This window comes from Henckelia pumila, chromosome 4 (genome assembly GCF_033568475.1).
Source record: "Henckelia pumila isolate YLH828 chromosome 4, ASM3356847v2, whole genome shotgun sequence".
NCBI lineage: Eukaryota > Viridiplantae > Streptophyta > Magnoliopsida > Lamiales > Gesneriaceae > Henckelia > Henckelia pumila.
In genome coordinates this window covers 7,684,294-7,795,206 of record NC_133123.1, presented here as the reverse complement: position 1 = coordinate 7,795,206, position 110,913 = coordinate 7,684,294, and the positions used below count along the sequence as shown (strand labels likewise).

Sequence of the window (110,913 nt, the reverse complement as noted above, 5' to 3'; positions counted from 1 at the left end):
TCAGTCTCTCATAGAGACATCATCGCCACTTTCTAAGAGTGCTCCCAGTAGTAGGTAGGGCTATGCCTCTTTAAAAACCTATTTTCTTGGACAGAGCAGCGTTCATCAGGAAGACCAGTCGCATCAAGACAATTTAAACCGGTCTATGATGAACTCCCTTAGATCATGATCTCATAATGCCAACTGATGAGTTGTTAAGTACTCTTAGGCCTCCATTTCATATAGCTCTTTTTATCATATTGATATTTTAAAGATCTACACTTATGTCTAGCATGTCCTATTTTACAACAGTAAGAACATGCAGAGGGTGATCTCATTTTTGCTTTAGCAATTAGACTAGTGAAATCTATAGATTTCTTTCCATACCCTATTCCACCCTTATCAAAACTACATTTTTGCATACTTAGTAAATTATTCAAGTTATTACTACTTACATTGAATTTATCAAAAGATTTCTCTAAGTGAGCTATGTCATCCTTTAATCTTAGGTTTTCATGCTCCTTAGTTTCTAATTCATGTTTGAGCTTTCTATTTTCTTTTCTAAGAGATTTAGCCATATCAAACATGTTTTTATATGCATGTAGTAGTTCGTCATAGGAAGGTACCTCATCATCGTCGTCGGAGACGATGTCATCACTTTTAGCCATGAGGCAGATGTTGGCTTCCTCCTCGTCATCGTCGCTATCGCTCCAAGTGGCTAGAAGTGCTTTCTTCTTTTCCTTGTCAACTTTCTTCTTAAGAGGACACTCATTTGCATAGTGGTCTTGTTGTTGATAGTTGTAGCAAGTAACTTCCTTATCCGGCTTCTTTTGGAATTTGTTTCCTCGCATGAATCGTTTGAACTTTCTTGCGAAGAGCGCCATATCATCATCGTCATCATCTTCTTTGGATTGGCTAGATAGAGCAATCCCCTTTGCCTTGGTATCTTCTTTCTTTAATTTCTTCCTTGTTGATAATTCCAGCTCATGGGTTTTTAGAGTCCCATGTAGTTGATCAAGATCGTAGGATGCAGTGTTGCCTTTGTTTGACTCGATGATGGCCGTCCTCTTGGCATCCCACTCCTTGGGTAAGGCGCGTAGAGCTCTCCTCCACACTTGTTTGGTTGGATATTGTTCCCCGAGTTGGGCTAGCTCATTGATAATTTGAGTAAGCCTTCGGAACATAGTATCTACATCTTCGTTTGATTCCATCTCGAATGTTTCATATTTGAGTTGGAGTAGATCGATCTTCGTCTCTTTGACTTGATTAGTCACTTCATGGCATATCTCCAACTTGTCCCATATCTCTTTAGCGGATGAGCACATTGAGATCCGGTTGTACTCATTCATATCTAAGGAACAATGAAGAATATTCATGGCTTTAGCATTTTGAGAAATTAATCGCATGTCCTCCTTGGAAAAGTCGTCCATTCCCTTGGGAATTTTGACACCCTCAACCTCTTTAGTAGGTATGTAGGGACCTTTCACAGTAACTTTCCAAAGATCATAATCTACGGATTGGATATATAGGGACATTCGGTTTTTCCAATATCCGTAGTTTATGCCATTGAAAAGAGGAGGACGATTTGTTGATTGCCCTTGAGAATAGTCGCTCGCTAGATTTGCCATAGAGCCCTTTTTGAAAATATTTTGTAAAAAGGTGGCTGTGACACCACTTGTTAGTACCTAATGGGGGGGGGGATTTAGGTTCTATTGGCAACTTTAGCAATTTAAAGTGATTATGCAAGTACGCAAGCGGAAGACATAAGCAATCAAATAATAAGTGCGGTAAATAAATGCGTAATGTAAATAAAGCAGTAAAAGGGATAAGAGATGTTTATGGAAGTTCGACGATAAATCGTCTACGTCTCCCCTTCTTGGTTAAGTCGATTAACCAAGGATCCACTAGAACTTCGAACGTCTTGGCCTTGATGGCTCCAAGGATAGCCTTACAACTTGACACGATCACCGCGCCGATACAACTCAACACTCTTGGCCTTAAGGGCTCCAAGGATAGCCTCAACACTCATAAATACACTTGGCTTCACACACAAGTGTTTACAAAATCGAGCAACCAACTTACAAACAAACAACCCTCGATTTTACAACCCCGTATACAACTCGATATGTGAATATATTTTGAACACTCAAAAGAGGCTACAAATTTCTCAACAAATGGCTTGAATAATGCTTGAGAGGATTGAGAGACTTGAAGATGTTGGGATGTGTTGAATGGCCTCGGAATACCTCCTTTTATAGCTGAAAATTTGGCATCGATCGGAACTTCCGATCCCTGCATCGGAGCTTCCGAAATTTGAATTCTGAGACACGCGGGTGTACTGGATCGGAACGTCCGATCCACTTCGGAGCTTCCGATCGGCGCAATAAATGTGGTGTCGGGCAAAAGTCTTCCGAACAAGATTATCAGGCGGCCGTTCAAGATCGGAACGTCCGATCACATTTGGTGCTTCCGATCTGCTTCACTTCGTTGCCTCCGATCTGCTTCCGAACAATATAATATTCCTTAGAAAATGATCGGACCTTCCGATCATAGATCGGAGCTTCCGAACCTGTTCTTCGTAGCTTCCGTTCTTCATTCCGAACAATATAAAACTCCCTGAAATAGATTGGAGCTTCCGAACCATGATCGGAGCTTCCGATCTACCATTAGCTTTCGAAGATGCTTCTGATCATGATCGGAGGTTCCGATCTCCAATCGGAGCTTCCGATCCCGTAGCAGTATACTTTTTCGAATTTTGTTTTCGATCTTGAGTATGAATTTAGTCTTAATTCATCTTGAAAATTTTAACTCTGTAATAAGCTCAATGTAAATATTAGTAACATTTTAACCTAGTTTTGTTCAAAACATAGAGAAATAATACTTGTTAATGCATTAAAAACATTAATCTCATAATTCGATATTTATATGTGTTTAAGGCGTAATAGCAACATCTTCCAGCAACACTTCAGGATTCAGAAAAAAATTTTAATATCCTATTTCATTATTATTGCAGAAGTGGTAGCCTGCACACTAAAGGAACGATCTTCAAATGGACCCCTCTAGGTAGCTTTTTCCATTTGCTTCTGATTATCAATCAAATTTGATGATTGACTTAATTCAAGCTTAATTATTCTTTTGACATTTTGAATTTTGTAAAGTCACTTTTCATTTGGGACAAGATCATGGACTACACGAACGTCCCTCCACTACTTCATGACTTAGTCAGAATTTTTCTTCAATTAATCCATATTAAGCTTTAAAAGATTTTGCTGTGAATCCTGAGTGAAAAACTAGTCAATGGTTTACACAGTGTCCAACACATCACAAAACAGAATGAATGCATGAATGCAGAATGCCTAAGGTCCTAAAATGCATATGCATGAAAAGGTGTCGTCACAGGGTGTTGGCAATACTCCTGACAACATCTATGTTCTGTCTATAATGCACACATACTGAGAGACTTCCTTAGACTGGAAAATCTCTCGAAATCCAAAGCTTTTGTGAATATATCAGCTAATTGGTTATTTGTTCCAACAAACTCAATTAAGATCATGCTTTTCTCGACCAAATCTCGAATGAAATGATGTCTAATGTCAATGTGTTTGGTTCGAGAGTGTTGTACTGGATTTTTGGATATATCAATGGCACTAGAATTATCACAGTACACAATAGGAGTATCACTCTTAACACCATAATCATTTAGCATTTGATTCATCCACAGAAGTTGTGAGCAACAACTACCTACATCAACATACTCAGACTCGGCAGTAGACAATGAGACACAATTTTGTTTCTTGCTAAACCATGATACTAAATTATTCCCTAAGTAGAAACATCCTCCCGAAGTGCTCTTTATCTCATCTAAATCCCCAGCCCAATCAGCATCACTAAATCCTACCAAATTTGAATTGGTTTCTTTAGTGTACCACAAACCCAAGTTCAAAGTTGGAGCCACATATTTTAGTATACGTTTTACGGCCTTCAAGTGAGTAATCTTTGGATTAGACTGGTATCTAGCACACAGACAAACACTATACATGATATCAGGTCTAGTAGCAATTAAATATAAAAAACTACCAATTATGCTTCTGTAGAGGGTGTTGTCAACACCTTCGGCAACATCCTCTCTAGACAGTTTTTCATTTGCTCCCATAGGTGTGCGCATGTGTTTAGTGTTATCATTCAGAAACTTCTTCACAAGATTTTTAGCATACTTGCTTTGACTCAAAAAGATACCATCATGCATTTGTTTCACTTGTAATCCCAAAAAATAAGTTAATTCACCAACCATGCTCATCTCGAATGTAGAGGACATGCACTTCACAAAATCATTAACAAGTTTATCATTTGAAGCACAAAAGATTATATCATCCACATAGATTTGGCAAATTAAGATATTACCTTGAGACTTTTGTACAAATAAAGTCTTATCCACTTTACCTCTTTTGAAACCAATATTTAACAAGTACTCGGTGAGTCTTCCATACCATGCATGTGGTGCTTGCTTCAATCCATACAATGCCCTTTTCAATTTGTACACATAATCAAGATGATTTGGATCCTCAAAACCTTTAGGTTGTTTTACATAAACTTCTTCATTTAGGATCCCATTCAAAAAGGCACTTTTTACATCCATTTGAAAAAGTTTCATTCCCATGTTACATGAAATAGCAAGCAAAAGTCGAACAGACTCAATGCAGGCTACAGGAGCAAAGGTTTCATCAAAATCCACCCCTTTAACCTATGTGTACCATTGAGCTACCAACCTAGCTTTATTTCTAATGATGTTTCCCGACTCATCAGTTTTATTCTTGAAAATCCACTTAGTTCCTATGACATTACCATGAGCAGGACACGGTACTAAGTACCAAACATCATTCCTAACAAATTGTTCTAATTCTTCATGCATAGCATTGACCCAAAATTCATCTTTTAATGCCTTTTCAACCTTTTTGGGCTCAATGTTTGACACGAAGCAAGAGAATCTTACCTGAGAATACGTAGAACTCATGCATAACAAACCTGCCATTTTTCGATAATCCACTTTCTCTTTCCTTCAAGTTTGCAAGTCTCCATGCACATCTCCAATAATCTGTGAGGTTGGGTGATTCTTCTGAATTCTGCTTGGAACATTCTTTTCAGTTTCATTTACCTCACTGTTTTCATCAATATTCTCATCAGTAGGCTTTTCATCTTTTGGTTCTGGATTTTTTATAGAAGGTGTTGTTGGAGGTGTTGGCAACACTCCTTGGACAACATCTGAACTTCCAGAATTATCCAGCAGATCATCAACATCATCCTCAGCTGTCTTTTTCTTTAGATCTACAAAGTCATCAAAAACAACATTAATTGACTCAAAAATAGTCCTTGTTCTCAAGTTATACATCCTATAGGCTCGGCTATTTGATGAATATCCCAAGAACATGCACTTATCACTTTTTGCATCAAATTTAGCAAGATGATCTCTATCATTCAAAACGTGACATACACATCCAAAAACATGAAAATATTTAAGGTTTGGCCTCTTTTCCATGAGAATTTCATAGGATGTCATAGTGGTACCATTCCTCAAATAAACCCTATTTGAAATATGACAAGCAGTATTCAAGGCTTCAGCCCAAAAACGTTTTGAAATATTTTTAGAACTTAACATCACTCTTGCCATTTCTTGCAAAGTCCTATTTTTCCTCTCGGCAATCCCATTTTGTTGTGGAGTTTTAGGGGCAGAAAATTCATGAGAAATACCTTTCTTATCACACAAGCTAGCAAAAGAAGAGTTTTCGAACTCCTTACCATGATCAGTACGAAATCTGATTATCTTCAGATTGTATAGGTTTGAAATCTTAGTAAGCAGCTTCTTGAATGCATCATATGTGTCCGATTTTTCTCTTAAAAATTTTACCCAAGTATATCGTGAAAAATCATCCACACAAACAAAAGAGTATTTCTTACCACCGAAACTTTCAACATCCATTGGACCCATCAAGTCCATATGTAAAAGTTCGAGGCAGCGTGTTGTCACAGATGTTGGCAACACCTCGTGTGACACCCTTGTCTGCTTCCCTTTCTGACATGCTTCACACACGAATGGAATACCAGATTTTAAGTTAGGCATACCTCTCACAGCATCTAACTTACTCAAGTTCTTTAATGTCTTGAAATTTGCATGACCCAATTTTTGATGCCATAAATCAAACTCATTAAATTTGGTGTGTCTACAAGTCATCTCTTCTCCGAGTTGATAGCAGTTGTCGGATGACCTAGTACCTGTCATGACACAGAGATTTGATTCATCAAAAACTTTGCATAATTTCTTATCAAATTGTACATGCAAATTATCATCACAAAGTTGGCTTATGCTTATTAGATTCGCGGTTAATTCTTCAACATGAAGCACATTGCGAAGCTTGGGCAGTCCAGCAACATTCAGAGTTCCCTTTCCAACAATGTTTCCCTTTGAACCTCCTTCATAGGTCACTTTTCCACTTTTCTGTTCCACATAATCAGTGAGAAACTTTTTGGAACCTGTCATGTGACGAGAGCTTCCACTATCAAAGTACCATGCACCTGAAACATTAGTCCTCAAAGCAGTATAAATCATATAACATTGAATATCAGCTTTTGGTACCCAAACCTTTCTTACATATGTTCTGTTTCTAAGGATGTTGTAGGGAGGTGTTGGAAACACCTTAGGCAACACCTTAGATGCAGATCTATTCCAGTAGTCTTCCTGCAGCTTAAAACAGTATGGTTTGATATGACCAGGTCTATGACAGTAGTGACAGATGTACTTACGTTTCCTTCTGGATTTTGAAGGAGCAGCAGGCTGTGGCTTTGGTTTTGGAGGATCAACTAGCAAGACCTTTTTGCTTGAGCTTTTTGTACTGCTACTTTCCTTGACAAACACAGGCCCTTTCGTGCTTTCTCCAATCTAAAATATGCTGTTTTCAAAACCTAAACTAGTTGTACCATCTCTTCCCATCATGAGTAAAAAATCAAGCTTGGTAGTGCTTGAATTAAACTTAGCCAACGTAGCTTTTGCTTTTCCGAGCTTTTCCTTCACTTGGCTTAACTCGATGTCTTTCTTACTCAGCATGACTTTCAACCTTGACACATCAGCCTTTAATCAGAATTTTCCTTTGAAAGGATAGTGTTCAATTTATTCTTTTCAATCCAATCAGTATGTAATTCTTCAAATATCATCTGAGCTTCTTCTATGGACATTGTGTCTTCACCTGTATCATCATCACACATATTATCAGTAGTGAAGGAATTCAAACAAACTGACCTTTGAAAGATGTTGCGGCCAGGTGTGGCAACACCTACGGCAACACCTAAAGGATTGACTTGAAAATTTTTTTTGCTTTCCAGTAAGGCAGATAAGGCAGTATGACTCTCTTTATCTTCATGTTCTTCTTCTTCAGACTCTTCATCACTCAAGGACGTGTTCATCCCTTTCCTAAGTGTGTTGGCACACTCATTTGCATAGTGTCCAAAACCTTGACATGCATGGCATTGAACCGTGTCTAGCTTCTTTGAGACAAACTTCTTCTTTTCATCCACTATCATCCGAGGCTTAGAAGAATCAGTAGGTTTCTTTGGTGATTGTTTTGGTCCAGTAATCCTTAATGGTTTGTTGGAGAACATTGGAGTCTTGAATTTTTTATCCGTCTTTCTTGACTCTTTCATCCTTTTCAAATAGTCATTAAATTTCTTAGTCATGAGAGAGATCGAATCCTCTTCTAAATCAGATTGATGAACTTCTTGATGAAATTTAACATATTCCTCAAATGAGGGCTTCGAAACTTGAAGAGCTATTGACTTTCCTTTATCCTTCTCTTGTTCTGTATTGTTCATCTCAAAGACTTGAAGGATGCTAATCAGTTCAGTCATCTTCATCTTTGAAGTGTCCTTTACTTCTTCAAGCGCCCATATCTTCCCATTGAATCTTTTAGGCAAGGATCGAAGAACCTTGTTCACCATAGCTTCACTCGCAATAGGTCCTCCAAGAGCATGAGCCTCTGTAGCTATCTCCCTAAGTTTCTTATCATACTCAGCAATAGTCTCATTCTCATCCATCCTGATTCTCTCAAATTTAGCGTTTAACAATCTCAATCTTGTTCTTCTCACATTATCTGTTCCTTCACAATGTTCTTGAAGAGCATCCCATGCGTCCTTAGCAATAGTGCAGTCAGATATGATCTCATACATCCTCATATCCACAGTTGCAAGGATTGCATTGAGTGCCTTAGCATTGTAGCTTGAGCTTTGTGTTTCCTCGGCAGTCCAATTTTCTTCTTTCTTGATGATATAGTCTCCGTCATCATCTTGCGTTGTTGGAGGAGTCCAACCAGTCAAAATACTTTGCCACGCACTAACATCCATAACTTTAATAGTATACCTCATTCTATGCTTCCAAAGTGCGTAATTTGCGCCATCAAGGATTGGAGGTTTGAGAAACGAATTCGAAACAGATGATGAGTCCATCTTATTTCCTGTAATAAAATAAGCAACCAAGATCAGTTCTTAGTGTATCAAGAATATGGCTCTGATGCCACTTGTAAGGAAATAATGATTGCACATAAACAGTTTGAGGTGTTGTCACAAGGTGCTGACAACACCTACAATAACACCTTGAGTAATTTGTAGCGAGCGTGTATAAAATAAACAAGCAACCAAATAAATAGACTCAAATGAATTAAGCAAGAGTATAAAATACTCTTGCAGTGCCTCAGGGCAAAACTTCACTAGAAACCTTTTACAGAGTTTTACAAACCCTAAAACTAGTGACTATTGTAAAATCAATTTCTCAAAACAAGTGAGAAAATAAACAATAAAGTTTCTCCTAAAAACATTCTATATGAAATAGAATAATGGAAAACATATTAAGGAGAGAAACTCTTGAAGCCAAAATACGTGAGTAGCACACTTCTTCGATCAACAATCTTTGAATGTTCTTCACGGCTTCAAGCAATCACGACCGGTACAAGCTTGAGCAGATCTTACTCAACGTACGTATCTTGAAGCTTTCTGAAAACTCTCTCAGTCTCTCTATGTATCGATCTCTCTATATTTCGGTCCCTTCCTTGTGCACGCAAATCTTTAATAAATAGACCAAGAATCCTCCTTTAGAATGTTTTCTTGTAAGCGTAGGACTCTAGATCTTGATCAAGACAAATCTACACAAAAAAAAAATTTAAATCAATAGAAATATGATAATAATATTCTGATAACTTTATTTAAAACTTAAAACAAGTTATTCAAAGAAATAAATAATTTCATGTCCAAGAAAGGCAAAATATATTAAATAAAATCTTTTTCAAACTAGGATGATTTTAAGGAATAAAATATTCCTTTCAAACTTATCTGCCCATATTACTTCGATCCGATCTCATTAGTTGATCTGACCATGAATTTATCTGACACTAAGCTCATCTGACCACTCATCTTCGATCTGATCCATTCTTTTTTCCAGTCAAGCTGATAGAAGCACACTCCAACAATTTCCACATTGATTCTTTCAGGTTGACTGATGCTCTCCATCTAGCCTCTTTTGGCTAATTTTCAATCACTACATTAACTAACACTGTGTTTGGTGGACTGGATTTGGAGAAGATCTGGCGGGATTTGGATTGCAAATACTATTTTAGTGTTTGACAAAATGAAATTTTAAAACAGGATTCGTATTTGATGAGATTTCATTTAACTAAGTGAAATCCTTACAAAATTGGTCAGATTTCATGGGATTTCATGGGATTTGAGTTTATAAAAAACAATAAAATTATTTTTAATAATAAATTTATAAACTTTAGTTATAAATTTAATTTTTCCAAACAAATTTTTTTTAAAAAAAATATCACTTTCCTAAATTTATGCTAGTAAATTCAATATGTATTTGAACTTTTTTTTTCCAAACACCAAAATGAAATTTGAATTTCATGAATTCCAATTTCAAATTTTATTTTCTAGACATCCAAACATATTGTAAATCTCAAAAAGATCACATTATTGATAACTATCACACATGAAAAGGGACACAATGTACGCACGAGTAGGAGTAAAATCGTTGCAAGTACACGTTAATCTCGTATTTATATGAAATTAAAATGTACATTTATCATGAACATAAATTTCAAGTAATTAATTCAACACGTGCACAAACGAGATGACATATAAATAAATTCGCAATGCAAAACGTATATATTTTGTTTTTTTTTTTGGTTTGTTTTCCCACTTATAAAATTGTAACTCTTTAATAATGAGAAACGATGTCCCTTATTACAATGATCCGGTCAAAGCCGTGAATATAATTCAACCCATACATAATAATACATAATATATGAATGATTACTTCCAATAAAATATCCTATGCATGTCAAGGGGTGGAATACTGTCACTAAAATAAAACCCATCTGCTTCAACAACCCACACACACGTTTGGTAATGTGTGGCGTTATTGAATGTGCACGAACTCGCCATATAAACATCATAAACCGTGAAGCCTCCAGTTTTTTTGTTCCACGCAAAATTACATACAAACAAGGTTTTCCCCAAAAAATTAGGCCTAAAATGCCATGCTATTCCCTGGCCTCTGGGTATAAAGTCGTTGAATACATCATCATCTCTAGACCAACAATGAACATATAACGAATTAGAGACTCCTCCTTCAAGATACGGAAGAAGGTTAAGCACGTGAATTTGAACTTTATTGTCTAATATTTGAATTTTATTGTCTAATATTCCAGAATGGCTTAATGTGAGAAGCATCATCAGCACTGCCAAAACATGTAATGTTGGAAGACTCATCGTTTTTTTTTTCTTTCTATTATTATATCATAATGATATCTTCTTTTATAATGAGTCGGCATATATTATGTTTATAATTTCATTGAATTTAATTGTCGTAATATATATATTTGACTGGAGCGATTACCAAATGAATGATTAAAGTATATGTCCAAAGGTAATCGGATTTTTTTTTTTAAGAGAAAGACGTAATTTATGTAACTTTTAGATATAAAAATATTTTTATTTGATCTTCTCAAAATTTTATTTATAATATAAATGTTTGTTGACAAATAAAATTTTGCATAAATGATATTTTATAAAATTTTTGTAGAAGAATTAAAGTTTATAAGGAATATAAATCTGATTTCAAAAAAGAAAAGTAAGTAATATAAATTTAAAAATTAAAAATAATTTTCTTGTTTTTAAAACTCAAAATCTCAACAAATACCATCAAATTTTATCATTCTTTTTAGGCAGCGTTTACTTATGTTGATAAGATTGTGAAGATATAATTTATTATGTGATTATTAAACTAATTAGATATGATATAGAGTGTTATGGATAAATAATAATTTGTTTACTATGATTGATTACGATTGTGATTAGAATTGTGATTAAAAAAAAATTCACAATTTTACCCTTTAAATATAATAGAAATGATTAAAAATAAGGGTATATTGGGAGTTTTCTAACTTTTTTTCCATTTATACAAGCCATAGATTATTTATCCTTAATGAAATTGAGGATTAAAAATCATGCTCAAATCTAATTATTAAGGGGCCCTTGAGTTTAGGAATTTTTGTAAATTTTTAAATAAACATGAGATGAATTAGTATTAATAGTCTTTATCATATGATAATCATCACAAGTAAACGCAGTCTAAGAGTCAAACACTATGATGGTATTTATAAATTCAAATCCCATCAGATTCCATCAATATTTTTCCTTCGCGCACTGTATCTGATTTTCTAATAACAATTAAATCTCGAACATCTAATCTAAATCATGACGAAGATGAATAATAAATGTTAAAAAGCTTTTTCGTTTTATTTTATTTTTATTTTTATAAGTATTACAATTATTATTATCATCATTATTACTAGTACTCATGCATAAAAGGAAACAATTTATTAAAAGATAATAATAAGAAATCTAGTTATCGACGATTTTAAAATGGTTATCCTTTGGTAATACTCAAATTAATTATATGAAAGTTTATATCGGTTAATGAGATCCTATACTATGACATAGTTTGATACATAGGATAGGATAAGTATATGATATATAATATAAAAATAAATTAAGGATAAGTAAAATGATAGGATATCACAGTGAATGTTTGATATGATTTTAATAAGAGTGATTAAATTTATATATTCAATTTTAATGACAAAATTAACCCTACCGTAATGCGAAGGAGAATGATGCGTGTTTAGAGTTTAGATGTTTTCATATGTGGAGGGTAATTATGTTTTTTTTAGTATTTTTTTAGTTGTATTAAATTTATCACACCAAATCAAAGGGATACATAGTCCCCTTGTCAAAGCATTTATCAAGGGCTCATTAACTCATCATGAGCTTTTTAAAAATGTACCAAGAATGAGATGGAGGAGGATAATTTATTAATCACTCCCTTATCATGTATACCAAACTATGCCTATGAATATTACCCAAATCATGCATCCGTTGATTAATATTTCTACACATGAGCATAACTAATGGGACATTATTGATGTGACAAATCATGAGACATTTGATTTATGATCAGGTAAAATACTTAAAGTAGTTGAACTCTACCATCTAGATCTCAACACATATGCATAATTAATTTTATAATGCTAACATGACAAATCATGAGTTGTTAGATTTACTATTAAGGTAATACCCTTAATGGGTTGAACTAAACCCTTAAAATATAATATAAAAAATACCCTTAATGGGTTGAACTAAACCCTTAAAATATAATATAAAAAATACAAGATTTATGTTTCTATAATTCTATTTAGTGCAAATTGCTCAAAAATCCCCAAAGCAAACATGTTTTGCTCTGCACTCCCTAGCCATTTTTTTGTACCACATTTTTTGTTAATTTGTACCACATCTTGTATGGTTTTGTACCATATCTTGTATTGTTTTGTACCACATTTTATGACTAGGGACCCCAAAGCAAAACATGTTTGCATTTGGGGATTTTTGAGCAAATTGCCCTTCTATTTATGCATTCCATCTTTGCGTACTGCCCGAAAAGCTACATCGATATATAATATTTAAATTACATATAAATATTGAGATTTTTAGTTGCAATATGAGTCTGTTTGGATTTCATAGACACTTTTTTAAAAGTGCTTTTTTAAACTATAATTTTTAGCTTTTAAAATAACTCTAAATTTGACTTAAAAAATATTTTTTAAACAATTAAATGACAATCCAAACACCTTATAAACTAAAAAAATACTTTTTTTGTCTGGATTTGATATCAAACGGGGCCTATATATATTTTTGAGCGGGAAAATGTTATGCTTCTATTTATAGCAGATTTTTGTTCATATATATATATATAAACAAAAAAGTCATCGGAAATAGAAAGAAAAGAATTTTTCAGTCTAAATAATATTTTCGTAAATAGTAAAGATATCGTAAAATTTAAAAATACAAATGTTATGAATTTAATGAGGAAAAGAGGGAAGTGAATGAAAGATTAGAGAAATGTAATAGAGAAATATGAGCGTACTCTATTTATAGGATAGAGAGATTAGTGTAAAGAAGGAAAATATACAATCAAATCAATCAACTACAAATCATCTATATATATATATAACACTCCCCCTTAGATAATTGATGGAGAGTCCAATGTAATCTCATTAAAACCTTATCAGTAAAACCCAGTGGGAAAAACCTGAACGAAGAAAAAAGAATACAACAATTGATACTCCCCCTAATTTCAATCACCGAATATCTTTTAATTGATGCATCCCTATCTTTTACACCAATTTCTTGAATGTTGATGTCGGTAATGCCTTTGTGAATAAATCAACTATATTGTCACTTGAGCGGATTTGTTGGACATCAATATCACCTTTTTGTTGAAGTTCTTGCGTGTAGAAAAACTTTGGTGAAATGTGTTTAGTTCGATCGCCTTTGATATACCCTCTGTAACACCCAGTATTTTTAGTACGTAAATTCGCATGCATAATTAGGGATTTTATTTATTTAGAATTTTAGATTATGGGTTAAATAATTATGTGAAATTATTTGTGCATGTTTTAAGTTATTTTTAAGCATTTAACCCATAATTAGTGATTTTTCATGATTTATGGAAATTTAATTATTTTATCACGTAGACGGGACCGTAGACGGACGAGATGACAACTTTTTATCCAATTTATTTTATGAGCCTTTTAAGAGCCCAAAAATATTATTTTGAGTTTTATCTCCTCAAAATTATCAGTATTTAATTTTATAAAATTTTAGGAGTCCATTTTTATCTAAATTTAGCCAAAATATTGACTTTTAATTACCTTTAAAATTCCCTAAAATTAATATTTAGGGATTTAATTAAGTTATCAGATTTTTTTAAACTTTTAGTTGGAGTTTTAAAGTTGTATATTTTATATATATAACATCTTCTATTTAATTTAATTATCCTACACCTTATTTTAAATCAATATTACCCTAACAACCTACCCCAATCTCACGTAATCTTCAACCTAGCCGCCTCCCTCCCCCATTATTCATCTCCTTCATCGACCAAGTAGCCTCCAAGAAGGACTCCATAGCCTCGATATTTTTGAAGCATCAAGAAAGGTTGTTCGTCGTCCCGGAAACGTTCTACGCACTTTGCCCTATTAATTCTACGGTGCAAGGCATGTTTTCCTTTCTCCTTTTCTCGTACCATATCAGTTATTATGCGTGTGTGTTTAGGCATCAGACTTTTCATTGAAATTTTCAGAAGATCAAATCGGTTTCTGGATGTATGCGCATGGTTCTTGTATTTTGTTGATCATATTCACGTTTTCTCCTAGCCATGGCTTGTATGACTACTGGTCAGGGTTCTTGAGGGTCCCTAGGCTAGGTATGGCTTGGTGGTTAAGGCTGGAGAGGGCTAGGAAAGGGCTGGACTTGACTGCACCAACTTTGGTGCAGATCGGCGCAGGTTTAGGGCTAGTGGAAGGGGCTTCGGTTATGGTGGTTCAGGCTGCATGGGGCTAGGGGCTGGAGCAGGTTAGGACCGCCCAGATGTGGGCCATGTCAAAGCGGCGGAGCTCCGGCCAGGGACGGCCGGAGCAGGGCGGCAGCAGCCCTAGAAGGGCTGCTGCTCGCGGCCGGGAAGCATAGGAGAAGGGGTATCGGGTTTTAGGGTTAGGGTGGATCCGAGTCGGGTTGTGGGGTCCGGGTCGGGTCTGGAAAGTCATGGGTTATGTTAGTTGGGTCCGGGCCTGGGTTAAGTGAGTCGGGCTCGGGTATTTTATTTTTTAAGTTTTAAGTTTAATTAAGTGTTAAATGGGCCTAATTAAATCCAAAAATTTAATTGGGTTCCATTTAATTATTTGGGTTGAAATTTAATTATTATTGGGCTTAAATAAATTTAATTAAGTTAGTCCAATAATTTTTATGGGCTTGGGGGCCCATGGAAGTTATTGGGCCAGTCTTTGGGCTTTTGGGCCCATTGGGCCAGAATAAGTTGTTATTGGGCCAGGAATGCATTAATGGGCTTGAATAAATTAATTGGGCTTAGAAATATATTTTTGGGCTTAAGTTTGTTAATGGGTCAGTCTCAGTGTTAATGGGTCAGTCTCAGTGTTAATGGGCCATAATTTAAGAAAATGAGCTTGAGTGTTAGGGCCATCAGTTCAGTACAAACCATGAGAAATTGCATGTGTCCTAATTATATATTTAATTATTTTATGCATGAATGTTATTTTAGTATTTATATGTTAGTATAAAAATTAAATTAAATATATAGGAAGGACACACATTTTATTTAAGTACATGCATTCATGAAATAATTTTATGGCATGATTTAATGTTTAAGGTTGAGCTAGAAAATAATTTTTATGTTGGAAGTTGAAGTAGTGTGACAATTTGAGGGGGACAAGTCCCCACATGTTAAGGGTAGTTACTACCAGTAAGAGGTGATTCGTCACCGCCGCGTACGTTGGTTTTAAAAGACTGATCAGTCGAACCTTTTAAGTTTAAGGTTACACTACGGATATGACCATGCGATGTTAGAAAAATGATATGCTCAACAATGTTATGTATGTATTATATGATTATATTTAAGTTCAAGTTTAAGCAAGATTTTAAGTTATGATTCATGATTTTAAGCATGTCCATTCATGTATATGTTATGTATTAGTATTTCAGTGATTTAAATTATTTTAAGCCCTTGTTATGTTAGCATGTTGGGCCTCTAGGCTCACTACACTTATATGATGCAGGTGAGTACGTAGAGGAAGATGTAGTTCCTACCGGTGGTGAGGACGTATGAGCGGACATGCAGTGATCCCCCGTGACCGTTGGCTGAGTCTTTATGAACATTTTAAGAATTTTAAACTCTGTTTCTTATTTATTTCTTTTATGTCTTTTCAGTGGTGAATTTTCGTACTATTTTTATTAAATAATTTTATTACATGCAAACTTTTAAGTGGATTGTTTGACTGTATTTTATTTAAGTTTGACTCAGTTATTCAAGTAAGAAATGTTGCATATTTATGTTTTTTTTTTAAATCCGTTTATTTTTTTTTGTGCATATATGTATGGGCATGTATGTACATCTATTTTACTTAGTATTATAAAAAAAAAAATTTCCGCATATGTTATTTTAGAATGTTTGGGTCGTTTCACCCTCCTTTTAGTTGTGCAATGCAAGCAGCATTATCTTCAAAAATAGTTGTCGAACTATCTTTCGTTGTTGATAGTCCGCATGATTCTTGAATATGTTGAGTTATAGATCTCAACCATATACATTCTAAACTTGCTTCATGCATTGCAATGATTTCAGAGTGATTTGATGATGTCGCTGTCAAAGTTTTCTTTGTCGACTTCCATGAAATAGCGGTGTCCCCTCGTGTAAAAACATAGCCCGTTTGGGATTTTGCTTTATGTGGGTCTGAAAGATAGCCTGCATATGCGTATCTTATTAAAGAGAAATTTAATTTTTTCTAATAAAATAATCTCATGTCAGTTGTACCACGAAGGTAACGAAATATATGTTTTACACCATTCCAATGTCTTCGGGTTGGAGTAAAACTATATCTTGCTAGAAGGTTGACAGAAAATGCTATATCTGGTCGAGTACAATTTGTAAGGTATGGCAATGCATCAATTACACTAAGATATGTTACTTCAGGACCAATGATATTTTCTCCATATTCAAGTGGACTAAAAGGGTCTTTATTAGTGTCAAGTAATCGTACGACCATTGGTGATGCTAATGAATGTGATTTGTCCATGTAAAAGCGTTTTAATAATTTTTCTATGTATGAGGATTGATGAACAAATATTCCTTCTCATAAATGTTTGATTTGCAATCCGATACAAAACTTTGTTTCCCCAAATCTTTCATCTCAAATTCACTTTTTAAATAATTGAGAGTTTTAGTGAGCTCTTCGAGAGTTCCTATAAGATTTAGATCATCGACATATACTGCCACAATTGCAAAACTCTCATCCATCTTTTTTGTAAAAACTCATGGGCAAATAATATTATTTGTGTAACCTTCTTGTAGTAAATACTTGCTAAGGCGATTGTACCACATTCGTCCAAATTGTTTTAATCCATATCTAGAACTTTTTGTTTGAAATGGATGTATATATTTTTAGAATTTTATATTGTGACAAATGACTTTTATTATATATATTTTTTAACTTCAATTTAAAGATAAGGATAACACATCTTTTTTTTTATTACTTTTATTTTAAAAATTGAGAGAATCACTAAAAGATATAATTAAGGTAATACTTATAGAATTTAAATTTTATTAAAAAAAAACTGAAAAATATTTCTTAAAAACTCTTCTAAAATTTACTTAAATTAAATCTCGTCATTAATATCAAACGATGTCAGTTTGTCAAAAATAAAACATGAAACAAGTTAGCCGCAAATGATAATGATGAAATGCAATCACACATAAATATATACTCAGTCATGTTCCACCCTCCAATGAGCCATGATCGAGGCACAAGAAAATGCACTTGGCAACATGCTTTAATCATGTTATCATTGAATTTAAAAACATTATATATTTCATATATTGAACATCTAACATCTTGTCATGCAAATCTGCATCAAATTTCGTCAAAGCTAAAGTAGGGTCACATCTTCTTGCCCTTTAATATTCATCATTCTACAATTATGGCCCACCCCACCACCTCTTGGTTTTAGACAAATCCCAACTTTTATTTGTTTCTTTGAACATTCATCTTTTCTTTATTCACTCTCTAATTTTTTCTATCTCAAAATGATTAAAAGGAACACATCTTCAAAGATTCGAAAGAGAGAGAGTTTTGATTAGCTAGGCTTCAATATTAATTGTGCCACAATATGGCATCGGAGAATGTTTAGTGTTGTTGATCTTCGTCCATCGAAAGAAATCAAAAAAATCAGACGAAGATATATAGATTGATGAACATAAATAATCATCTCAAAACATTGTTGGATGTGAGCGACAAGACTTCACGTTGGTTGTATCATGTAATATTAAGTAGTTATGAAATAATTTGAATTAAAAATAATCATGTCATCTATATCTATTAATTTGTTATATACATGTTACTGATCATTATCGTTTATGTCATAGGCTATATTTAAATTTCTTGGCCACCCTTGCTCATCACACATAATTAACCATCACATGACTACGGATACGTTCCATTTAAATTAAGACACAAATACACATGTAAACTTATTTGTGCATACCACTACTCCCATAATAATTTCGATAACTACAATTATATATAAAGTTGAACAACTTGGAAATTTTGTTTAACAAATATTCGTTGTCATCATCATTATTATCTCTATTATTATAAAGTTTTATATATTACTTTATATATAGGATTCTTTTACACACATTCCTGAATTAGTTGAATTTGATTCCTAAAACACCAAATTGTTTATAATTTATTTTTAAAATTTTTAAAAAAATGTTTCATTATTTTTTATTTTATCTTTTCCAATAATATAATAGAGTTAATTTTCCATGAATACTATTTTATTTTGATTTAACTAAATTAAATCTGAAAATTTAATTAAAAATAGGTTTTTTAAAAAATATTTCTAATAGATCGATTATATAAAAAATGTAAATTAATTTTGTTACACAATAAAAATTGTTAGGATTTCTCGGATACGAAAATATTGGACGAGTAAATTATCAATTTTTCCTAGGTAGTTATATTAACACGGACCATTATGGCTTTAATTTGTTGATAGCCAAGTCAGCCACCAATAAAAATAAATAAAATTCACGAGGATAAATATATGTATGGCTTTATACAAAATCTCAATGATCACAAATTTGGGACCCAAAATAAGGTCTAAACTGTAGTGAGTGCTACACTTATTATGGTTCTGAATATTGTTAAAGAATTTATTTGGTCATGTTTTAAGGAAATGGGGCCAAATATTGCACTTCCGCCGTCAAATATAAATTAAATATAAATCGCAACCAAATATATTAAATTTGATTTAATGAAAAGCGAAATGGAATTCCCCAAATTTATTCGAGTGAATCTAACGAAGTGTACACGTATGCTTTAAAATACAAAAATATGATATGATTATTTTGGGGGAAAAATGGTAACTTTAAAATTTTTAATATTTAAATAATAGTTTTTTTAATTTTTTACAAGTATAGTTTTATTCTCGATATATATGAAATTATTTCTTTATCCTCGATTGAATTTCTATTTCGTTGATCTTCTTAATGATTGCGTTGGCACTGATTTAACAATCATCATTCGGCAGGATTGATGGAAAAAGTCGAGAAATTCTCTTTGCTTAATGTTGCGTATTATTGCGTGATTTAAAATTAGTCAACCAAAATTTATAATTTATAATATTAAAAGTGTACGTAGCAAGTGCTTTTTCTTTGGATTACTTTGGTAATTTGTTAATTGTTCTTGAGCTTTTGATGCTTTCTTTTGCTGTGCATGATTTCTCGGCCGCGTCGCGGGATTGCCGGATGGTCGCGCGGTCTCCGATGAAGGAAGGTGGAGCACCAGTGAACCACGGCGGTGCCATGCAAAATTGGGACGCGAATGCTTCTAAAGAGTCAAAAGCAAGTGTACTCAAAATTTAATTGGATGTTAGTTATTATTATTCAATGTATTGTACTAATTAAATTTGTTTATTATAGTGAGTTCGAAATAAAATATAGGCGGAATCAATTAATGTTTTTAATCCATCATAATACATCATGGATGTTGCACAATTGATGTACCATATAGCCGAACATAATTATGTGTTTAATGTCTAGATAATTCCATCACACAAATTGTCCTAAAAATGATGTCGGTTAAACTTCTCCTACAATGTATTTAAATGATTTCAAATACATATGAGATAGTTTTTTTTTTTTTTTGAAACCACATATGAGATAGTTATTATATATATATATATATATATATATATATATATATATATGATCTATTGTACGTTAGTGTGCAGGGATTTCATGTACACCGCATGATGTTCGCGCAAACATCATGTCGTGCACATGCGCGAACATCACGCCGACTTTCATTTTTTTTAAAAAAAAATTCAAGATGTTCGTGCGAATATCACGCGGTGCCATGAAATCTCTGCACATTAATGTGCAGTAGATAAAAGAATATTTTGATCTCAAATCAAACACCTATCTCTCATATTTGAAAGAATTTGAGCTATTAGACCTATGTCACCATGTCAAAATTTTAAAGAACATTCAACATCCAACTAAACCATGGTTTAGTTGATTCTCTCCAGCAAAAAAAATATAATGTTCAGCGATTTAACAATCATACCATGAAATATTTTGCATATTTTCTATTAAGATAAATAAATAAACTTTAAAAATCGAGGTGACACAATACCGTCGATGCCAATTTCAATTTTTGAAGCAAAATAATTTTTTTTTCTTTCTAAATTACCAGAATAACTTTGATTTTAAGTGATCCGTCCTAACTACTAGTGGCAAAATTCTTTGCTATACCGGTAGAAACTCCCGGATTGCGGTGTGTTTGTATGAGATGAACCCCATATTTTTATTTTTAGGTGAGATGACCAATCGATCATCTCGTTTTTTTAAAAAAAGTATAGATTGACCCCATATTATTATTTTAAGTGAGATGATGATCATCTCATATAAAAAAACACATGTAATTTTTCTCTAGAAGATAACATAGAATGTACATGTGGTAGTAGGGTCGAAGGACATATAAAACTACTGCATTGAAAAGGAGGGAACATGCACCGGTTGTCCCTGAATTGAGACATTTACCTCTGTCAACTTGCCCAAAGCCCTGTTTTCAGCCTCACATTTTCCAAAACATTCCTCTCATTTTCTCCAAATCATTTAATTAGGGATAGTTTTGGAACACCAACTCCCACAATTCCATCTCGTACCATTATATTTTGTACACGATTTCGAGTACCTGGATAGAATTTCATGTCCTAATTCAATTTCTAGTATGGTAAAATTAGAATGCTTTTATAAGCAAACAATGGATAACACCATCCTCAAATGAACATTCCTTGAAAACAAGTAAGTCTCAAAGACAAAACAAACACCACAACCCAAGAAAGTAAACAAGGCATTGTATAAAGCAAAATGGCAGCACTTCAAAACAGAATTCAGACCAAATATAAGCTGTTACTATTACTGCTACACAATAAACTTTAACTTTATGTGAATTCTTTTGGCCGCTTTAACTTTGTTTGTAAGACGAAATGACCCAAAATATGCATCTGAGAAAGGATTGTGTTTTAACCTTTAATTTTCACCAATGAATGTAAAGTTTTTTTTAGGAGCTTATTGATCAAAATCCAATTTAAAAATATAACTAGAGATATATTATTCAATTATACAATAAAACTTACAATTTTTTTTACAGCTTTCTTGAAATATTTGCACTCTTCAATTCATCATTGTCTAGGCAGACATATTATTTTGTTGATTAGATGGGGTCAATTTTATTTTATTTTTTAAATAATTGATCTTTCCCGTGAATTGAAATACACTACAAAAAATCATTTAAAAGTTGAAAAGTTACCGAGATTGGATAACCAAATGCTCCCGTGGTAACCCGAGTAAACGTTATATTAATAAATGCTAAAAAGTAGTGCACATTTTAACTTGATTTTAGTTAAATTTAAAATATGTTGTAGTTAGGGGTGGTTCGGTACGTTATACCGTAGTATTCAACGAATATCGCATACCGTATCGAAAATTTTGATATCGAAATTTCTGATATCGATACCGTACCGAAAATTTCGGTATACCGAACCGAATACCGAAATTCGGTACGGTATCAGTATGATACCATGCATATCGATTTTTTAAATTGTTTTTTTTAAAAATGCCGGTATATGCGGTATCATACCGATACCGTGTATACCGACTTTTTTCGGTATATCGAAATACCGAAAATTTAAAAATCTTATACGATACCGAAATTTTCGGTATCTCAAAATTTTCGGTATATACAGGTTTTTTTGGGTACGGTAAAAGCGGTATAACGATATTTGGGTATTGTTCCTCAGCCCTAGTTGTAGTATTTAATATATTTGACATTTATACACTTTTCCGTGTTATAACTAATTTTTAAAATTTGATAAAAGAGGTTTGTGTTAAATACATTAAATACGAAAGATGACAATGCAAAAATCTCGTTGAATTATTATTATCGTTTTGATATTATATTAATAATTCACAAATAAAGATGATTTCTTTAGGACAACTGGGGAAGAAAAACCAATAATATTCATAACCTTAAACTTTGCTTTCAAATGTGTCGCTGATCCAGTCGTTTTACGTAGAGCGTTCTCCCATAAATCATGCTGGGCTCCATGGGACTTTGGGTAAAAATAAAAATAAAAAAATAAAAGCACAAAAAACACACTTTTGTGCGTGTGAGAGAATGATGCATTGCTCACTTTATTGATTCAGTTCAAATTCGATGCATTGCTGTTACCATTTTGCTACTGAGAACGAAGCAGTGTGTATTGAGAGGAAAAAAAAAAAGAAGGCCCTTCAAAACTCAGTCTCCGTCACTCTCTCTTGTAATTGCTTTGTCTTGTTCCTAAGTTGGTCCTTGTCTCATTTTCTGTGTTATTTGCGTATGGATTACTATATATTTGGCGACATAGTGCCTGTTCAATCTGTTAGAAGGAACATTGAAGTGATAATTCTAGGAAAAAATTGAATCTTGATCAGGTTCTTAGAATTCAGTTTGCTTAAAAATTGTGAAGGCCCATTTGCAATTTCATTCTTTCTGCCGGAAAGTAGAGAATTTTAAAGGGCTGGTCTTGTTTTGGATTTCTGGCATTTCTCTTGAGCAAAGATCAGAAATAGGTGCAGCAATGAAGGATGGGGATTCAAAGAAAAACAAGGTTTTTGGTTTTTTCCGTAGTTTTCTTTTTCTTTTTCTTTGTTTTTTGGGAAATGGAATTGAACAACCAAATCTTGTTTTTTTTTTTGTTTGCTGAATTGATTATTGTTTTGGGTATCATGTGAAGCTCTCATGGTCAAAGAAATTGATTAGAAAATGGTTCAATATCAAGTGCAAAAACGGGGAATATCAAGATGATGAAGCTGTTTATGGAGGTGAGTACTCAGTTTTGTTGAGTTAGAGTGGCATTTTCCATTGGATTTAGCATTTTGGAGCTCCTTGATTTCTGTTTCGAGATTGAACTGGTTAACATTATGCCTTTTTTGGTTGGTAAAAAAATTAATTTTTCTGTTCACTTGTTTTGTCTTCATGGGTTTGTCGTCTTCTTCACCAATAATTAAATTTACAATAGTTTTGAGTCGAGTTTTAATTTATCAATCATGCACATACTGGTATTTTTTTATTTTTTATTTTATTTTCTTCATAAATATGAAAGTTGAGGAGTTTTGAATTTTGATCACTTGGCAGTTTATTAACAAGATTTGAATCATGTGAGGTCAATCGAGGTTTTGTCATTAGAAGTGGGGTTTTAGTAACGATTTTTTGCCTAATTAGGTGGCGATGGTGAATGGAGGAGCAGGTTCTATGAAAGCAGACGATTCACAATCCAGAAAGGTAAAACTGGTTTGTAGCATCATACCTCTTAACTTTATATGTTGACATGCTATGTTCATAATCAGTTTTTATTCGTATGCAAATTGACTGTTTATATCTGACTTTGACATTGATTTTGAATGCAGAAAAACTACCAAAGAATGTGGAGGGTTCCCTTTCTCATTCACGGTCTCGTTCCAGGCGAGGGAGAGGTTATCTTGATCACCCCCAGATTATAAATATCCAGAACTATAGGTTTGTATCATCGAAAGAGTTGTAATCATTTCCAGACTTTATAGCCCTTGTTGACATTCCTCTGGTTTCTGATTTTTTTTTCAGCGTCTTTGCATCAACGTGGAATGTGGGAGGAAAATCACCGCCAGGCAATATGAACTTAGATAATTGGCTACATTCTGCACCACCTGCTGACATTTATGTACTCGGGTATGATCTTAATTCGCGATTCGCATGTACAAATATTAATGACTTCACCACTTCCTGTTTTTCGTTTTTTTGAATTTGATATTAATCTTATAGATTTCAAGAAATAGTTCCTTTGAACGCTAGTAACATCCTTGGTGCGGAGGACAATGGCCCTGCCAAAAAGTGGCTTACTCTTATCAAAAGAACACTAAATAATGCTCCTGGCACTAGTGGAGGAAGTGGGTGCTATACACCATCACCTATCCCTGATCCAATTGCCGAGTGGAATGCAGATTTCGAGGGGTCAGCCAGGCACAAAGCCTCGGCCTTCTTTCATCGTCGATCATTCCAGGCTCCACAACATATGGGAATGGAAAATGACTCCCCTACACCACAGACATACCTCAACAGGCGACTCAGTGTTTGTGAAAGAACAATTTTTGGCCATAGGCACAGTGACTTTGACCCAAATATGAGATGGGGTTACAGGCCAAGTGATTGCTCTTCTAGTCAGCGGCCGAGTGACTGTCGCCCGAGTGATTATTCTTCTGGTCATCGACCAAGTGACTATTCTTCAAGTCGGCGGCCTAGTGACTATTCTTGGGGTCAGAGGCCTAGTGATTTCTCGAGATTGGGTTCTGATGAGGATTATTTGCCTGGAGATTCACCTAGTACGGTGTTGTATTCTCCAATGTCGTACAGTGCTAATCAGGGGGAAGATGCAGCTATGATGCCCGAATGCTCTAGATATTCTTTGGTGGCAAGCAAGCAAATGGTCGGAGTTTTTCTTACTGTTTGGGTTCGAAGTGAGCTGAAGGAATTTGTTCAGAATATAAAGGTTTCTTGTGTTGGTCGAGGATTGATGGGTTACCTAGGCAATAAGGTAGTCGTTTATGTTAATATAGTTAATCTTGCTTGTGTTAGGCCATTTAAAATAATTAACTAAGGGAAGTATTGTTTTTTTTGTGTGGCAGGGATCCATTTCAATCAGCATGTTGCTGCATCAGACAAGCCTTTGTTTCGTGTGCAGTCATTTGACATCTGGTCAGAAGGAAGGTGATGAACTACGAAGAAATGCCGATGTCACAGAAATCTTAAGAAAAACCAGATTCCCACGAGTTAACTGTGTCAATGATGAGAAATCACCCGAGTCAATCCTTGGACATGAGTAAGATCTTCTTAAACATTTTGTTTGTTTTAAGGACGTAATTTTTTTAATCTCGATCTGTTAAATCAGATGTATTTTCTCGCTATCGAGTACCTTTGAGCACAGTCAGTAGGGAAAAGTATTGCTCAACTATTCTTGTACTTGGGTTAAAAAGGCCTTTTTACTGATAATCTATTTTTGATGTAGTCGAACTATCTGGCTGGGAGACTTGAACTATCGTATAGCACTGCCATATCGGTCTGCTAAAGCACTCATTGAAATGCAAAACTGGAGAGCCTTACTAGAAAAGGACCAAGTATGGCATCTACTCTTGCTGAGGGCAGATCTGTTCCGTTTCTCAAATTATTTGGCTTGATTTTGTTTGTGCATTTGCCGATATTGAACTATGCTTTATTTTCCTGACAGCTGCGGATTGAGCATAGACAAGGTCGAGTATTTGACGGCTGGAAGGAAGGGAAGATATATTTTCCACCAACATATAAATATTCACATAATTCAGACAGATACTCAGGTGATGATATGCATCCAAAGGAGAAACGAAGGACGCCCGCATGGTAAATATCTGTAATACGACTTGGTTAATTGAACGTTTTTGGCATATATCTACCTGGAGCTGATTTCTATCTTTCCATATCTAAAGGTGCGACCGGATTTTATGGTACGGTACTGGTCTTCAGCAATTGTCATACGTTCGTGGGGAATGTAGGTTTTCGGATCATAGACCGGTCTCCAGTGTGTTTTGGGCCGAAGTCGAATCTGTTCCCAGCAGGTTGAGGAAAAGCACGAGTCGTTCGAGCTCCAGAATTGAGGTGGAGGAGATGTTACCATATTCACATGGTTATACAGAACTCTCCTTCGTTTGAAGGAACTCTTACGTAGGTACGCGGTCGAGATGCTCCCTTTTGATCAACTTATCGCCAAACCACTCGATCCTAAACATGTTGTGCTCTGCTCCGCCTGTGATTCGTATATCAGCATATATGCCTTGTTTACAATCCTTTTTTGTACCGTGTCACAGATATTGTCTAGTGATACATCCTGTTGTCTTATCCCTTGAGTTTCTAATGTTTTCTTCATATTTCTTTTGTATAATTGGTTCCCTTATATAGGTCACCAGATGCTTTTGAGAAACACCAATCTGACAGTAGATAAGGACATCTCCTCTCACTAACCGATAAAGGCAAGTCTGTCCTTAATTTTCATACGTCCTGCAGCATGCTTATGATTCTAGTCTAATTTTCTTCCTCGTCTTCTAATCAGACGTCGATACGCTACACTCCGAAGGCTAAGTTGGCAAGGTGCATGTGACTTGATTAATGCTTTCTCCTCAACCAATTACATTCTTTCCAACATCAGAGTCTTTAAATTTCAAGATTCGCAATTTCCTAACACGTCATCTAAAAGTTCCGTTCTTCGTCGACGTGAGTAGCGAGGAATGAGTCCGTTCTGTGTCGAGGCAGTGGGATGAGCAACTGAGCAGGCGGGGATACGAGAATCTTGTTTGCTTCATCTTGCTTATGCCTGATGATTTTTGTTTGTTAGGGTAGATATTCTTGTCCAGGGGAGAAATAGATACGGTCAAAATAGCGATGCCCCTTTTTACCTTTAGTTTTAAGCGAAGAGAATCTGATGTAGTTAACTCATTGCTAAAGTGACAGAAAGCACAATATTGAATTCTGTAAAGAGGGCCTTGTGCTCGATGTTTGCTGCTTCATTATTTTTACTGAAAAGTTGTTTTCTTGGTTGTCTCCCATATACGCACACAGACACACATGCATGCTATTAAATAATAATTATATTGTTATATGACAGTTGAATAATTCAAACATTTTAAAATTTCTTATATACATTTTGGACAAACCCCGGTAAGTAGAGTAGACTGAACTCAATTGTCATTTACTATAGCTTCAGTGTGTTGCTATTTAATTCGGTAATTTAGAAAATTATTACTAATAAATTTATAGATAAAAAATATTATTCTATCATAGAGTTTCTGCTTTAAAATATTTTTTGCTCTCAAGTTTGTATTAAAAAAATATTATAAACATTTCGACTAAAAATCACATATTCACTGAAATTAAATGTGATCAATTGAAGAGACTAGGTTTTCTCCGAGCTTCCAAAAAAAAAAAAAATTGTTTTCTCCGAATATCAATTGAAAATAAATGCTTACATTGGTTCGTGTATAATGAAGTAATGTTGTTTTCCTAAAAAAGGAAAAAAAATTGTACACATACATTAACAGTTTGGGCAGAGTAGATAGTTTAGGAAAAACACTTATTTTTTAAAAACAGTGTTTTTCTAAAAAAGTTATGCGTTTGGTTGTAATAGCCATTTTAAAAAAAAATACTTATTTAAGACTAAATAAGTGTTTTTTTAAAAGCAGAAATTTTGGCTTTTTGGCTTCTGCTTATGTTTTTATTTAAAAAATCACTGTTTTAACATTTAACTTCTGCTTTTTTTTAAAAAAATAAAAGCACTTTAAAAAGTTGAACGTATTTAAGTGGTTTTTAAACCAATAACTTTTGTATTCAAATTGACTCTAAGGCTGAACTCTATAACTTGTCAAATTAGAGAAGGCCTAGCGCCTGAAAAAAATCAAACTAAACATTGTTAAAAAGTTTGAGTCATTGAAGCTTGTCTCGTGACGAAAATATAAAAGGCTTGCTCTGAGTTAGGGGTGTAAATGAACCGAATCGAGCCGAATAATAGTAAAAAATTAAGGCTCGAATTCGGCTCGATTTAAGTATATTCGAGTTCGAGCTCGATCCGAAACTCGAAAATTTCAAATATTTTGGCTCGAACTCGGCTCGAAATAAAATTTGAGTTCGAGTTTAGCCAAAATATTCGAACATATTCGTAAACTATTCGAACTATTGCTCGGATATTATGGTTCGAAAAGCTTGAAATATTCGAAAAAGTTCGAAATATATATATATTTATTATATAATTATATTATATTAATAAAATATTAAGGCTCGCGAATTATTCGCAAACTATCGAACAAAATAATTTTGGCTCGAGCTCGACTCGAATAAAAATTCGAAAAGCGTAACTTTGCTTTGCAAATGGTTACAAATAAAACTATATTAATATATAACAAAAATATACTCTAAAATGGAATCAGAAAAAGCGTGACTTATGTTTTAAAAAAAAAGAAATAACTTGCGACTTTGCTTTGCCAACACGCTTTTAGCCTTCTTGTTCTCCAAGCACCGTCTTCTTACCGAAGCTGCGAGCTCCGCATAGCAGCAGGAAGACAAAGCACGGATCAGCTGAAAACTACCGAGGTGTGAATTAAAGTGAAGCAAATTGGAATCTAATTCCGTGGCTAAGTATTGAATCAAAATATGGAGTCCGTTTTTGGGCTAGTGGGAAAAGATTTCGCCATAGTCGCGGCGGACACATCGGCGGTTCACAACATCCTTGTGCACAAGACTAACGAGGACAAAATCATGCTTTTAGATTCTCACAAGCTCATGGGAGCATCCGGAGAGACGGGCGACAGGTGATGCCTCTTTTTTAATTGGTTGAGGATTTATTTTATTTGTTGGGTAATCTATTGCATTTTAAATGAAGCACGTGAAATGCTTGTAGTTTGTGACTTTTGGTTTGATTGATATTTTTTTATATGGGTTTGTGTTCTTGTTGTGTTTACTAGGGGTTTATGAATCAAGCTTAGGATTTTAACAGGTATTTAATTTGAGTTTCTCCTATTTCTGATTATAGTCTCCGAATTTATACAATGCTATCATGATTAAAGGACCATATGCTATACTATCACGGATCACCAGTATTCTCAATGGGCGAAGCCTCGCCTGTTCCGGCCCTTTTGCGTGAGAGAGAGAGAGATATGTCACGCAAAAAGAGAGTTTCGGAGGCTCACTTGAAGCTCTTTGAAGTACCATATTCAAGTATTATCTCAAGTGATAAGCAAGATCAATATGTTTTCTTTTCTTTTTTTTTTTTTTGAGTGAAAGCAAGATCATTATTGTGGTGACTGGTCGTTTTCCATCGGGGGTTGGGTTGGTGATCTGGGGTTCGTTGTAGCTATTTCTTTGAAGTGAGGGTTCCTTGAGCAGGGACTTGCAGGAGCAACTGAATTATGCACTTTTTCTCTATTGCCGGATAAATGTCTTGTTGGACAAGAGTAACTCTTTATGGTTTACAGATTACTTTCCTATTTAATCTTTGTGAAGGTTCGCTCAATGAAGTATTATCTTGAGTGATAGACAAGATTACTTAGTTCTATCTTTTTGTGGACCCCAACAAATTCGCAATTTAGTAAAATTGTCTCATAACCTTTCTATTTGATCTAAACTTCGTAGCTAGATGCAATTTTATCAATAGTAATTGCATTTCAAGGAAACCATCATTCTGATTGTAGACTTCGCTGATTACAGATGTGGAGTTTTCGTTCCATTATTTATGACATCAACAATAGTTCTTATGGAGATCAATTATAATAAAGATTATGATTTGGTATTAGAATTTGGTAATACAGTTCAATTCATCAAAGATTTCGTTTTCTGCGAATCCCCGTTGATAATGTATGCTTCCATTGTAATAAATGCTTTCCTAATTGACATGTTTTGCATGATTCACTGCGTTGTCTGCTCTAGCTAAGTGGTGGGTTAATTGTTTTGTGGATTGATGTGTTAGGGCTCAGTTTACGGAGTACATACAGAAGAATGTGGCCTTGTACCAATTTCGTAATGGCATTCCTCTGACCACTGCAGCCACTGCAAATTTCACCAGAAGCGAGCTCGCCACAGCCTTGAGAAAGGTATAAAGTTTTCTTTAGAGGTTTCTAGATGACAGATAAAATTTTTCCTTTTCACTTTACTGTTTTAAATTTTAATCTTGGGTTTAAAAATACAGTTAGAGAATACTGAAAAGTGAGGTAGTATTTTTTTCCCTAAAATTAAATTCTAAGTGCGACCAAATTCGCATACTGAATAGTTATATCTAACTAGCTATTTTTATTTTGTTTTCTACCTTGCTTGGAATTAATGTATAGAATCTGAGTCTTATTCAGTAAATACATTATATGGACATTGTTTGCTACATTAATGGTGTCACTTCTTTTCTGAAAATCTTGGTTTCATCACAACCCTCACCTCAAGTTCGGGTATGCAGTTGCCACACTTAGCGCTGGAGGACTAGAATCTGAACGCTCAAGTTAATCAACCTAAGCATATCCTCCTACACGCATAAATACCTAATTTCTATTTGCTTGCCGTCTTGTGAGAAAGCTTTTTCCGGTTCTTGGTGTCACTACATCTGTTTTAGCTGAAAGTCTGGCCAATAACCTTTAACAAACGCTTCCATTGTATGTCAAGTTGTTGTTTTTGCCTCCTAAATCACTGCATAACACGTAGTCTCTGCATGCTCAGAGTCCGAGACTTGGGCAACACGTTTCTTTGACACAATTGCACTCTTCTTCCGAGAATCTATCAAATCAGATATCTGTGGATGGTGCTTGATACTTAAGTAACCGTCAGCGGTTAGTGATGTTGTGTACTTTGGAATCTCCCCATTTCACTGGTCTATGGGTATTAAAATAATAGAAACTTATAAAGATTTTTTAGTTCTTTTTAGTTAGTCAAAGATGTATCGAATTGAATTGTTTGTAGTTATATCACTATGCTTCTTACCTGCGTAACTTTAACCCCTAATACACCTGGTTTTTTAACTTTTCAGAATCCATACATGGTGAATATTATACTTGCCGGCTATGATAAAGAGACAGGCCCGTCCCTGTACTTCCTTGACTACATCGCATCTCTTCACAAGCTTGATAAAGCTGCTTTTGGCTATGGAGCATACTTTGCTCTTTCCACAATGGATAGGCACTACCGAAGCGACATGACTGTGGAAGAAGCCATCGAATTGGTAGATAAGTGCATAAAAGAAATACGTACCAGGCTGGTAGTTGCACCACCAAATTTTGTGATCAAAATTGTAGACAAGGATGGGGCTAGAGAATATGCATGGCGCGAGTCTATCAAGGATGCCCCTGTTGCTTAAGCTTGAGGGTTTATAAGGGTTTATGAAGCTCTATATCTTCATTTATCGACTGAATTGACTGATGGGTTATTAGTGTAGTACTGGAACTCCTTCGGGTTTGATTTGTAAAATATCAAAAGCTTGGGTTCCAGGGAATTCACTAGCCCTTCAAATGATGGTTTCATTTGAGTTGGCTCTAGTTAAAAGCGGGGTGCTAAATTAGGAGCTTCATATAATCATGTTTCTTCAAAAATGTCAAGAAATGCTATTTGATAATGTTTTTTTGACCTTTTAAGAATGGTTGGAATTTGATTTTTAAATCTCTCCTATGAGGTTGGAATATGCACATGCGAGGTGTTTATCAATACTTATTGTTTCATTTATTTATATTTGCTACTATAGACAATGGGGAAGTTTATTATCTATCCATACGTGTTTTTCAAGAAAATAATATTGCATATCGGATCTTCTAGTATATATTGTTTTAATACTACATAATGAATGACAAATTGATTTATGAGAATTCTTCAAATTTCAGTCTTTGTTCTCATTCTTCTTAAACAGGTGACGGACTTTAGTAGTAATAATATCATTAAATTTGATGAGAGAATAATCATCTTTCACGTAACATATGCTCCCCAAATCTTGAAAATTTTACTATCATTAAATTTCGATCATATATTTCACAAAAGATATGATTGCTTTGAAAATTTCTGTTTATGATGACGTTCTTGTATATCGTTATTCGCAACTAACCGTCCATGCATGCAATAATTCACGTGAATAATATTTTATAATTTTTTAAAATATTTTTAAAATATAATTAATTAGGTTAAATTATATATATGCAAAGCAAGTAAAAAGTAGTCCACTGAATATTGCCCCCGAATTCATTTCCCCCATCTAAAGCCTTCTCATTTTTTTTTTTTTATGATTCATGATCACTTTATTTAATCAACATATTGTATACTTAAAATAACACAATACATTACTTAGTTTATCTTAGTAGCATGATTTGCATGTTATTGTGTTTATGTCAAAGTTTATTCCCTAAAAACCGAAAATAGGAATTTTAGGAAAAATAATATTTAAAAAAAATTAATAATTAAATAAATATGGGCGATGTACAACATACTGAGACTGTGATTACGCACACTTCAGTCCAGTAAACGGGAGAATCTGCCTACAAATTCTGGGTCTCAGCTTCTCCGTTGTCTTGGCGGTGGAAACATTTTTTAATCACTGAAAGGCTTCCATTTTTTTCCCCGAAAGAGGCAAACTTTGGTATCTAATCCTCCAACCCTTTTCACCATTTTCATTAATTTGTCTTGTTCCTTCACCCTTTCGTTGTTTTCCGTTTAGTGTTTACATTTGCTACTTTTTTGCCTGTTTTCAACGAAGCCTCCATTTTTCGATTAACTTGTGATTATCCACTGTTAGCTGGATTTCTGCTTATCAGTTTTTAAGTTTTGTAGATCGCTCAATTTTTCTTTAATCGGCATTACTTTTCGTGCTCACGATATAGAAGGCATGGTTCTAAGCGTTTCTTTTTTTTTTTTTTTTTCCTTTGAAAATACTGAGTTTCTTGGGGTTATGTTTTTTTTAATGGTTTTTTTGGTTGTCTGCATCCGATTTGTTAAGTTAATTTATCTACATTTGATTTGGGAGTGTTGCTTTAATTAATTCTTCCGTGAAGATTTTGATGGATGAAAAAACAATCATTTTGAGGTGTCTCTACGTTAGCGTTGTTGATTTATGTTGTTGCATGCAGCGTGAAAGGATTTTTCTTGTCACTTGAGAAGGGTAACGATCGAACCTCGGATTTCTGGATCAAAATTTTTGGTTTCTTCTTTAGTAAATTTGGATTTGGTTGCATTTCTCTGAAGTTATGTGGCGTAGTTGCAATTTTATGAGAACTTTATATTAGTTGATTGGTTATTTCAACTTATGTACTGTGTTCTATGTTCTATTAACTTGTTTATTTTGGCTTGATACTCCTATTGAAGGATAATCATTTGGTTTGTATTGATGGTTCTCAGTCTTAACTGGCTTAAGATACGGTAAAAGGTGGTTATTAAGGTCAAATGTCTTGCAACTTTGTACTTCTCATCTTAAAACGTTGTACAAGGCCCACAGAACATTAATTTTTTTTTCTTAAATTCACTCAATTTTCCTCAAATTATTGGAATTTAGTTGCGTATCGTCGAGAGTTACACTCTTATTACTCTATTCACCGCATAATTGATCTTTTGATATGGTAAGAAAGTAAATTTATCCATGCTTCCCTTTCCATTTTATGAAATTGATGCTTATCCACTGATGCTCAGACATAACATATCCACATTTCCGTGCCAGTTCAGTGTATAACGGTATAATGATGTCACATCAGGTAGTGATAAGATAATATGACATAATAGTCAGCTAGAAGTATGGATTCTAGAACAATAAAATAAAAAGGCTCCATTCCTGGACATTTCGAACGGTCTTGGGTATTTGTATTATACTGTTCATTCTTGCAAGACTATCAAGATATTCCATGAATCGTTGATTGCTGCCAACTCTTTGTTGCCCTCATTTGGCCTTTCTGATAATCTAGTTACATCAGAAAAATTGAAAACTTGAAAGATAGTCAACAATACGTACGGGCCTTCATAAGAGAATTTTGTTATATTATTATAAAAGTTAATAAAATTCACGTGATAATTAAACGAGTCTCATGTGTGATCAAAATTAATTGATTTATGCAATACATTATTCGCTGGATTATATATCTGAAGCTGCATCAATAAATTGATCCCCATGTACTTGCTTGTTTTGATCGCTGCTGACTATGTTTTGACCTTGTTAGGCCTTTGACGTTTCTCATAATCTAGTTACATCAGAAAAATTGAAGACTTGGAAGATAGCCCGGAATATGTGCCTTCATATCTCTAATTTTCTTAATATTATTATAAAAGAATAAAACTTAATGAAATTTAATTGATAATTAAATGAGTCTCGTGTGATCAAATTTTATTAATTTATGCAATACATTTCTCGTCAGATCATATATATTTGAAGTTGCATCAATAAATTGATGTTCATGCACTTTCTTGTGTTTGTCATTATAACACCTTCGTGGTAACCTACCTAAAATAACCATTGGTAGTGTCTGGTTGTTAGATTGTCATCTTAATTCATGGAATGATTTTTGTGGTCCTCGTTGGCATTTGGTTAACTGCATTCAGCTGTTGTAATTCTAAAATGTTATCCCTGTATTTTTCAAGATGATAAAGAGTGATTTGCATTGTTTGTGTAACTGAATGTTTTCAGAGTATTTGCAGGTTTTTCACAGTCATCAATGAGTTCAGTTTGTGACAAATCTGACGATGAATACTCGGTCATTGGAGATAAAGGAGACATTGGATTCGTTGATTTTGAAAATTGCAGATCGATTTGTAGCTACAACCCTTCTATGGAGAGCTCGATCTTCAATATTTCTGTTCCATTCCCATTGGTTCGAGGAAAACCTCAGTCTGGAGTTGTAGGAGAAACTGTATTTGATTCCATTACCATAAAAAACATTGGTGTTGAACCATTAGATCTCTGGTCAGTCAGTATATATGACTCAAAACCTGAGAATTCGTTTACAATTTCCTTGATGGAGCCCCCAAATGCCAATTCTGACTTGCAATATATCCAAGATTTTATGGAATCATTTTCTTTGGATGACAGAGTACTGAGTCCTGGTCAGACTCTGACTATCTGGTTGTCTTGCAAACCCAAGGAAATCGGGGTACATACAACAGCTGTGCACTTTAATATTGGCGACGAGACAATAGAAAGGTTAGTTTTCTTACTGGCAGAGGACAAGATCTCTCAGTCTCTGTCTTCTGCTAAACCATTCTCCCGAACAAGGAAGAAGAAACAAAACATTGTGGATGTTCATGCTTCAGATGTTTCCTTCATTGTGGGGCGCCGCCCTTCCAAGGGTCCAGAGCGTGGGCATAATTACCGGCTACCAAATTATCCTATTCCAGCAAATATCCGGGATATGGTATTAAACCAAGAGATTCCTGCTGCAGTTGGTGAGGGCCTTATTAAGACAAACTACGGTTCATATTTCAAAACATTGATTGCCATGGAAGAGATAAAACTGGAGGTTTGTGCCCATTTGATATACAATATATGTCTCTTCTTACATGTGTATCATTCATCCTGCTAAGTGATGCTATGCCCAATGCCCATTTTAACTGTGGAAGTTGTTTATTTACCTCAGGATGACATGCGCACATATGACATGGAGTGTGTCATTATGAAGATAAAGAAAAACCAGTTCTTGTCTCTTCAGGTCCCCGGATTGGCTGAGAGGCGTCCATCACTTGTTACCGGGGATTTCATATATGCCAACCTTGCATCTGAGGATGCCCCTGAAAATGTTCCTTATCAGGTTTGTCTCAAAATGCAGACTTAATTTTGTGAGATGAAGATTCTTTGATACCATGCTGCTGTCAACATTGCAAAGCAATAACAAGTTACTAATATCACATTCCTATTCAGAGGTTTCAGAGTAATTGCTATTGATTAGTCTTCAAAACATTTTTAATTTGAAATCACTTCTCTTTAGCTAGGATATGTCATCTTTGAATTTCTGATGCTACATTCTACAACCCAACCCACTCCCATTCTTGTCGATTTGATCACCATATGTGCCTCCAAATTCTCCTCGCTACAAATGACGGGAAAAGAAAACTATCCTGCAGCGCTGTCTGCGGAATGTGAGTTTGGAATTTTTAAGAATATCAGCAAATTACATAAAAAAATGTGACTAAATTCCAAACATACAAATTTGAATCATCCTCTAGTTAGAACCTCTAAGTAGACATTTATGCTTTTGGTAAATTGTAGATCTCCTACTGGTTTTGTGTGCTTGGCAAAGAATCAAGGGCAGTATGCCTGTTTTCTACTGAAATTTAAACCCATGTTGGCTGTTTAACATCTCTTATTATTCTGCAATAAAACTGAAATTATGTGACTCACTCAATGCTGCTTCGTACTTCAGCAAAGATGTCCTTTCTGGATTAATGTCTGCTTAGAATTATATTAGACTTATATATTGCACATTCCTTGAAATGAATTATATATCAATGGAAGAGGTCAATTAAATAACTTGTAATCATAAGTCATTAGAAACATGCGATCGTTCAAAACCATGTAATGTGGTCTCTGACTTGTGGTGTGTTCCAAAAGTTTCCGGCTTCTTTAAAATAAAGACTCAACCGTCTTGTAGTGTGATCTGTGAGCTTTCCTTGGAAGATGAATTCTCGGTTATTACAGGGATACATTCACCATGTGGAGGCTGAAGAGATATACTTGAAGTTTAACCAAAAATTTCACAAAAATCACAGAGAGAGTCAACTTTATAATGTACAGTTCGCCTATAACCGCACATGTATGAGAAGGTTGTATCAGGCCATTGAAGCTGCTGAGCGTCTGGACAAAAATTTTCTTTTTCCGCTTCGGTCATCCAAAGTGGGGCTCATACAACCCAAACCATTTGAGCCAATATCATGTGCTTTAAATCAGGAGCAACTGAGTGCCATCAAGATGATCCTTGCTTCTAAAGGAGGGTCACCATATCTGATTTATGGCCCCCCAGGAACTGGCAAAACAATGACACTCATTGAAGCTATCCTCCAGGTTTACCTCAAACAAAGAAATGCTCGAATTCTTGTATGTGCACCTTCAAATAGTGCAGCTGACCATATATTGGAGAGGCTTATCAGTAAAAAATCGGTGAATATTGCAAGAAGTGAAATATTTCGTCTCAATGCGTTAACTCGTCCTTTCGATGATGTCAATCCTGACCATATCGAATTTTGCTTTGTCGAAGATTTCATTTTTAAGTGTCCTTCTCGTTCTGACCTAATGAATCATAGGATCATCATATCAACATATACAAGTGCCTCACTTCTCTATTCAGAAGGAATCACAAGAGGCCATTTCTCTTATATTTTCTTGGACGAAGCAGGGCAAGCTTCCGAGCCTGAGGCGATGATTCCTCTCTCCCACCTTTATTCAAAAGGTACTGTTGTTGTTCTTGCTGGTGATCCTATGCAGCTAGGTCCTGTTGTTTTTTCTCGTGATGCTGAAAGCTATGGACTTGGAACTTCATATTTGGAGAGACTTTTTGGTTGTGAGCTATATGATTCTAGAAATGAGAATTACATGACAAAATTGGTTAGAAATTATCGTACGCATCCAGCAATACTGCACCTACCATCGCAACTGTTTTATGATGGGGAGTTAAAGCCATGCAAAGAGGAAAGCACCAACCTTTCGTGGGAAGGCCTGGTCCCGGATAAAGATTTTCCTTTACTTTTTATCGGCATTCAAGGTTGTGATGAAAGGGAAGGAAGCAATCCGTCGTGGTTCAATAGAATTGAGGTGAGCAAGGTAGTTGAGGTAGTTGAAGATTTAATAGAGTCTAAAGGGCTGAAAGAGGAAGACATTGGGGTGATAACGCCTTACAGACAGCAAGTACTAAAAATAAGAAGTGCACTCCAAAGATTTGGAAGGGAAATCATTAAAGTTGGAAGTGTTGAACAGTTTCAGGGACAAGAGAGACTAGTTATCATCATATCTACCGTTCGTTCGACTGTTAAACATAATGAATTTGACAGGATACATTATCTGGGATTTTTGAGCAATCCAAGAAGGTTCAATGTTGCTATCACCCGAGCAAAGTCTTTGCTTCTTGTGATTGGGAATCCTCATATACTTTGCAAGGTAAAGTAGATTGTCCTCGTTGCTATTTTCTAGTTGTAGTTGGTTATTTTCAATTCTCGTTGGATCGAATGTCTACTGTGTTAACTTTTAACAGAAGTTATAACTAATATATTATCTGCTATACTCAAATTTTTTTAAATCGTGCAAGAGTCAAAACACCACATTTTGATAACCGTAGCATTACTTATAGACAGTCATCTTGTAGTAGAGATAATTCTTCCTTCCGAGCATTACATAATTATCAAATTTAAAACTTATCCGATATTGTTTCTGATTCTTTGTTTAGTAGATTAGTTACAAGAGATTTATTTTACATTCAAGGCACCAATGACCATACCTAAGAAATTTGTCTGATATATTTTATACCTCTATTTTTCTGTGACATGATAGGATCCGCACTGGAACAAGCTTTTGTGGTACTGTGTGGACAATGGCTCTTACAAGGGTTGTTTCCTACCCGAAAGGGAGGAATTCAGTGCGGAAGGGTGTGCTGGGACAGAGAAGACACAAGAGCTAGGCTCTGGCTATGATTGCAGCAACAATTTTCAGTCGTCCGATACACCATGGGATGATGGAAATGATTGGAATTCTTCCCAAGTTAAATGGGGCGAGGAAGAGGAAGAAGACGGTAAGCAGTTGCATACCGGTTCGTGGGATGAGGCGGAGGAAGAAGACGGTAAGCAGTTGCATATCGGTTCGCGCGATGAGGCGGACAACAATTTTCAACCGTCTGATGTCCCCTGGGAGTGAAATTTTGCTCCCATGAAGTGTTGCTGATGAATATGAATATTCTTATTCTCGTAGATAAACTACATGATTTTTAGATATAAACTACATTATTTTTCGATGTAAACTACATATAAACTTTACTCTATTTAGAAGATCAACTTCTAATATAAAATACAAACAACAGATTTTCTTGAAACTTTGATCCAATTGTCTTGCCGTTAACCATCAAAAAATTTACATGAAATTCAAAATTCATTTAAAGTGTGACAATTGTATTATAATTGTTCATTTTCCTGCAATCTATTTGGTTTTTTTTTTTTTTTTTGGTGGAAGAATATTTTCCTGCAATCGTATGTTGGAGTATCTGTCATTCATGAAATATCTGTGATTGATCCAAATGCTGTTGACCACAAACAAGAAATGATAGCAATCGTGCAAATCACTCCTGTAGGATATATTTATTTGAATAATTCAGAAGATATATATTCTGGATCCACAGTAGTGAAACAAATATTTTACATTCTCGCAATCAACATGAACAAAACGAGCGAAGTCAATAGAATTTCAAGAAATAAACTCCCAAAGCCGCTGCCATTATAGACCTGAAAACATTATGAGCCGTCTCGGCGGCCGATGGTACCAGAGTTGGTCGCATTCCTGGTGGTGTCAGGGTCGGAACAAAGTCACTTTCCGGTGCCAAAGAAGGTGTCACGGGCTGTGGAATCACTGGAGCTGCAATTTTGCAATTGATATCAAAAGTTACCCCTTACCTCATGATAAAGGAATTACTAGAGATGTAACTCGAACTTTTCGAAGTTTACGTATAGATTTTTTAACATTTAAAGTTTGCCAATGTAGGATAAATCACCTCCCCTATTGAAACTTTTGTGTTGCCACTGCGACCTCAAAACATTAACGTGAAAATAGAGTACCTCTAGGACTTGGAGGAGATGTTGCGGGTGACAAATTTGGCTCACTCCCATTTGGTTTCTCTGGATTTGACAAATAAAGTATCATCTGGTTAGTTCAGTGGGGGAGCTGGAACAGGACTGGCAGTGGTTACATGAGAAAGCTAGAATCAACAATACAAGAAGTGTAAAATCTACTTCCAAATTGAGCATTTTCGGGTCGACCCTCGTCATATATACAAAAGTTATAGTCGGTAGCTGAGAGCTACTCAGATCTTTCAAGTTATGCAACAATCCACGTAAAATTCATAGCATCTATGATAACTAGCATGCAAAGCGTGCCTAGGATGTTGGCAAGGTTTTCGAAATATAAGTTAATCACCTTTGCACTCAACCGGAACGCGAGACATCCTACAAGCTCGTGGAAGAGATATAGCTAGAGTTCGATTTATAGGTATTTGTAAAGGGACAACTCCAGTAACAATGAGGCACAAGCAATCTTGTCCATTGCTGACCAGATTCTTGAGTGAACTGCAGCAATCTGGAGTTGGAGACGACGCGTTCGAGCCACCGGTCAGAAAGTTCATGCAAGGGCCAAAGCTTCTAATCATGGCTCCCGTGCAGGTAGCACGGGATTGGCCGTAAACTGGACTAATGATGATCTGTAATGTTGCAACAAAAGCCAGCACTAGAGAAGTGAATTTTTTTTCCATTGGTTTGCTTTGAGGCTTTCTTTAGGGGGATTGAAAGGAAATATATGAATCTCCAAGGAGTAAAATGAGAGGGATTTATCATATGGATACATGAAAAAAGTTTTTAAATAATTAACTTGAAGTAGCTAGGATTCATGTTCAAGGGAATTTGGGTTTCTATTTGAGGTTTAACTACTTCCACCAACATTTGTGAGATGTGGAGATTTAGGTGACCACTCTTCATAAAATTCCGCTATCTTTTTACTGGTTTTGACATTTGTTCTTTCTTCTAAAGAATGGTGAAATTTTTGTAGACTTAACAAGATCATTAAGGAAACAATGTGATAAAACAAGACCATTTCAAAGGCGTTGGTTGAAATTGCTTTGGGACTTGATGACATTTACAAAAGTTTGACATAATATTAGTTTTTTAAAAATTAAACCATCTAACTTACTGTCGATTTTATGAGATGAATCTTTGATGCTCAGAAAACTTATGCCGACTATAAGTTTGAGTTTTGGTTGACGACAAAGTTTTGTTTCAAGCAGATTCAAAGTTAAATAATTTGTTTTATTTTTGTAAAAAAAAAAAAGAAATTATATCTCACATTTTGATGTTCCAAATGAACAAGTTGACACATAATAGTAAACAAAATATTTTCAGGTATCCATGAAATAGTTGACTTGGGGATCAGTTGACAAGAGGCTAAACATGACAGCATCTCTTGGTCTCCCTTTGAGCGTATAATATTTCCTCAGAACACCTTCTCTAGTGAATCCGGCCTTCTCCAGAACCCGCTGCGACGCCGGATTTTCCACGTCCACCACCGCCTCCAGCCGCTCCAGCCGCCCCCATTCCACGAACACCGAGTTCGCCGCCATTTTCACCGCTTGAGTCGCGATCCCTTTCCCCCAATAAGCAGAACCCACCACGTACCCGATTTCGGCCCGGAATCCATTGTCTCCAGGGAATGGCGTCACGGATATTGACCCGACGGGCCGGCCCGAGAGGCATATGGCCTTGTGCCATGGGTGGTGGGTCACCGTGTTTACCACGTGATCGATGGCAGCTTCTTTGGAAGCGAAGGTGTCCCACGAGCAGAACTTGCTCACTCTCTCGTCGGAGTACCATTCCATGAGGGCTTCGGCGTCGGAATATGGATCCAGTGGCCGGAGCGTGATGACGGAAGTTGAGCCGCTTTCCATTTCGATCCAAAGGGTAGATCGATTTCCTCTCCTTGGTCTTTATTTTTGTTTGTGACGATGAAGGAGATGGAATCTACGGATTCTTTTTTTTAATATAGGATTTTGAGGTTCAATGGTGGGATTTGAGTCAGCTTGCAAGAAAAAGTCGATTACTTGGTCCCAAAGAAGTTAAGTAGACGTTAATTACAATGTGACATCACACTGAAGTTACTCAAAACTTAGCAAACAAGCAGAGTTCTTTCGTTGACTGAACTCTGCTTCTTACAATTCATGGAAAGTTCTTCAATTCAAATTGCGCCTTTAATTTAACCAACTTATCTGTGGCCCATTCTCAGTCCCTGAATGAGATTTCAATGTGCAAAAACTTTGTCCACAATATAAATTTTAAGTCTTGGGTCGGTCAAGAGAGGCTGCTGGCTGCCTATGTGTTCAATAATGGTTACTGCGCGCTATATAGCTTCTCAATACTCGGAGTGCTCTTGACTTTATAGTACGATACCACAAGTCAGCACTATCTTGTGGCCTATTCAGTTCTCTCTTTACTAAATTCATCCCCATATCAGGCTTGTAGCCCTTCATCATCCTGTTTGAATTGAGTTAATATGAATTGTTCCTCAAGAATAACTCTTAGACCCTTCGACATTTCTGATGTCGACGACTTTCTCAAATGGGCGGGTGATGATAAGGTGACACATTACTTGAGATGGGACACCATAACCTCTAGAGAAGAAGCCTTGAGTTATATCAAGGATGTTGCTATTCCACATCCGTGGCGCCGATCCATTTGCATAGACAATCGTTCCGTTGGGTATGTCTCCATCAAGCCTGAATCTGGGGGTGATCGACACCGTGCCCACGTGGGGTATGCCATCGGGTGTGAGTATTGGGGGCGAGGAATTGTGACTGAAGCTATGAGAATGGCGATTCCACATGCTTTCGAAAAGTTTCCCTTTTTAGTAAGGTTGGAGGCTTTGGTGGAGGAGGAGAATGTAGGGTCTCAGAGGGTGTTGGAGAAAGTTGGTTTTACAAGGGAAGGTTTTCTGAGGAAGTATGGATTCAACAAAGGTGGAATTAGAGACATGTTTGTGTATAGTTTCTTGTCTACGGATGAAGTTGCCCAGTAAACAGAGACATGCATAATTTCTTTTGTTTGTGCTTTCATGGTCACCCAAAGTTGTTTCTTGATTTTCATTTCAAATTGCTGTTTGTGATTTCTTTCCTTTTTTCTCCTTTTCTTTTCTTATGAAATCTAAAATATTAGGTAGTTGTACTCAAAATCAATGTGAAGTTATTTGATATGGTCTGAAACACAGAACCAGTGCAAATCTCAGAAACAAAGTCCGGTTTATATTTCCTTGCAACATTTAACAAACCTTAAATACAGAACCAGAGAACATCAAGAAACTAAATCGGTAGAGAGAATGCTAAATATCACCATATCTCCACACCTTCCCTTTATAGTTAGATACTTCCTCAGAACACCTTCCCTTGAAAATCCAGCCTTTTCCAGAACCCTTTGAGACCCCTTATTCTCCACATCCACCAAAGCCTGAAGCCTTTTCAACTCCGGCCATTCCTCGAAAATGTTGGATGCCACCATTTTTACAGCTCTTGTCACAATCTCTTTTCCCCAGTGCTCAAAAGCTAGTACATAACCAAGTTCAGCTCTGCATCCTTCTGTTGTATTCGCAATAATATACGACAATAATTCAGAAGGCAAGAATCAAAGAATGTTAATTTGATGGTCTCTCTACCACCATATGTAGATGCTTATACAAAGAACCGAAACATAAACGAATAAACACACACACGAAGAGCCTTACCAGAACCTGGTGTGACGGATATAGATCCGACAGCCCGATTATTGATGCAGATGACTCGATACCAAGGATGAGGAATGGCAACATCGTTGATGAATTGGAAAGCTTGGTGTTTGGAAGTGTAAGTACCCATGTGCAGAAATGGCTTACTCTATCATCTGTTGCCCATACCATGAAATCATCTACATCGGACAGTGCTATGGGTCTCAGGGTGATCTCGTTGGATTCCCCATCGTGTTCTGATGATTTTGATTCTGGAAATATTTCAGCCATCGATTCTATCGTTGCTTTTTCTATTTTATTTCAATGGTTTCTTGATATTTTTACCCTTCTGAAATGGAACACCAATACATGTTGTAGGAGAGCAGATATATATTTTTATACATGCTTAGGTTTTTATCATTTTAATTAACATTGCATGATGCAGTGTAATGTTTGCACGGAAAGTAAGAAAGTCTTGGTCAAAGTTTTTGACTCGATCCCAATACATAAGTTTTTTTTAAAAAAAAATAAATAAATTAATCTATCCCAATACATAAGTAAAAGCGTGCGATTCGAAAACAAAATTGAAAATCGAGAAATTATAGTAAATAATGTTGAAAATATATTATTTTATTATTGTTGAATATTGAATGTTGAATATTGAGTTGTAAAATGTTGAAAATTAGTGTGTGATGATGTAGATAATGATATATTAATTTTTGGACTAATCTCAAATGTGGATCTATAAATAGATCTTCATTTGTGATGAAAAACACAATTGAATTGAGAGAGAAAAATATTGTGAAGTGTAGAGTTTGATGTATTTTGAATTTTGGAGTTTTTACTTTTTACCATAAATTTTACCATAAATTTTTACTTTTTCACAACACGTTATCAGCACGATCGCTCGAAGGTTCTCTATAATTTTCGATGCTCCAAAATACAAAAAGAAGTCAAAAATATTCAACAAGTAAGGATATTCATTTTTACTGTTTATATATTTTTATTGTGTATATATTAATATATAATTTCATGTTTTTTACGTAGGCGTGGTCGTGGACGTAGAAATGCTCACGGTCATGGTCGAGGCCGTGGATATAATCGAGATAGTTACTTCAATAACTCATCTAAAAAAACGTCACAAATCACCCACCGAAAAGGCAGCATGAAAACATGAGTGAAAATGAAAATCACTCAAAAAGAACTGAGAGTGTTTGTTATAGATGTGGCACTCCGGGACATTGGTCACGTACTTGTCGAGCCCCTGAGCACCTTTATATGCTCTATAAAGAATCGATAAAGGGGAAAGGAAAAGAGACCAATTTTGTTGAAAATATTGACCATTTAATTGGTTCAACTAGTTTCAATGCTGCAGATTTTTTGAATGATTTCGAAGACATTGATTAAAAGATTGGTGGGTTGTAACAAATTTGTATTTTTCATGCATTCTTGTATTATAAAGCATGTTATATTTTGCATTTGTATTGTACTTAATTTTTTTTTATTGCATTTTTGTGAAGTTTGATATGAAAAATGCTATGAGCAAACATGGAAATAATATCATGGAAATTTGCATATCGGATAGTGGTACGACGCACACTATTCTGCGAGATGAAAGATATTTCTTGGAAATAAAACCAAAAAAATAATGGTGAATACAATATCAGGTCCTGTAGACTTGATTGAAGGTTGTGGTAAAGCACAATTTTTGTTACCAAATGGTACAAAATTTCTGATAAATGATGCTTTATATTAACCAAAATCGAAAAGAAATTTGTTGAGTTTTAATGACATATATTATCATGGATATTATACTGAGACGATAACTGATGGAAATCAGAAATATATGTGTCTTACCACATATAAATCAGGAAAGAAATATGTGATTGAAAAATTATCAATGCTCCTTACTGGATTGCATTATACACATATAAGGTCAATCGAATCAAATATGGTGGTTAATAATTCTTCAATATTAACCAATTGGCATGATCGATTGGGACATCCTGGTTCAATAATGATGCGAAGAATTATTTAAAATACACATGGTCATCCATTGAAAGACCAGAAGATCTTTCAGAATAATAAGTTTTAATGTAAAGCATGTTCTCTTGAAAAACTTATTATAAGACCATCGCCAGCTAAAATCCAAACAGAATCACCCATATTTCTTGAACGTATTCAGGGTGATATTTGTGGGCCAATTCATCCACTATGTGGACCATTTCGATATTTTATGGTATCGATCGATGTCTCCAGCAGATGGTCACATGTATGCTTATTGTCAACTCGAAATGTGTCATTTGCAAGATTAATGGCTCAAATAATAAAATTTCGAAATCAATTTTCCGATTATACAATCAAGAAAATAAGATTTGATAATACTGGAGAATTTACTTCTCAAACTTTCAATGACTATTGTATGTCAATGAGAATTACTGTTGAACATCATGTTGCTCATGTTCATACACAGAATGGATTAGCTGAATCATTGATTAAACGTCTACAACTGATTTCTAAACCAATGATTATGAGAATAAAACTCCCTATTTCTATATGGAGACATGCAATTTTACATGCTGCGACATTAATTCGCATCAGACCAAGTGCATATCATAAATTCTCCCAATTGAAGCTTGCATTTGGTAAAGAACCAAATATTTCTCATCTGAGAATTTTTGGATGTATGGTGTATTGCCTATTGCACCACCTCAACGATCAAAAATGGGTCCTCAAAGAAAAATCGGTATTTATATCGGTTATGATAGTCCATCAATCATTCGATATCTTGAGCCTCAGACAGGCGATGTGTTTACAGCACGTTTTGGTGATTGCCATTTTAATGAAGAAATCTTCCCAATGTTAGGGGGAGAAAAGAAACACATCGAAAAAGAAATCACATGGTATGTACCATCATTATGACATTTGGATCCAAAGACGAAACAATGTGAGAAAGATGTACAGCAAATTGTGCACTTGCAAAGAATTGCAAATCAAATGCCAGATGTATTTGCAGACACAAAATGGGTAACAAAATCATATATACATGTTGTAAATGCCCCTGCTCAAATTGAAATTCCAAAGAAACAAATTGAAGACAATCATGATGTCATAAAACGCTTGAAGCGTGGAAGGCCAGTCGGTTCCAAGGATAAAAATCCTCGGAAAATAAAAGGGATAGAGAAACACAATGATCATAAAATAGAAAATGGTGTTCCAGAAGAAACACCTGATAATGAAAATGTTCTGTCAAAATCACAAACTGACGAGAATCGTGAAATCTCTATCAATTATATTAATACTGGAAAAATATGGAACCGAAAATACATAGAAGATATTGATGAGATATTTTCTTATAATGTGGCTTGTGACGTCATAAATGAAAATGAGGATCATGAACTAAAATCTTTTGGTGAATGTAAAACTCATCATGATTGGGCCAAATGGAAAAATGTCATCCAGGTTGAATTGGATTCGCTAAATAAAGGTAATTTTTTGGATCTATAGTCCTCACACCTGAAGGTGTAAAACCTGTTGGATACAAATGGGTTTTTATTCGAAAGCGAAATGAGAAAAATGAAATAGTCAGATATAAAGCTATACTTGTTGCACAAGATTTTTCTCAAAGGCCTGAAATTGATTATGAAGAAACGTATTCTCCTGTTATGGATGCAATTACGTTTCGATATTTAATTAGTTTGGCAATATCTAAAAATTTGGAAATGTGTTTTATGGATGTTGTTACAGCTTACTTATACGGATAACTTGATAGTGATATATACATAAAAATCTCTGAAGGATTTAAGATTTCTGAAGCACAAAGTTCAAAACCCAGAGAATTTTATTCTGTAAAATTGCAAAGATCATTATATGGGTTGAAGCAATCTGGCCGAATATGGTATAATCGGCTAAGTGAGCACTTGATGAAAAAGGGATATGTAAATGATCCAATATGCCCTTGTGTTTTCATCAAGAAAACAACATCCGGATGTGTAATTATTGCTATATATGTTGATGATTTAAAAATAATTGAAACGAATAAAGAAATTCAAGAAGCTATGATGTACTTGAAGGAAGAATTCGAAATGAAGGATCTTGGAAAAATCAAGTATTGTCTGTGTTTGCAAATCGAACAAAAAGAATGTGGAATTTTTGTTCACCAGGCAAATTATACAGAAAAGATCCTTAAACGTTTTAATATGGATAAATCAAATCCATTAAGTACTCCAATGGTTGAAGATCATTAAACATAGAAAAGGATCAATTCCGTCCATGTGAAGATGGTGAAGTTATTCTTGGTCCAGAAGTACCATATCTAAGTGTCATTGGTGCCCTTATGTATCTTGCAAATTGCACTAGACCTGATATATCTTTTGCTGTAAATTTATTGGCAAGATTCAGTTCATATCCAACAAAGAGGCACTGGAACGGAATTAAACATATATTTTGTTATCTACGAGAAACGACAGATTTGGAACTTTTGTACTCAAAAGACACCAATCAAAGTATCATTGGTTATGCTGACGCTGGATATTTATCTGATCCACATAAGACACGTTCCCAAACCGGATATGTATTTACTCGTGGAGGCACCGCGATTTCTTGGTGTTCACAGAAGCAAACACTCGTAACAACTTCATCAAATCACGCTGAGATTATTGCGCTACATGAAACAAGCCGTGAATGTGTTTGGCTAAAATCAATGACACAACATATCCAAACTTCTTGTGGATTATTAGTAGACAAGAAGTCTGTGACGTTGTATGAAGATAATGATGCATGTATTGCTCAATGAATGAAGGATACATAAAAAGTGACAGAATAAAACATATCCCTCCAAAGTTCTTTGCCTACACTCAAGAGTTTGAGAAAAATAAAGATATTGATATATGTTACATTCAATCAAGTGAGAACTCATCAGACCTATTCACAAAGGCGCTTCCTACGGCAATATCAGAAAGCATATATATAACATTGGGATGCGCAATCTACGGAATATGTGAAGAATCACTCGTGTTAACATGAGGGAGAGTTTACGTGGCTGCACTCTTTTTCCTTGCTATGATTTTTATCCCACTGGTTTTTTCCTAGTAAGGTTTTTAACGAGGCAGCATAAAACACGTAATAAAGACAATCATCATATGACGATCATCATCACAAGGGGGAGTGTTAAAAATATATTATTTTATTATTGTTGAATATTGAATGTTGAATATTGAGTTGTAAAATGTTGAAAATTAGTGTGTGATGATGTAGATGATGATATATTAATTTTTGGACTAATCTCAAATATGCATCTATAAATAGGTCTTCATTTGATAAAAAAACACAATTGAATTGAGAGAGAAAAATATTGTGAAGTGTAGAGTTTGATATATTTTGAGTTTTGGAGTTTTTACTTTTTACCATAAATTTTTACTTTTTCACAACAAATAAATAGTTTTTGGGAGAAGGAGAATAGCCGTATAGTCCTTTCAGTTGATATGTTTGCTTTTTTTTTTTGGTCATTTAATTTATCAAAATTTTGTTTTAGTCATATGACTTTGTGTTTTGTTGGTTTTTAGTCCTATTTTACTGAAACGTTGATGTTATACGATAAAATACTGATGTGACATTAACATATACTAAGTGACACTTGAAAATTGTTGTGAATTCCCCGAAGTGTTGCATGGCGTCGGGCATGCCTTTAATTTTTTTAATCTCAGCATGATAATTAGAATTTTCTAGTATAATGTCAGTATTTTTCGATGTTATGTTAACATTCCGGTTAAATAGGATTGAAAACCAACAAAACGCAAAATTACAGGACTAAAACACAACTTTGATAAGTTTAAAGACTAAAAAAGCAAACATGATAAAGAGGACTAAACTGACTATTTTCTTGTGTAGCGTGTAGGAGTGCAAATGGGGTAGCTCATGGACTTCCTCGAAGGAGTTTTATGTATTGTTATCCTCGTATTTTTAAGAAATCTTGTAAATGATGAATTATCTTGTGATATATGAAATTTAGTTGTTTGTTATGGGGGAAAAAACCATACTACAAGTAATTAACACTTTGATAATAACAATTCTTGGTAAAACACTTTAATATGCCCTGATTAAGTGATTAAATTTTATTATGAAAGGAGTGAAAATTGCAAACTCTTGTCCACCTATTTCTCACTTGTTTTTTTTTGTCAATGATAGCTTGATCTTCTTTCGAGCTATGGAATCTGAATGTATGAAACTGCGTCAGCATGACTGCTTACGAAGGTATGAAAGAGCATCAGTACATGTAACACCCGGAATTTGAATACGTAAATTCGCATGCATAATTAGGAGAAATTAATTTTTAAAATAAGGGTTAAATGAATTTATGTGTTATTATGTGATTTATATGCATGATTTAATTTATTTTTTTAAGCATTTAACCCATAATTAGTGATTTTTATGATTTTTAGTATTTTAAATATTTGATCGCGTAGACGGGACCGTGGACGGACGAGATGACAACTTTCCACCCAAATGATTTTATGAGCCTTTTTAGAGCCCTAAAATATTATTTTGAGTTTTATTATCTCAAAATTTTTAGTATTTGATTTTATATAATTTTAGGAGTCCTTTTTATCCAAAATTAGCCAAGATAATGACTTTTAATCACTTTTAAAAATTCCCTTAATTTTAATTTCGGGATTTATGCTTTTACATCAGATTATTATTATTATGAGGACTTTTAAATAAAGTTTTGTTGGTATATTATCTTTATGTTGATTTTTATTATTTATTTAAATCATTATCTATTCTATTTAAACCAAAACAAATCAATTTCTACCCTACACAAATCCTTATCAGCCGACAACTCCCTTAGCTGCCTCCAACCTTTCTCCATCATCTTCTTCACGCCCCACAGCAGATTTCAGCCTCCATAGCCGATTTATTCAAGAAAAATTCGAGTTCTTCGTAGGTCCGTCGTCCCGGAGTCGTTCACGCGGTCTAGCTTCGTTTTAAAAATCAAAGGCATGTCTAAAACTTTTATTTGACCACCATATAAGCTACTATTCATGCATGATATTTTTATTTCAGAATTATTCATGAATATTTCGAATTCTATGGGAGTTTTGGTTGCTTGTTGCATAATTTGGTGGACACATGGTCATACTCACGTTTTTTAACCAACATGGTTCGGTCCAGAGGTTGTGGCTCGGTCAAGGGGTGTCCTAGGGTGCCTAGGGTCGAGCTGGGTCCAGTGGTTCGAGCCATGCATGGCCAGGAGAGGAGCTGGTTCAGAACAGGTCCTAGGGTGCGCAGGTTGAGCGATGTTGGGAGATTGGGTCGTTCTCGGTCCATAAGGCGTTTTTTAGACTGATTCCAGTTGGGTTAGAACCACAAGACATAGGGGAAGGTAATCCAAGTTGTGCTCCGGCCAGTGGTGGCCGGAGCTGGGCGGCCGAACGGTCGGAAGTCCGGCGTCGCGCGCAGGACGCGAGCAGATTAAGGGATAGATGGTTTTGCTTCGTTCTCCTTCGTTAGGGATCGGTTTGGGCTGGTTTTTAGCTTGTTGGAAACGTCTTGAAGAGGGATAGGGGTAGGTGGTGGTGCTCCGGCCAGGGGACGGCCGGAGCACGGCGGCAGCAGCCCCGGAAAGCTGCTGCTCGCACGGCCGAAGGTAAGGAGAGGAGGGGGGATCGGGTTGGGGGTTCTGGGTGGTTCCGGGTCGGGTCAGGATAGTGGGTCGGGTCAGTAGGGTTTAGGGTCGGGTCAGGTAGGTCCGGGTCCGGGCTAGGTGGGCCGGGCTCGAGTATTTTAATTTTAAAATGTTTAATGTTTTAATGGGTTTTTGGGCCATTTAATTAGAAATAAAATTATTTGGGCTTCCAAATAATTTTATTTGGGCTTTCAAAATTATTTTTAAGTTAGCCCAATGATTTTTATGGGCTCGTAGGCCCACAGGAATTTTTGGGCCAGTCAGTGGATTTTGGGCCAGTCTAGAGTTTTATTGGGTTTAAGTTAAGTAATTGGGCTTAAATATTTTATTTAGGTCAAGTTAAGTTTAATTAAGTTATTTGGGCTAAAATATGATTATTGGATTTTATTTAAGTTTAATGGGCTTAGAGTGAGTGATCAGCAGTCTGGACCAATCCATGAAAATAAATTAAGTCCGGAATATATATTTAATTATTTTTATGCATGAAGTCTATTTTAAGTAAAAGTATATTTATTATTAAAATTAATTAAATATATATTACGGACAAATTTTCAGTGCATGCATACATGAAATATTTTATGATGTGTTTATGATTAAGAATTGAGCATGAAAAATAGTTTTATGGAAATTGAAGTGATGTGACAGCATAGAAGTGGTTTTACCACTGACACAGAGGTAGTTTTACTACCGGCATAGAAGTGGTTTTACCACTGGCACAGAGGTAGTTTACTACCAGCATAGAGGTGGATTTATCCACCGCCACGTACGATGGTTTCTAGACTGATCAGTCGGCACGGTTATTAGTCACATTCATGGATATGACCATACTCAGTTTTTATGTTTATGACATGCTCAATTATGTTATGTATGATGAAGAAAGTTATGTTATGTATAAGATTTATGATTAAGCATTTATGTTATGAAAAATGTTTCCACGCATGCTCATGTACATGTATATGTATTAGTATTTACGTGATGCATTATTTTTAACCTTGTTATAAAGGATTAGACATGTTGAGCCTCTAGGCTCACTACGCTTATATGGTGCAGGTGAGTATGATGTAGCTCCTACCGGTGGCGAGGACGTATGAGCGAGCATGGCAGTGGCCCTGTGACCGTCTCGCTAGAGTTTTATTTATGCATGAGTTATTTATTTAGGATATTTTTATGTTTTCAGTGGTTATGATTACTTATTGATTTTTCATGATTTTAGTAGACATAAGTTATAAATTTTTATTATAGACATTATTTTATCTATTGCATGACTCAAGATTTTATCAAATAAATGTTTATTATTTTATTAAGCGAGTTATTATTTGTAATATTATTTTTAAAGTTTATACATATATGTATGGGCGTATATGTATATAGTATAGCATAAAAAAAAAAAGTTTTTCCGCATTTAGTAGTTCTAGGGCGTTTCAGTACAATTTGTGAACTACGAGAAATCTGCACTTACATTCAGTCCTAGTGCTTTGCAGGGAACAATACAGGCCATGAAAAGCATTTTATCTATTAATGTGGTTAAAGGCCATGATCTTTATTTGGCGATTCCTACCTTTTCTTTGCGAAGTAAGCGTATTCAATTTGCGGGATTGAGAGAAAAACTATTCAAAAAGATAAATGGCTGGGCGTCCAGATTCTTCCCGGCAGGTGGTAAAGAAACTCTTATTAAATCTGTGTTGCAAGCTATTCCTTCGTATGCTATATCGTGTTTTAAGTTACCCATTTTTGTGTGTATTAATACAAAGAGCAGATAAGCAGAAGTGTTCGTATGGTCTCACGGATTTTTATCTATGAAACGAATCAACCTTCATATTTACAACAAAAAAAATCTTTTGACTTATATAAAAATAAATAGATTTTTTGAAGAAATAAAATTGAGTCAGTAGTATTGTTGGTATATTTGTTGGAAAAACTTGAATATGACAGAAAAAAATAGGAAAAGAATTCAACAGTTGAGGCTCATGTTGAACACGATTTCCTTAAGAAGATTTTGCCCCGCTGTTGGTGCTTACGGTGTTTGGCAATCTTCTCCCAAGATACAACAACTTCTACTTGTGAATATAGCACTATATATCACAAGTTCTTACAACCAGAAATGATATGAACTCTCTTTTATAAAAAAGAAGAAGAAACAAAATATGTGAAGAATGTATTTGAAAATCTGAGAATCTGATTATCTATATCAAAAAATGATGTTTGATTCTCATATTTATATTGTTTATATGTAAAGACAAAACTTTTCACTCATATGGTATGTTTTTTGGTAAAAATAACTGACTAAAGTCACCAAAAGAAGTCAAAAATATCAGAAAATTCGAAAAAAAGGATGCAACTTTTCGTGTGGCCAGAAGCACCGATTGCACCCTTGCACCACTCCAGGTGCCTTGGAAAATTCCAAGGCAAAAGTTCAAGTGCAGGGGCGCAATATTTTGTGCCCCTGCGCCACACTTGCTTGCCTGGGCACACACCCAGGCAGCATGACCAGTGCAGGGGCGCAAAAATTGCGCCCCTGCACCTCAAAGTTTTTTTTTTTATTATTTTTTCGTTTTTTGAGTGTCTCATTCTTTTTTTCTTTTCCGAACTTTGCATTGCTTAATTTCAATTCATTAAGCACAATCAAAATTTTCCAACAAGTATGTCAGCCGTTTTATGTAGTTTTTATGTTTAATCTTCAATGTTTTTCCATGTATGGTATGGAGATTCTTAGGATCTTCAACATGTCATGAATTTTCATTAAAATACGAAGGACTCGCGTTATTTAATGATGTTAAGGCAAACGGAAATTTAAATTACTTCGTTTGATCCAGAAGTAAAGGCAATACCTTAATGTAAATAAAAGAATCCAAATTAAATTTTGGCACATGGGATTTACATTAAAATATAAACTCAAACATAAAACCAATTTAAAATTTAGTAAATTTTTCGCATAAAAATATGTGTTAAATTGTATTTTATATATTTCTTTACTTTAATTCTATACATTCAAGCATCAGTTGATCCGTTGATAAGATGATTAAATATATATAATACAAGAATGATTATTCAATAAACTTAACTTGAAGAAAATAACGATGCATTACATTAATATTTTGTTAATTTTAAGCCAAACATCATACAAGTAAAGGTAACGGGTTACCTGTTGGGTTACCCAATCCAAAACTTTTTTATTTCAGACTCCGGGCTAATTTTTGGCATTGAGCCCATCTTGTCGAGCCCGTTTTCATCCCTGAGGCCCTGATCCATATAAATACCAGCAACAAAATTTATAATCTCTTTCAAAAAACCACAAACTAATTATAATCTCAAATAAATTATTTAAAGAACAATTTCAAATAATTAGGACAAATTTTTGAAAAAGACAAAGGTGTCTGATGTTTCTATCTTCACCACTAAGCCAACTAATTTGAGTACGAACCCTTTTTTAAAAAAAATAAATAAAAAAGAAAAAAGTTGATTCCATTTTATTTTTTTCCCCAAATTTATAATTTGTCATTTGCTTATCACATAACTTGCCTAGCCATACTCGTACTTGCAGTTTGTCTTGTTTCACTTCCATTAAGGAGTTTCTTGTTGTTCTCACAGTTTTAAAAAAATAACGTAGGAGATGAAATGGATAAAAATTATATAAACATTACTCCTCTGATTATCCACTTGTTAAGCATCGATGATTGAGACAATTATTGTGATTATAATACAGTTAACAAACCCACCAGAATCAATCATGACGAGCGATATTGAGTAAATTAAAGTACTCTATATAATTGTTTTCAACAGGGTGTCCAGAGTTGGTAGAGCGAACGAGCTCTTGACAAATTATTAGAAGTTTGATTTATCTAACAACACTTTCTCGAGTGAGTCTGTTGCACATGGTTTGTTCAATATGATTTATCAGTTTAATTAACCCCGAAAATTTACTCAGTCTGCACCAAATGATAGTGGTTGTAGATTTCCATGTTATTTAAAAAAAAAAGGTTACATGTTCTTAATAAGCATAGAGATTTTTATATGATTTGCAAAATATTAATTATTACTAGCGCAAATGAAAACTAGATTCGGAGTTCGGACATAAATATCATGGCAGGTACCAGAAGTTGAAAAACAAATTCGGACATGATATGAACGACTGAACCCAATACCTAACCAATAGGAGCGTGCCTTGGAGTACGTAGTTGACATTGAACCTATAATTATAATTCATCACCCAATTTAAATGTGAGGAAAAAATATTAAAAGATAAACCCGTCTCCATTAGAGCCATGTTAGTTCTGCATTGACGTTATATAAAAAAAATCACTAAAATTGAAAAAAAAAAATAATAATAAAACAAAAATAACACACTAAAACTGAAACCGAAGTAGCAAACATACATGACAAAAATTATGAATTTTCCTATTCATTGTTAGGACAAATAGTGTCGAGATTTATTTTTTTAATTTGGTCTGATAGACAATTGCACGACTCTACTAGTCGCCTTTGCGCGAAGAAATTAATGTAAAACTGAGTTGATGAAAAGGAATAAACGGTTGGGAATGGACAAATGTATAACATGTGGGAAGCCATGTGAAGGACATTAAATAGGCATTTAGGTCTCCACCAAAATAATTGAAAATACCATATCTTTGCATATGATGATATGGAGGAAAACAACAAGATCACATGTGAGGAATCATTGGAACTATTGAACAATGGATGTGCCACTAAAAGCTATTCACCAATCAATTTGAGGGATGAAGTTAATTTTTATATATATATTATATTATGCATGGGCATGTTATATAAAAAAAAACAGTTAACTATGACATATCTGATAATAACATTATTTGTTTGAATTAGATTGCAATGGAAAAATAAAATGTAATGTGATGCCAAGTCTTGCCTCAATCAACAATCTAAATTCGATGTTTGAGCCGCTATACAGATTTTAAAAACATAAGATCTACAATAGTATTTGTTGCAACGAGGTCTCAAACCAGAAACTTAGGTATCATTTAGTAAAACTTCTAAAAAACACTTATCAGCTTTTTTTACCAAGATTTTGAAATTTTTCTAAGCAAAAGCTGAGAAGTGATTCCTATATGTTCTCCTGAACACTAACATAGTCTCAAACTTGTGGCCCTTGATGTTAAATGAACATGAGTCGTCAAAAGACATGAGTTCCAGTGTGGCCATTGGGACTGCCGGCTTCCCACTAGACAAGAAATGTACAAGTTTTGAGAGAAGACAATGAGATCGACTACTTTTTCCAGTGCCTTTAAATCTTAACGTGGCATTGTGGATTAGGTCTCCTGAGAAGAAAAGGCCACAAATGACAAGCACTATCTATCTTGTGGAGGATCCAGAATTTTTTTTTTTTTTAAAAAAAAGGTTGAGATGCCAAACATGTAAATCGGTGTAAGGTGGAATAAAGGCTTAAATTGGTCTAATTTTATCTGTAAATTAATTACCTCAAATTTCTGTTCGACTTTGGTTATATGACGTTTTAAATTATATAATTCTCGCCAAAATATATACAGAAATCTAAATCCAGGATCTTCCATGTTAAATCAACATAACACATGTAATAATATAACTAGTGCAAGTATCTGAATCCGTAACAACATATATTAATTTCACGGAGATACAAACATGAAAAATCTTCTAGAACAATGTGGATATTGTTAATTTTTATTTTTATTTTTGAGAAAACATTGCAAATTTATTCAAAGGGTAACAATATCCGAGATTAAAAGGTTTATCATCCAGAAAAAAAAATCCCCTTTCATCCACACAAACGTAGATGGGGAAGAAATAGCAAAAGTAGCTAACGAATGTGCTCTATTCGCCGACTGCATCACGTGACTCAAAGATAATATTAGTTGGCGACGTAAGAGTGTGCGAATATCATTTGCAAGATAACCAACATAGCTAAGATCTTCTTCTGGGCATGTGATTGCTTGCACAGTCAAAAGAGAGTCCGATGTAATCTGATGAACTTGAATTTGCATATCCTTCAAAAGCTTGAGTCCCTCCGCAATAGCCACAAGTTCTGCAAAAACTATGGATTGAGTTCTGTCAATTTTCTTTCCAAATTGTGGTCAACTCATGTTTATAACTGAAGGAGTTTTAACTTCTATTATTTCTAATTAGTCTATCATAAATTATTTAAAAAAAAATTGGTCATACACGAAATAATATACATATTTAATATTGATATTCAATTCAAAACCCGGAAAAACAGGATCACTTCATTGGGTTCTACCTTTTAAAATAGTAATTCGAAAACACGTTTAATTAAATATGTTAGCCTACCTTTCAAAATAGTAATCCGTAAACACATTTAATTATAATTATAAATATGTTAGCCATACGATTATGTTCCAACACACACACTTACTAGTGTCTTTGATACATATTTTGCATTTGTAACGTATACATGAACTTTATATATATGAGTTCTTTTATGGTGCCCAACACTATATGTCCACTTCATGCCCACCATGTACAATAGATGAGTTGATCGATACAATAGTTGAGTTGACTTGTACATGGTGAGCATGAAATGAGCATATAGTGTTTGGCACCATAAAAGAACTCTATATATATATATATATATATATATATATATATATATATATATATATATATATATATATATATATATATGTATAAGTACTCTACGTGTGGCATATACTGTAACTTTTATGAACAAAATATTGTTTTTTGGGGTTATGTTTTTTTAATAAATTATATTTAACTATAAAAATAGGGTTGTAAATGTAATTTTTAAGTGGTCGTATCAAAACAATTTTTTCTAAAAATCTGCATTTTATAATAGAAAAATAGATAATACGACATCCGTACCATTTATTTAGACTGCATTTTTTTTTTTCATTCTCAATTATGTAGTTTAGTTTTTATATTTAGTATTTTTTTTCCAACTCTTTTATCAATGTATCCTTATTAAATTAATATTATTTATTATTTATACATTTTTTTACCCTATTAAAATCTCCATTAAAAACAATAAAATGAGAAATTACTCTTTAAAATTTATATTTCCAAACAGTTTCTTAATCAATGTAAAAATACACATAAGAGTGGGACGGGGGAGCAATGGACTTATCATTTCGACAATAGTAATTATTTTAATAAATTTTGAATAATAAGTAACATGTTGTCGCGTAGCAGATATCTCGACATTTTTTTTTGAGTACAAATTACATCGAATATCGAAAGTACATCATATTGCAACACTAAAGAGTGAAATTTGCCCGCACAACCGACGGAACTTGAGCATGGACTCGAAACGTGCATGTCTCGAACTAAGAAAGTATCTAAATCTATCTAAATAAATTAGGAAATCTACCCGCAATCAGCGGAAATCGATAGGCCAAGACCTCATTGGCAATATCTCGACATTTGAATCGATAGAACGTAAGTTTTGCAAATTTGTAACTTAGTGAGCAGCCAAATTCATAAAATTTGGTCGAAAAAGGTTATTTAATCAGCCGATTTTGGCATGGATTTATAATGCGTGGTTATAAATTTTATCGCTAGGGGGCTGTCTATTTTTAGAGTGAACAAAGTCACGTTACTCTAATATTGAATTAATTAAGACATAATGATGTGTACGTCTAAATCATAGCATCATCTTTTTTACTATTGTTTTCAAATCATTTCATCCATTACTTTTATTCATTACATAAAAGTAATTATTAATCAATTCCTGCTGATCGATTCGTTTTCTGTGCAGAATATTTTTTCAACAATATCCAACTTGAATTTGAGAGTGTATTTTAAATAAATGGATTTGAAAATCCATTGATTTGAATCCTTGTTTTATTAAATCTCTTGCTTGGAATAACATAGAATTTCAGAGTGAAATTTTAAATCAATTGATTAGTTGTTTGGTTAAAAAATTAATAATTTCAAATAATAGAAAAGTTTAATATATTATTCTTTATATATTTTGAAATTAAAATTAGTATTATGATTACAAAATAACCATGCTCAATTTAAAATAATATAAATTTAAATTTTATTTAGTTTAATTGGATTAAATACTAAATTTACATAAATAAACTTTAAACAAAATATTTATGCTTTTCTAAAAAAACAAATATATAACTTATTATAATTTTTAAAATTCATTTCTTTTTCAAGTAACATAAAAAAAATATTTTCGTGCAATAACTCTACAATAAAATCAAAATTTAGTAACATATATTAATCAAAAAAATATTGATAAAATATGTTGGAACAATAAAAAAAATAATACAAAAGACCTTCATAATACAAATTTCAAACAATGGTTTTTAGGAAAGAAAACACGAGAAAATTCATATTACTAAATTATTCGACGAGCTCGATATTCTTCATACATGTAGTTTTCATGGCATTGTTTACAAATAGCATTTCTGTACATGTTTCCCAGTACCTTTCATGACATTCTTTACAAAGTGTATTTAGCACTCTTGATACTCTGTTTCTGGTTTGATTTGAACACGGATTGCTACAAAAAGTTCTTCCCATTGTCAATTGGGGATATTAATGCACTTTTGTGTTTTATGACCCAAAATCGCAACTATTGGAATCTCTTTTTTTCCTACTCCAAGATTAATGGATTGTAAAAAAAAAATTTGAACTTCCGTTCGGAAATCAATGAATTCGGATTTGTGAAAAGATTCAAATTAAAGCATTTGAAATTTTTTTTATGGATTGGATTGAGATTCGTCTATTAGATATATGATACAATATTATTAGAGCTTTTGTGATTTTGAAAATAATTGTTAACTGGATAAACATTTTTTTAAAAATATAGTTGATTTTTTTTTAAATTTTTTTAAAATCAACTAATATCTGATAAATCAACTAATATTTTTAAAATAAAGTACTTTTTTAAAAAACAAATGATTATTCGATTAACGATCATTTTCAAAATCACAAAAGCTCCAGATACTTTCTCATATATCTGATAGACGGATCTCTTATTCGATTCAACACATGAAAAATATTAATTTTTTAAAATCAACTAATATCTGATAAATCAACTAATATTTTTAAAATAATTTTTTTTAAAACAAATGATTATCCGGTTAACGATCATTTTCAAAATCACAAAAACTCCAGATACGGTCTCAAATATTTGATAAAAGGATCTGCTATTTGATCCAACCCATAAAAAATATTAATTTTTTTTAAATCAACTAATATCTGATAACTCAACTAATAATTTTAAAATAAAGATTTTTTTTAAAAAAAGGATTTTTCGGTTAACAATCATTTTTAAAATCACAAAAACTCCAATGATACTGTCCCACATATATGATAGACGGATCTCCTATCTGGCTAGTTAGATACTACCAGTGAAAACACTGTCTTGTCATACATCTAATGGTTGATATTTTTCGATATATGTAGGGTCTATTATTTTTTAGTGAACCCCGCATGTATTGATGAATAATCACTTTTAGATCTATCATAGGGTAGTGCCGTCATACATAACATGAATATTCCCTCCTATCCGATGCAAATGCAACCCATAAAAAATATTGATTTTTTTTAAATCAACTAATATCTGATAAATCAACTAATATTTTCGAAATAAATATTTTTAAAAAAAATGGTTATCCGGAATCGGATAACAATTATTTTTAAAATCACAAAAAATCCAATCTTCTACACAATCCAATCAATGAAAAATATTTAAATTTAAAATTTAAAAATAAAAAACAAAAAAAACAAAAAAGAAAGTTGAAAAAAAAGGAAAAAGAAAAAGGCTGCAACGCCCACTGAAATGGTACAATTTGATTGGGTTACAAAACATATTTGAAATTATAAAACTATCGTAAATTTCACTTCCAAAAATAATTATATAATTTCAAAATTTTGTTACATTTCTTCTAAAAATTGGGCCTCCCAGTTCCAACCCATATTATTTATAGATACAACCAAAAAAGTGGTTTCTATGTTTATATATTATTTTTTAATACTTGACAATCTCCGTCACATTTCTCCGAATCAAATCAATGTTGTATTATTGAAAGTGCTAGATGAACCGACAACTAAAATGCAGTGTGGAAAATCTAAGAGTATCATGCTCAATAATTAGATTTCAAATTTTATAAATGATATACAGCATGAAGAAAATACACACACAACCACACACTCTTTTAACTAATTAATCGATTTTATTCAAAGAATTTAGGATCTTAATCTAAATATAAATATATTTTATTTTAATAATCTATTATAAAAAGCGAATTTTACCTAGCTTTATGGATTAATAATGCTGATAAGCATGACATATTGAAAACTTGTTTAGAAAACTATAAAAAATATTATATGTAGGAACTCGTAGCCGCTATCATTTGGTGTCCGAAGTTTGGTGTCTTTTGGGTAAAACTCCAAACTACTGCAACAGTCTGCAAATCATGCTAACCAAATAAACTATGTTGAGCAACACCTATATAACATGATTGCTTTAGAAGATGTTAACAGAAAAAATCAAAGTTTTAACCATTGGCGAAAAGATGACCCAGTCTGCCAATTAAATCAGATACCCCATATGACTAAAATCATGTTTTTTTTTCGTTGAATGCAATAATGCTTGTATGCACGATACCTCTCACTCAATCCACCATTATTGACATAGAAATTGCGACAATACCAGATACTCGTCCGAGCAAGGGAGGATGAAATAAAAGTTTTGAGAATTTCCTATGATTAACATTATAAGTTCTAACATAATATACGATCACACAAAAGTTCTTAGCAATTTCTCTTCAAATAAATTTGCATCACGTAATTTTAGTTTTGACACGCAATTAGTATAATACATGCATACATGTACATGTGTGTGTTTAATTAATAAAAAAAGAAAAATTTGTTTTTTTAGTTCTGTATGTTTGTCACTTTGAGATTTTGGTCCTCTATATTTTCAGATTTTAATTTTAGTCCGATATCTTTATTTTTTTTTTTTGGTAATTTTAATCCTTTTTCTGATGAGGCGCTGATGTGGCACCAATGCAGTGGTGATATGGAGCTGACGTGTATAGTGCCACATAAGCATTTTCGAATAAAAAGGACTAAAATTGCCAAAAATCGAACATGCAGAAATAAAACTGAAATATAAAAACATAAAAAACCGAAATTGCAAAATGACAATTATAAAGAACCAAAATTACAATTTTCAAAAAAAAAAAACAATAAAAATTCGAACCAAACTATAATAAGACAGTACCATTAAAGACCAGGATCCATTTGCGGCCGCGTGGGATCCACTTCTCTAAATATGGATCCCACGGGATGGGCCGTGCGGTCGGATCCGGGATAGATCCAAATTCTCACAATACAACGTGCAGTGAAATTGTTTGGTAAAGAGTTCCGACATCAACTCCGCTCATCTGTGTAGTAATTTGGCTTTAAATGAACAATCATGGCCAATATGGGCAATTGACTTCAATTATTGATCAATTAAATTGATTCATATATATGTTTGCTTCAGCCTTTTCACATTTCACTGTCTCCTACCCCTAAATAATGTCTCACATCATTCATCAATTGTGAGATATATATTTTTTAATTTTTTTAATAAATTTTTATGCAAAGCATTGATGTGCAGCTTTGTCGCTATTAGTAACTTGGTTGAAAAGCTATTTGCTATACGGTTTTTAGATTTTCACATACAAAATTTTTTAAAAAATATTTATCCTACATTAAGTAATATATTTAAAATTTATGTTGTGGATTACGAACTTCTGGTTACACAATGCAGATTAGATTCAAGGATTGAGATTTGTCAATATATGTGAGTCATACTATTTTTTTAGTGGACCCTACAAATATTGATAAATCTTCACCCTTAAATACATAATTGGGGTAAATATTAATATTGTCATAAATCATTATAATTAATGACGCAGAACTAGAAGTCAAATATGCCACTCAACTAGGAAGCATTTACAAAATTTAAGGTTAAGATGTTGGCGAAATGATCTCACATGAGCATATAAATGCCCATAAAGTGGGGGCTGTAACTCTCATATTTCATCCTTACAAATATATACCCATATGAGATTCAGAAAAAGACACATTATATTAGTAAAAGTCTCATACGTACAAGAGACATTTTCGTACGACATACGACAGGTAGCAACTAGATTCAACTGAGGGAAATTTTGTATTCCGGACATAGTCATAATCTATCGAATAATCAAATCCATTTAACATTCATTTGCAAGTGGACTTGCCGTTCTCATAATTTGTACTTTAAATTGAGCGTATATCTGAATTTCATTGTAATCAACTAATCATAATTACTAGATGCTAGAACTTCTTGTGAAGTTTTACTATCAGTTATGTTATGATCTCTTTAGGATAATCAGTCTCGTTTTTGACATTTAATTGTTCACTCATTTTCTTGTTGGTCATTTTAGGCAATTTATAGCCATCGTTCAACATGACGGTTAATAAGAGTTCCCAGCATGCGTGAAGAACATAAACCAGTAAATATTAAGCCAAAATATGACTATGTATTTTTGTAAATAAAAAAAAAAAAAAAAGGGCTAATGGCCACTTTTGGTGCTAAATGTGCACTGGAAATGATTCTAAAAATCAATAGCTAATAGTCACAAATTAAAAGGAGCCATTAACCCAAATGGCTAAGTAATTCAAGTGTTCGCAAACATTTGCATTCAAAATGTGATCATGATTCATTTGATCATAGGAATACTAAATCTAGCAAAAGCAGGTTAAATTAAAACAAATTGTTTGAGGAACCCAACCGAAAAGTAATGGAGCAATTTATCGTTTTCACATTAAACAACAAGCCCCGGATTTCAGAAATTTCAGAATGCAGTTTTTTATTCATAAAATGAAATTACAAAGTCTTTCCATAAACTGAATTTAAACTGTCTTTACAATGCTTAACTGAAGACAAAATAAATGGAAACATAGTCTAATGCAGTGGCTAAATAATAAAAACTAAAACGAAATTTCCATTATCAGTCATCACGATCAGTTTCACCGAGCCCCAAAACTGTTTATTTTGTTAAGACAATTAGTATGAGTTCACATAACATTGTTATATATGATTCGAAATCTAATTCGAACTAAATTTTTGAATTCTGTTATGATTAGGGGTGGTTTTTCGGTATACCGTACTAAAAATATTGGTATGAAAAAAATTCATACCGATACCGATAACGAAATTCCAAATTTTTGGTATGGTATGACGAAAATTTGGTATTTTAGTTCGGTATGACAACCCTAATTATGACTCTGATGTGCTGAAAGTGATAATCGTTATTCTGATTCTAATACGATGGGCAACTGATGTTCTGACATTTTCTTTAGGAGGTTAATTTAGTCTAGAGAGCTTATGTGTTTTTGAAAGATATATTTGAACGAAATAATGAAATATATGTTTAAGTTCCAATCAAGTTTATGTTTCGAATATATATATATATAGGACTTTTCAGTTGCCCAACAATATTTCTCCACCTCGTTTCCGACCACGTACCGGGTTTTATCGGGTTTTAGTTTTTTTTTTCGCATAACTAAAAAATGGTACATGATTTTAGTGGTCGGGAATGAGTTGTACATCATTGATTGGGCAGCTGAAAATTTCTCTATATATATATATATATATATATATATATATATATATAATCGCGTCATAAACTAAAGTGAGTGACGCCGAAGGTTGTCTGGTTAAGATACTTCGACGTTCAACTCAGTATTTCTCATAAAAGTTATAAAGAATTAGAGCATTTTACTGGTAATTAATAGATAACGTACCTTAAAAATGAGACGACTCAACCTATTTATTGCTATTCGGACAGTTTTATGGGCTTTGGATAAGCCCATAAGTTTTTGGACCTCATTAATGAATTTATCTCGAGGCCCATATATGGATATCATTAGATAGAAAATCAGATTAACCATAAAATCGAGCTTGAGCTCGAGAGATAGTCAAACTGGTCATCACCAATCAAACACCGTGGAATAATGTTCACTAGCTAGAACAAATGTCATTCCAAATATATCAGTATTTTGAGGCTTCTATAAAACTCTTGCATCGGCATCACCCTTTCCGTTACGTTTCGACTTATTTTCTTTTTTATGCCAATCAATGAGTAAATTAGGGGCAACAAGTTCCGCCTGTAAATCATCTGTCTGTTTAATTTGTTTTGCAGAAGTTAGACACTGGCTAGCTTTGAGGCATACAAGTGCATGCATCATGCATATATATACATGCGACTATAATGCTAGAAATTAATTTAAAATAAATAAAACTTTAATTCCTATATATATATGTCGCCTCCACCGGGTAGAGTTCTCTAGAAATTAATCCCGCATGCATATCTATTTTGAAAAATTAATAATACATGCTCCCAATGTTTTTTTTCAAAATTATTGATGAAATCAAATGATTAAAGGAGGAGGATTAGTTCAATCATTTAAATTCTTTTCTTCCATTATTATAGTGGGAGCTAGTAAAAAAAAAATCAATGTTTAATTTCTCCTCTATCAACTATTAATTTAGAGCAAAGTTCACACATTCGGAACAAATTGACGGCCAAACAGAGAATCTAATTAACCCCTCTACCGAATTTTAATTTTTTTTTAATTTTTATAAAAATATATAAAATGGAAGGCCAAACAATCAGACCCCCCTCTCTGGGGGCCACATTGTTTCATGTTCCAGTGCCCCCAATAATATCATATAATAACATGGAGAAAAAAATAATGGCAACTTTCCCTACTATAAATTCTCTCCTTTCTCCTTCCAACTTTCTTACTTCTGCTCACTCTTTAACCACATAACCCCAAAAAAACAAAAAAAACAAAAAAAAACAAACAATTCTCTCCTACTTTTCATGCCCGAAAACATCAAAAGTTCGTCGAAATCGAAAACATATGTACGTGTCCTATATTGTATGATCACTTGATCGATCGAGAGATTGATGGAGTACATGATTGAATTGGTGAAGTGCGAGTGCTGTGGGTTAAAGGAAGACTGCACGCAGGAATACATCGCGGAAGTGAAGTCAAAATTCGACGGCAAATGGCTGTGCGGTCTGTGTTCCGAAGCTGTGAGAGATGAAGCTAGTAGAGGTAAAAAACAGTTCGGGATGGACGAAGCAGTGAAGGCACACATGTCCTTCTGCCGTAAATTTAAGTCGAATCCCGCGATTCGTGTTGCCGATGGCATGAGGCAGATGCTGATCAGGAGAAGATCAGGTGATCTGTCGTCGTCTTCTTCTTCTTCATCTTCATCCAAGAAATACTCGAAATCTTCCAACTCGTCACAAGTCGGAGATGACTCCAAGTTCCCGTGTTACTAACCCGAAAAATGCGTAGGGGTCAGTCTATCTCCCCTCCGCTGAATGTCTGATCGGTTTTCCGATCGAGATAGGTAGAGTTGAGATATCTATCTTTGGTTGGAATAACGAAACATCCGTGTTTCAGATAAGTTAAATCTTATCTATACATGTAACGGTTGACATTTATCAATAAATGTGCGGTCCGTTATTTTTTAATAGACCCCGCAAATATTGATAAATGATCATCTTAGATTTATCACGGGATAATGCATGTATAGATAGATTGTAATGATGCGATGTTTCGAGGGGATGTTTGTACAGAGAGGTTATTGCAGGGGATGATCGATGGGGTTCATTAATTTGGATATGTAATTTAAAAAAAATAAAAATTTAACATTGATCTTTAATTTGTATCAAAATCCTTTTCCTCTTTAGTCAAAAGAGAGAGAGAGTATAAGTTGAGGGGAAAAGAGATTTTTAGGTTTATATATGGAAGAATTCGATCAATTTGTGTTTGCAGAAATTTTAACTATATTTCTTACGTGGGAAGCTATGTCTTGCAGTACACAACACGTCCCTGACGCACATGGGAACGTACATGTTATATATGCAGTGTTTCTAATAAATTATATTTTATTATTTCAAAAATATTTATATTTGTATTTGTGTTTTTTAATTTTAAAATAATCTCATCACCATAAAATAAAAAATTACTATGATAAATCATTTTTAAAATTTTAATATAAATATTTTACACAAAAATTATTTAAAACAAAAATTAATATATATGTGCATGCATAGAGAAGCTTATATATAGAAATCATGAATACATATTGATGAGTTGACTTATCACATATTGTACATGGTGGGCATAGAGTTGGGCATATGAGTTGGGCACCATAAAAGAACTCTATATATATATATATATATATATATATATATATATAACTTTTATCCATGATATTTTTTAAAAACATAAAGTTTCACCTGGGAAAATCAATTGGTAATTCCAACACTACGTTAATTCCCCACTCAACAAATTTAACTCTCTAGTTAAAAACAAAGTTGTAATTTGCATAATTATGTATGCAAATTCACTTACAAAAGTCATGCGGCTGAAATAGTAACAACATTTTGCTCAATTTAATTGGAAGTATGGTCTACATGCACCCCCTCGTCCCCCCAATTAAGGTTTATGGTTGGAAAGAGGTCAATTGTAACAATTATCTCACCGATTTAAAAAAAAAAATGCAAGTAAGCTAGAACTTTGTCTTGACTTGTGTCCTAGATTTATCTGTGCTACGTATGGCCCAATGATGTTTTATTTTTGACAAAAAAAAAAAGGAAATAAATTGGGAGGAAAAAAAAAAGAAATATAATGACAATAATAATATAATGTGAACAAAATAATTGTATAATTATTTTTAGTTGAAAAATAATAGTATAAAAGGTCAACTGTCCACTTTACCAGAAAGGTTTCCGAATGAATCTATGTACGTAATTTAATTAATTTTATTTAATTACCATAACTAATCATTAAATGTAGGATTATTGAGATTATTCCACTTGTCAATTTCCGCTGATTAGTTCACTAGCCTCCTCTTAATTAGTCAAGATCAATAATTAAATACGCCAAATAATTCAACCGATTCACAATTACTTTATTTAATGAGCTCGCCAAAATATTTGTCTAGAGGAAGGCAAAATTTCAATGAATTAATTAATTATTTGGTAGGAATGGGTTTTTTATATATATAATAATCAATTTTTTTTAGGAGACGTGCATTTTTTAAAAAAAATATAAAATATAGAGAGTGGATCTCCTACCGTGGCATCCCCACCTTAGGAGATGCTATGGGAGGTAGGCTAAAATGATCCGGTAAACGGCCACCCCCACAACACAATTGTCCATTTTTGTTTTTTTTTTGTTTTTTGTTTTTTGTTTTTTGCTTAATATATTTTGATTTTTTTTCTTTGTTGGTTTTTTTTCATATTTATTTTATATCAAAATATTAATTTTTTAAAAATATTTTAGCCTTTATATATATATATATATATTTTATTTTTGTAGACTTTTTGTTTCTTTTTTGTTTTCATTGTGTTTTCTTCATTGCAAAGGTTAATTATAATTTTTTTTTTATCTTTTATATGTCCATTTTTCCTCTAATTTTTTTATTGTCAAATATTTTATTTGTATTTAAATTTTAACCATATTTAAGAAAAACTTTGACATGTAAAAAATTTAAAATCATCCATATAAAGTAAAAATTTTTTTGTCACAATCTATAACCATATAAAGTAAAAAATTTTTTTTGTCACAATCTATATCTTTAGGGGTGAACATTTTATTAATTCGGTTAAAAACCGAACCAAATTAACCGAAATCGGTTTAACAAAATTTTTTTGAGGCTAATCGAATCGAATTGAATTTTTGCTAAAACCGACATAATATAACCGAATTAAACTCGGTTAGTTCGGTCGGTCACCGAATTAATCGATTTGTTTTTTTTTAATATTTTAAAAATATAAAATATAAAATTAATAATTGAATACGAGATTTTATCGATTCGGTCAGTTAATTTGTTTTAACCGATGTAATGATCACTTCTAGTTCTCTTGAAACCATTAATTTTAATAGAGATGTGTCTAGCTAATACGAATTATTGATCAATTGTCTTTATTTTTAAAGTATAACGATATTAAATGAAATGAAAGTACACAATATATGCATTATTTATTTGTATTTCCATATTAACATTAATTAGTTAGTGCATTAATATTATATGTATTGAAATATAAATTATAAGAAAAAAATTATACAAGAAAATTTGACAAGATAAAAGGATTTTTAAAAAAAACATTAAAATTGTATGATAAAAAAAGGCCAAATTAGAGAAATAAAAACGAAAAAATTTTAGCAAAAAATAAATAAATACATAAAAATCAACAATTTAAAAAAATTAAGAATCAAAATATATTAAAAAAGCAAAAACAAAAAACAAAAACAAAAAATTGAAAATTGTGTTGTTGGGGGGGGTGGGTTAAACGATACAACATCCCCTACTCATGTGGGGATGCCCGGGGATCAATTCCAACAATGTCGCTAATATTTAGATATGAATTGTGAGAGCTAATTTAATTAAAGAACATCTCTCCATGCACTAGTAAGATATTCATGATTTTGTTTTTCAATTTATCATAATTTGATTTCTGAAATTAGTCTGACGTACGTATGTATTATTTTAAATTAACAAATAATACTACTCACTTTAACGTTTATGTATATAAAAATTTTGACATTGGGCACATGTTTTCAGGTATTCATTGACGATACAAGATATTTGTACGAACATCTCACGCAAATTTAATGTTTTCCACTGAATATCCCTCAGCGTCCAATGAACATACGCACATCATAGCGTAGGCGTATATATAATTACGTTATCCTGGATGTATACATGTACACACCTTTGTTTCATTAATACAAGCTTCTGCTATCGCACATGTGTTGTGTGTTTATTAAAAGATTCGTCACTTGAGATAATTGGGCTGTGACAATACGGACATCTCGTTCATCAATTATTTTTACCACGTACTTTTATTGAAGGTCTCAATATACTGAATATTGATGACGTTCAATGTATTTTTGCAATTATTATTCACACGCACACACGCACAACTTTAACAAAATGTAGCAAATTAAGCATAATAAATTAATAATTAGTTATATAATATTGAATTTTAGACTATTCATAAGTTTAAAGAAATTTAATTTTTTTAAATAAAAAAATATAAAAATAAGTACTCAAAAGTCAAACCCAAAGCACACTATAATTGCTCAAGTTCGACATGAACTCGATTTTGACCAAACTCGATATAATTTATAACTCACAAACGACTCTATCCGATTTCACCCTAGTTTTGTTTATCAAAATATACCACAATGCCCACCAAAATACACTTACTCTCTCCTTAATCAAGTTATTTCATTATTTGTAACCGTGCGTATACAGCACAAAACATTTAGTACAATTCACTTGCTAGACAAGAAAGAGATGCCTTAAATCACACCCAAAAAAAAATAAAAATAAAGCAACTCTTTATAAAAAAATTCCATTCAATTTTTTTCTTTAAAAAAAAAAAAAAACTCATTGGACCACTTCACTTTTTGTTTTTAATTATACAACCGTTCCTTTATATTTGACCAGGCAAAAAAAAAAAATGGAATTCAACTAAAGATGCTCTTATTATGATTCCACGCCTTTTCATCTTTTGAAAAATGGGTAAAAGAGAAAAGGAAGCCATTATTATTCTTGAATGAATGTGTAAGAAATGTGTGTCAACATTAATAAACGGTTTAAAGTTTAAACATCCTTGGCGTGCAAAAGAGACGATAATTCAATCAAACATGCATGCACGAAGAATCAACTTAAATGATTGGAAACATAAGTAATTAGGTATCAGTTAATGAATCGTTGATGAAATGATGTATGATGCATAATATAATGATGATAAATTAATATATATATATGGATAATATAATGTTGCGAGAGACTAATTCTTCGTAAAACCCGAGCCAAACATTGGACAAATTAACTGTTGGATGATATTTTTGGTTGACTTTATTTTTGTAATATAGTTGGTTTAAGAAAATTAATAATATTAGATTGCAAGATTTTTGAAAAAGTTTAAAAATATTTTTCATTGTGTTTAAGATCTTGAAAATAATTTATTGAGTGTTTGGATATTTGTTAATTAAAGATATAATAATATTCTGAAATTTTGGAAATATGTGAAATTGAATAGATTTATTTTATATGGGGCAAAATTTGAAAAGATTATCTTATTCTGGATATTTTGGACGTAGTTCTAATTCATTATTAAGACTAGCGACGGAGCACACACATTATGTGTGTAAAATAATAAAAATGGTAAAAATATAATTTTCTTAAATAATTTATGAATTTTTGATTTGTCAAAGATAATATTTGAATTTTTGAACTTTTGAAAGTGGATAAGATGTGGTAGTTATGAGTAAATTATAGATTTTTTTAAGTGGACATGAGTATTTTTGTAAAAATTATTTGGTGTCATCAAGTCGGACCACTAAGGGCCTCAACCTTTATAATATAGAAAGATTGCCAAGTGGCCAAGAGCCATAAGAGAGACCGATGAGCTTTCATGCCAAATATTTCAGATTATTTAATTCGTTGGTTGTTTCTTGTTGCTTTTATGCACCGTGTTCATCAGACATTTTTCGGGAGAAGAAGTTGAGTTCTCGGGAGAGAGCGATATTTCGTGCATAAGACATATAGGCTACGTTTACTTGGCTTGATAAACCTATGATGAGTTTATTAATCCAACCTTATCCCTTGTTTACTTACAAAAAGTTAATTTTTCACAAATTTTAAAGCCTGTCATTCAACCCTCATTTCACGTGATATCTCATCCTTCTTTTCTCAAGGTATAACTCATTTTGATCTATTTTTGTGGAAAAAAAATCCACATAAAACCTAATCTATCCTCCCTTTATTTGTTATTTTCATGCTTTTTTATAACTCTATCTTTGGATTTTGTTTATGGATATCAATAACATATTATGTTTATTTTTATCTAGAGGATATTCATGCTTCTTATAAAAGTTTTTAATTGTTAAACTAATTTTTTATGCAATTGTAAGTTTCAAATTAATGACAACCTTACTGTATTAATTTATGGCTAGAAATTTAGTTTTATTTTGTTTTTTTTATGATAGTTTTGTTTCTTGCATATCATAGTTTATCGTATTATGATGCATGTGATAAATGTTTTGAATTGTATTTGATGTATCATATATCATCTTACTTTCCTCGTTCATGAGATGAATATTTTTTTTCTTCAATTTATCAATTTTATGTAACTATGAAAAATACATAATTTTATACCCAATAATTTTGTTAAATAAAAATATCTCACATGTGAATCAATAATAATTTAAAATATTCAATAATAATTCAATCCAAATTTTATGAATACAAAAGTAAACTTAAGATTATTTATCATAGGTGGAGGGTAAAAATGTAATTCGTCCCTCAATCATTATTTCAATATAATAACTCAAAGTAAACATATTACTGTTTATCTATTACTATTCCACATCCGTTAAAGTCATTTTAATAGTCCTAATATGATTTATTCATATGTAATCTCATCCCACCAAGTAAACGCAGTCATATTATGTTGTAGGCTTGTATGGTTCGTTGTGTGCGACTTTTTTTTGAGAAACGCCTACTGTTCATCCGTGTCGCGACATGTGCTGGGACAAGTTCTCACAACGTCGCCTTTATCATTCGTTTTGAAGAGATTTTTAACTGCTGGTGGTGCACATACACTTATACTGATTAGTGATACATTCCTCGAAAAAGAAATGTGAGTTCTCGGGAGAAAACGGTCTGTGCATCGAAGAGAGTTCAAAAAGGCATGTTCAAAATACGAGTGGTACTCGCTAAGTAGAATCTACTGAACGTGTTCATCATAAAAGCGTCATGATAAAAGAGGGGGTCTTTTATATGGTTTAAGTCCTTGTATGATTGTAACATTCTTGAGATTTAGTGGATTTGCTTGATGACTGAGCATGAACCAGTAGATGTAGGTCTTTCGACCAAACTCCGTTATAACTGCTCGTGTTTTTTTATATTGATTTTAGTTTTATTTTTTATAAATTAAACTAACAATGAAAACTTGACAAAACTTAGTTTTGTTGTAAAAAAAAAAAACCATTTCGGAATTCTCTTTTTCATATTCTTCTAGCAAGATCTTTGTATTCAAATTTTGGTTTCTGTTCTTGAGAGCAAGAATTTAGTCGGAAAATTTATTAAATATTTAGTAAAACATAAATTAATTTATGAATTGGGAAAATTATTAGGAAAAAAACATAAGAATACATTTTAATATCGAAAATCCTAATATTCAATTATTTATAATACCTTATCCTACTTTTTTAATATGAAAAAAATTCAGAATGCATGATTTTTTGTTTCCAAAAGACCTTCTATCAATGTGATCGCAAATAGATTTAATTTTAAAATAGTACATAAAAAATACACTAAAATAATATTTTTACAAGTTTTCGTAAAAAAAAAAAATAATAATTTGTTAGCAGACTGAATAGGGCTGTGGCGAGAAGAACTACAGTACATTTACTTCTTTGGCATTTTTTTGGTTGAGCATATATCTAGTGAGACGGGTTGATCAAGTATTCAAGTTCATATTTGCAACGAAAAGTAATACGTTCGGCATAAAAAATTATATTTTTTAATTGATCGAGTCGAATGAGAAATTCGTCATACAAAATTGATTTATGAGACGGTTTCACACATGAGTTTTTATGTTTCTGGTATTTAGAATCACAGGTAAGGTTTTGAATGAATTTTACATCCATCAATGAATAAAAATGTGTGTAATGAATATAATTTCTACTTAAAAAATAAAAGGAATAAAAACTCAACATGGGCTGCTGTGTACAAATTTGGGCCTCCTTAAACTTGAGCCGCTGCGCGGCGCCCTAAAACATTCGCCAGATGTTCTAACGTTCACCAATTTAATTCCAATCCGAAACCCTAATTGTAATCACCCTCATTTCACAAATTACACTCATTGCTTTCCCCGGCAGTGGCTTCGACCGATGAACAACTTATTCACCATGCAGAAGGTGGTTCCTCATTCTTGCTTTTTGTTACAAGTCTCTATGTGCACGATAAGATTGCTGCTTGGTAATATATTTAGTAGTTTTGAGATCATTTTTGTTGGTCACCCACAAAGAGATGAGCTGTCGTTTTTCAGCTTCATTGTTCAAATTTTTAAAGTTTAGTGGGAATTGACGGGTTAAGACGAGTATTTACACCAAAATTCAATAGCGCTGAGGATCAAAATTTGCTGAATTTGTGTGTGTTGTTGTTGTTGCATTTGGAGCATCGTTACTTAAAGTTCACATGGTGTGCACTGCGGTTCAACAAAAAAGCGCAGACCTGGTGCGCCTGAAGGTTGATAGATCCTTTTAAGCACGTAGGGATAATGAATTTGAAATGAAATGTAAGATATTAATGGTTTTATTTTCATTCATAAAATGGTAGCGCATTTAGCTTGTAAAATACATATTTTATAGCGAGCATGAATTTTTTTCTTTATATTTAGATTTTAGCACATCATCATGTCTGGTGCCTGTCTTTGTGATTTAAGATTAAGTTTGTATCTAAAACAAACTAGAGTTTCATTGTTGGCTAAATCTTGTCAGAAACGATCCCTCACTCGGAGGATGAGTCGAGAGAATAAGCATATTTTTTTGGATATATGACATGACTCTCGAGCAAGTATCCATTGTCCGAAGACTTTGAACATCTATTGAATCGAATATGTCTAATAAAGGAATTGAAGCTCTAAAGGGCTCAGAAGATGTTTTTGTCGATGTGGTGGACTTTTCACGTGGCAGGGACATTGGGATGGTGGCAAAAGAAGATCCTGATGCCACTGAAAATTCAAGTTCGTTTGCCAACTCAACTTCTGGGGATAAAGATACTTCTGTATTAAGTGATGCAGAAGTTGATTCGAAGATTTTGATGGACAGTAATTTGGAGCCATTTGATGGATTCAGTAGCTTGTTTCCAATGAGGTTTGGATTTGTGGCATAGAATTATTCTCTTGTTTGCTGGCCATCATACTTTTGAATTTTTTAAAATGGGCCTTCATATCGTGCTTTGAGAAGATTGTTTTTTTTCTTAAATCTTTTTTAATCTCCCTTGTGTATTGTTATGACATTAATGCTGTAAATGTGCCTTGTTGATGTGTCAGCTTTAATTCCTCTACTGAAGAATGAAATAAAACTCTAAACAAGTTCTCATGATTAGACATTAAATATAGATTTGCTAGTCGGAAATATTTGCAAGAAAACTCATGTTCTTTCTCTTTGGAACTTAACATTCGTGCCACCTGTCCATCAATTGCTGAGAGGAAGTACCTTGAGCATTATATCTTTTTATCTGTTTTATCTCTGTGATGTGTCATGATGATGTCTGATTTAATATGAAATTGTGTTTGCTCGTCGTGATTGAAGTTACTCCGGCCTCGTTTTATAATTTGACCCTTCAGCTTATTCTACTATTCCATATACGATTGATACCAACAATTTCGGCTAAACATTAAAATGTTTTAATTTTGCGTAAGTTCATGTCCTGGTTTACAGTTGATTCACCTCTATCTTCTACTAAGATCAGCAAATGCCTTTCTGTTCAAATCACTTGTCCATTTTTTTCAGGAGGAAAAAATTGACCACTCACTGGAGAAACTTTATACGGCCTCTGATGTGGCGCAGCAAATGGACAGAATTAAGAATAAAAGAATTAGAGTCACAGGCATCCAAATATGCCAGGCTTATTTCTTCACACAATCGAAGGAAACAAATAGCACTAGATCAAACATTAGTTGAACAACTTGGTTCAAAGTCTCTGCCATTTACACATCAAAGACCTAGAAAAGTGCCCTTAAAAAGGAGGAAAAGAAATAGAATAGAGGAAACAACAGATACTGCATCATACATGTCAAACCATAACCTTTTCACCGAGCCTGGTACAACTTCTTATTTATGCTGACCATTATCATAATTATCTTTCCTTCAAAGAAAATTAGTCATATTTGATGTTGCAGAAAATAAGAGGTCTGAAATGGACAAGATTCTTGGCTGGGAGGATCTTGATAACTCAGGTGTGTCAAAATCTTGAATGGACAAAAGATTTTTAGGTTATATGTGGTTTTATTTTCCGTGTTCCAGAGATGTGTTTTCTTTAAATTTGTTTTAAATAGTATTGCAGAATATATGTGTGTTTGTTTCCATCTATCGCATGAGAATTTTTGTACTGTAGATCTGGTATCATTGAAAAATGTAGGTTAGTAATATCAGATTATTGAATTTAGTTGTGTAACATAATCTGGTGTTTTTTTTAAAAAATACATCTTATTTATTTATAATATAGTAACGGATCTAATGATTGTGTATTTCTGTGGATTGTTTTCAAAATTGAAGTAGAAATATGGTTATACTGGGAGATGTGTAACGGTGCAAGTGATTCTCTTTTTTTTATAAAACATAGAAACAACTGGTGCCAAACTTATTTATAGTTGGAACACTCTGTACAGTGGTGTTATACTTTTGGTCTTAACTGCTGCACAGCATGGTTCACTAGTCTCTTGATCGAGTTTGTCCTTTTGTTTGGTATTCTGATTCTGAAGCTATTTGACCCTATTTAACAATCAATGGTATGTTTGAATAGTATAGTATTTATTTATTTTACATAATGCTGTTTCTTAGTTTGTTTTTGCTGGTGTAAACTGCCAGATCATAATAATACTGGCAACGATGAGTTTGGAAGCAGTGATGACTGCTTATATCCTGAAGACGGTGACAATATTCTAGAGCACATACTTAAAAAAATCGAGTTAGTACATGCTCAAGTCCATAAGTTGAAGGGTCAACTTGAGTCGGTGATGGTAAACAATGCCGACAAGTTTTCTTCCTCTGAGAATTTGAGCAATTTTATATCATGCGATGTAGAGACCAGCTGTGTCCGTAGCCCTACATTCTCTGCTTGTAATGGTGATACGGTTTTTGGCATTCATTCTCAGCACATATCAGAATATGACGAACTTGGAGATTGTATTATGCCTGACAGTGCAGTTTCTAGCTATGGAGAGGTTATTCCCGTTCCAGATATAATTGAAAGTACAGTTGGACTATTGTCCTCAGTCGACGTTACCCAGCTCGAGGTGCAAGTTGGAGATTCATCTGAGAAGGTGAGACACAATGGTTATTGAATGGTATTATGAAACTTGATCATCAATACACTATCATTTTACATCGCATTGTAGAAATATAATACGAGTTTCTTTGTTATCATACAACCCAAATAGAGCTAGGAAACAACATTGAATGTCAGATGTAGTTTGTAAATTGATCATCTATTCACATCACAACAATATGAGTTTCAAGAAAGACTTCTAGACAGTAGGCCTGTACTATACATTGTAGAAAGCTTGTTACCCCTGATCAGCTTCTTTCTTTCCCCCTTTCACAATTTCAATTATTTGTCGGTCCCAATCTATAAGATTTGATGACTCTAATCAACAAAATGGTCGTTCAAAGTTTGTACCAGATAATTGATTGCTTGGCTAAGTATAGCAACAGTGTCCCTAAATGGAGTCGTGTATGTTTCATGGTTTAAAATACTTGTGTTCCACCCTTGCTGCTATCCATGCTTATGATGCAACCTTGTGAGAGGGGATTTGTGGAGGAAGTTGACGATAATTCTTGAAATCAGATTTCTACTTAAATGTGCATTTTACCTTAACAGTAATTTTCTGGTCTAGTTCTATTCAAATGATTTAGGTAGTGCTTGTGATTGCTTCTAAGAATCGCTTTTGAGCTTTTCCTTCGCAAAATTTTCAACCAGCTTCTGACACATCTAGTTCATTCACAAATCACAGATTGTAGATAACATCATGACACATAACGAGGCAGCAGAAGTAGAGAGATCAATGTCAAAAAACAAAAATGATCAGTCTGCTGAGAAAATTCGAGATACAGAGAATGATTTAGGAGAAGGTAACAATGATGCCGCCCAGTTTGCTTCAGACCCTCACTCGGTGGCGAAATCCCTTGCATCAGAGGAGCGTGCGACTCTGAAACCATGTTCGGTGTTGGAGCTCAATTTTCCAAAGAATAAAAGGAAGCGCGGAGAACGCAAAGCTGGTTCCGGAAATTGGAGTCGTCAACGACCTGGTGAACCCTGCGGCTGAGGACTTCAGGGAATAGATGAAATACAACCCAATCGTCTGAATTCACCACTTTTCACATATCTTTGGGGAATTTAGAGTTGATTGGTTAGGTCACTTTGACAAAATAAGTATGTAGTGTTGTACAAATTATCTCGCCGTATGAGAGTGTAGGTGTGATCATAAATATGAGTTTTTATTTTACCTCATGAGGTTTATGCTCGCTTTGTTCTCTAGCCATATGGTTGTAACATCGAGTTATTGCATTGTATTTTTTGTGGGAAGGAAGTTGAGATTAAGCATCTTTTCATGTTTTCTTGTTTCATCACTTTCGAGTGAATTAATGTATACAATAAATTGCCATTTGCCAAACTGTGATTTCATTGAAACAAGGAGGAATACATATCAAACCAAATAAAATAAATTCCAAAGATATTTGAAGTTTCTAAATGTGTAAAAGTTGTTGAAGTCTGCTTTCCAATTCCTCCAACCGATGGCTCCATTCAGCTTCAATGCGCAACGGCCTGACATTACTGAAATCTGTAGAGATTTCATTCTTTTTTCCAGATTTGTCATATTTTCCACCACCTGAATTCGCAGTCGCTTTCGGCTTCTTGGCTTTCTTGGAAGTGGCTCTTTGAAGTGCCATAAGCACATCGGCGCCGCTGAGCTGCCTCTGCTGCTGTTTATCTTCCGATTCTTGCCTTTGCTGCGGCGGCGGCGGCGTTTGTGGTGCTTTTGGCTTGGATTTTTCACCGTTGCGTTCCTCCGGTTCATCGGATTTCAGTGCTGTGATTACGGTGCGACCAAAAATACCCATTTCTTGGGAACTCTGCACGGCGGTGGAATGACGATGTGGCGGCGGTTTGGTGGTGGGAGGCCATGGTTTTAGTGGTTGAGGTGGAAGCAAGGCCCACATGGATCGTCTGTGGCTGCTACCCAAAGGAGGGAGATGAAATTCGAGCTTATTAGTTTATTTTTATTTTTCACCTTTTTTTTTGTGCATAAAATAATTGATTATCGTACTCCACCCAAAAAAGAGAATACAGGTGAAAAAGTTCTTGGCTTCTTGCCACCGCCTCGATTTAACCTCTTCTGAAATGGGGTTCTTTGGATCAATCTTTTTTTTTAAAATAAATATAAATTAAGCAATGTGGTTTTCAAATTTAAAGATATTTTCAATGAAATCTTTTGAAATTGGAAGGGTTCATTTTCAATTTAAATTGTAATAAGATATGGAAGGAAATAATATTTTGATCTTAAAAAAATATTTTGATCTTAATTTAATTTGTAATATATTCAAACATGGCTGAATTTCAATATATCTTAAAAAATATTGATCATCAATCAAATTCAAATAATTGGGAAAATCTTGGTTCAGTCATAACTTTGACCATTCTTCCGGTTCAGTCCTAAATTTTGACCTTTCTTTCAGTTCAATCTCAAATATTTCCAAAAAATGACCAATTTAGTCATTCCGTCACTTTACTCGATAAAACTTGTTAAGTAAAACGAAAACAAAAACAACTTTCTGTGCAATCCAATTATGAACTCAAAAGCAAATAAATTTCCAGCAATTGATCAAGCAATCATGCAACACAAAGTAACTAAGGAACACAATGCAATTACATGGTTCGACCTTTGTAACTTGGTCTACATCCACGGGAAACCAGCCACTCCTCTTTTATTAATAAATACCAATGATCATCCAATTACAAACTAATCCAGAATAGAAGAATTATAGCTCAAGATTTAATCCTTGAGTTCTACTGAGTAATTCAATAATCAACCTTATTCCTGTCTCGTTTCTTTGGAGATTCAATCTGTTCTTCCTGTCGTGCTACCTTGTATTTTAAGCTCAATGGCTTGTCTTGCCGTGTAATCCTCAATCTCTTTCTCGGTTGATTTGTCTTGATCACCAACTGATTTCCAAGAGTTTGAGACTTTGGAATTTCCTTCAACTGTCATCCAGCTAATCCATTAGCTTTGACAGAGGCCCAATCAAATACCAAGCCCAAGGTGATTGGCCCAAAGGAAACATGATAGACACTGCTTTACAAAATTATTACACTGTGTTTGGTGGACTGGATTTGGAGAGGATTTGGATTTGCAAATACTGTTTTAATGTTTGGTAAAATGGAATTTTAAAACGGGATTGTTATTTGATGAGATTTCATAGGATTTCATTTAATTAAGTGAAATTCATACAAAATTGGTTGGATTTCATGGGATTTCATGGGATTTGAGTTTATAAAAATAATAAAATTATTTCTAATAATAAATTTATAAATTTTAGTTATAAATTTAAGTTTTTCTGAGGTGTGTGTCTCTCTGATTTACTCTCTCACATTTTTTTTTGTCCTTGGATTGGCTCTATGACGACCATTTTCTATGCAATTTGGGAAAAAATTAATACATATAATTTTTTAAAAAACCGATGTTTATGTATTTTAGCTCCACAATGAAAGCTCCTTGTTGGTATTTAAGGCTTTGGTATATGATTTCAACCAAAGGATCTTGAAAAAAATTAGTGGCCTTTAATTTGAAACATTATCCGGTAGTAAATTTTCTAGTGAGCCGTTCATCCGAAAAAATTTTATCCGAAAGGAACCCAGAGACACTTATAACCTGCTAGGCAACATCGTTGATTTCATTCTAAGAGGCAAAGAAGAAATCGAAATAGCTAGAGAGAAATTATGTGAACAATAAAGAAGAAATCGATTGATATTTCATAGTGTTACCGAAATTAGCTAGGGTTTTGTGATTTGGGTTTTGGGTTTTTTAAAAGAGCGTACCGTTAGTTTTAACGAGCAAAGTAACAGAATAATCAAATCGAACATTTTTTGGAAACATTTGGGACGAAACAGAGAACGTTAGAATATTTAGGACTGAATCTAAAGAAAAATCAAACATTTAAGACTGGGTCGGAATTGCCCCCCAAATAATTTCTATATATCTAACAAACTTACTTCCACCCTTGTGTCAAATCCAACGCCTCAATATATATATTTCGGATAGTGTCCTTGCCAGTCTTGCATGAGTGAACTTGTAGTGTAGTATACAAAGTCCACACACAGCTAGCTAGTATTACTCCACCACTAATATTGTTCTTTTGGATCTTCGGTCTTCTCAATCCTCTAACCACAGTCGCTTGGATTTATAAATCAACAAAATCTCTTTTGGTCGCAAGGCCTTGACTTTATATTGCAATTTACAATCCTTGTGCTTGGAAATATGGTAAGATTAAGTTAGTGTTTGAGATTGCTTTTAGGAAACAAATATTTCCTATAACCAATCTCAAACACAACATAAATACATTAGAATTTTACCACCAGTTATAACTTATAACATGACAAATACATATGAGTTATACTATATACTTGCATATTTGCAATGGCGGAACCAGAAATATCAATCTACCCGGACTAGAATTTTAAGTCTTCTAATGCTTTAACGATGGAACCAGAAATATCAATCTACCCGGGCTTGAATTTTAAGTCTTTAATGGCACAATATGTAATTTCGCCCTTGCATATACGATTACATGTTGTCTTTGAAATTACAAAACCATCTTCAATGAGATACGTTTATAACTTCAAACCTAATGTATAAGACTATGTACATATAACATTCTTCTATGTATTTATATACTTATTTGATAACTAGCAGTGAGTATATATAGGGGTGGTTCTATGCTACTCCTGGTGAGGAGCTCCTCATCCCCTTTGAGTGACATATGTCTCGGTTTTGCCTTTTTTCTTTCTTTCTTTCTTTTTTTTTTTCTCTTTCCTGTTTTTTTTTTTCACGGTTTTGCCTTTTTCCTTTTTTCCTTTTTCTTTTTTTTTTTTCTTTTTCTCTTTCCTGTTTTTTTTTTCTTTCAAATTTGTTCTTCTTACTTTCACCATGAGGTAGTGCCATATAAATCATATGGAATGAGCTTCTTTTAAATTTTTTGTAGAGATTTTTTTTTTTCAAAATTCTGCAGCATTAAATTTTTAATGGAATATTATTTTTTTTAGTATTTTTTAAAATGTTTTTTTGTTTCATTATTTCGGAGACATATTTTATTTTCCTTTTTATATTAATATCTCCATTTATATAGATGAACACAATATTAATATGATGAAACATAAAAAAATTGAGATTCCTATAACACAATATTGAAAGATTGAAGGAATAATTTTTAGAATATCTTTTTTTTTTTGTAACAAGGAATAAGAAAATTAGAAGATTATGTCAATTTGACTTTTGTGTTTTTTAGATTGTTATATACTCATTTATATAAAATATATAAAATATGAATAATTATTTTTAAAAAAAATTGGTTTTTTTGATTATAATATTGTTGAGCCATGATATTTAACATCATTGAGTCATCTTTATTAGAACATGGTAGATACTAATTTTTTTTTTGAAGAAATGGTAGATACTAATTATGTGTGAATATTAAGAGAAATTTCATGGTTGAACAAAATATAAATCCCTTATAATTTTAAAATTTATCATATAAAGTCTTAAATTTTAAATTGAATCACAGAAAATTCAATTCTACAATTTTATAGAATAGCAATGATCAAGAAAAAAATTTAATAATAAATAAATAGTAAGAAAATAAAAAAATAAATATTTTCAAAAATAAAAAAATAATTAGGAAAGAACGAGAAATGAAAAAAAATGCCAAAACAAAAAATAAGAAAATAAGAGAAAAGAAAGAGAGAAACCTGTGTAGTAAAAAACATGGTTAGGCAATTTAAAGTGAAAAACAAAAGGGGTTTTTAAAAAATAAATAAATAAATAAAGAGAGAAATTATTAAAAAACACAATGCACACATGTCAATCAAATAACATGGGGGAGTAGAACTCCTGGAGGAGTATAGACTCTCCCGTATATATAGATAGAGCGAGCACATTTAATAATTATTCCGTCAAAAGAATGGCTGCTCTTTGGCCGTTGATAAGCACGAAGTTTATAGCTTAATTAGCACTTTATTTTGTCATATTCGTGCTTATTTGGCATTTATATTTCGAGTTTTGTGCATAAATCGTCTTATTTTCTATAATTGTAGGTTTGACTAAGATTTGAGAAGAACTGAATATTGAAGAAAAAGTCAAACAATTCAATGCCACGTTGGAACTTGGCCGGGGAACACGGAAAAATCTTAAGTAGCAAAGAGAATTGAAGGAAGAAAATAATGCACGGACCCCGTGCATCGTCTGGAAGGGGGTCCGTGCATGTTCGAAGCAAAAGACCTTGGAAGAAAAATAATACACGGACCCCGTGCACTGTCTGGGAAAGGGTCCATGTACCTTCGGCGTTTGAGATTTTCATAACAGAGAAATGCACGGACCCCGTGCACCTTCTGGAAGAGGGTCCGTGTGGCTTCGTATTTTGTTTAGGCTGAAGTTTTAATACACGGACCTAGGCACGGACCTTGTCCGGGGTCCGTGTACATCGCAAATATGGAAAAAAATAATTCGCGCAGAATTTGGGAATTTGGGAATTCTGATTATTTTGAGCTATATTGGATATTATTTTGGACGAAAATAAAGGAGGTATAAACGGGAATCAAGCCCTAATTAGAGGGGGACTTTTGAACTTCTGATTTGAGACTGATAAATTTTGGAGAGATTTTCGGGATTTGATGGCTGGAGCTTGGAAGAGAAGAAACGCGCAACGCAAGCAAGATTCGGCACTATTGCTGAGAATTTTCTTTTCCTCTTTTTCTGTTTTATTTTATTATGAATTCAAACATGAAACTTTTGTTTGATTTTATTATTATGGAGTAGTCGTCTTTTGACCGGGGCCACAATAGGGCCAGACTATTGATTTTTGTTCATGGAACGGATTGATTGAATTTTGATTTATGGAATATTTATTGATTAATGTTTGTGCATAATTTTTGCTTTTAATCTGGCCAATTAATTGCATGTATGTCGTTCGATCTGGACTTGAAAAAGAAAAGATTAAAATTTAGCTTCAAAAATATTGATCAACATGTGGTTAAACCGACTAAAAATAGTATTCGGTTTCAGTGTGAGATTTTAGGCGAAAACTGAAATTTCATAACTCGTGAATGCGTTTTTGTTTAATTAAATTCATTTAGAAATAATTGGACTGTTAAATGAAAATAGGGTTATTAATTCTAGAAATAGGTTAATAATTATTCTAGGGAATTTCGTCGTGAATATGAATGAGTTTTGTTTGATTAAATCCAATACGTGGCAATTATCGATGTTTGGTACCGTTGTGTGTTCCTGGTCGTTTTCCTAAAATTTGAATCAGTCTTAAAGCTTTTCTGCTCTTTTAATTTAATTTAAGTTTTTGTTTTAGAATAATTTATTTTAATTTAATTAGTTTAATAGTTCAGAAAAATCCTTCATTTTATTTAGCCTAGATTAATTTGAATAGTCTATATCTTAGTATTTAAACATTAGTCTCTGTGGGATCGACTTGGACTCTGTCCGACTATATTATAACTTGACCTGATACACTTGCCAGTAATTATTTTTAATACCGAAATAATCGGTCAAGTTTTTGGCGCCGTTGCCGGGGACTATTTGTTTACAATTAAGATTGATTATTTAGTTGAGACTAGGTTTTTATTTTACGTTGTTTAATTGTTATTCAAGTGGTTGATTTGTGCACTTTAAATTTTTTTCAGGAGTATATCTCATGTTATATGAGCCGTGCTCGAGATTCTGAAGACCTCATACCGCTTGATTTGGAGATTGAAAGCACTCTTCGTCGTATACGTAGAGAACGAAGACAACATAACTTAGCCATTAATTTTGAATCTGAAGAGGAGTTAGAAAATATGGCTGAAGAAGAGAACAACCGCACTCTGATGGACCTTCATCGACCGTTAGTTGGAGGATATGGATCCAGCATTGTTCGCCCTGCGTTCAGGCGAATACTTTTGAACTTAAACCAGCCATCACCCAGATGATTCAGATGCAAGTCATCTGGAGCGATTCTTGTCAATCTGTGACACCTTCAAATTTAATGGAGTGACAGCTGATGCTGTTCGATTGAGGCTCTTTCCGTTTTCTCTACAAGGAGAAGCGATAGAATGGCTGCGAGACTTGCCAGAGGGATCAATTACTACTTGGGATGGTTTGGTTGAAGTTTTCATGCATAAGTATTTTCCACCCACCAAAGTTACACAGCTTCGGAATGCAATTATGTCGTTTAGGCAGAAAGATGGAGAATCACTGAATGTCGCATGGTCGAGATTTAAAAAGATGTTGAGAGTATGTCCAGTACACGATCTCTCCATAGGCCAACAAGTAGAGACTTTCTACTACGGGGTTGATTAATCTATGCGTTCCATGCTTGATGCAGCTGCCAATGGCAGCCTATATAGAAAAACTCCTGCAGCAGCACTTGAAATCATTTCGAATATGGCTGAAAGCAATGTTAGTTGGCAAGACAGCAGGAGGGAAAAGAAAGTTGGATTTCTGGAGATGGATGCTCTGACAGCAATTACAGCAAAACTTGATGGACTGACTCATCAAGTATCTCAACTGCAAGCGAATAAATCTGCACCATCAAAGCAGGTGAATCAAGTCATGGGAAGCACTGAGGCAGTTGAAGGATCAGCGAGTGGCATTCCATACATGCCAGATTCATTTTTTGAAGGACCGCCAGTTTTTGAAGGTGATTCAGTGAATTATGTGGGGAACCAAAGACGACAGCAGTTTAATCCATACAGTTTCTCATATAATCCGGGTTGGAGAAGCCACCCAAATTTTGGGTGGAAACAGGCTGAAAATTCTGTTGAGCCTCTACATTTTAATCCACCGCAGCAACCTGCACAACACAGGCCTCCTCAGCAAGCAGTTCGACCTCCACAAGGTGCTGGACCTTCTATGCCGCCAGGTTTTAAGCCATCTGAGAATAAATCAAATCTGGAAGACATGCTTGCAAAGTACATAGCGGGGAATGAGATGAGATAGCAGAATCACGATGCCATGATGCAAAGAGTGGAAACCCAGTTAGGACAGTTGGCAAATCAGTTCGCTACACGGGCGCCAGGTTCACTTCCTAGTGACACAGAAAAAAATCCCAAGGGAGTCAATGCAGTCATAGTAGCTGAACAGGTAAAGAAGGAGGATGCTGAGGTCGAAAAATCAGAAAAGGAGGAAGCATCAGCCAAGCAGCAAGGCGAGAACTCGAGGGAGAAAGGTAAGTCTCTGAACTCAAATGTTGATATTGATATAAATTCTCTCCCTTTTCCCCAAAGAGCAAAGCAACTGCAACTTGATACCCAATTTTCAAAATTTTTAGAGATTTTTAAGAAGTTGCATATTAATATCCCGTTTGCAGAAGCTTTGGCTCAAATGCCCTCTTATGCAAAATTTTTAAAAGAAAATTTATCAAACAAGAGGAAACTGGTGGATTTTGAGACAGTGAAGCTTTCGGAGGAATGCTCTGCAATTTTACAAAACAAATTACCTCCGAAGCTTAAGGATCCTGGTAGCTTCTCTATTCCTTGCACCATAAGAAATTCATTTTTTAGAAAAGCTTTGTGTGATCTTGGTGCAAGCATTAATTTGATGCCCTATTCTTGTTTTGAAAAGTTAGGAATTGGTGAGGTGAAACCAACCACAATTTCCCTACAGTTAGCAGATAGATCAATTAAATATCCTAGAAAAATTGTAGAGGATGTCTTGGTGAAGGTCGATAAATTTATTTTCCCAGTGGATTTTGTTGTTTTGGATATGGAAGAGGATCGTGAGATTCCTCTTATTTTGGATAGACCATTTTTGGCCACTGGGAAAGCTCTGATAGATGTTCAGAAGGGTGAATTGGTGTTGAGATTAAATGATGAGAGAGTAGTATTTAATGTGTTTCACTCTATGAAATATCCCTCCAATGTTTCTAATTGTTTTAGAATTGATGTTACTGATGAGTTTGTTGAGTGTGATGTGCAGGAATTTATCTGTGAAGATCATTTGGAGTTATGCTTGACACATCCAGCACCAAAAGAATTGGATAAGGAGGAGATTGAGGAATGCATACAGTATTTGGACGCCGGAAAACCACTCTCAAGGATGGTAAACTCAAGGATTGGGGAGCTTGGACACGTTCCAAGAGCATTAAAGCCATCAGTTGAAGAAGCCCCGATCCTTGAGATGAAACCTCTCCCTTCGCATTTAAAATACTTATTTTTGCTTAATAATGATAAACTTCCTGTAATTGTTTCTTCTACTTTGACAGGGGATGAGGAACAGAAATTGACTCGAGTGTTGAGGGAGAATATCAAGGCCATTGGGTGGAGCATAGCGGATATAAAGGGGATCAGCTTTTCCATGTGCATGCACAAAATTCTGATGGAAGCAGATCACAAAACCTCTACCCAACCTCAAAGGCGACTCAATCCTGCTATGCAAGAAGTGGTCAAGAAAGAGGTAATTAAGCTTCTAGATGCAGGTATTATCTATCTCATCTCTGATAGTAAGTGGGTTAGTCCTGTCCAGGTTGTTCCAAAAAAGGGTGGGATTACTGTTGTGAAAAATGAGAATAATGAATTAATTCCCACCAGAACTGTTACGGGTTGGCGTGTTTGCATAGACTATAGAAAACTAAATGATGCAACCCGTAAAGATCATTTTCCCCTACCCTTCATTGATCAAATGTTGGAAAGATTAGCCGGACATCCTTTTTATTGTTTCTTGGATGGCTATTCAGGTTATATGCAAATTCCCATTGATCCTGAAGATCAAGAAAAAACCACTTTTACATGTCCTTACGGGACCTTTGCATATAAACAAATGTCATTCGGTCTTTGTAACGCACCGGCTACTTTCCAACGCTGCATGATGGCAATTTTCCATGACATGATTGAAGATTTTATTGAAATATTCATGGATGATTTTTCAGTGTTTGGCTCTTCTTTTGATGCTTGCTTGTTGAATTTGTCTAAGGTTTTAGAAAGATGTGAAGAGTCCAATTTAGTTTTGAACTGGGAAAAGTGTCATTTTATGGTGAGAGAGGGAATAGTGTTGGGGCATAAAATTTCTGAAAGTGGAATTGAGGTTGACAAAGCGAAAATCGAGGTAATTAAGAAACTTCCTCCGCCATCAAATCTGAAAGGGGTGCGTAGTTTTTTAGGACATGCAGGATTTTATAGATGGTTCATTAAGGATTTTTCTAGCATCGCCAAGCCAATGACTAATTTGCTTATAAAAGATGTACCGTTTGATTTTTCTGCTGAGTGTGTGCAGGCATTTCAGATTTTGAAGAAGAAATTAATCACTGCACCGGTGATTGTAGCACCTGATTGGGAATCACCTTTTGAGGTGATGTGTGATGCGAGTGACACAGATTTAGGAGCAGTTTTGGGGCAGAAGCGCGACAGATGCATACATGTCATCTACTATGCTAGTATGACACTATCAGCTGCCTAACTGAATTACGCTACAACAGAAAAGGAGCTACTCGCTGTGGTTTTTGCACTGGATAAATTCAGATCTTATCTGCTTGTGAGCAAAGTGATCGTGCACACTGACCATTCGGCCCTGAAATATTTGATGAATAAAAAAGATGCAAAACCAAGATTAATTCGTTGGATTCTTCTCTTGCAGGAATTTGATCTGAAGATCATCGATAGGAAGGGTACTGAGAATCAAGTGGCGGACCATCTTTCACGCTTGGAGAATCCCGTTCAGAGCAATAGCATTCTTCGTGATGAATTTCCTGATGAACAGCTTTTTGAGGTGAACAATTTACCATGGTATGCTGATTTTGTAAACTACCTCTCAAGTAAGTTTCTACCACCGCACTTTACTTATCAGCAAAAGAAGAAATTCTTTTTTTACTTGAAATACTATTTGTGGGAAGATCCTTATTTGTTTAGAATATGCGCACATGGTATTATTAGGCGGTGTGTTCCCAAGGAAGAGGTAAGTGAGATTTTATTTCACTGTCATAAGGGTCCAACTGGAGGTCACTTTGGTGCGACCAGAACTGCATCCAAAGTGCTTCAATCTTGCTTTTATTGGCCCACTTTGTTTAGGGATGCGCATGAATATGTGATAAAGTGTGATGAGTGCCAGCGTACTGGTAATATTTCTAGGAGACACGAAATGCCACTTAATAACATCTTGGTTTGTGAACTTTTTTATGTGTGGGGTATAGACTTCATGGGTCCATTCCCAGTTTCTTTTGGGAATAAGTATATTTTGGTTGCTGTAGACTATGTGTCTAAGTGGGTAGAAGCGAGTGCCTGCAAAAATAACGATGCTAAGGTTGTCATTCAGTTTCTCAAAAAAAATATTTTTTCACGTTTTGGCACACCTAGAGCAATTATCAGTAATGGGGGTACTCATTTTTGTAATCGTCAGTTTGACAGTCTGTTAACTAAGTATGGGGTTAGGCATAAGGTGGCAACACCTTACCATCCTCAGACAAGTGGTCAAGTCGAGGTGTCGAACAGAGAAATAAAACGTATTCTAGAGAAGACCGTTGGTGCTTCAAGGAAAGAATGGTCTAGTAAACTCGACGATGCACTGTGGGCTTATCGTACAGCTTTTAAAATCCCAATTGGAATGTCTCCATTTAGTCTAGTGTATGGAAAATCATGTCACTTGCCTGTCGAACTTGAACATAAGGCTTATTGGGCTACTAAATTTTTTAATTTTGATGTCAAAGCCACAGGTGAAGAGAGGTTGCTGCAATTACAAGAATTGGAAGAGTTTCGGCTTGATTCTTATGAGAATGCCAAACTGTACAAGGAAAAGACCAAACATTGGCATGATAAGAATATTGTGAATCGAGAATTTGAAGTGGGACAACAGGTACTAGTATATAATTCTTGTTTGAAATTTATGCCAGGTAAGTTGCGGTCACGTTGGTCAGGCCCATACACGATTACTCAAGTCTTCCCATATGGAACCGTGGAAATCACTAGCGAAGCAACTGGAAAATTTCAAGTGAACGGCCATAGACTTAAGGTCTATCGAGGTGGCGAGGTGGTCGATGAGCAGATCACCGTGAATTTACAAGATGCAAATTAAAAGGGAAGAAAAGTCGGGCTATAGACTATAAATTTAGCGCTGACTGGGAGGCAACCCAGTTTATTTTCTTTTGTTTCTTTATTTCGTTTTATTTTTGGTTTATTGGTTGATTTATTTTTTTTCTTTGATCTCAGTGATTTTTGTTGGATGCAGATTTTTTTTTACTGAAGCTGATATACTATTGGTTGCGGAGGAGAGCACATATATTGTTGGGAATCGTATCATTCAGGGGAGTCTCTGTACATTTTTGCATCTTGCGTGCTTGAGTGTTTTATCTGAAATTCTTAGATACAAACTAATTTGTGTGATTTAAGATGGTTTGTTTAAGGGTTATTTTTCGTTTATTTTTTTGAAATGAAAAGGGTTGACACGGACCATGTACGGACCCCGTGTAAGGGTCCGGACATTTAAACTGTGAAAGATTTTGAAAATGCGTAGCCACATGGACCAAACTACGGACCATTGTCTGGGGTCTGTGTATTGTCCACCCGTAATCGTCAAGGCACGGAGGGTCCACAGACCTTCTTCCAGGGTCCGTGCTGGTTTTCATCGAATTTTTTTTTTTTAAAAAAAAATGTGTGGATGCACGGAGGAGGGCACGGAACAGATTCCGGGGTCCGTGCATTTTTCACTCTGAACTTTCCTAAAATGTGAGGGCACACGGATGTAGACACGGACCCTTACACGGGGTCCGTGCCCTTCGATTTTGTGTTTAAATCTGCAAACTCGCAATCTGTCTCTTTCTCAAACCTTTTCAATCCCTAAATCCCCAAATCCGTTCCCCCTTATTTCTCCCTTTCCAGACCCCGTTCGTCCTCCTCCGTCTCTCCCCTCAGTTTCCTTCGCCCGTATACACCTCCGTGCCGACGAGAAACCACCTCCGCACCTCCTCAAGCTGCTGAGACATCACCTCCTCCCCACCTCTGATTCGCACGACGCCACACATATCTCGTTTTCTGATCCTATTGTTGATCGGCCGCCTCTGCTTGTTCTTGTCTCACAATTAATCCCGGCGTCTTGTTGGTTTCCTGTGGGTAAGCGTGGCTATCCCTTCTCCCTTGCTGCTGGAATCTAGTTGGCTTTAGGTGTATTGATTTCATGATTGTGTTTGTCTTGTAGTTCGTTGGTTGTCGGGTTTGCGTTGAATTTATGCTGGGAATAATGAGGTGCGCAACCGGGATATGTATTTGATTCATAAGATGTTATACGGGTTGGGAGATATTACTGCGATTCCATTGGCGAGCATCTTGATCTCACATATGCGTACTGTCGCTCACTTGGCTTGTGCTCCGAATACCAAGCAGCGCGCTCCTTTCGCCATTACAGTTTTGAGGATCTTGGCGGCTTGCGGCGTCGATTTGACTAGGGAGGCTTCTCTTGCACCAGCGCCGAAGTAAGTGCTCACCGCCCACGCGATGACTGGTATGTATTTTATCTTTCGACAGGGTGGATGGTATAAGAACCCTGAGAGATGCAACACTCATTATCATGCACGAGATCCCCCAGTCCCACCACCTACAGCTGCAGATGAAGCCCGAGAGGCTCGCATTCAGGAAGAAGCTGCCCTTGATCAGGCTGCTGATCCTCCAGCCGGTGCACACGTCCACGCCAAAGCTCCGAGGGGCACTCGTCGCATTTTCTCTGCTATATTTGACTGCTTGGATGAGCTTCGCACTGGTATGGTTCGCTTGCAGCATCATGCCTGTAGTAGCCCGTACCCTAAATGAGTAATTAAAAGAATTAATCATAATTACTTGGGTAGAGTTCGGAAGCTCCGATCGGGATCGGAAGCTCCGAACAGGATCGGAAGCTCCGATCGATATTACGTCAGGCATGACGTGTGGTTGGATCGGAAGCTCCGATCAGGACCGGAAGCTCCGATCACCCATATCCGGAGTCAACAAGTGATATTTTGACACGTGGCAGATCAGGATCTTCGGAAGCTCCGATGGCAGGATCGGACGTTCCGATCGGGGTTCGGACGTTCCGATCAAGGATCGGAAGTTCCGATCGTTGTCTATAAATAGAAGGCCGAGACTTCACTTTCATTTGCCAATTCCGAGTTCTCCTTTCCTTTCTAGTCCTTTTGGAGCTGTTCTAGTCTTCTTAGGCTTGGTCCGGAGGTCGGAGAGGCGTTCGGTAGTCGTAGCGGAGTTGTGCCCAAGTTCTGGAGGCATCGACATCAAAGGGCTAACGACGGACGAAGGTATAGCTTTGCTCCCTATAAATATTTAGGAGTATGCAATAGCTTAGTTAAGGCTTTTAGAGCACTTTAATGATAGTAGTATCATTTGGCAGTGTAGAGCAGACTATAGGCGTGGACCTAGAGTTGGTAGAGCTTGCACTGTTTTGAGGTACGAAAGTACTGTTCGAGATATCCTGACTGAGTATGCATGTATTATGTGACTGCATGATTTATATGCCATGATATTATGCTGCATTCATTTGCATTTTGCTGTATCTCCTTCGAGATGTCTGTTAGTAGGGTTGTACCCTATCCTGTTAGTGGATTGGACTTCCATCGATTTGGGTCCGGCGTATCCACGGTTATCTCGATATGGGAGCCACCTCCTGAAGCGACGGCACAGCGTGCTACATACCAGGGCCCGGTCTGTCTCTGTTATCTGATCCTTGACCTCGAGTCTATAGGGAGTTCACTTTGCATGCATGTATACTCATACTCTCGTGCTGAGCGTTTTATGCTCACGTCTCGTACTCTGTATTTTCTGGACACCCTATTTCCATGGGGCAGGTTTGCGATTGGACGAGGAGGGTGGATCCAGGAGGGGCTAGTCAGCGGTTGGCCGGCTGGAGCTTCGCTTAGGTTTTATTACTGTTGTTTGGGTTTATACAGCTATTCGATTTGGTTGTATATTATTGGATAATTACAGATTCCTTTACTTGGGATTGTATAATGTTTTGGTTTCCGCAGTTTTATTCTGATATCTGTTTAATTAAGTTAATTGCATGCATAAGTTCTGTTTAGTAGGTGATCCGGGTAAGGGTCACTACATTTATGGTATCAGAGCATGCAAAAGAATTCTTGGGATTTAGTCTCATCTTGAGGTATTTTTGTAGATGTCAAATCGTGACGATCAGAGTTCTCATGGTAGTGTTGGTGGGCGTTGGGGTGATGCCGACCGGGAGCCTCGTCGAGAACGGCTTCATCGTCATCATGACGACGAGCGTTTCACTGTGCGTCGATTCTTAGCTATGGGTCCTAAACCCTTAGTTGGAGGTGAGTCTCCGGAGGATGCGGAGAACTGGTTAGACCGCATGGAGACGACTTTTCAGACTTTCCAATGCACCGATGAGCAGAAGGTGGAGACCCTTGGCTATCTTCTGGATGGGCGTGCGCGCAGGTGGTGGAGGTTTACTTCTGCACCTTTTGTTGCGGCGAGGGGAGTGGCCACCTGGGCCAAGTTCCGCACAGCTTTCCAAAAGCTGTATTTTCCTCCTGCACTCCGACAGTCGAAGGCAGGCGAGCTACTGAGTCTGCGACAGGGAGCTATGTCTATCGATGAGTATCAGCAGAGGTTCTTTGATCTGCTATCCTATTGCCCCGAGATTGCTGATAGCTCAGAGATGAAGTATAATCTGTTTCTTCAGGGCCTTAACCCTGAGATCCATGACCGTGTGGCGGTTGGCGACGACATGTCCTACGAGGGTTTGGTGAGCCGTTGTCACCAGGCGGAGGACAGCATTCGGCGAAATAGGTCTTTCTCTCAGTCGAGACCTGCTAGTTCTTTGGGTCCCCGTGCCCAAACTTTCAAGAAGTCTGGATCTTCTTCTTCCTCTGGTTCTGGGGGTGTTGTCCGTTTCGGTAAGAAGGACAAGTGTGATCACTGTGGGAAGAACCATCCATCCGACAAGTGCCGCAGGGCTTCTGGAGCTTGTTTCCGTTGTGGAGAGACTGGTCATATCCGGAGAGATTGTCCACAGTCTGGGGGAGGCGGTTCTGGTTCTGGTTCAGGATCGGGTTCTCAGGCTACCGTACAGCAGAGGTCGCAGGGACAGTCTGCTGGGAGTTCTCATTTGAGGCCACGAGCTTCTGGCCAGGTGTTTGCCCTGAGACATGATCAGGCTGTGGAGGAGAATGAGAAAGTCATCGCAGGTACATTTCTTCTTTATGGTATACCTTCTCTTGTACTTATTGACACTGGTGCATCTCATTCCTTCATTTCTGCACGTTTTGTTAAGACGCATAAGTTACCATGCATTGCACTAGACGTAGTGATGTCTGTTTCTACTCCGACGGGCCAATCTGCTTTGGCTAAGCGTCTAGTGATGGGTTGCCCTTTAGAGTTCGAAGGGAACGTTCTGTTAGCAAATCACATGGTCATGGCGATGGACGACTTTGATTGCATTCTGGGAATAGATGTGCTGACTACCTATCGAGCTTCAGTGGACTGCTATCAGAGATTAGTACGCTTTCATCCGGAAGGAAGTGAGAGTTGGTTTTTCTATGGTGAGGGAGCGCGACCCCCGATGCCTTTGGTATCAGCTTTGAGAGCCTGTCGAGCTCTAGAGTCTGGCGGGGAAGGCTACCTTATCTATGCAGTTGATTTGTCCGCTGAGAGTATTGGGATAGAGAGCATTCCTGTTGTGGATGAATTTCCAGATGTGTTTCCTGATGAGATTCCAGGTTTTCCTCCTGCTAGGGAAGTCGAGTTTGGCATAGAGTTGATGCCGGGTACTTCGCCTATTTCTAGAGCACCGTATCGTCTGGCTCCGTCAGAGATGCGTGAGTTGAAGAATCAGCTACAGGATCTTTTGGACAAGGGGTACATTCGTCCTAGTGTATCTCCTTGGGGAGCTCCTGTTCTCTTCGTGAAGAAGAAGGATGGGTCGATGCGGCTGTGCATTGACTATCGGCAGCTGAATCGAGTCACTGTGAAGAACAAGTATCCGTTGCCTCGTGTTGATGACTTGTTTGACCAGCTGCAGGGCACATCAATTTACTCCAAGATTGACTTGAGATCTGGGTATCATCAGTTGAGAGTCCGTGATCAGGACGTAGCCAAGACTGCATTCCGTACTCGCTATGGTCATTACGAGTTCCTAGTGATGCCATTTGGTTTGACTAATGCGCCGGCTATATTCATGGATCTGATGAACCGTGTCTTCAGGGAGTATTTGGACAAGTTTGTCGTGGTCTTCATTGACGACATCCTGATTTATTCGCGTAATACGGAAGAGAATGTTTCTCACTTGCGGTTGGTACTGCAGACTCTTCGAGATGAGCAATTGTACGCCAAGCTGAGCAAGTGTGAGTTCTGGATGGATAGAGTGATTTTTCTTGGCCATATCATATCCAGGGAGGGGATTTCTGTTGATCCAAGCAAGATTGAAGCGGTACTTAATTGGTCGCGTTCGACGACAGTTGCTGAGATCCGTAGTTTTCTGGGTCTAGCAGGGTATTATCGTCGCTTCATTCTGAACTTCTCTCAGTTAGCTCGACCGTTGACGCAGCTTACCCGCAAGGGTGTGGATTTTGAGTGGTCCTCCGAGTGTGAGGAGAATTTCCGTGAGCTTCGACGGCGGTTGACTTCTGCGCCGGTGTTGGCATTACCGTCAGGATCTGGAGGGTATGTAGTTTACACGGATGCTTCTCTTCAGGGGTTAGGTTGTGTCCTGACTCAGAATGGGCATGTGATCGCATACGCTTCTAGACAGCTGAAGCTTCACGAGGACAACTACCCAGTCCATGATTTGGAATTGACAGCCATTGTGTTCGCTTTGAAGATCTGGCGTCATTATCTTTATGGCGAGAAATTTGAGATCTTCACCGACCATAAGAGTCTCAAGTATTTGTTCACTCAGGCGGAATTGAACATGAGACAGAGACGTTGGATGGACTTGCTTAAGGACTATGATTGCGAGATTAAGTACCATCCGGGAGCTGCTAATCTCACCGCTGATGCTTTGAGTCGCAAGGTGCGACTATCCGCACTTCAGACTTGTTCGATGTCTAGTGCGATCAGTGACTGTTGTACTTCAGGTTTTACCTTCAAGCATAAGAAAGGTATGCAGAGTATCCAGATGTTTGCGATATTATCTGAGCCAGCCTTGTATTCGCGGATCCGAGATGCTCATATGTCTGATTCAAAGACCCAGCGTTTAGCTCGTCTAGCTAACGAGGGTAGCTCGTCTGGATTTCATTATCAGTCAGATGGCTTTCTGTGTTTGTCTGGTAGGCTTGTGATTCCACAGGATGAAGAGTTGCGAGAGGAGATTTTATCTCAGGCACATCGCACTAAGTTGAGTATTCATCCTGGGAGCAACAAGATGTACAAGGATCTACGTACTCGTTTCTGGTGGAAGGGAATGAAACGCAGTGTTTATCAGTTTGTTTCGAGATGTTTGGTGTGTCAACAGGTCAAGGCAGAGCACCGACGACCTGGAGGATTGCTTCACAGTCTGCCTATTCCTGAATGGAAATGGGAGTTTATCACTATGGACTTTGTGACCCATTTGCCGGTATCCCCGAGGAACTGTGATGCTATCTGGGTGGTGGTGGACCGACTCACCAAGTCAGCGCATTTCATTGCCTATAGCCGAGAGTACTCTGTGGATCGCATGGCACGGATGTACATTCAGGAGATCGTCCGACTTCATGGAGTGCCTGTGAGCATTGTCAGTGATCGGGACCCCAGGTTTACTTCTAGATTCTGGGGGAGTGTTCAGCGTGCGATGGGTACTACTCTCAGTTGAGTACAGCCTATCATCCGGAGACTGATGGCCAGTCAGAGCGCACTATCCGTACCCTTGAGGATATGCTTAGAGCGTGCGTCATGGATTTTGGTTCAGCCTGGCAGGATCATTTGCCGTTGATCGAGTTCGCTTACAACAACAGCTATCACACTAGTATTGGGATGGCACCTTTTAAGGCGTTGTATGGGCGACGTTGTCGTACTCCACTCTTCTGGGAAGAAGTGGGGGAGAGACAGGCTGAAGGACCGGAGTTTATCCAGCAGGCAATAGACATTGTTGATCAGATCAAGAAACGGATTAAGAGTGCACAGGATCGTCAGGCCAGCTATGCTAATATCAAGCGTAGGCCTTTGCAGTTCGAGGTCGGGGAGAAAGTGTTTCTGAGAGTGTCACCTTTCCGCAAGATTCTCAGATTTGGCCTTAAGGGCAAGTTGTCTCCCAGATTTATCGGTCCGTTTGAGATCTTGGAGAGTATTGGCGATTTGGCTTATCGGCTAGCATTGCCACCGCATCTATCCAGCATTCACGACGTGTTCCACGTATCTCTGTTGCGACGGTATGTGGCAGATGAATCTCATATTCTGCAGCGATCTGAGGTTCAGGTAGTTAAGGATTTGACTTATGTTGAGAAACCTCTTCGCATCCTTGATTATAAGGATAAGGTTCTACGGAACAAAGTCATTCCTTTGGTTTTAGTTCAGTGGCAGCGCCGAGGCACTGAGGAAGCTACTTGGGAGCTTAAGGACAGGATGCGTAAAGACCATCCTGAGTTGTTTTGATTTCATTCTTTAAGTTGTATTCAGTTGCAAACTCTGTAAACGTTTGATTTTGAATAAAAGAATGTTTCTGATTTCTGTATTTGCGTTCGGTACTTAAGATCTGATTTCGAGGACGAAATATCTTAAGTGGGGGAGAATGTAGTAGCCCGTACCCTAAATGAGTAATTAAAAGAATTAATCATAATTACTTGGGTAGAGTTCGGAAGCTCCGAAGGTGAGTTCGGAAGCTCCGATCGGGATCGGAAGCTCCGAACAGGATCGGAAGCTCCGATCGATATTACGTCAGGCATGACGTGTGGTTGGATCGGAAGCTTCGATCAGGACCGGAAGCTCCGATCACCCCTATCCGGAGTCAACAAGTGATATTTTGACACGTGGCAGATCAGGATCTTCGGAAGCTCCGATGGCAGGATCGGACGTTCCGATCGGGGTTCGGACGTTTCGATCAAGGATCGAAAGTTCCGATCGTTGTCTATAAATAGAAGGCCGAGACTTCACTTTCATTTGCCAATTCCGAGTTCTCCTTTCCTTTCTAGTCCTTTTGGAGCTGTTCTAGTCTTCTTAGGCTTGGTCCGGAGGTCGGAGAGGCGTTCGGTAGTCGTAGCGGAGTTGTGCCCAAGTTCTGGAGGCATCGACATCAAAGGGCTAACGACGGACGAAGGTATAGCTTTGCTCCATATAAATATTTAGGAGTATGCAATAGCTTAGTTAAGGCTTTTAGAGCACTTTAATGATAGTAGTATCATTTGGCAGTGTAGAGCAGACTATAGGCGTGGACCTAGAGTTGGTAGAGCTTGCACTGTTTTGAGGTACGAAAGTACTGTTCGAGATACCCTGACTGAGTATGCATGTATTATGTGACTGCATGATTTATATGCCATGATATTATGCTGCATTCATTTGCATCTTGTTGTATCTCCTTCGAGATGTCTGTTAGTAGGGTTGTACCCTATCCTGTTAGTGGATTGGACTTCCATCGATTTGGGTCCGGCGTATCCACGGTTATCTCGGTATGGGAGCCACCTCCTGAAGCGACGGCACAGCGTGCTACATATCAGGGCCCGGTCTGTCTCTGTTATCTGATCCTTGACCTCGAGTCTATAGGGAGTTCACTTTGCATGCATGTATACTCATACTCTCGTGCTGAGCGTTTTATGCTCACGTCTCGTACTCTGTATTTTCTGGACACCCTATTTCCATGGGGCAGGTTTGCGATTGGACGAGGAGGGTGGATCCAGGAGGGGCTAGTCAGCGGTTGGCCGGCTGGAGCTTCGCTTAGGTTTTATTACTGTTGTTTGGGTTTATACAGCTATTCGATTTGGTTGTATATTATTGGATAATTACAGATTCCTTTACTTGGGATTGTATAATGTTTTGGTTTCCGCAGTTTTATTCTGATATCTGTTTAATTAAGTTAATTGCATGCATAAGTTCTGTTTAGTAGGTGATCCGGGTAAGGGTCACTACAATGCCACTTCTCAGTCCTACTCCACTGACATTCATGCGCCGCCTTTTGATCGCTCTGCCCTGGATGACCTTGCCGAGTCAGCTTCTGCATCGGAGGAGGAGTAGTTTAGTTATATTTTCTGTTGTGGTTCTTTTGGATATTATGGATATTTTGTTATGGGTTTTGAATTATTTGTGTTTTGGAGTTTATTTGATGTAGTTGCTACTCTTTCGACATATTTTGCGGATTCTTTAGCCTATTCTAGTTATGTCATGGATCTTAACTGTTGCTGCACTTTATCACTTTTATTAGATGGAGTTTTATGGATATTGTGGTTATTTTCCTCAGTGGTGCTTACTCCTTGTTAAATTTATTTTGGGAAGCCTATCTGTGTGCTTGTGTGCGTGATTTTTCTATTTTACGCGGTTTGGTTGGTTTGTTGTTCTCTTTCTCAGGCTGTCGCTTGCTCCTAATTTTGCATGGTCATCGACATTTTTCAGGGAAGTGTTTTTGCTATTGTTATTTTTCTCTTTATTTTTTATCGAGCATTTAACACTGAGGACAATGTCGCATTCTAAGTGTGGGGGTAGGTCGTTCATTACACTATGTTTCACATCACTTAGCATCACTTAGCGAAATTTTTCAAAATAAAATGAGATGAGCACTTGTGGTACATGACATACCAATTAGTTTGCTAGATTTTTGATCGCCTGAAAAATTGTTTTGTGCCTAGAACTGAATAAGATTAGCAGCAGTTGCAAGGAGAGACTTTGATATGAACTAGTTTTGCATTGACTTTATGAGACACCCTTAATGCACTTTTGTCAGACTTATGCAAGTTAATTGTGAATTGGTAAGAGGTGATCTCATAAAAAAAAAAATTGGAGAGTTTTTGAAGCAGTTTTTATCCCTAGAACTTGTCTGATTAGTCCTCGAAGCGAAAATTTGAATGATCATGATTTAGGGATGATTTAGGCGATCTTTGGACCGTTTGTGCCTTTCGAGCCTACCTGATGCATCACTTTTATCCCTAGTAACCACATTGAGCCTGATAAAAATCGAATGGTATGTGCCAATGGCACACAATTAGACCCCATTCGTCATTCTTTCTATCCTACATTGACCACCTAATTTTTAGCCTATACACTATTTTTCCTACCTACGTTTTGAGAGAAACATATCCTTTTGGCTCTTTTAAAGATACAAAAACTCCAAGTATTCACAGAAAAATATTTGAAGGAGTTGGTGAATTATTTTTGAATGAAAGAAAAGGTTGAAAAAAAAAAAAAAAAAAAGAGTACCCGAAAAGAATTCAAGGGGTATTGAAAAGAAAAGGAGGAAAAAGAAGAAGAGAATGGGTTGTATTGATGAATCAAAAGAAAGTGATGAAATTCAAAAATAGATGGGAATGGAGTTTTTTAATTGCGCTAAATGACAATATGTTTGTTGTCTCTCATTTTTGCTTTTCTATCCTTTATTGTAGCCGTGAACCGTGGCCTAACGTTATAAGCTTAAAAGACCTATTGACCGAGTCATGATTGTTTCACATTTAGTAGAGAGGGATATGAAAGATAAGCATATGGGGCGAGAAAAAAAAATATTGTTTGGGGAATAAACATGAGAGATCCTTGAACCGAATAACTTTTGAGGAGTATAGGTTCTGACACTCACACTACACATGTCTCATTCTGTTGATCTTTACTGGGTAGTATTCGAGTTTTGAATTGTGACGAAAGCGAGGCTTGTGATTTTCGAAATATGAGCTTTTGATTGGGTGTGACGAGATTTGGTAGATTGAAAGGTTTTGATTGTGCTACTTTGTGCGATATTTCTCATCTCTAATTTCTTCTGATTTGTTCGAGGACGAACAAAAGCTAAGTGTGAGGGATTTGATAAGCACGAAGTTTATAGCTTATTTGACACTTTATTTTATCGTATTCGTGCTTATTTGGCATTTATATTCCGAGTTTTGTGCATAAATCGTCTTATTTTATATGATTGTAGGTTTGACTAAGATTTGAGAAGAACTGAATATTGAAGAAAAAGTCAAACAATTCAATGCCACGTTGGAACTTGGCCGGGGAACACGGAAAAATCTTAAGTAGCAAAGAGAATTGAAGGAAGAAAATAATGCACGGACCCCGTGCATCGTCTGGAAGGGGGTCCGTGCATGTTCGAAGCAAAAGACCTTGGAAGAAAAATAATACACGGACCCCGTGCACTGTCTGGGAAAGGGTCCGTGTACCTTCGGCGTTTGAGATTTTCATAACAGAGAAATGCACGGACCCCGTGCACCTTCTGGAAGAGGGTTCGTGTGGCTTCGTATTTTGTTTGGGCTGAAGTTTTAATACACGGACCTAGGCACGGACCTTGTCCGGGGTCCGTGTACATCGCAAATATGGAAAAAAATAATTCGCGCAGAATTTGGGAATTTTGGAATTCTGATTATTTTGGGTTATATTGGATATTATTTTGGACGAAAATAAGGGAGGTATAAAAGGAAATCAAGCCCTAATTAGAGGGGGACTTTTGAACTTCTGATTTGAGACTGATAAATTTTGGAGAGATTTTCGGGATTTGACGGCTGGAGCTTGGAAGAGAAGAAACGCGCAACGCAAGCAAGATTCGGCACTATTGCTGAGAATTTTTTTTCCTCTTTTTTTGTTTTATTTTATTATGAATTCAAACATGAAACTTTTGTTTGATTTTATTATTATGGAATAGTCGTCTTTTGACCGGGGCCACAATAGGGCCAGACTATTGATTTTTGTTCATGGAACGGATTGATTGAATTTTGATTTATGGAATATTTACTGATTAATGTTTGTGCATAATTTTTGCTTTTAATCTGGCCAATTAATTGCATGTATGTCGTTCGACCTGGACTTGAAAAAAAAAGATTGAAATTTAGCTTCAAAAATATTGATCAACACATGGTTAAACCGACTAGAAATAGTATTCGGTTTCAGTGTGCGATTTTAGGCGAAAGCTGAAATTCCATAACTCGTGAATGCATTTTTGTTTAATTAAATTCATTTAGAAATAATTGGACTGTTAAATGAAAATAGGGTTATTAATTCTAGAAATAGGTTAATAATTATTCTAGAGAATTTCGTCGTGAATATGAATGAGTTTTGTTTGATTAAATCCAATACATGACAATTATCGATGTCTGGTACCGTTGTGTGTTCCTGATCGTTTTTCTAAAATTTGAATCAGTCTTAAAGTTTTTTTGCTCTTTTAATTTAATTTAAGTTTCTGTTTTAGAATAATTTATTTTAATTTAATTAGTTTAATAGTTCAGAAAAATCCTTCATTTTATTTAGCCTAGATTAATTTGAATAGTCTATATCTTAGTATTTAACATTAGTCTCTGTGGGATCGACTTGAACTCTGTCCGACTATATTATAACTTGACCTGGTACACTTGCCAATAATTATTTTTAATACCGAAATAATCGGTCAGCCGTCTAAGCTGGAATCTTGTCACTATTATAACAAATAAAGAAAAATTACAAATATATTAATGGAATGCAATTTTTGTGTAGAATCTGTCAACTATAGCTAAAAATTTTCATTCGACTGTCTGTTGCTTTCAAAGTAAATAGTAATTATATACATTAAGCCAAACAAATATATATTACACACACATGCACTCATGCATCGACTAGTATTTCTCCAACAAGCTAAGTGAAATGTTGTGGAAGAGCTTCAACCTCTTTTTCTCAAAATTCAAGTGTCTCCCCACTACTACTGATCATCATGAAAGCTTATCATGTTACCAGAAATCTCTCACCTCGACCTCCACTCCCGCCTCCGCCGTCGAAGACTTCTTCTCCTCCGCTGGCGGCGATTCCGATACCGACTACGTCCCCAATTTCGCCTCCGTCTTCGCCTCACAACGCTTCTTCTTTTCCACCCCCGGCAGCTCCAACTCCATCTTCGAGCAAGTTCCACGTACATTAATCGTAAGCGGCGGAGTGGCCGTCCAGAAGTACTCGCCGGACCCTTACGCCGACTTCCGCAAATCCATGCAGGAGATGGTTGAAGCGCAAAAACTCAAAATGGACGTGGAGTCCAGTTGGGAGTTTCTGCATGAGCTGCTGTGTTGTTATTTTACCTTAAATCCCAAGCACACTCACAAGTTTATCGTCGACGCTTTCGCCGACATCGTCTTATCCCTCGCCGCCCCGCCGAGAACTTGCCGGAAAGCGCTTTCCCGGCTGCACCATCGGCAGTTGCTTGAGCGCATTGTTTCTGAAGGAAGTGCATGAGTTACGTACGTTACGCAAATAATGGAGAATATATATATATATATATATATAATTTTTTTATAATATATATATATGTAATTTCTAAAATAATATGAATATATTATTATCTATTCATAATGTTTTCCCTCATCTCGTTACTTAATCAAATAAATATTAATGTCCATGAAAAGGGAATCGAAACATATTACTTTTATTCTGTTTATTTCAATTTGATTTGAGATATTGCAAGGAAGGTAGAATGAAGATAACCGTGCGACTTGGAGATAATTAATCAAACTAATCGTGCTTATTTTTTTTGTTAATACATACCATTTTTTAATATATATATATATATATATATATATATATATATTATGATACAATAAGATTTGAAGATGTTTAAATAATGTATGGTTGGTTAGCAGAATTAATTGAGAACAACATTTTCGATTTATCATGATTTGAAATGACATTAACGGGTGACATTAATTGAGAACAACTTATTTTAGTGGGTATATATCATTAAATGTTTGGTTTCGTTAATAAGTTTTCAGCTGGGATATTAGATCTGAATTTGGTTGTGGTTGAATTGGAATGCTATTGCCTGTTAATTAATTAAATTGTTTTAATTTAATTACTTTATATGTGTTTATGATTAGGGGTGGGAAAAAAATACCGAAATAGCGAAAAACCGTACCGAAATAATTACCGAAATTACCGAAATTTTCGGTATCGGTATGGTAATTTTTTTTTGGTATACCGGTATATACCGAAATACCAAAAAATAATTTTTTTAAAAAATATATATATGAAAATTTTCGGTATACCGAATTTATTGCCGGTATACTGAATTTTTTTCGGTATACCGATAATTTTTCGATATACCGAATTTTTTTTGAATTCGGTATCGATATAAACAAATTTCATATCGATTTTTTAGGTACGGTATACGGTATACCGTACCGATCCACCCCTATTTATGACTATTTTAAGGTTTAGAGTTCTGCTGGCACATAAAATCCGTAAATGGCCTTCTGGCATCGCAAGGTCCCACGATTTACAGAAAAAAACCAAGGGACTTCATTTATTTTTTATTTTTAATAATGCATATTCTTTTTATAATTTTGATGACATTGCACCAATAGATATAGCATATGCCTTAAAATTTTCAATATTCGTTTGGGTAGGTCTTCAGTGAAACGATATTTTCATGGATTCGATCTATATATAAAGCAAAAATTAATATTTTTGACATAAAAATAATACTTATTTGTGGATTGAATCGAGTAGGAGATCGGTCTTACATAATTTATAACTCACAAGACGGTGTCACAAAAGTTTTCCTGATTCGTTTTTAACGACTCAGTTGATAAACCAAGAAACGCGAGAAGATGAGTGTCATGGCCTACAATGCTGCACAACAAAATAACATGGCATACATATAATTTGATCTTAATTTCTTGCTAATTCAGGACACGTAAATAGAATACAAGAATTAAATCCAATTGCAATTGAAAAAAAAAAATCGAACCGAATCGATTATGCAATTGATGGCCGATAATTATTGTTAAGATAGTTGGATTAGGTAAGTAAAAATGCACCTAATTCCCATAATAATCTCAAGCATAGAATATTAGCCTTTCCTTTTTTCATGTGGTCTAGTACGTTCTAGGATATGTTGCTACTTGACGCAACATTAAACATATATATCCTTAATTATTATTTTTAATTTCTGGAAGAGTGTGTAAATGCTAACTAAGGTTTGCTAATTGAACAAAGTTTGGTGATATGTGTTTGCAGGAAATTATTTTTTTAGGCGATGAAAATGAATAGTTTCCACTTTTGTATGTGACAAAAACAAACTAATTTCCCACGTATTTAATCGAACTGATAATTACAACCTGGTTTCATCTTATATCATAATATTAGACCAATTTAAATTTAATTTAAATTTGGCCTTTAGACAGTTTTTTTTAAAATATATATGATGATAAGTAAATGAGACTTGGACCTAACTCACTTCTAAAGCTAGCTCAAGATGTGAGTTAGGTTCAAGTCTCATTTCTAATACTTATCATCATATATATTTAAAAAAAAAAATGTCTAAAGGCCCAATTTAAATTTAGTTCAAGAGATGAGGTTTGCCCTTGTTCATATAAAGAGGTCCATGTAATTTTAGTCAACCTATGTGGGACATAATGGGCTGCCTAATAATTAGGGCAATCTTCAAGCTCCAGATGTTCATTCCTGAGAGTGTGGAGGGTGTGTTGAAATATTGTCCCACATTGGTAGGATAGAGTACTGGGAGCCCTTAATATAGACAAAGACAATCCTCACCTTTTGAGCTAGCTTTAGGTCCAAGTATAATTTCTAATAATAAGGGTGGAGATCAATAGAAACAGATATGTTTATCCTGGCGCGTGTTCATCCATGGACGTTCCAAGATGTTTGCGTAAATATCTTGTGAAAAACATTAAATTTTTGTGAAATATTTGTGCTAATTTCTCACGGTGCCATGAGTTCAGGCATCCAGGATATCAAAATTTTGGTGGAAATAGTGTACTGTATTTTGTATTTGAATGAACACGTTGATTTTGATCCAAAAAATGAAACAGAATCGAGATGCATGCAATTTTGCCAAGTGACAACTCCTACTTCATTTGTTAGTTCATAAAAACTAACGTCATTTTATTTGTGTAGTTCATGAAAAAAATATTATTTTTATATACATATAAATATGACACTGACCGTTCTCATGATAAAAATCCATAAAATCGTTTGATAGTAAACTTGCTTTAACTCAATTACGCATTCGTCCATTCAATCAAATCCATCGTCTCGAATGTCTCAAATTTCCAACTTTATTTTCAAAATTCAATTTTGGTTGCTCTGTTAATAACTTATGTCCGTATTTTGATGGGCCTACTTCATAAGATTATCATCGGGCCGGATCACATATGAATTTATATGGGCCATTTTTCAAACGATTGAAACTTAATAATTGGGCTGATCCACAAAAGCCCAGTCTAGAATACTAATCCATCTTCTAGCCTCCGATTCCCCCGGCATCATTCCATTACACAGAAGAATGGCACTCACTCTCTCACAGCTTCGACTCATCCCCCCAACGCTCACCTCCACCAATTCCACTCCCTACAAGCCCATAATTTTCTCCAAACGGACCCCAAAGCTCACAAAATTTGCACCCAAGTCCCTCAAATTCACCACCATCCCCAGAGCTTCTCAAGAAGAAGAAAACACCGTCACCACCAACGAGAAAAGTACACCCGACCCATCTGCAGGGAGCCAGCAGCCGGAGAAATCGAAGGCGGGTGAAATGACGGATTTGGGCAGAGAAATAAAGGCGGCCATGGAGGAGAGGGAGGGGCAAAAGGGGGAAAGCGGGTTTCTGGATGGGGTGGCTGAGGAAATAAGAGAGATCGAGTGGCCAGCTTTCAATAAAGTTGTGGGCACTACGGGAGTCGTGTTGGGGGTGATTGCTGGGTCCAGTGTTGTTCTGCTCACTGTTAATGCCATTCTTGCTGAGCTTTCGGACAAGGTTTTTGCTGGAAGGGGTGTTCAAGATTTCTTTGGCTGATGGAGATAAGGTCCGATTGTTTGTTTGTGGTTTTGTTTTGGGATGTTGTAAATTTGATACAAATTAGGACAATTTATTGGCTAAGTTTTCTGTACTTTAGCTTATTCATGTGCTTTATTTTACTTGACGGAATGAAATAAGATGATGGTAATAAAAGTTACTTTCGATCCATTTGTGTTAGTAAACAAAGACGATCCTTTTCTCCGATCCTCAGAATTATGAAAGAATGTCGATTCAGAAGTTTTAATTGAAACAAGGGGAAGTTTAAAGAAAAGGGCTCTAATTTTATTCTATCACCCGAGGGGCTGGGATGTAAACTAATCGAATCGAACAGTATGAACATATCCCCTTGAACTAATTCTCTCTAAATTCCAATAAAAGAACGAAAGAGCGGGGATTGGAGCAAGTACATGAAAATTATACACCGATAGAAGATGTTTTGGAAACTTAACTGATAATATATCTGCTGATATAGTTTCTGAAAAGGAACATGAAACATCTCCAATGACCCTTTGGTCATTTGACTAGGCAATATATCAGCTGTATTATGTAAAACATGCCATTCAAGTACATACAACAATCTACACATACGATAATCTTTATAGTTTATACTGCTAAGCAGCAACATCAGCGTGACCAAGAAAACGTGACCAAGAAAACTACGAAAAGATCACGGTGTACATAAACATTTGGTCAGTGGTCAGTTGCTCGATTCCCATACCAGCACTTTCTCGGACCTTGTTACACATGGTTTGTTCAGTGCAGTTTACCTGACTAGCGTGATTTTGCAGCTCATTGCATTAGTTCGGAGTTTACTCATTGCGCTACGAAAAGGTCGAATGACTGGTTCTAACATTCATATGGTTAATTCAACACCCAGCAATTTCCAGCTAGTTGGACTTGGAATTAAGAACTCCAGAATTGAAGAAATTGGTGAGGAAAAAAGGGAGCAAAGACTAAATTTGTGAAGTTATAAGGTTTCGTACATCCAAATTGTAGCATTAGCTATTGTGTATACAAGTATCGTACCACTAAGGGTGTGTTTACTTGGTTTGATAACTATAAGATGAGTTTATTAATCTAATCTAATTCATTATTTACTTACAAAAAATCATTTTTTTCAAATCTCAAGGTCCGTTATTATGCATTGATTTCATGGGATTTCTCATCCTTAATTACATGAGATATAACATAACCTTCACAAATCACAATATTTATGGAAAAAAGTTTACATATATCCTAATATATCCTTCTTAAATTCTTTTGTTTTCCTGCCAATTTCTCATATTTTTTTATAAATCACTTTATCAATTTTATCTATTTTTAAAAAATACATAATTTTATACCCAATAATTTTGATAAGTGAAAATGACACATTTGAATCAATAATAATTTATAATATTCAATAATAATTCAATCCAAATTATATGAATACAAAATTAAACATAATATTATTTATCATAGGTGGAGGGTAAAACTATAATTCGTCCCACAATCATTATTTTAATCCCAAAATTAATAACTCAAAGTAAACATGTTATTGTTTATCCATCATTATTCCACATCCTTCAAAATCATTTTAATAGTCCTGGTATGATTTATCCACATATAATCACATCTGACAAAGTAAACGCAACCCAATACTATTACTTATCTGGACCTTTCCATGGTATCAGCCCGTTAAATGCTTATAGTTTTGGAGGTCCATTGTAATACGATACTGGGCCAACTTAAGTTAATTTAAAGATACGGGCTGCCAAATAGATAAGTCAATCATTTGCATGTTTTGTTTTAGAGTTGGGAAGGACTTGTTATAATTAATTAGCTATGGAACTTGATATATTTTACTAAATTTGAGATATGAAGGACTTGTTATAATTAATTAGCTATGGAACTTGATACTTATCTGGTATATATTTTATATCAATCATAATTAGCAATGTATCTACATGGATAGTGATGAATTTGAAATTCTCTTCACATAGCTTCATCTAAGTAATCAAATAATTTAAAAATACATTGGACGAGATAATTTGATTTGGAAGGAATGATTTGATTTGGGGAATTGTTTAGAGATAAGTATGAAATGACACATATTTAAGGTGTATTTCAAATCTATCGTAATTACCATTGCATCAACATAAATTAGCAAGAGATTGAAGATTGAAATTCAACTTTACACGAATCATCCAAACGAACAATAGATTTAAAATCTTTAAAATTCATAGCTTCAAAATAGACTAATCACCAACCGCCATTGAAAGTGGGATAAAGTTAAACAATGTTGTCTTCAAAATAGTGTTGTCTACTCAAATCATGTCACGGCAATCCTAAAGTAACATAACGACTATTTATTTTGTTGACTTAAATTTCAGTATTTCACCCAATAGATGTTTTAATATAAAAAATCACTACTTCCTCAATTTATAATTTAATTTAAGTAGGTAAAGAGGGAATTAAAGCAACGAAATGAACAAGACATGAAGTGACTAATATCCATAAATCATCTTCCTTTTACTAGATTTAGGGATAAAAAATAATGCTTTAAAGTTTTAAGTATTGTTTGACACATGACATGAGACAATGGATCATGTGTAATATATGGTGATGCGTTAGTTATATATATATATATATATATATATAGAAATGATACCCTGCACCCTAGGTGTGCAGGGTAACATGAGTACCGCATACGTGGCGGTTCATGATTGGTCAGCCAGTTTTTGTAAAAAACAATTGTGTGGTTGTGGGCGCGCCACGTAGGCAGGTGCCCACAGGTGTGCAGGGTAAGGGTGTGCAGGGTATCATTACTCTATATATATATATATATATATATGTGTGTGTGTGTGTGTGTGTGTAATATATGATGATGCGTTATATATATAGAGTTTTGATCATATGGACAACCATCATGGGCAACTACGTGAGCAACTGCTGACGTGGCAATCACTCATTGGATGTACAAGGTGTCACATAAGCTGTTGCCCACGTAGTTGCCCATGGTGGTTGTCCATATGATCAAAACTCTATATATATAATCTAAGTCAAACGTTTGAATTCTTTTTCGTATATATAGATAAAATGATGATTTATAATTTTAATATTATGTAAAATCTGAGTCAAACATTTGAATTCTTCTTCTTTGGTTTGAGTAGTGTATCAATCATACGAGTAACACTATGAATAAGGAAGTGTTTGAGATTGCTTTTAGAAAGTACTTTTGAGCTTTTTATTTATGAAATTTGAATTTTTTTGCGACATTATCTTGTAAATATATATATGTTAATCAGATCGACCGATTCATATGTAAGATTAGTCGATATTATTCCTAGGGTTGTAAACACACCAAACATAATGTCTTTTGCACTCTGTGTTGTGGTTTGCTTTTACCATCATCTAAATTCTAAAGCATTAATCTTTCAAGTTTATATGATTATCCCACAAAGTTTTTCAATTTTTAAATCGATCAGCATCGCTTCGTAAAAAATCTAATCTCAAATCAGGAATCCATTAAAATATTTTTCTTTTACAAAAAAAAACCCGGAATTTATTCTATGTACAAGTAAAAGCACGTGTTCATATATTTATGAC

At 35.0% G+C, this 110,913-nt stretch overlaps 9 protein-coding genes and 1 pseudogene across 11 annotated transcripts; 7 read left to right on the top strand and 3 right to left on the bottom strand.

Moving 5' to 3' along the window:
- The first annotated feature begins 22,882 nt into the window (after window positions 1-22,882).
- LOC140860015 (type IV inositol polyphosphate 5-phosphatase 7-like) lies at window positions 22,883-27,303 on the top strand. Its single transcript, XM_073262743.1, has 12 exons — window positions 22,883-23,358; window positions 23,485-23,572; window positions 23,973-24,032; window positions 24,158-24,266; window positions 24,351-24,455; window positions 24,549-25,317; window positions 25,409-25,602; window positions 25,789-25,897; window positions 26,008-26,156; window positions 26,243-26,481; window positions 26,712-26,782; window positions 26,863-27,303. Exons 1-10 carry the CDS (start codon window positions 23,329-23,331, stop codon window positions 26,463-26,465), a joined length of 1,836 nt encoding a protein of 611 aa, XP_073118844.1. The 5' UTR covers window positions 22,883-23,328; the 3' UTR covers window positions 26,466-26,481; window positions 26,712-26,782; window positions 26,863-27,303.
- Window positions 27,304-28,807: 1,504 nt separating this feature from the next.
- On the top strand, window positions 28,808-31,998 carry LOC140865651 (proteasome subunit beta type-2-A-like). Its single transcript, XM_073270368.1, has 3 exons — window positions 28,808-29,110; window positions 30,265-30,388; window positions 31,306-31,998. The coding sequence occupies exons 1-3, from the start codon at window positions 28,953-28,955 to the stop codon at window positions 31,630-31,632; spliced, it is 609 nt and encodes a 202-aa protein (XP_073126469.1). The 5' UTR covers window positions 28,808-28,952; the 3' UTR covers window positions 31,633-31,998.
- A 763-nt stretch (window positions 31,999-32,761) lies between these two features.
- Window positions 32,762-39,315, top strand: LOC140863186 (probable RNA helicase SDE3). Of its 2 annotated transcripts, none has more exons than XM_073266405.1 (5): window positions 32,762-32,895; window positions 34,935-35,752; window positions 35,870-36,040; window positions 36,928-38,379; window positions 38,770-39,315. In XM_073266405.1, the coding sequence occupies exons 2-5, from the start codon at window positions 34,952-34,954 to the stop codon at window positions 39,127-39,129; spliced, it is 2,784 nt and encodes a 927-aa protein (XP_073122506.1). In that variant the 5' UTR covers window positions 32,762-32,895; window positions 34,935-34,951; the 3' UTR covers window positions 39,130-39,315. The 2 variants fall into 2 exon arrangements, with proteins under 2 accessions (XP_073122506.1, XP_073122507.1); XM_073266406.1 differs by having other exon boundaries at window positions 32,774-32,895; window positions 34,924-35,752.
- Window positions 39,316-39,541: 226 nt separating this feature from the next.
- Window positions 39,542-41,920, bottom strand: LOC140861239 (non-specific lipid transfer protein GPI-anchored 20-like). 2 transcript variants are annotated; one of them, XM_073264235.1, is made up of 3 exons: window positions 40,399-41,358; window positions 40,041-40,100; window positions 39,542-39,840 (listed from the first exon to the last, which is right to left on the bottom strand). In XM_073264235.1, exons 1-3 carry the CDS (start codon window positions 40,727-40,729, stop codon window positions 39,662-39,664), a joined length of 570 nt encoding a protein of 189 aa, XP_073120336.1. In that variant the 5' UTR covers window positions 40,730-41,358; the 3' UTR covers window positions 39,542-39,661. The 2 variants fall into 2 exon arrangements, with proteins under 2 accessions (XP_073120336.1, XP_073120337.1); XM_073264236.1 differs by lacking the exon at window positions 40,399-41,358 and adding an exon at window positions 41,426-41,920 and having other exon boundaries at window positions 39,773-39,840.
- Window positions 41,921-42,505: 585 nt separating this feature from the next.
- LOC140861241 (uncharacterized) lies at window positions 42,506-43,137 on the top strand. The gene has a single exon (XM_073264237.1). The coding sequence runs from the start codon at window positions 42,517-42,519 to the stop codon at window positions 43,036-43,038; it is 522 nt and encodes a 173-aa protein (XP_073120338.1). The 5' UTR covers window positions 42,506-42,516; the 3' UTR covers window positions 43,039-43,137.
- A 135-nt stretch (window positions 43,138-43,272) lies between these two features.
- LOC140861240 (uncharacterized) lies at window positions 43,273-44,077 on the bottom strand (annotated as a pseudogene).
- A 22,076-nt stretch (window positions 44,078-66,153) lies between these two features.
- On the top strand, window positions 66,154-67,320 carry LOC140867054 (uncharacterized). Its single transcript, XM_073272120.1, has one exon. It carries the CDS (start codon window positions 66,355-66,357, stop codon window positions 66,733-66,735), a length of 381 nt encoding a protein of 126 aa, XP_073128221.1. The 5' UTR covers window positions 66,154-66,354; the 3' UTR covers window positions 66,736-67,320.
- A 6,931-nt stretch (window positions 67,321-74,251) lies between these two features.
- Window positions 74,252-78,818, top strand: LOC140863537 (uncharacterized). Its single transcript, XM_073267034.1, has 6 exons — window positions 74,252-74,404; window positions 74,987-75,361; window positions 76,004-76,314; window positions 76,393-76,449; window positions 77,081-77,535; window positions 78,226-78,818. The coding sequence occupies exons 2-6, from the start codon at window positions 75,105-75,107 to the stop codon at window positions 78,535-78,537; spliced, it is 1,392 nt and encodes a 463-aa protein (XP_073123135.1). The 5' UTR covers window positions 74,252-74,404; window positions 74,987-75,104; the 3' UTR covers window positions 78,538-78,818.
- On the bottom strand, window positions 78,803-79,488 carry LOC140863538 (uncharacterized). The gene has a single exon (XM_073267035.1). The coding sequence runs from the start codon at window positions 79,430-79,432 to the stop codon at window positions 78,959-78,961; it is 474 nt and encodes a 157-aa protein (XP_073123136.1). The 5' UTR covers window positions 79,433-79,488; the 3' UTR covers window positions 78,803-78,958.
- A 12,458-nt stretch (window positions 79,489-91,946) lies between these two features.
- Window positions 91,947-103,745, top strand: LOC140860436 (uncharacterized). Its single transcript, XM_073263452.1, has 2 exons — window positions 91,947-92,213; window positions 103,143-103,745. Exons 1-2 carry the CDS (start codon window positions 91,947-91,949, stop codon window positions 103,743-103,745), a joined length of 870 nt encoding a protein of 289 aa, XP_073119553.1.
- Window positions 103,746-110,913: the final 7,168 nt, after the last annotated feature.

Coding starts and splice junctions, on each gene's coding strand:
- LOC140860015 (XM_073262743.1), top strand. CDS start 23,329: ATGAAGGATGGGGATTCAAAGAAAAACAAG. Junction 23,573..23,972: donor TGATGAAGCTGTTTATGGAG/GTGAGTACTCAG, acceptor TTGCCTAATTAG/GTGGCGATGGTGAATGGAGG. Junction 24,033..24,157: donor ACGATTCACAATCCAGAAAG/GTAAAACTGGTT, acceptor TTTTGAATGCAG/AAAAACTACCAAAGAATGTG.
- LOC140865651 (XM_073270368.1), top strand. CDS start 28,953: ATGGAGTCCGTTTTTGGGCTAGTGGGAAAAGATTTCGCCATAGTCGCG. Junction 29,111..30,264: donor TCCGGAGAGACGGGCGACAG/GTGATGCCTCTT, acceptor TTGATGTGTTAG/GGCTCAGTTTACGGAGTACA. Junction 30,389..31,305: donor TCGCCACAGCCTTGAGAAAG/GTATAAAGTTTT, acceptor TTAACTTTTCAG/AATCCATACATGGTGAATAT.
- LOC140863186 (XM_073266405.1), top strand. CDS start 34,952: ATGAGTTCAGTTTGTGACAAATCTGACGATGAATACTCGGTCATTGGA. Junction 35,753..35,869: donor TGGAAGAGATAAAACTGGAG/GTTTGTGCCCAT, acceptor TATTTACCTCAG/GATGACATGCGCACATATGA. Junction 38,380..38,769: donor ATCCTCATATACTTTGCAAG/GTAAAGTAGATT, acceptor GTGACATGATAG/GATCCGCACTGGAACAAGCT.
- LOC140861239 (XM_073264235.1), bottom strand. CDS start 40,729: ATGGAAAAAAAATTCACTTCTCTAGTGCTGGCTTTTGTTGCAACATTA. Junction 40,101..40,398: donor CGTTCCGGTTGAGTGCAAAG/GTGATTAACTTA, acceptor TGTCAAATCCAG/AGAAACCAAATGGGAGTGAG. Junction 39,841..40,040: donor ATCTCCTCCAAGTCCTAGAG/GTACTCTATTTT, acceptor GCAAAATTGCAG/CTCCAGTGATTCCACAGCCC.
- LOC140861241 (XM_073264237.1), top strand. CDS start 42,517: ATGAATTGTTCCTCAAGAATAACTCTTAGACCCTTCGACATTTCTGAT.
- LOC140867054 (XM_073272120.1), top strand. CDS start 66,355: ATGGAGTACATGATTGAATTGGTGAAGTGCGAGTGCTGTGGGTTAAAG.
- LOC140863537 (XM_073267034.1), top strand. CDS start 75,105: ATGTCTAATAAAGGAATTGAAGCTCTAAAGGGCTCAGAAGATGTTTTT. Junction 75,362..76,003: donor AGTAGCTTGTTTCCAATGAG/GTTTGGATTTGT, acceptor CATTTTTTTCAG/GAGGAAAAAATTGACCACTC. Junction 76,450..77,080: donor GGAGGATCTTGATAACTCAG/GTGTGTCAAAAT, acceptor GTAAACTGCCAG/ATCATAATAATACTGGCAAC.
- LOC140863538 (XM_073267035.1), bottom strand. CDS start 79,432: ATGTGGGCCTTGCTTCCACCTCAACCACTAAAACCATGGCCTCCCACC.
- LOC140860436 (XM_073263452.1), top strand. CDS start 91,947: ATGACTGGTATGTATTTTATCTTTCGACAGGGTGGATGGTATAAGAAC. Junction 92,214..103,142: donor ATGAGCTTCGCACTGGTATG/GTTCGCTTGCAG, acceptor TGCATCGACTAG/TATTTCTCCAACAAGCTAAG.